Here is a 124,574-nt window from a genome sequence, read left to right as displayed (position 1 = left end):
CTTTTCTGATGAAGGGTCTAGGCCCGAAACGTCAGCCTTTCTGCACCGATGATGCTGCTTGGCCTGCTGTGTTCATCCAGCTCTGCACCTTGTTGTCTCGGATTCTCCAGCATCTGCAGTTCCTACTATCTCTACTCTCAACCTGAGTCTGCATTCCAATCTTACAATCTCAGCATCACAGGCTACCTACATGTATCTCCGTATCACCCTCCCCATAACATCTCCCTTTGCCTCTGTCTATCTGTTGTTGAAAGCTGCGTGTCTGTTAATTCCACATCAGTATTTCAATGTTCTCTTCATTGCCATTTTATTCTTCTTAATCCATTAACTTCGGCTCAGCCAAAACTCTGATGCCCATGTTCCAAGTCTTGTTTACTCATCACCTCTACCCAGATTCATACTACTTTTAACTTAATTTAAAAATTTGCGTTTAAAATGATTGTGTTTTAATACTTCCCCTATTCCATGTAGCTCTGAACTTCGCTACTCACAAGCCTTTCAGGATTCTGCGCTCTTCTAACTTTAATTTCTTTGCCTCCCACCTTCCTCTGTCCCACCATTATCAGCCATGCCCTCATGCATCCTGGAATTACTTTGTGAGAATACTGTCTCTCCAGTTAAAACGGCCTCTTTGACCAAGCCTTTGGCTCAATTTCTCTATTCATTTTGTCCAGATCCTTCTGATTTTGAACATTTTCATCAAACCTCCTCTGAAACTGACCTTTTTTGAGAGACTAACCACATCTTCTCCAATCTATCTATGTAATTGAAATCCCTCATCACTGAAAACATTCTTGTAAAAACTTTTTTGCATCCTGTCTAAAACCTTCATATTTTTAATGAACCTTCTTTCTACATTAAAGTACTATACAATGCACATTGTTAATGCAGGTTTAAACTATTTCAGTTATTGATAATTGATCATAAATTTGAATTGTGCTACATTAAAGTAATTTCTGACTAAATTAAACCTGTAGCATAGCTGGGTGTGCAGTGTTGGAAATCTAGTCTGGATGTTGCCCGATCTGTTATATTGGATTCTATTACTGGTTTAATGCTAAGCATTCAATACAGTTAGATCTAGAGAAAAAGTGTTAATGATGAAAGAAACATTTAAGGAAAGGTGCAAAAATCCTTTGTTTAAAAAAACACAGAAAAAAAAATCCCAAAAAGAAGCTAAAAGTACCAGTTAACACATATGGCACAAATATGGAACAGTATGGGATAACAAGGTGTAGAGCTGGATCAACACAGCAGGCCAGGCAGCATCAGAGGAGCAGGAAAACTGACGTTTTGGGTCTGAACCCTTCTTCAGAAACCTTCTTCAGTTTCTGAAAAAGGGTCCAGACCCAAAACGTCAGTTTTCCTGCTCCTCTGATGCTGCCAGGCCTGCTGTGTTCATCCAGCTCTACACCTTGTTATCTTAGATTTTCCAGCATCGGCAGTTCCTACTATCTCTGAACAGTATGGAGTGATTTTATTTAAAGAAAGCCTTTGACAAGTTACCATTTAAAAGGCTGGTTACTAAACTTGAGACTCATGAAATAGGTCAGTGTCAGCTTGGATTTAACAAAAAGGCTAAAGGACAAAAAACAGCAAGGCATGGTAAATTATTGGTTTTCAGACTGGGTAGGGTGAGTGGTGTTTGCTAAGGGTTAATACCAAGATGACAGCGACTTTTTGGTATGTGTAAATAATTTGTATATCATAACATGTTCATATTTGACAATTCCAAACTTGAAGATATCAGTTGACTGGAACAGGATATATATAGGTAAGTGAGCAGAATGGGAAGATGGTGGCAGGTGACATTTATTACAGATTAATACAAGATGATGTGCTTTGGCAGAAGTAATGAGAAGCAAAACGGAAATAAAAAGTGGCAGAGTTCTATAAACTGTACACAGAAAGGAGGATATGTGGGCTCATAGACATGGATCTCTAATATGTGGCATGATACATTGAGGGAGCATTGAGCAATGATTATAAGATCTTCGATTTCATAACTAGAGGTATTGAATATAAAAGCAGGGAGGTTACGCTAAACATGTATAAAGCTCTGGTTAGGCTCCAACTAGAGTATCTCACCCAGGTTTGGTTACCATATTTTAGAAAGGATGAGAGAGTGCAGAGGAGATTCACCAAAATGGTCTTAGCATGAGGAACTGTAGCTATGAGATTAGGTGGAAGATGTTGGTGACATTCATCACCGAGTAAAGGAGACTGAGGGGAGGTTTAAGGAGGGAGTATAAGATTATTACAGATTTAGATGAAGTAGACAAAGAAACATTGTTCACATTAACTGTTGATGCAGAGACGAGGGGATAGAAACTTTTGAGCAAGAATTGCAAGAATCAAAAAAAAAAAGTGAGAAAAAGAACCTTTTTACACAGTAAGTGACAATAACTCAAACTTTTTATATATTCACTCATGGGATGAGGGCATCACTAGCTAGGCCAACATATCCCTAAATGCCCTGATGGCAAACCAGATGGGTTCTTTTGACAAACAATAATAGATGCATGGTCATCAGTAGACTTTTAAATTCCAGGTTTTTATTGAATTCACATTCCACCATCTGCCATGGCAGGATTTGAACTCTGGGCCCCAGAACATTAAGTGGGTTTCTGGAATAACAGTCCAATGATAATACCACAGGCCATCATCTCCCCTGCTGTTTACGAGGGTGGTGGAAATGGAGAGCTTAAATGATTTCAAAAGAAAATTGTAAGGGCACTTAAGCAAAATAAACATACAGATACAGGGAATGATTTCCAATCTGGGAAATACAGAGATTGAATTATTCAGCAGAAAGCCAGCATGGACTCAACAGGTCAATTGGGTTCCTTTTGTGCCATTATAATTCTAGAAACAGAAGTTAGATTCATGAATATCCAAAACTTTGCTGCCATTGTTGTATTTTCTTAAAATTTTGCTGACTCATTATTCATACTCATTGATCTACATTAGCTCCTGGGTGAGCAATATCTCAATTTAAATTTTCATCCCTGTTTTAAAATCCCTCAATTCTCTATTTCTGGAACTTCCTCTGAGGTTGAGGTGTGTGCATGCTTCCAATTCTGGTGTCCTATGCCTCCTTGATTTTAATTGCACCATCATTTGTGTCTGTGCCTTCAGCTGCTGGGGTTTTAAGCTCTGGAATACCCTCCCTAATCCTTTCCACTTCACTTTCTTCCTTTTAAAGATACTTCTTAAAGATGACTTCTGTGATCAAGCTTTAGCCCCTTTCTTTATATGTGACGGTCTCCAATTTTGTTTGATAATAAACTTGCAAAATGTCTTAGAACATTTTAGAATTTGCTAATACTATACAAATGCAAGTTGTTTTATAATCTGTAATCATACGATGTTTAAGACCATTTAAAACTTAAATATCATTACTATAGATTAGACGGCATTTTCATGAACTCATGAAACTTATGGACAGGATATTAAAAAAAGATTGTTATCTGATTAGTGATCCTCTCCCACCATTGACTAGTCACCTTCCAGTTATAAATACACTGTTGTATGTTCTTCTACCTCATACTGACACTAACATCAGACTCATCATACAGTATCAAATAGCTCCCCATTTTAAAAAAAACCTACACTTTGCACTAGCAAACAACGACATCAGAATTATTTGACATCTACCTTCTTGTACCTTACCCTAGCCCCAAAACTATGATGAGTATCTCTCTGTTTGAAGGAAAACCCATGATCTGAAACAAAAATGCTCAGTCCTTTTTTCTACAACTTTAACTTTGAGAAGCACAAAACTGTGCAATCACATTATGATGATCCATTGTCTAGATCATACCACTGAGTATTTCTTGCTTACAATGACCAAGCTTCTTTTCTGGTTATCTCTCCAACCTGACAGATACAGGTCAACTTGAGGAGTTTGTGTATTTTGAAACTGGGACAATGGATGTTTACCTAATGAGTGTGATCACATCCATTAAAGGAATCTGCACTTTATTGAAAACCAAGGGCGGGAATGGGGAGAAAATTGAGATTTATGGAAAACATAAATTTTATGAAAAAATATACAAAAATCATCCTTTAGTAGTCACATTTATTCAGATGTTAAGATTAACAGTTGATTTTATTTGTAGTCAAATGGATAACTGTGATGACATTTATTTGGTTGACACTCTGGTTCTTTTGTTCCAAGAGAAGTTTGCACCGTATGACTTTGGTCTGGGCACCTTTACCTTCTTTTCCTCTACTTCATAATTCCAACCTGTGACAAAAAAAATAAATGTTTTGTTGCATAAGCACTTTTTAACATGATGTTTCCAACTTTATTTGAACATTTATTTATGTAGCCCACAATAGTACATACAAGTTCTAAAATAAACTTCTCAATTAAACTTTAAATTTGTAAATAAGGTGAACTTTATGATATTACTAATTTGATTATTATAGGATTGCAGACTGACATTTCAGGTAGCATTTATATATCACTGACTAAACATTTTAAGTCTGCAGCAATTAAGTGCATTTTCAATCATCCACCTATACACCACACAACTGGTCACCAAAGTTTAAACACAGAAAATAGAAAATACAGATTTTCCATATCTCAACATCCTCTTTTCCTAGATCCACCTTACCAACCTAATATTTACTGTTGTAATATTTACTGCCTTTAGCACTAATCCTGGAAGCAAACGTCAAATATTCTCAATTCTCGGTGTAAACAGGTTTCTCTTACCCTCAATTCTAAGGATTATATTTTATCTTGCAACTATTGCCTCTAACCTGTTTCTATTTAGTCTGAACCATTCCTTCGTAGTTTAACACATCTATTATTTTGCCATTTATCGCCACAGTTCTAAGAAACCCGTTGATTTTTATTCAAAATATTTTTCACATTTATATTAATTCACTTTAGGAAACATGTTAGCTAATTCTGCAATGTAGCCTCTGTGAAGTCTCAATAACCTTTGGAATTTGTGGAATTGAACACTACATCTTATTTTAACTGAAATCCATGAGACTTTTAATAAAACAAATCTTGGCAGTTAGAAATACCCATTTTTAATATTCTGAAACTTGTATCCAAAATCCTTCGTCCTTCAAAAGCCAAGGCTCCTTTCTTTCACAGTACAATTACTGTTGTTAATTTTGTTCAAGCAGAAGGCATCACCCAAATAACTTTGTATTCTGATTGCCATTTTTAACATGTTCTCCTATATTATAAGTAACATTTTGAAACTTAGAATCATAGAGGACTGAACAGGCCCTTTGGTCCATTAAGTCTGCACCAACAAAAAGCTATTCTAAATCAACATTAGTCCAACATTCCAGTACTTGGCCCATAGCTTTGAATGTTTTAAAATTTCAGTGATCATCCAAGTATTTTTTTTAAATGTTGTGAGGTTTCCCGTCTCAACTACCCCTCCAGATTCCCACCACATCTGGGTGAAAAATCTTTTCCTGAAATTACGTCTAAATGTCCTAACTTTCACCTTAAAATTATACTCCCTTGTGATTGACGCTTTTTTTTAAAATTCACTCATGGGACTTGGGTGTCATTGGCTGGTCAATGTTTATTGCCTGTCCCTAGTTAGGGCGGCACGGTGGCTCAGTGGTTAGCACTGCTGCCTCACAGCGCCAGGGACCCAGTTTCGATTCCACCCTCGGGCGACTGTCTGTGTGGAGTTTGCACATTCTCCCTTTGTCTGCATGGGTTTCCTCACACTGTCCAAAGATGTGCAGGTTAGGTGGATTGGCTGTGCTAAATTGCCCGTAGTGTTCAGGTATGTGTAGATTAGGTGGGTTATAGTGGGGTGGGTCTGGGTGGGATGCTTTGAGGTTTGGTGTGGACTTGTTGGGCCGAAGGGACTGTTTTCACACTGTAGGGATTCTATGATCTCCAGTTGCTGTTGAGAAGGTGGTGGTGAGTTGTCTTCTTGAACTGCTGCAGTAGATTGACCCACAACGTCTTTAGGGAGGGAATTACAGGATTTTGAGCCAGCAACAGTGAAGGAATGGCAATACGTTTCCAAGTCAGAATGATGAGTGGCTTGGAGGGCAACTTGGTGGTGTTCCCAGGTATTTGCTGCCTGTGTCCTTCTAGATGGAGGTGATCATCAGTTTAGAAGGTGCTGTCTGAGGATCTTTGGTGTAGCTTGCAGATAATACACACTGCTGCAACTGAACGTTGGTGACAAAGGGAGTAGATGTTTGTAGATGTGGTGCCAATCAAGTAGACTGCTTTGTGCTGGATGGTGTCAAGCTTCTGGAGAGTTGTTGGAACTGCAGCCATCCATGGGAAGCATCCCCTCATGCTCTTGACTTGTGCCTTGTAGATTGCAAACAAGCTTTGGGGAGTCAGGAAGTGAGTCACTTGCTGCAGTTTTCCTAGCCACTGACCTCCTCTTGTAACCACTGTATTTACATGGCGAGTCCCTTTGAATTTCTGATTAATGGTAATGCCCAGGATGTTCATACTGAGGGTTTCAGTGATGGTAACACCATTGAATGTGAAGGGGTGGTGGTTAGATTACCTCTTATTGGAGATGGTCATTGCCTGGCATTTGTGTGGCACAAATGTTACTTGTCACTTGTCAACCCAAGCCTGGATATTGCCCTGATCTTGTTTTGTTTGAACAGGAGCTGTTTCAGTATCTGAGGAGTCATGAATGGCCCTGAACATTATGCAATCATCGGTGAACATTCCCACTTCTGACCCAGAGAGAGGGAAGGTCATTGATGAAGCAGCTGAAGTTGGGCCTAGGACACTACCCTGAGGAACTTCTGCAGAGATGTCCTGGAATTGGAATGACTGACCTTGAATAACCACAACCAACCTATGTGCTAGGTATGGCTCCAAGCAGCAGAGAATTTGCCCCAATTCCCATTGACTCCACTTTTGCTGGGGCTCCTTGATGCCACACTGGGTTGAATGCAGCCTTGATGGCCTCTTACCGCTAATATTCAGTGCTTCTGTCCATGGTTGAGCCAAGTCCGTAATGAAGTCAGGAACTGAGTAGCCCTGGCGGAACCCAAACTGTGTGTCACAGAACAGGTTATTGCTGAGCAGGTGCTGCTTGATACCACATATTGATGACATCTTCCATTACTTTACAATGATCGAGAATAGTCTGATGTGGTGGTAATTGCCCGGGTTGGATTTGTCTTTTTAGTATACAGGAGATACTTGGGAAATTTTCCAAATTGTCGGGTAGATGCCAGTGTTGTCACTATGTTGGAACAGCTAGGGGAGCGGCAAGTTCTGGTTCGCAAGTGTTCAGTACTATTACCAGAATGTTGCCAGGGCCCATAGCTTTTGCAGTATCCAGTATTTTCAACTGTTTCTTGATATTACGTGAAGTGAATCGAATTGGCCGAGTCTGGCATTTGTGATACTAGGGACCATTGGAGGAGGCCTAGTTGGATCAACCACTTGGTACTTTTGGCTAAAGAATGCTTGAACTAAGGGGAATAGCTTCTCTCTATTCACCTCATCCATTATCCTACACATCTTAATCAGATGCCCGTTCAGCATTCTCTGCATAAAAGAAAATATTCTGAGCTTATCCAGCTTCACTTCACAGCCAAACTGCCACAGAACTGCATCAATATTCCTGCTGTGGCCTAACCAAAGTTTTGTACAGCTACAACATGACCTTCCAGCTCTTATAATCTAGGACATAACCGATGAAAAGTCACTCGCTTTTAACAACCTAACTAAGCTGTCCTGTTGCCTTAATTGATCTGTGGACAAACACACTTGATCCACCGGTTTCTCAGAGCTACCTAGTGTCCTGCCATTCACGGAGTGCTCCCTTCTCTTGTTACTTCTTCCAAAGTGCATCACCTCACAGTTACCAGGGTTAAATTTCATCTGCCACTGATCTACCCATGTGACCAATCCTCCTGTAAACTAAGACCTTCGTCGTCACTGGACAACCTTTGCGTCATCCTGCAAACATTTTCTTCTATATTGCTTATATGTATCACAAACAATAATGAACCTAGTACTAATACCTGTGGTTTGCCACTGGACACTGGTTTCAAGTCACACAAAGAGCCTTCTACTACCAACACCTGTGGTCACTTACCACGAAGCTGATTATGGATCCAACTTGCAAGTTTGATACATGTGCTTCTATCTTCTTCATCAGTCTCCTATCCAGGACCTTGTCAAAGGCTTTGCTGGAATCCACAGAAACTAAAATCAACTGCACTACCCTCATCTACACACCTGCTCACCTCCTCAAATAAATTCAATCAGATTTGTTAGGCATGATCTCAAAAAGCCATGCTGACTACTCTTTCAGAATATCCTCCATTAATTTTCCTACCACAGATGTGAGATCACTGTTCTATAGTTCCCTGATTCATATGTATTACCATTCTTGAAAACTAGAATCACATTAGCTGTCCTCCAGTTCTCTGGTTCTTCCCCTGTGGTCAGGAACAATTAAACATTTGTGATAGAGCCTCTGTAATTTTCTCCCAAGTCACCCAACAAAGCCTGGGATACAACATATCCGGACCTGGGGATTTGTCCACTTTTAAACCTGCCAAAACCTTCAATACTTCCTCACTCGCTTTGTCAATCTGCTCAAGAACCTCTCGGTCCCTATTCCTGACTTCTCTATCTACATGCTATTCTCCAAAGTGAAGACAGATGGAAAGTACTTGTTTAACACCATAACCAATATCCTCTGGTTCTACGCACGGATTATCCCCATGGTCCCTCATGGGCCCTACATTTCTCTGGTTACCCTCTTCCCTTTGATATGTTTATACAGTATTTTGGGATTCTTCCTAATCTTACTAACCAGTGTGTTTTTTTTCATGCCCCCTCTTTGCTCTCCTAATTGGTTTAAGATCCTCCCTGCGCTTTCTGTACTCTTCTAGGCCTTCTATTGATTTGGTCGCTTTGTACCTGTTGCTAAAAGTCTCTCTTTTCCTTCTTATCTAATCCAGAATATTCCCAGGTAGCTAGAGTTACTTGGACTTCTTGCTCCTACATTTCATCCCAAAGGGAACATGCTGGGCTTGTACTCTCACCAATTATATTTCGAATGCCCCCAATTGTTCTGCTGTAGATTTACCCAGAAGTAGCTGTTCCCAGCCTACTTTAGCCAGATCCTGCCTTATTTTATCAAAATTGCCTTCTCCAAATCCAGAACTCTTTTTTGAAGACGTCTTTTTTCTTTCCCATAACAAACTTTAAACATATTGTGTTTGGTAACTATCACTAAAATGCTCTCTCACTGCCACCTTGAGCCCTGTCCAGCTTCATTCCCTGAATTGGATCCAGCACTGCACCATCCCTTATTGACCAACTACACATTCATTTAAAAATCTCTCCTGAAAACAGTCCTCTTGTCTTTCAAAGAGCCAACTAGTTGCTTGAAATTTCAAGCTAGTTTATGCTTTAAAAATAACAACAGTTACAGTGCAAATCCTATTCTTGACACACAAAACTAAATTAAATCCCGGTTTACATTACTTAAAATCATAGAATCCCTACAGTGTGGAAACAGACTATTTGGCCCATCAAGTCCACACCAACCCTCCAAAGAGCATCCCACCCAGACCTACCCCATCTCAGTAACCCCACAAATACCATGACTAATCCACCTAGCCTGCATGTCCCTGGACACTATGGGCAATTTAGCATGGCCAATCCACCTAACCTGCACATCTTTGGACTGTGGGGGGGAACCAGAACACCCGAAGGAAACCCACGCAAACACGGGGAGAATGTACAAACTCCACACACAGTCGCCCGAGGTTCAAGTCGAACCCAGGTCCCTGGTGCTGTGAGGCAGTAGCGCTAACTACTGTGCCACCATGCTGTAGAAGGACTTATTCCCTTGTATTTGGAATAACATCAACATGTACTAGCCATTAGCAATGCATATTTAAAGAACTACAGCAGATACCATTGAAAATAACATGCTTTGTATGGCAACTATTTCTGGGATACTAAAATTATCATTTTGATTATAAATTATCTGTAAACCTGAATGCTACAATTTTCTCATGGTGATACAATTTTGCACAGGTTTATTGGATTGTGTAGATCAGTTTCCCAGATAAAACATTATTCATAGTTAAGGGTTTGCTTTATTCATTTATTATCATTTGCACTCCCATCTACTCATGACTAATGAGTAGGATATACCTACCTGACTAGGCCTGCAAAAAGTGGTAAGAGGCCAATAAACGGAAAAATTTACTTGATCTTGCTCTCACCAGTTCCAGATTCAAATGTCCATGACAGTACTGCTAGGAGTGATCACTGCAGTTCATAGGTACAAAATCCTGTTTTCACCTCCTCATGTGTGTGCTGTTTTCACCATACTAAACGAGATAGATCCAGAACACATCTAGCAGCTCAAAACTGGGCATCCACAAGGCACCACGGTGCATTCAATTACAACATGAAATCTCATATCTCTCACTCTACCGTTACCATCAAGCCAGGGGAATCTGCCCTGCTTCAATGAGGATTATGGAAGCATAATTGCATTGAGTGTAATTAAAATGAAATGCCAACATTAAGAAGCTACAACACACATCTACATTGATACTGAAGAGTAGGAGCAGCATGTGAAAGACCGCGCTAAGTGATACCACAAACAAGGGCTCAGATCAAGTCTTGCCACATCTAGTTGTGAATGGTGGTGGACATATAAATAACATTTCTCTCCACAATTATGGCGTGGTACATGACAGTATTCTTACTGAAATACTTCAAATAATCTGTAGATTTATTCTTTTTTTTTTACTTTATACAGCAACTTGCATGGTCTTTGGAATACGATCATAAGATATAGGAGCAGAATTAGTCCATTCAGCTCAACAAGTCTGCTCCACCTTCAATCATGACTGATGAATGAAAAGTCTGGGCGTTTTACACCCTAACAGAAGTTTGAAATAATTTTTAAAAATGCTGTTCACAAAAGTGTCTGTTATATTGTCTACGAGTGGTCATTTCTACTATGGCAACACCATTAATATAATAGATTGGAAATTTTAGACAATTATGAATTGCACAAATATTAAAGACAAATTAAAAATAGGATTTTTTTTAAATGGATAAAAATTGAAATTACAGCCAGCATAGTTCACATAAGACTCAACGAGCTTGTTATAATATTCTTACTTATATGCTGGCAGCAACTAGTTTAAAATAAAGATTTAAAAACAATTTATCTTGTCCTTAGACTTTGAATATTGAGATTATACAGCATTAACACACAGTTTACATATTTACTACATAATGATTGATTCTAAATCCTTAGTTGTCATTAATTTATTCAGAATGGTATGGCATTACAACTAACGTTGCAACAGAAATGTCTATGTGATCCAGAGCAACCTCACTACTAGATTTAAATGAAATAGCACAATACCATTCTTTTCCACAAAAGCAATTGCGTCTTCTTTGGTGGTAAAACTTATATCTATATTTGATAGTGGATCAGCTCTGAAATGAAAAGAAGAATTATAAGCCTTTTACAACAATCAAACTTCAATCCTATTAACATGCTTTTAATTGTATTTCAGTCTGTTTAAAGTTTAAGATGTTAGGCAAAATCAGTCACACTTGCACCGAGGAGGAGAAAAGCACCAATGCCAGAAGGACAATCACTCCTTGTCATACAATGTCCTGTGGATCTAGGTCCCTTATTCTTTACTGCCAGTGGATATCTTCAAATTCCTTATTAGATACAATGTGGTCGCATCCGCACTGCAAGGCAGCAGTTTTGAGAGAAAATTGTCACAACCTCCTCAGTATAACAAGGTATAAATGCAGTCTTCTATGCATCTAGAGATCAAATTTTGTAAACATTTTCTATGATCTGCAAAGGGGCAATTATAATTTTGAGACGATCAATACTGTTCTAGCAAGAGGATTGCATTCTATGTCTTCACTTCAGAATAATTTAATTTTATCTCCATTAATAAACTGGCTAAAATCATGAACTTCAGTGAAGAGGGGAGTTTTTAATGGAAAAGGGAAGGTTTGGAGGAAGTTTGATAGAGGTTTCCAAAATCTTGAGGGGTCTGTACAGAGTAGATAGGGAGTGATTGCTCCCCTATGTAGAAGGATCAAGAACAAGAGGGTACAGGTTTAAGGTAACTGGAAGAAGCATTTAAACATGTTTTGCAGAGGTACAGAAACAATGGGCTGAATGGCCTCCTTCTATGCTGCAACAATTTTATAATTTTTATCTAGTGCCAATTGAATGGTACTCCCAACCCGCAGTAATTTAGCTAACTCTTAACCATTCATTGAAATAGCAATTCACTCAGCTATTAAGAAGACAAGTCACCATCATCTTCTCAAGTGCAACTAGGGATGGGCATCAAATGCTGACCTTGTCAGTAATGGTCACATCCTGCAAATGAAAAGATTCAGTGCTGGTAATAGTCAAACACTAATGATAATGAGATCTGCACGTGAAGACTTAAAAGTTAATTGCTTATTGAGTTTATGTTTATGTTTATCTCTACTTCCTAATTAAACTTTACTAAAGTCATATTTAATAAAAATAAAACTCACGTGGATGACCAACCCATTAAGGGATTTTCCCAGCGTTCCCTGGTGTCAAACTCCAGCTTCCAAACCTTTGTGTTGTTCATGCCAGATTGCATTGCGTTCCGTGCTGGAACAAAAATCCTCACTCTCCGTGTTTTTACTTGGACCTCTGGGACCCCGGTTACTGGACTGATATCCTGGTGTCAAAAACAGAATATATGAAATAACAGGAGTAGATCATTCAGTGCTGATCTCAGACTTCAAATCCACCTTCCTGCACTATCTTCATAACTCTTAATTCCCTTACGATTCCAGAAATCTCTTGATGTCTATCTTGAAATTGCCAAATAACAACAAAACATGTACTAATTTCAAAGGTCTGCACGATATGATCCTTTTACTACAACTGGGAGGCAAATAACAAAATGCATATATGGTTCGTAAATCATTACACATCTGAATACCAGGTGATGAATGTTTAACCAATTTGACAGATGAGTATGTGATTTTGCGATTCATAGCTACAGTATCAGTGACATAGTCTGGAGGTTTTCTACGCAGCTAATCAGCAACAGCTGTGTGACTTCCAAACATTGCAAGAGCCACAATATAGACATCATCACAGACAACATTTCATTGCTTCTTAAAACTTACTTATTTTCTGTTCTGTGATATTTTGGATTCCTATACTTGCACATCCTTTCATAAGGTTTCAAGCTGAGACAATGAAACCAGCCATTCTTTGGCAAAACACTTGATGAACTCTTACTTGCGACTGTTAAGAAAAAAATCCTCTCTTATCTTTGGCTACAATTTTACATATTGTTTGTCAAGCAACGTCTCATTTCACCATTACAAGTCTAAAGAGAGTTTTTTTTTAAATCTGCAAGCTGTTTGAGAAAGACAAGAGCACAAAATTGCCTTATAATTCAAAATAAATTAGCGCTGCATTTATATTGTTGCTATGTTTATACTGAATTGAATGCAGCATCAAGTTTGTAATCCTAAACTACTCAATCATAGAATGTGTGTGTCAGATCATGTCCAGTAAAATCAATCTAAATTGCTGATCTGTGATTGCATCAAAATAAGGCTGGGTCATGTACTGTATTCCGAATATTGTTGTTCTGTTATATTAATCTAGTTAGACTGAAATAATACTGGAGAGATGCATAATATAATATTTAATCCTTTATAATATTTTAACCCAATAGCCAAGTTGCTGTAGCTTCATTTAACCATTCAAAAGATACCACACTATAACTTGATATATCCTTGCTTACTGCAAACAACTCTTGTGTTCTTTTTTGGTAAGGGAAAGGTCAAATTCATGTTTCATTCCTGTGTTAAGATGCAATGTCTTGACAAATCCTTTTCAGTATCGGGATTGCATTTCAACATGAAAGATATTCAATATGTAGAGAACATCAGTGTAGAAAACAGCACTCCTTTTGGTCAATTAACAGTCATTCACTTTTAATAAATCTGCTTCATATGCTAAGAGCAACTCAGTCAACAGCTTAAAAGAGATTTATAAACATTTCTGCTAAATTGCATGTTCCATTTGCAGTTAGAGATTTCAACACATGAAAAATATCAATGTTAGTCCATACAGCTGCATTACATGAATCTTTTAAAGTAATAATTTTTAGATTAGGCAATAAATTTTAAGCTCTTTTGAATAGCCTGTACTTGTCCCATGAGGAATCACTGCCAGCGAGTCACTGAACAGTAGCTGATCGATCCCATTAATGACTTAGCCACTCTATGTTTTGTGGACAAGTTGATTCGGTGTTTTCTTTTCATAGGATACAAATAATTGGACTTTCTGAAATTCACTTCTGTCCATTTGCAAGAGAGTACTGTGCATATCCAAATCAGATCTATTTTCATTTGTTCTGATCTAACAAAATGTTCATGGCTCAGTAGGCTCATAATTTTTATTTTAAATAGAAAAGTCATCAAAAGCTATTTAATTTGTAATGTCTTCTGTTACAGAGGGGGAGTAGCCAAACCCCTCTGATAATTAAACTAAAACACAAACCCTTATCTGTCACGATGGGAGTTGGGGTTCCCCTCTAATAATTACCCCCGAAATACCCACAGAAGCTGGTCTTTCCCCTCGTAATCTGTTAAAAGAGTGGTTAAAGGAAAGAAAATCTTTGATTTCCACTTTACAAGTAACAAGAAACAATTTATTCATTTAACCCAACAATGAACAAATTAACAGAATTACTAACAAACCGACAATTCCTCCTCATACTACTAACTACTTACTATAATTGTCTCTATAATTTCTTCAATGAGGACTTTGAGCTAAAATACCGCAGTACCTTTGATTAATTAGATAGGCTTTTTCTGAGAGCTGAATAGTGCTAACTCTGGCAGGTGGCAGACGGCTCTCTCCGATTTTCCAAAATCCCCCGTGTTATACACCCGTAATGACACAATCAAATTCTTATAATATGATTGGTTTCAGTTTGTCAACACCAGAGTTAAATTCAATCAGTTTTCTGTATCTAGGTGCTTGCTTTAAATTAATTGGCCAAATTCAAGCTTGTTGTCAAAACATCAAAACAGGTCTGAGGTTTCCACTTACAGCCAATGAGTACATGTTGCAATTTTAGAACTGTCTGTACAATTTACCAGCTGCTTACTGACACAATCTCTGGGTAAAAACTCTAAGCACAGACAAAGCACAAATCTTTTAAAGGGACCACACATTTTAGCTTACTGCCTTCCACTTCACAATTACTCTACCCAAAGATGCTGTAAAATCATCCAGTAATTGTCAAAGTTTTCTTTTGTGAGTATCAGGACTTTCTGAGCATTTTCTTTTATTACAGAAAATGCTCAATGGTATTCAGCAACCGAAACATTTGAGAATCAGTGCTTCCCAAAACTCAATTGTTCAAGCACCAAAATGGGGTTACAATGCTTTGACTACAAGACCAGACTGAGCTTGGGGGTTGGGAGGAAATCACTTGTTTATTTAATCAGAGACTTTAATGAAGAACACCTACTTGCTATCGGGCTCTGGACGAAAGCATTCAGGCCTCAAGGATAGGCTGGATAATTCACATCCCCCCATGAAAAGACTGCAATGAAATAAAGGGGCCATGTATCTGTAGATTCCTGCCTTGGGAAACTGTGACCTGAAAATTGTGACTGGCAGTCCCATTGAGGGTTTCTATCCATGGTTTGGGAAGCCCTGGAGTAAATACAGGATTACATATGTATGAGAGGGGACAGCATTTTCTTGGCTTATTAGCAACAGGCTGGGAACAAGTGTCAGGAGGGAAGTCGGAGATGATTAATCCAGAGACCCAGGTTCGAATCCTGCCACGGTAGATGGTGGAATTTGAATGCAATAAAAAATATCTGGAATTAAAAATCTAATGACCCCCATGAAACAATTGTCAATTGTTGGAAAAAGCCATCTGGTTCACTAATGTCCTTCAGGAAAGGAAACTGCTGTGTTTACCTGGTCTGGCATACGTGTAACTCCAGACCCACATTAGTGTGGTTGCTCCTCACTGCCCTCCAGGAAAATAAGGAAGAGCAATTAATCCTGGCCTACCCAGTGATGCCCACATCCCATGAATGAATAATAAAATAAAAATTCCTTTGCAGTAATGGCCACACCAGTATTCAAGATGGTACTGATGTGCCATGACTCGCTGTTTGTTTGAGCCTGCTTTCCTGCATAATCCTATGTACTCTTCAAGATGGTATCATCCTCATCGCTGATAATGGTGGAGATATTGAGGCCAATTCCCCCTTTGGAGTGGAGGCACCCTCTGCTTTCAGCCCCAGTGGCAAAATTTCAAGGTTGTTTGAAAATTCCAGCCCACAGAACTATGCTGACTGTGTTACACCTAGACTTGTCCTGTGACCCCACCCCCCAACCAGCCTCACTCATTTTCCTGTACTTCGTACATTCCAGTTTGAAAACATGCCATATCTCTAAAGCAGCTTTTCTACGTGCTTTCTGAATTTTAGAACAAAAGACATTTTTAATTGCATGTAGAAACTTGCCTGTTTTCCAATTGTAGCAAAATTGATGACACAGAAAAGGCCACTTAAAACTGCTCAATGTTCAAAGTTTGTACAAACAGGCATCTTTAATACTATAATGATTCCACAATATAAAGAAAGTTATTTCAATACACAAAGAAGTTTAATTTCTTGTTAAACTCAAAAAGAATGCATAAATAATCAGGTGGCCCATTAATGTCCTTTACGGAAGGTAGCTGTCTGGTCTATGTGTGACTCCAGACCCACAGCAATGTGCTTGACTCTTACCTGCCCTCTGGGTAATTAGTAAATGAGCAATAAGTGCTGGCCCACCCAGCTACACTGATGTCCTGTGAGTGACTTCTAATTTTTCAACAGTGCCCTCTAGTTCAGAGTCAGCCATAAGAGGAAATGTCCTTTCCGTGTTGAACTTGTCAGGATTGTACAGGCTCTTCAATCAAGTCATCTTTCACTCCAGTGGAAACAAGACAAACTTGTCCAACCTTTCCTCATAAGTCAACCACTCATTCCAGGTATCAATTAGTAAACTTCCTCTGAACTGCCTCTAACTTCTCTCATTTTCTTCAGGCAGAGGGGTGGCCATGGTTGTCCACATGGGCCCCAGTTATGCCGGTCTCTTCGTGGGGTACGTGGAACATTCCTTGTTCCAGTTCTATTCCGGCCCCCACTCACAATTCCTTCCCCGATATATTAATGATATCACCAGTGCTGCTTCCCTCTTTCATCTGGAATTGGAAAAGTTCTCTTCCTTCCCGTAACAGTGACAGGGTTCTCCTTGTCCTTATATACCATCCCACCAGTATCCACATCTAGAAGATCATCTGACACCATTTCCACAATCTCCAGTGAGATGCCACCACCAGATACATATTCCCCTCCACTCCCTGTGCAGGGACCGCTCCCTCCAGGACACCCTCGTTGACTCTTTCTTCACCTCCAACACGCCCCTGGCACCTTCCCCGCAACCAGCAAAGATGCAACACCTGCCCATTTACTTCCTCCCTCCCCACTATCCAAGGGCCCAAACATACCTTCCAGGTGAAGCAGCACTTCACCTGCACATCCCAGAATCTAGTCTACTGCATTTGCTGCTCACAATGTGGTCTCCTCTACATTGGGGAAATGAAGCGTAGATTGGGTTGCCGCGTCGCAGAATATCTACATTCTGCTCGCAAAAAAGACCCTGACCTACATGTTGCCTGCCACTTTAACACACCACCCTGTTCCCTAGCCAACATCTCTGTCTCAGGCTTGCTGCAGTGTTCCAGCGAAGCTCAATGCAAGCTGGAAGATCAACACCTCACTTTCCGCTTGGGGACCCTGCAGCCCTCCGGACTCAATATCAAATTCAATAATTTTAGGGCCTAAACTCTCCCTTGTCCTAGCCCCCAACCCCACACACCCAGCCTTGTTATCACATTTCCTGCCATTACACACTACCTATTGCTAGTCACTAACAGTCTCCATTAACAACTCCTAGCCAGATTGTTATCAGTTCTTTTATCTATCCAACAACTCTTCTCTCTCTTTCGGCTTTATCCGATTGTTCACTCCCTACGCAACCCCCTCCCTATTTTCTGCATATAAATTGATGTTTTCCCAGGTACCATCAGTTCTGAGGAAGAGTCACCAGACCTGAAACATTAACTCTGATTTTTTCTTCACAGGTGCTGCCTGACGTGCTGAGCTTTTCCAGCAACTTCTGTTTTTTTTTCTTCAACACATTTATCCTTCCTTAAATAAGGAAATAAAAGCTGCATGTAGTACTCAAGATGTAGTATCATCAATGCCCTGTGTAACTGAAGCATAACCTCCTGAACTTTTATGGCAGCATCTGTGGAGAGAGAAACAGACTTACTATTGAGTCTGCTATGACTTCTTAAGGCAGACCTGCTGAGTTTTTCCTGTATTCCCTGTGTTTGTCTCAGATTTCAAACATCCACAGTATTTTGCTTTTATCCTTAGTCTTATATTCTATTCCTTTTGTAATAAAGGATTAGGTCCAACTAAGCTTTTTAATTATGCACTCCATGTACAAGATAACTTTTTGTGATCCATCCTAGATCCCTCAGCACTTTGGATTTCTGCAATTGTTCTTCATTTATGTTACATTCTGCCAAAATGAATAATTTTACATTTTCTCCCCATTACACTCCCTCTATCACATTTTGCTCACCTACTTAATCTATCTATATCTGTCTGTATCATCTAGTGGAGAAATATCACCGAACAGGCAGATCACAAACATTTCTCTTTGCAGTTTACGTCCAAAAAAAACATGATTTACCTACAGATGATTAACCAAGTCAGCTCTGTTTCAAATTCTACAATGCTCCTGGTAAAAAAAAAAGAAACACAGCATCTGAAGTTTTATCATGGATATTTTTTGAAGAATTTTTTTGATACGCGCAGAATAGTGATGTGAAGCTGCAATAAGTTCCTTGTGTGCATGACAAACATATATCAAGATCTGACAGAACTTTTTCAAATGTGTAAGCTTGGCCACATGGCCTTCATGACAGTTGGAGCTGATTCCTCATCAAGACCACTGGTGCATACAGCTTTGAACTTTACTGAGTCCACGAACAAGAAGTAGGATTCTCTGCAGCCTACCAACACCAAACATCAAAGCTGTTGAGAGTAGGATTAAGCTCTGTTGAGATTTCCCATTCTTCACCCTGCTTTTCCAGCTATGTTTGTCACTTGTTTGCTTAATTGTAGTTCTGATGTAATTGCTCCACAAAGAACTGAATGGCGTGTACAACCATTATAGCTTGTTAACATCAAGATTAACGTCACTGGATTAATGAGTCATAAAGGGGGAAAGAGAAGGAAGAAACCTTCACTTTCATGACAACATTTCAAAAAGGAACAATGTTTTAAACTGGTTTTCATGAGGAAAGTCTTTCCATTGGGAACATCAGACCTTTCAACTAGGAGGCTACAGTCTACATTTCTAGCTGGAATTTCAGGATACCACAGACTATTTTCCCCTGATTTGTCAGGAGTATTTCTTGTGCAATGGACGGGGAGAAATGGGGACTAGAAGCAGATAACCTAAGTTAAATAATTATACAGAGAACATGTAATAATATATTTAAAAAATGCAGTTACTAATTTACCATTGGTCGGTTAAAAAGTGTTTACCTGCAACAATGTGTTTTACTCCTCCTTTGTCTACTAATGGTTATTGGAGATCACCAGTACAGTTTTGAACTATCCTTGCTCAAAATAAAGAATGTGCTACAGAAATTAGTCAAACTCATCACAGCTTCATTTTGTAGCCATGTCACTGAGTCCCCTGTGAAGTTAAAGTCCCCTTTACTCATCTGTTCCCCAGATGTGCTTCTTAACCAGTCTAGAAATTATCCAAGATAACCATGAGTGGGACAGTGAACCTTATAATTGAATGATTGTCAGGATATGCTATCCTGTAAATCCACCAACAGAATTCTAGTACAACTGAGTTTTCCACCCTTACCTACCTGTGGCTTGATAGAGGAGAAATAAAGAAGGAAAACCTGGTTTATCACTTCAATAGACAAATAGAAGACCTTGCAATTGCAAAATTGGTTCTTGTCAATAGGCTTGAAGGCCTGTTAAATCCTGCTGTACAGTGTTCGTTTCCATCAAAGTTGCAGTAATACCAACTTTGCATGTGTTAAAATTATTATTCCTTGTTAAAATGTGTTACAAATGCTTGATACAATTTGGTATAAAATACCTTATGCAGGTTCACAATTGCAATTAACCTCATGGTATCTTTAATTCATAAGCATTTTATTAATCTCTCTCTGCTTTATGTCATATGCATTGAGTCTCTGCGGCTTTGACTGTAGGATGAGAAGCAGTGACTGCAGACGGATATAGACAGATTAAGCAAATGGGCAAAAACTTGCAAGTTGGAATTTAACATGGTGAAATATGAAGTTATGCACTTTAGCAGGAACAAGTGGGAGCTGAATATTATTTAAATGGAGAATGACTGCAGAAACCTTTGCAACAGAGGGATTTTGGAGTATTCACCCATGAAGCACAAAAAGCGAACATTCAAGTTCAGTGGGTAACAAAGAATGCAAATGGAATGTTGGCTTTTCTTTCAAAGAAAATAGAATATAAAAGTAGGGAGGTTTAGCTAAAACTATACAAGTCACTAGTTAGACCAAAACTGGAATACAGTGGACAGTTTTAGGCCCCTTATCTAAAGAGAGATATACCGGCATTAAAAGCAGTCCAGGGAAGGTTCACTGGGACTATCTTTTGAGGAGAGGTGAGAAATTTGGGCCTGTACTCATTTGAATATCAATGAATGGCAGGCGACCTTATTAAAACATATAAGATTATTAGGGGATTTCACAGGGGAGATATGGAAAGGTTGTTTCCCCTTGTGGGAGAGTCTAGCATCAGAGCTCATAATCTCAGAATAAGAGGTCTCATATTTAAGACAGACGAGGAGGAATTTCATGTCCGAGGGTATGAATCTGTGGAATTCGTTACTGCAGCTGGCTGTCAAGGCTGGTCATCAAGTATATTCATCAAGTATATGGGATAGACAAAATTTTGAAATGTTAAGGGAATCGAGGGTTATGGGGAAAAGGCAGGAGAGTGAAGTTGATGATTATTAGATCAGCCATGATCTCAATAGTACAGCAGACTCAGTGCTCTGAATAGCTTACTTCTGTTCTCATGAATTAAGGTCTTATAATATGAAAGCTTAAAGAAAGAATCAAGATGAAGATCAACACAGTAAAACAAGCCAGAAGAGGGAGGGGAAAAAAAAGGAAAGCACATAACCTCTGCTTCCATTTTGTGCTATGATCTAAAGCTGTTGAACTCAATGTTCAATCCAGAAGAGTATCAAGTCAAAAGATAAGATGCCATTCATTGAGCTTCACTGGAACACTGTGGCAGGCCTTGGGTAGAAAGGACAGCAGGGGAGCAAAAGAAGAGAATTAAAATGACAAGCAACTGGAATTCAAGAATCCTGCTTACGGATAGAATGAATGCATTCTGAAAAGCGGTCACCCAATCTATGTTTAGTCGCCATAATGTTGTGGGCACCACATTGTGAACAGTGAATACGGTGCACTAAATTGAAACAAGTACAAGAGACTGCAGATTCACTTGGAAGGAGTGTTTGGGGCCTTGGTCAGTGAGAAAGAAGGAAGTGAAAGTGCAGGTGTTGCATCTCCTACACTTACACTAAGGTGCCTCCTGCATCCTTTTCTGATTTAGAGACTCATGCCTCTGTATTTCTCTTCTGTTCTGAGAGGTCATCGGTTTAAAAAGAAAAAAATCCTTTGTTTCTCTCCACTGATGTTGTGTTACCTGCTAAGATCTTCCAGCCATTTTTTTTAACGTGACCAAAGCAGTCTAATTCTTTTATTATGAATCATATAGCTTATATCCACAACTTTACAACCTTTCCAACAGCCATGTTTTCTCATTGCATGTTTCTATTCACCAGTTCTGGATCATGTTCAACTGATTTCACACCCACATTTTTAAAAAAAAAAAATTCTTCTCACTGGCTACATTGTGAGGTAGATATCTTAAATTTTTTCTCTTGCAAATCATAATCTTCAGGGTTTAAGTGAAGCTTTAGAAAGTAGAGATTTAATTACTTTTCCTTCATTCCCAGTCTCTTGCTATTTCCCAAACTGCCTGCTTGCAGTTTGGCCTCCGTCCAATGTAGCGAATAGGATGCAGGCCTATTACCAGGCCATCTCCACTGTTGCCATACACTATAGAGTATGTGAGAAAACAAATTATTCAAAACTGCTTCCCTCTGTGAAAAAGTATGCTACCTCTGTTTGATATTTCCTGCGGCAACAAAATTGAAATTAGGAACACGATATACTGTGGTCTTTTACCTCCAAGATTATTGTTTTTCCACAGTTTATGACACTGTTGCAACCAATTTTTACTGGAGTTCAGCATATTTGAATACTTTTGCAGCACTTGTTTATTGAAAAATTGATCAAGGAAAGTTCTGTTACAACAGTATTCCTCTTCAAACCTATGGCTACAACAATTTTAAAATTGAGAAAGCAGGATTTATAAACTTCCCCTACATTTGAACATACTTAGCCTACCTGATTTTTGGCATCTGATTTCAGATTGCTTTGTTTCATTAAATGAAATATTTTCTAAATATTTCACTGTTTTTGTTCCAAAAAGCAAAATTAATAAGTTTGATTTGACGCTATTTCATTGGGTTTTCAAACATTCTGGATACTGTGGGCACAAAAGTTTACGACACACAATCTGGGAAACACAGAAGATACATATGGGAGTTGCACAGAAAATTGAAGTGGAGAATGTATATATGTAATGATTGGGAATTATTTCTGGCGTTTTATCAGCATTTTCATCATATACAAATTTCACTGTGGCTTGGGATTTATCAGGTTAAATTCAAAAACCAGAACTATAAACTTCAATACTCGGATTCATTACATGAATATATCTAATATAAAAGAACATTCTCAAAACTGTTTTATTCTCTGGAACTAGATAAAATTTGATCCTTTTTGAGAGTGATGATATCTTTGGAAAATAGTTTTCAAATTAACATTTACTTTGAAGATTTATATACTATAGCATAGCCATAAAATATAATGAAGTTGACTTCTCTACAAACCACTTCAATACGTATTTTAAGCATAGATTTTTGGGATAGTATGCTCCTGTCGTTACCATTGGCATTTTTTGCTGATTCATGAAGTTTCAATCTGATTTGTTTTATAAATAATAAAATACAATTTGAGACAAACAGGTAGCTCTTTACAATTAAAACATACATTTAATATGCCTATACAATAAAACTGATTGTCATCATAATACTAAATGTTGACATTGGTTAGATAAGGATTTGTGGAATCGAAACAAAATCAATAAAACTAGATGTTTCTATTCCTCTGAAAATAATTTATTTACGAGTTCATCAGTTAAAAGTTGACATTTGGCAGTCAGCTGTTAGAATAAAGATTTCAAACCACTTTGAACATAGAATCATCATAGTTTACAATCATTGTTTCTGCTTGCGGAAGGCAAGTAGGGTGCTGTTGTACAGCTGAGCTATTGCTAAAGTTAGGAAAATAAAAGCTTGGCATCTATCACATACTTGACACCTAATGGGCAAAGAAGCTCTAAATATTCCTATTCCCTGTGGGCTCAGTCAGTCTAGACAAGCTGATTTCTCACAGTTTTTAAAATGCATTACAACACTCTCCATTGTGATCACCTCATTCTTCTAACTCATACAACATCCAGCAAAACTGGTTTCCAACATTTCCAAAACAATTTACTAAATAAAATATTTTCATAAAATTATGTGTGGTAAGCTTTACAAACTTAATATAATCATACAATAAAATGCATAAAATCAATTCAAAATAAATAAAGATATAAAGGTACAAGACATGATTTTGACCCTTTGTACAAAGACGAAAATTACACCAAGTATCTACCGAGCACCATATCTAACATTAAAGTAGAACTCATTCAAAATTAGTCTTTTCTTTTGCAAAGCCTTTTGCCAGATGCTCTGAATAGGGTAGAGTTGTAGCTGAAGAAATTGAAAATTTGCTTTTTATTGCCCAAATGAAAAAAAGTGACTGATACTCATGTAGCACATAATCAACCCTGAGAAATGTATTTCCAAGTTATCCAACTTCTGTATTAGTGATTTATTGCACAACAAAATCATATAGATGGCAACCAGTCAATCTGGGTTTGGCTAAATGCATATAATACAGAACACAGACACAGGTCATTCAAGGTTTATACTCCACACAAGTCTACTTCGACTTCACAGTTATTTCTTTCCACCCTATGGTGGTATCCCTCTACTCCATTTTCATGTACGCATCGAGCTTCCCTTTAGTGCATCAATCCTACCCGTTTCAACCACTCTCTGCAGCAACAATTTCCACACTCTTGCTATGCTACCTATGTGAATTTCAAAGGACGAATTCTTTAAATCTGTTAGTAGTTATTATAATATTTATGTCAGGCTGTCCACAAACGGAGATGGTTTCACTCCTCTATCTTACTGTTGGTGCACATAGACGAGTATAAGTACTATTTTTCATAGAATATGAAAACTAACAGCAAGGGTATTCATAAAAATACCAAAAAGTAAAAGATTAGTAGCAAGGAATGCAGGCCTATTAAAACATGCTTAACATGTGAATACTCTACACTAGGCACTAATGGCACAAAGCTTAAAATTAAGACCAGGAAGTGTTTACATTTAATAGAAAAAAACCAATCAAGAAAATAATGGAACAAAAGACTGGGCCTGAGAATTTTCACTCTTGGGAAATAAAAGGAAAAATGAAGGGATGGGTAATTCTAGGTCAACTTTCCAACATTTCTTGATTAAAGAACTTGGCTTGTAGATTTTTAAAAAAAAATCACACCATTATTTAAGGAAAGAAGGTTGCAGAACAAAGGAAACCACAGATCTGTCAGTTTAATGTCAGTTGTGGAAAATCTGTCTCTCATCAGGGAAAGAGGCACTGAGCTTTATGACAAATATGAACTAAGGAAGACAGCATGGAATTGTGAAACTGGGGCTAAAGGTTATCCAAAAGAATAGCACAATTATATCACCATGTTTGCCCTTTTCCTTCTGGTTTGTGCTTCTAGCCATCAAACACCCGTAATTCTTTCCAGTGATCATTTTACTGTAAGATACTTTGTAACATCTAAAACTTTGGTCAACGCTAATTGATCCTTAAATGTAGGAGCAGAAGTAGGCCATTTGGTCCATCATTCTTCTCTATTATTCAATGAAATCATGGCTAATCTGATCATTTTCAACCCCACCTTCCTGCCTTTCCTCATAAACCTCGACTCCATGACCGATGCAAAATCTGTCCATTAAAGACAGTGCCTCCAACAATGCAACATTTCATCACACTGTGCTGTGGGCATCATTCTGGATTTTGCATTTAATTCTCTGGAAGACGATGGAACTGCGCTCATTTTGTAATTTCCTCTTGAATTGCTTCGAACTCTTCTGGGGCTAAGTGTCATTATACAGGAATGGCTCAAATTGTGCTTTATGTAAGATACCTAAAGTATTGGTTGACATTGTCCCCTATCATCTACCTTTGTTTGATGCTAAAAGGCCTGTTTCAGACTTTTTAAGAGTTAAAGAGTTGTACCGCATGGAAACAGACTCTTTGGTCCAACTCGTCCATGCCGACCAGATATCCTAGATAAATCTAGTCCCATTTGCCAGCATTCAGCCTAAATCTCTCTAAACCCTTCTTATTCATATACCCATCCAGATGCCTTTTAAATGTTGTTATTGTACCAGCCTCCCCCATTTCCTCTGGCAGTTCGATCCATACAAACACCACCCTCTATGTGAAAAAGTTTACCCTTAGGTCCCTTTTAAATCTTTCTCCTCTCACCTTAAACCAATGCCATCAAGTTTTGGACTCCCCCAACCTGGGGTAAAGACCTTGGCTATTCACCCAATCCATGCCCCTCTTGATATTATGAACCTCTGAGGTCACCCCTCAGCCTCTAATGCTCCAGGGAAAATAGCCCCAGCCTATTCAGTCTCTCTCTATAGCTCAAACACTTCAACCATGGCAACATCATCGTAAATCTTTTCTGAACCCTTTCAAGTTTCACAATATCTTTCCTATAGCGGGGAGACTAGATTTGCTCGCAGTACTCCAAAAGTGGCCTAACCAATGTCCTGTACAGCCACAATATGACCTCCCAGCTCCTATATTCAATGCACTTACCAATAAAGGCAAGCATAACAAATGCCTTCCTCACTGTCAAGGAACTTTGAACCTGCACTCCAAAGTCTTTTTGTTCAGCAAAACTCACCAGGAACTTACCATTAAGTGTATAAGTCCTGCCCTGATTTGCCTTTCCAGATTGCAGCGTCTCACATTTATCTAAATTAAACTCCATCTGCCAGTCCTCGGCCCACTAGCCCATCTGATCAAGATCCTGTTGGACACTGAGGTTACCTTCTTTTCTTTCGACGACACCTTCAAGTCTGATGTCATCTACAAACCTACTAACCATACCTCCTAAGTTCACATCCAAAACGCCTTACTGAAATTCATATAGATCACATCTACCACCCTGCCCTCATCAATCTTCTTCACTACTTCTTCAAAAAAACTCAATCAAGTCAGTGAGACATCATTTTCCATGCACAAAGCCATGCTGACTATCCCTAATCAGTCCTTGTCTTTCCAAATATATGTAAATCCAGTCCCTCAAGATTACCTCCATCAACTTGCCCACCACTGATGCCAGGCTCATGGGTCTATAGTTCCCTGGATTTTCCTTAGCACCTTTCTTAAATAATGGCACCACATTAGCCAACCTCCAGTCTTCCAGTACCTCACCTGTGGCTATCAATGATACAAATATCTCATCAAGGGGCTCAGTAATCACTTCCCTAGTTTCCCAGAGTTCTAGGATACACCTGATCGGGTCTGGAGATTTATCCGCCTTTGTGTTTTAAGATGTCCTGCACCACCTCCTCTGTCATTTGTACATATTTCAAGATATCAACATTTATTTCCCCACCATTCTCTACTGATGCAAAATACTCATTTAGTATCTCCCGCATCTCCTGCGGTTCCACACATAGGCAGCCTTGCTGATCTTTAATGGGCCTTATTCTCTCCCTAGTTACCCTTTTGTCCTTAATGTATTTGTAGAATGCCTTTGGATACTCCTTAACCCTATTTGCCAAAGCTATCTCTGTTCCCCTTTTTACCTTCCTGATTTCCCTCTTAAGTATACTCCTATTGATGTTATACTCTTCTTGGGATTCACTCAATCTCTGCTGTCTGTACCTGACATTTTGATGCCTGGCCTTCTCTCTACACCTTCACCTCACGTCCCTGTCCAAGTTGTAAAATAATGAACATTGTTCCCAACAGACATGTTGCTCAATATTTAATTGATACATAAGTAATGTACTCCAATAGATTCTGCCATACTTTCAGATTTATATTAGCATAATTTAATCACTTTCTTATTCACATAGATTTCAACTGAAATCACATTTGTCTTTGCAGAAAATATTTTACGTACATTTAAAGATGTTAAGCTGGTCCATTTCATTTAACAGAAATAAATCACTAGCAGCAATGACTGCTTCAACGGAAAGAAGTTGTGGTGCACTGACTAAACAAAATGGTACATACGACTTCAATTTAATGGGTGTTGACATATGGAACAAAGTACAATTCCTGGACATTGGAAAATTAATTTGGTAATATTTTCCATAGGACATGTAATACAAATAAACATCTATGCCCAAATAATAATACTTACATTTTGCATCGACTTCTCAAAACAAAATTGACTTGTGAAGTATTAGTTTGATAACTGTATGACCCTTACTTTCAAGCTTTGGATTGCGACCGTGGCATGGGGTCGAAAGTAGGTTCTAACCTGATGGTACATCATAATCATCTGATAGTGATTTTGCCTTGATTGGCCAATTAGTGGTCAGAGATTATACTTGCTGTCGTTATTCCTTGTAGCTGGAGGGCTAACAGGGTCAAACTGCCTGTTGCAACAAAGGGAGAGAAATGATACCTCCATCTTGAGGTGCCCTCTCAGCAACTGATTAAAAAAAAAGCCACAACAGCTGGACACCATAATAGAGGGGAAATCCCTCCACGGGTTGGTCTGACTGTAGTTGTGGCCAGATGGATTGGGAGAGAGAATGGGATGGGGATGCAAAGTTTTCCTGATGGAGTAGATCCCCAATCTGACAGTGGGTGGCTGCTTCAAGGTGAATGTCATGCTGTTGACGTTGCTGGGAACCTGAAGGATAATTGGAAAATTCCAGCTGCATGCTGATAACTACCTTAAACAGTTAACTTAAAGGCCAACTAATTTCCTCCTTAGAGAAAAGTGGTTATTCCAACCCTGATGTTTCCTCTGTGAAAATGGCTTAAGGCAGGATGATACCAACAAACCAACAGAAGGAAAGAAATTCTGTGTCCTCCTAGTTCAGTTCCTGCTGCTATATTGGGGAAAAAAAATCTGCTCATAAAAATTTTTATTTGAAACAATTTTCTCATGTTTCCTGTAGATATATAAGCTTTGTGTCCCTGTTCCCCACCCTCTGATAGGCTGATAGTCAGCTTTCTTTAACATGGCCCACCCGCAGTGTAATGTTTTCTTTGGCTGGTCTAAGGTTCAACCTTTATATCCACCCAGCTTGTAAGGGTAATTAGACTGGTTGCTATACAATGTGTTGAGTTATTCTGGTACAATGCCAAATACTGGAGAGATGTGTGGAATTGTAAAAACTGAAAACGTCAGCTTTTAGCTCACTGTGCTCAGACACACCTAGTTGGAACTCCTCAACATTTATGGGATAGTGACTTCATGAAAAATGTGGCAAGTGCACTTTTGTTTGGGAGTTAGGAACACCAGTAGTGTTGCATCATGTATGTCACCATAACACATTCATAAACTGCCAAAATTATGCATTTCTGATAGGAATTAAGTCAATTGGCTTTGTGTAATTTCATGAAAACTGAGACAACATTATGAAACAACATAAAGAGAGACCTAAGCTGATGTAATCTCCAATTTAATTTCACTGCTTTCATCTTTGTTAATTTTCTTTAAGTTTTATTTTCAATATTTACTTAGTTTTATTTAAAAGTTATATTATAGTCCACCTCCATTGCCATCTGTGCAGAGGCATGACATGTTATAATAACACCCTTATTCAAAAAGGGAGGGAGACAAAAAAAGGTAGCTATAAGCCAGTTACCTCAACACTTGTCATTGGGAAAATATTAGCATCTATTATAAGCAAAGCATTCAGAAATACATAACATAACCAAACAGAATCAGTATGGTTTTAGAAAGGGGAATTTATGACTCACATATTTGAATTCTTTGAGAAGGTAACAAGTAGGTTAGAAAAGGTATTACACATAAGTCTACTAATGAAGATAAGAGCTCCTGGTGTTGGGTTGGATACCAGTATGGATAGAGGATTGGCTAGCTAATAGCCGACAGAGTTGGGATAAAGGGGGCATTTTCAGCATGGTAACCTGTAATTACTGACTTCAGAGTTTTTGTGGTGTAGTGATAGTGTCCTTACCTCAGGCCAGAAGATCTAGGTTCACCATTTGCTCTGGAGGTGTGTAATACCATGTCTGAACAGATTGATTAAAAATAACAATTAATAACTTGGATGAGGGAACAGAATGTACTATCACCAATTTTGCAGCTTATACAAAAATAGATGGGAAAGTTAGTGGTGATGATGACACAAAGAGTCTGTAGAAGGGTATTGGTAAGATAAGTGAGTGAGCACAGGCTTGGCAGATGGAACATATGTGGGAAATATGAAGTCTGCACTTTGGCAAGAAGAGCAGATGAGATGAATACTATTTAAATTGAGAAAGAATACAAAAAGCAGCAGCAGAAAGGGATTTGGGGGTTCTTATACATGCATCACAAAAAGTTAGCACACAAGTTGAGCAGGTAATTGGACAGGCAAATGGAATCATAGAATCATACTGAACAGAAGAGGTGCTTTGGCCCATTGAGTCGATGTTGCCAAAAATATACTAATACTTAAACTAGTCACACTTTTCCACACTAGACCCATAGACTTGAACTTTAGGACACTTCAAGTGATCATCCAAATACTTTTTACAGGTTGTGAGGTTCACCGCCTCAACTACACAGTGCTTTCTTAATTCACACCGTCCACTGGATGAAAATATTTCCCAAATTCTCTCTAAACCTACTACCTTTCACCATAAAATTACACCCTCTTATTATTGATCCTTCAACTAAGGGGAACAGCAGCTCTCTATCCACCCTGTCCATGCCCCTTATAATCTTATACATATCTATCAAGCTCCCCACTCAATCTTCACTGCTCGAAAGAAAACAACCCAGGGTTACCTAGCCTCTTTTTATTGCTGAAAGTACTTCATCCCAGGCAACATCCTGGTGAATTTCCTTTGCAGTCCCTCTAGTGCAATTGTATCCTTTTCTATGGTGTGGTGATACACACTACTCCAGCTGTGGCCTATGAAGGGTCTAGGCCCGAAACGTCAGCCTTTCTGCTCCTATGATGCTGCTTGGCCTGCTGTGTTCATCCAGCTCTGCACCTTGTTGTCTCGGATTCTCCAGCATCTGCAGTTCCTACTATCTCTAACCAAAGTTCTGTACAGTTTCAACATGATCTCCCTGCTTTTATAATCTATGCCATAACTGATAAAGGCAAGTGTCCCGTATGGCTTAACCACCCTACTAACCTATCTTGCCACCTTTGTGGGTCTGTGGACAAACACCTCAAGATCCATCCGTTCCTCTGAGCTTCCCAGTGTCTTGTCATTCATTGAATACTCTCTTTGCTTGCTCCTTCTTCCAAAGTGCATTATCTTGATTTGTAGTTCACTGCTGCTAACCTCTACTGCAGCACGAGAAACTTATGGAGCTGCATCTCGGTCTCTTCCTGAGGAACAAGGCAGGGGCAGAGGTGGGGGTTGGGGGCTGGGAGTGGGGGCAGTACCAGAAACAACACCAGCAGCAACAGCAACAGCAACACCAACAGGAGAAGCAGTCGTCTTCTTCTCAGTCATCTGTCATTCCATATGGCACGAGATGGAAACAGAGCTCCAACATCCCTTACAAAAGGCATACAAGCAGCAGTTCAACTTTCTCAACACAGCTGAACAACAGTGCATCAAAAGGCTCAGATTTCCACAGCAGGTTGCTGCTGACATCGGTAGTGTCCGGGAGCCAGGCTTCTACCCAACACAAAGGTCACCACAACCTTGAAATTATTGAACTCCAGCTCCTTCCAGGAGTTTGCTGTTCATAAATGCATCTCTGACATGTTTGCCAGGCCACCAATCATATTGAGTCTGCAACAAAATCGGCCAGTGAGAATGACATGGGTGTTGCAGTTGCTGCAGTGACTAGATTCCTACATATTCAAAGATTTTGAGACTCCACACATGGAAATCAAAGAGTCTTAGGAGAGGAATACCATTCTGTAGTTGTCACCTTCTATGTGACAACGAAGAATTGCTTTTTTCCCAATCTATTCAATTGGCAAGTCTGAGTGCGAATGCCATTGGTCACAACAAACATGCACTTGGCGACCTACCATGTCTAATTCTTAAGGAAGTTGGCCATTCTTTCCATGCAGGTGGACAGAAGGGCAAATGTCTCATTGCAGCATCTCTGGAAATGCAGTATAAAGTGTGAAATGTACTTCTGTACCAGGTAGCTGAGAGACTTGGCAGTCTCCATAGCAATGACCATGCACTCACCACCCTGATCTCCAGGATCTCCTTCTCTGCAGCAGTCAGAGTCCTCATTACCGGAGGGCCCACCTGCTACTTTTCTGGCTTGCCCTGGAATTTTGTATTCTATTTCTTTTCTTTGCAGGAGGAGAGAGTTATGAATGAAAGAAATGGAACATGTGATTAGGTGAAAACACTTGTGGAGGGTAACTGTGAGACATTTTATTGGCATCTCATACTCATGAGAGTGCATGACAGTGTTGGCTTTTCATATGGGAATGTAAGATTGTACTTAGAAAGAGAAGAGGAATAAAGCTGCAAACTGTGTTAACGCGAGGAATGCTTTGCAGGGGGATGTGGTGGAATTCCAAGCATGGGGGTTGGGACCTTCCCTGACCTCATGAGGTCATTGAACCTCTTGTGGCGCTGAATCTAGCTGAGAGGGATACGCTCCTGTTGCTCACTTTGTTACTTCCAGCCATGTCTGCTTGTCATGCTGGCCTCTTCCTTCTGTCCACAGGAAACAATGCTTCTCTGCAGGCCCTTACACCTCACAGCATGACCTTCCAATGAAGGGTCAGAGAACGGCAGGAGGTTTCCCCTATGTCGCATTTCAATTCCTGTGGCTGATGAATCCTCAAGAAATAATCTGCAACAGAGCTATTTTGATCCCTGCTGGAATTCCATTTAATAAAAATCCTTTTATTGATAGGTTCCAGTCATCATCATGTCCACAATCTGAGATTGGCCAGGAAACCTGGAAATTGGCACTAATGCACAATAAAGCCTGCTTCAGTAGCACTGCCTCACCTAAGTCCCTCAACCTTGGCTGCAATCAGATTAGTCTGTCTTAAATTCTATTCTGGGGTTTATGATATCCAAACCAACTGACAATGTTCCTTTTCACTTTATGGATTGGAATTGGTGTTTTGACATATTTCAATACTTTGATACAATTGCCATTTTCAAAGATTTTTGAAAAGTAGATTAAGTGCCTTCATTACTATGTTCAGTATTGTAGCATTCTTACCATCTCAAATTAGTGACTGTTCATTCTCAAATACAAGATGACATCCTTTGTCCTGAAGCATTACAGCCCTTTTTTTGACCATCTCATTTGCACTAATTTTACCAATGCTTGCACTGCGGATAGTCATCCTTTGACTGCTCAAATTAGAAAATCATGGGTGCACTCCACGAAAGTGGATTCCTGATAACTGCTCAAGGCATACAAGGCGGCCAATTGGGAGCACAATTACAAAAAGCTAGTTGACATGCAATCTTTTTCATATGCCCACTTAGCTATCCTAACCTCCATAATACTTATCTGAGGTTATTACGTATCATAGTTTTCTATTGCATTCTGCTTTTTTTTTTGTTTACCATGTTTTAGCTCGCTCTTCTCCATTATCTGTGGCACGAGTTTTGATGAAAATCCTTGATTCTAATCAAACTGCATTTATGTTGCACTTTTCTATCATAAAGAAAGTAAAGCATACCAAAATCTTGATGTAAAGTATTTTCTTACAACTAAAATATACATCTTCAAAAGATCTCGCCGTTTAATTGCAATGAGTCAAAATCAGATAACCTAAAACTCCAGTTGTATCAAAATTGTCAGCTATTCCTGCCACCAGAATAGGAAATCCAGTAGAGAATGCCTGTGATAAGTTAAAGCCCTGGACTGATAACTCAGGATGAGCCAAACTTTAGCCATTCTTTCATTTGACCATGTCAACCAACCAGAGTAGTGTTATGCCACTCTCCAACACAATACTACAGGCAAGCTACCATATAAATAGAAATCTCTTGCTGAAACCCTGAAAACATGGTTGAGGAGGTCAATGACCCTTAAGATATTGATGTTTGCCCTCAATCCGTCTGTTTCCTTAGGAGGAGTCACAAAGTTTATGGAGATGGTCCAGAGTTTGCATACAGCATGAAAACACAGAAAAGATGTTTGCCTACATAGGTAATATGGGACTGTATTGCACTTGTCTGAAAACTGCAAGCTGATCAGAAAAAAGATCATGGAGGTTTTCCAGAGCTAAATCCCAACAGTTTTAAATATTTTTACTGTAGCAGGTCAAGCTATTGTGAGATGTGAGCAAATTGAGAAATAAAGACTTTATTCTCACACTTACTATCATTGTAATTGCATCAATTGCTTTGCAATGGAGTGTGTTTACAGGTAAAAATTAGGTTGACCCTCCTCTGCTGCCTCAAAGCTCTACTTAACGTAAATTGGTGATGGGATGGGGCCCTGTGATTTGACTTAATGCAGTTTTGCTATAATCAAATTATGAATACAAGAATGTAATTGTAGGGTAATTCGAACAAGAATAACAATTTTACTACCCCTGATTCTGTATCAGTAATATGCAAGCAATTTGGCTTGGTATTTCATTTTGTTCCTCAGTTTTTAAAGTTGCTTTTTCCTCACAGCATTTAGCTGGCCAGGGGACCTTGCCAGTTCTCTACAGCTGTTTGCTTATTTAGATTTCTTGCATACTGTCCCACCATCTCAAACTTTGGTCATTTTCTGGCCTTTTTCCCACAGAGATCCACTTAATCACCTTCGCTCATATGGCAGACATACAGTCACACGATCTTAGCAGATCAAGAAGAGTATGTTGCCATCTGTTATCACCATGTGACATTATTACACTGTGTGTTACTTGCCAGACAAAATGCATAGGAAAACTAAGATTCTATGCAAGTTTTTCTTCAGAAAAAAATCTGATGAAATACTGTCCCAGTTATTTTTTAGTAATGACTAAAGCAGGAGTTTTGTTCATATTAACCGGTCATGCACATCAATTAATTTTTAATCTACCAACCTCAGCTTAAGAGATTTCTGGTGGTGATAGGAGTTGTTTTCAATTTGTAATTTATGTGTAAGACAGACAACCTATCAATTCATCATAATACCTAAATAAATGTCAATTTTCTCCTTTTCAAATTTAAGTATTTTTTGTGGGATTTTTAAGACATTCCTTTTTTTCTGGACTTCACATAGGACAATAGCTTATTTCCCTCGATATTTTACTTTCAAGCTTACTCTGCCAGGTCACTACAAATTGGAGGAATTACAAACAATTAGCCATATCAATAAGAAAAACTAAATCTTATTGTAAAATATCTTTTTACTTAAAGATTGTTAATTTTGTTTAATTTATCCTGTTTCAGCATCTAGTTGTTGGAAGAGTTAAGTATTATAAGAACATAGGCCTGGTAAGGGCAGGATAAGGTCACTGCGCCTGAACAAACCCATCAATTTTTAGAGATCAATACCAGCTGTTTGACTTTTCAAAGTATCCCTCAAGTTATTCTCTCACCAGAAATACATCCAAATATCTCATGAACCTTTCATATGGCTCACTTCAATGATCTCACCAACTTGTTCTACAAATCTATTTGGTTTTCAATGCAAGGTTATGTATTACTTCCTTTCCGTTTTTACTCCTAACTTACACTGAAGATGTTACAGGCAGACAAGTAGGGTGGATCAGAATTGAGACAGATTCCCTCCATTCTGTTCCTCTTTTGGGAGATTATTCTCAAGATTCCCAAAGGCCAGCAACCTTTCACCTCCCCCTGATTACTCCCAGACATGGGTTCTCTCGAGACCAACATTAAATATATTTTCTTCCATGAGTCACTGACCCCTAGACCACTACAAAGTGGATTAGTGGAGACTGATACCACTCCTTTCACTCTTCTGACTGTCATTTCTGTTTTGAGAACTCTCTTTAAATTTATAATTCAGGCATTGCAAGGCAGCATCATGGTCTTTCACACAGCTTGGATTAAGACAACTGGTATAATTCTCTTCACCAAACATTGCAGTGGAGCTTTTGACATTGCTTTGAAAAGGTTGTGGAGTGCGAGTAACGTCCACAAGTTACAACTGTAGCCAGTGCATGTTGAATCTTGTAAGTTCTAATCTCAGGCATCTACACCATCTTTATACTTTAAACTCAAGTAATCTTTCTGTTGGCTTTTTTTCCCCATTTTTCACCATTAAGAAGAGCTGCCTATGCATTCAACTTTTTCAGAGAAAGAGACATTGTACTGGCATCCAGCAGCTGGATAAGCCAACTTTTCTTGTGCATGACTAAGAAAATGCAGAGCTTTACCTTTTCTCATTTAATTGTGTTTGGTGGAGGCTGTATAATCAGAGTTGGCCATTATTAAAGAAATAGCAGATATAGTCATGCAACCATGATTTCTACGTAATTTCACTTAACTGCAAAATTGTAAATGTCGGAATGTGACACTAAGTACTTGTAAGGTGCCTTTCACACCAAATAAGTACTTTCAATCAACAAAAAACATTCTTATAAAAAATATTTTTAACTATATCAATGAAAAGGATATAAATTTATTGGGGTCAAGGATAAACATTGATGATATGCACTATGCGCTCAAGAGAAATTGCTTTCCCTTAGTTAACTTGATGTTGTTTACCCTCCATCACCAGAAATATCTGTAAATTGCAAACTTCTAGCCTGACAGCTATAAGCTGTTATTATAATTATTTAAAATCACAAAGAGACATATTCTTTCTTTCAGAAGTCTGCCAGTGACAGCAAGAGTAATTAACTGAATGAAACTTCTGATATTACTCAGTGGGTAAATCAGCGTTTTTGCAATAGTACAATACTGCTGCCATTATTTTGCAGGTCCAAACTTCTCTCTGTATTTATCAAGTATACGTGAACCTAGATAATGACTCTTGAGATTAAAGTTGCTTTTACTTAAAAAGTGAAGACTTAGTTACTCTTTGACCACTAATCTGCTTAAGGCAATAAGTAGTTGAGCTACAAAAACAAAGTTGCTAGAAAAGCTCAGCAGGTCTGGCAGCATCTGTGGAGGAGAAAACAGAGTTAACGTTTCGGGTCCGGTGACCCTTCCTCAGAACTCAACGCTGGGAAAACGTCAGTTTATATGCAGAAAATAGGGAGGTTGGTGGGGTAGGGAGTAAACGATAGGATAGAGCCCAAAGAGAGAGAAAGACAGTTGGACAGACAAAGGAGTTGCTAACGATCAGGCTGGGAGGGTGAGTAGTTATTAATGGGGACTGTTAGTGACTAACAACAAGGGGTGTGTAATGGCAGGCTATGTGGTAACAAGGCCTGGTGTGTGGGGTGGGGGGCTGGGACATGGGATAGTTTAGCCCCTAAAATTATTGAACTCAATATGGAGTCGGGAGGGCTGCAGGGTCCCCAAGCGGAAAATGAGGTGTTGTTCTTCCAGCTTGCGTTGGGCTTCACTGGAACACTGTAGCAAGTCGGAGACAGAGATGTTGGCAAGGTGGTGCATTGAAGTGGTAGGCAACAGGTAGTTCAGGGTCTTTTCTGCGAGCAGAACGTAGATGTTCTGTGAAGCGGTGGCCAAGTCTACGCTTTGTTTCTCCAATGTAGAGGAAACCACATTGTGAGCAGCGAATGCAGTAGACTAGATTCTTGGAAGTGCAGGTGAAGTGTTGCTTCACCTGAAAGGTATGTTTGGGCCCTTGGATAATACGCAGGTGTTGCACCTTCGCCAGTTACAGGGGAAGGTGCCGCAGGGCTGTGGAGAGGTGTTGGGGGTGAAGGAAGTGTGGACCAGGGTGTCCCGGAGGGAATGGTCCCTTCAGAAGGCGGACATAGGAGGGGAGGGGAATAGGTGCCTGGTGGTGGCATCTTGCTGGAGGTGGCGGAAATGGCATCTGATGATCTTCTGGATGTGAATGCTGGTGGGATGGTAGGTGAGGATAAGGGGAACCCTATCGCTGTTGCGAGAGGGAAGAGAAGGAGTGAGGGCAGAAGTGCAGGAGATGGGTCAGACCCGATTGAGGGCCCTGTCGACAACGGAGCTGGGGAATCCTCGGTTGAGGAAGAAGGTGGACATTTCGGAGGCTCCCTTGTCGAAGTTGGCCTCATCTGAACATATGCGACGGAGACGGAGGAACTGAGAGAATGGGATGGAGTCTTTACAGGAAGTGGGGTGTGAGGTTGTATTGTCCAGGTAGCTGTGGGAGTCAGTGGGTTTGTAATGCGATCTGAGGAAGGGTCACCGGACCCGAAATGTTAACTCTGTTTTCTCCTCCACAGATGCTGCCAGACCTGCTGAGCTTTTCCAGCAACTTTGTTTTTGTTCCTGATTTACAGCATCTGCAGTTCTTTTGGTTTTTAAGTCATTGAGCTATACAGACCATAAAATGATCTTCCATCAATCCTTATTCTGTGCTGAATTAACTCGGGGGCAATAAGTGAAAATCCAATAGGGTTTCTGGATCAAGTGTGCTCTGCTGAAAGGACAAGTGAATAGATGTTGGTCAAAAACAGGATCAAGGTGCTGTTTTGATACAACCCTTAGATGAATAGTTCACAGATCTTTGCCTTTGAGGGTTGCAAAATAAAGAATAGAACATTGTTACAGCACTTGTAAGGATTTGGGGGTCTGACCTGGACAATAATTTTCAAACCTGATTTTTATCCAACTCATTTACGATATCACCTCATGAATTTATTCTGCACTGTTATACGACTCTTAAATCATAACTACGCGCTTAGACACAGTTCCTTGAATACGTGGAAATGTTTTGCAAAGACAGAACTTACATATGTAAACCCTGGTGAAATTAGCTAATAAACAAAACTAAACAAACAGGTTCAATTGGAGCTTTTGCAAATGTTGACCAAAAACTGTGGGGGTAAAGATTGTCAAAGTAAGTTGCATAATTTCCGAAAATTTCATTAAAATTTACACTTTACAGTATACAAAACCACAAGGCAAGACATGTAATTAAATCTAGAACAAAAGTTGTTCCATTGGCAAAAAACACAAACTAGATTTACCGTATATACTCATATAAAGGCGAATTTCTAAGATGACATTTTAAGCTAAAAGGAAAAGGGTAAACGTTTATACAAATAATAGCTTTGAGGGATTGATGCTCATCCTCACGTGTGGTTTTGTATTCACAGAATTGCTATGTTGGAGACTTTTGCTGCCAACTGGACCCCAAAGAAGTCAAAATTATTTTTATTGTTCAATTTTCATTCATAAACAAGTTTGAAATGGTCTTTACCATTCTTTGACCATTTCTACCATCCTTCTTGATGTTACGTTGTCATATTAGAGGCAGGATTGGTGGGAACACCACACTCACTGTTGATGTGGTAGCTTAATGACACAAGGTGGTTTGTACAGACACGAGTTGAACAGCTGCCTTCAACGGCATCTTTCCCTGTAGCTTTCCAAAGGGAACCTTCCCTGTTTGACATCCTTGTGCACTACTTGATCATCCTCAATAAGCATTCTTCATTCCATTGTGCAAAATACTTCCGTCCATCTGCAATCATGACCCTAAATTTCCAGCTGTCAATTGACTTGTTCCCACACTGACCCTCTGTCCTCAGCTTCCTGCAGTGTTCCAATGAAACTTGAAGAACAACACCTCATCTTTCAATTAGGCAATGGCATTAAGACGCACCATGTCAAATATTCAGTTTTGAATTTAATCAGTCAGACTCACATTTTGGAACATCTTTCTTTAAAAAGACTGTTTCAGTTGAGAAAGGATACCTCATTGAAATAAAAGGGACATTGATCAACATTAACTTCCCAGGATTCTTTTAGTGCTGAGGGCTTAGGTGGGGTAGAATTTGTCAGGTGCATCCAGGAGAGATTCCTGAAGCAATGTATAGATAGTCCATTTAGGGAAGAGGCCATTTAGATCTTGTATTGGGGAATGAGGCTAGCCAGGTGATCGAAGTTTCAGTGAGAGACCATATTGGGAATAGTGATCATACTGTAATTCCGTAAGTTTTAAAACAGTTATGGTAAAGAATAAGACCAGTCCTCAGGTGGAAGAGCTTAATTGGGGGAAAGCTATTAGGTGGGAACTGTAAAAAATGGACTGGAGGCAGCTGTTTGAAGATAAATCCACATCTGATATGTGAGTGTTTTTTAAAAGCCAGTTAACCAGAGTTCATGACCTGCATGTTCCTGTCAGGATGAATGATAAGGATGGCAGGATTCGCGAACATTGGGTGATGGGAATTGTTGTAACTTTTGTTAAAAAAAAGGAAGCATATGTAAGGTTTAGAAAACTGAAGTCAAACATGGCCCTTCAGGAGAACAAAGGAAGCAGAAAAGAACTTAAAAAAAAAAATATGAGGGCTAATAGGGGCCATGAAATGCCCTTGGCAAGTAGGATTAAGGAGAATCTCAAGGCATTGTATACATATATTAGCAGCAAGACAGTTACTAGGGAAAGGGTGGTGCATTCAAGGACTAAAGGAGGCAATGTGTGTGTGGAGCCAGAGGAAGTGAGAGAGGTCATACAGCCACAGAGCTATACAACATAGAAACAGACCCGTCGGTCCAACTCGTCCATGCCAACTAGACATCCTAAACTAATCTAGTCCCATATCCCTCTAAACCCTTCCTCTTCATGTACCCATCCATATGCCTTTTAAATGTTGTAATTGTATCAGCCTCCATCACTTCCTCTGGCAGCTCATCTCATACACGCACCACTCTGTCTGAAAACGTTGTCCATTAGGTCCCTTTTAAATCTTTCCCTTCTCACCTTAAACCTATGCCCTCTAGTTTTGGACTTCCCACACTGGGGAAAAGACCTTGGCTATTCACCCTGTCCACACCCCTCATGATTTTATAAACCTCTATACGGTCATCCCTCAGCCTCTGACACTCTGGAGAAAATATCCCCAGCCTATTTAGCCTCTCCCTAGGGCTCAAATGCTCCAACCCCGGCAACATTCTCAGAAATCTTCTCTGAACCCTTTCAAGTTTCACAACATCCTTCCTATAGCAAGGAGACCAGAAATGCACACAGTATTCCAAAAGTGGCGTGCCCAATGTCCTGTGCAGCTGCAACATGACATTCCAACTCCTATACCCAATGCACTGATCAATAAAAGCAAGCACAGCAAATGCCCTCTTCACTATCCTGTCTACCTGCAACTCCACTTATGAGGAACTATGAACCTGCACTCCAAGGTCTCTTTGTTCTGCAACACTCCCTAAGACCTTTCCATTAAGCAGAGGTCCTCAATGAGTAATTTGCATTAAGAAGGACATGGATGATGGCAAGTCTACAAAGGAGTTTATTGATTCTCTGGGGCATGTTGATATTTGGGAGGAACTCATGTCAGGTATTTTGAAAAATATTAAGGTAGATAAGACCGCAGGGCATGATGGGATATATCCCAGGATACTGAACAAGGCAAGGGAAGAGATTGCTGGGGCCTTGACTGAGATTTTTGTATCCTCCTTAGCCACAGATGAGGCCACAGAATACTGCAGAATAGCCAATGTTGTTGCATTATTTCAGAAGGGCAACAAGGATAATCCAGGAAATTGTAGGCAGGTAAGCTTTACATCAGTGGTAGGGAAATTATTGGAGAAGATTCTTAGGGACAGGATTTACTAATATTTGGAGAATAATAGACTTATTAGGAATAGTCAACATAGCTTTATGTAGGAGAAGTCTTGTTCAAACTTGATTGAGTTTTTTTTGAGGGTAAGGCAGTGGATGTTGTCTGCATGGACTTTATTAAAATATGTGAAAAGGTCTCTCATGGTAGGCTGGTACAGAAGATCAAATTGCATGGAATCCATGGTGAGTTGGCATTTGGATACAAAATTGGCTTTGCCATTGAAGACATTGGGTAATTGTGGAGGGGTGTTTTTACTGACTGGAAGTCAGTGACTAGTGGTGTTCTGCAAGAATCAGTGCTGGACCTCTGTTGTTTGTAATAATTATAAATGAAAATGTCAGTGGGCTGATTAGAAAGTTTGCAGATGACATGAAAATTGGTGGAGTTGTGGATAGTGAGGAAGCATATCAAAGGATGCAGCAAAATACATAATGTTGGAAAGTTGGGTGAGGAATGGCAGATGGCATTTAATCTGGATAAGTGTGAGATGATGCATTCGAGAAGTCAAATGCAAGAGGAAAGTATATAATAAACGACAGGACCCTGAGGAGTATTGCTATACAGAGGAATAGCTCCTGAAAGTGGCAAAACTAATGGAACAAGTGGCAAACAAGGCATACAGCATGCTTGCCTTCATCGGTCGGGGTATTCAGTTTAAAAGTTGACAAGTCATGTATCAGCTGCATTAAAATTTCGTTAGGCTATTTTTGGAGTATTGTGCGTGGTTCTGGTGGCCACACTAAAGGAAGGATGTGGAGGCTTTGGAGAGGGTGCAAAAGATGTTGCCTGGATTGGAGCGTATTAGCTATAAGGAGAAGTTGGACAAGCTTGGATCATTTTTGTTGCAGCGTTAAAGCCTAAGGAGTGACACCATAGTAATATGTAAAGTTATGAGTGGCAGGGATAGAATGGATAGTCAAAGTCTCTTTCCCAGGGTGGAAATATGAAATACTAGAGGGTGAATTTTTAAGGTGACGGGGGAAAGTTTAAAGGAGATGTGCAAGGAAAGTTTTTTAAAGATTGGAATGCGCTGCCAGAGGAGGTGGTAGAATATGATTGTAAAGTTTAAGAGGCAGTTAGACAGACACATGAACAGGCAGAGAATAGAGAGGTATGGATAATGTGCAGGCAGATTGGATCATCCACTTGAGTAGTACCACATCCTCAAAAATTCACTCCCTCCACCACTGATGCACAGTAGCAGCAGTGTGCACCATCAACAAGATCTTTTGGCAGCACCTTCCAAGGACACAATCACGACCATCAAGAAAGGCAACTGCAGCAGATCCATGGGAATGCCCCCACTTGCAAGTTCCCTTCCAAGACACTCACCATCCTGACTTGGAAATATATTGCCATGCCTTCAATTCACTGGTCAAAATTCTGGAACTCACTCCCCAACAGTACTGTGGATGTATCTGCACTGGATGGACTACAATATTTCAAAAAGGCAACTCACTACCACCTTCTCAAGGGCAACTGGGGATGGGCAATAAATGCTACTCCGATCAGTGAAGCACACATCCCTTTAGTCAATATGCTTTCTCTTTCACTTTCTGTCTCTCCCCCACAACCTAAGTCTATTGAGTCTTGACCTGTGTCTACATCTATTCAATCAGGCAGAGCATCCCACAGGAAAAAAAATCCAAGTTCCTACAGTGACATCTCAAGAAAGATGCACCATAGAAAGTATCCTGTCAGGATGCTTCATATCTTGGTACGGCAAATGCTCTGCCCAAGTCTGCAAGAAATTACAGAGATGTGAATGCAGCCCAGTCCACCATGAAAACCAGCATTGCCTCCATTGACTCCGTCTATACTTCCTGCTGCCTCAGGAAAGCAGCCACCACAATCAAGAACCTCTCTCACCCCAGTTATACTCTCTTCCATCAAGCAGAAGATACAAACCCACAGATTCAAGAACAGCTTCTTCTCTGCTGTTATCAGACTTCTAAACACACCTCTCATATCAGAGTTGAAATTTCTCTGCACCTTCTCTGTGCCTACAACACTATATTCTGCATTCTGTTCTATTACTCTGATATACTTATGTAAGGTATGATTTATCTAGTTAGCATGCAAAACAATACCTTTGACTGTATCTCAGTACATGTGACAAGAATTAATCAAATCAAATCAAAGAAAGATGTTCCAACATTTTGCAACTTCAAGTGAGAACATAAAGTTTTCAAAATTCTACAGACAGATTAGACAACCAGCCAGAAACCGCAAACTGACTCTTTTATTTCTCATGAAACAGTATTTGGCCAAATTTACCTACATTTACTTTCAATCTGTAACTACATGCACGTGTTACATTTTGGGTGCGTATTAATAGTTTAACTTCTTGCCTAGGTCAGTTCCTGAATAATCTTGAACTCTTACTATGTCACTTGGTCAAAATCTTTGGACTTCCTTCCTAACAGTATTGTGCCAACCTGCACCAAATAGACTTCAGTCACTCAAGAAGGCAGCTCACCAAAGGGACTAGTAAAGAATCAAAAGATGAGAACAGCACCCCACCTGCAAGTTCCCCTCCAACCTATCCACCATCCTGATTTGGAAATATATTGCCATTCCTTCACTGCTACTGAGTCAAAATCTTGGAACTTACTGGCCAACAACATTGTGGATGCATCTACACCAAATGAGCTGCAGTGTTTCAAGAAGTCAACTTCTCAAGGATAACTAGGGATGGACAATAAATGCCGGCCAGGCCAGTGACGCCATACCCTTGCTAATGAATAAACAAAAAGACTTTTTTTTTTAAACTCCTTTCCCTCTTCAATCTAATACTAAGCTATGTTTGCTGATTCTTGACCTGTATCAACATCCTTTCGTGCAGATAAGAGCATTACAGGAAAGGTGTATTCAGTTCTACAGCAACATCTCCAGAAATAAAAGAAGAATTCCAGCCATATTTTGAAACTTCAGTTGTGAAGATAACTTTCAAGTTTTAAATACATGTTATAATCAAATGAGGAGGAAAAATATTCTTAATCTAGTCATAACAGGCACCTTATAGCCTTCAGGCCTCAGCACTTCATTTTTACAAGTTCTAGTTTCAATATCTCGTTTTTCTCTTTATTCCGTACACAGCTGTTCATGATTTGGCTATTTACACCTTCTCCAGGTTCATATGTTTCTTTAACCATTCCTGCATCCCAGCCTATCATAGAGGTTCCCTAGTCTTCATTATCCGAACCCCTGGCTTTCACTTGCTTAAACCATTTTGAATTTTTGATGAAAGATGGTCAACTTGAAATGTATTTTCCTCTCGCTATAAATGCGATCTGACTTGCTGCATATTTCGACTTGCTGCATATTTCCAGCATTCTCTGTTTTTATTTTAACTTTTGAGCATGAGAAGTATTCTGCTTTTGTTTCCATATGGTTAGATGCGTCTTTTATCAAGCCAGACCTAGTATAATTCTGTTGCCAAATTGCTCTTTATTCTGTTACAAATATTCTTACCACTTTGGTAATTTTAACATTTAGGACAATTATTTACTCCAGGTATTCAGTGAACAGCATAAAACTATTAAGGAGATCTTTAACAGCCTTGGATCAGAAAAGGATGAAAAATATTGTGCTTCCTTCTTACCATTTTGGAGAGGTATATCACACTAAACTGCAGTCGTATGTGATGAATGTTCATTCCATTGAAAATACTGGGCTAAGTTTCAGGCAATTTAGTTATTTCTTGAAACAAATTTTCTAAAGGCCACCATCTTCAGCTCCTTTGTTCATAGTAAACAGGCATTGTGGCTCCTTTTAATCTTGTCTGTTTTGTGTGTAATCAAAAATTAACAGGTTTAGTTTCTGATTTTCCATGTTACCTTAGATATTCTGAATTTATTTTACCATCTCAAATCCTGCACGGCAGCTGGTGGAACTTAAATTAAAATTAATAAAAATCTATAATGAGTCTCAGTTATAGTGACCAGTTCTGTTAAAAACCATTTGCCTTCCTTTTCTTATCTGACCTACACTGGATTTTAGATTTGCAGCAATATGGTTAACTTTTAAATGTGCTCTGAATTTGCCAGCAAGCCATTCAGTTCAAGGTCAATTAGAAATGAGCAATAAATAATTGCCTTGCCTGTGACCCTCACACACCATGAAAGAATAAAGAGAAAAAAATGATTGAAATTTACAATACCATCAGTATAAGGAATATAATTGAAGAGCCCACCTTATTAGGTTATTATCACTGCCAGTTTGAAAAAAATTACCTTATCCAACATCTAGGAGAGCAGAGCTGAGCATATGGTTGGGGACAGACACTTAGCTCTAGTGCTGATTAGTGAAGATTCTGCTTTTAAATTCTTGTTCAGTGTGAGACCAACATCTGATTAACTTAAATTTTAATTTGAATTTGATATGCATTTTCCTGCTTGATCACAAAGCTATTTGGTTTGAACTTCAGGTGCATTTTGTGTGAACTGGTAGACAAATTTTACAACACCTTCCAAGCCTGTACTCCCCATGGAAAAATGCACTGTGTGGGTGTGCAGAGAAGAGCAGAGATTTAATTTATGGAATCAACCCTCAAACGTGCATTCTAACTGAACAGTAATGCATACATATATGCCCATTAATCTTGTTTCAACATATAAATGAAAAACTTGCCTTTACAAAAGTAATTAATGATTTCAGCTGGACAAGGGCAAAAGCAGCTGAAGCTAAAATAGTCGAAGTAGAGGTTATTTTGAGCAGTGTAAACTGAAATCTGCACTGTTTCTTTCCTCTGCATGCTTTCTAATTAGGTCTAGTGTCTGAATAAGTGGTATTCTTATCTTCCAATGAAATTTGGGAATTGTTACTTAAGATCAATAAAATAGTACAAAAGCAGTGAAACAGATTTCACTCATCTAAATGCTGGTTTTCAAAAGCAAGGAAATACTTTGTTTTGTTAACATTTTGATGTTTAGCAGGAAACTTGAAAATTTACAATATTTCAGTTTATGTAAACATTTAAATGTTAACAGCTCCAATATTTTCCGACAGTTACCTCTGACGACATAAACAGTTTCAATGTTTTATTACAAATACACATGACAGACTTCATGAGATTTGCAAATGTGTTGTCTAATTTATGCACCACCACGATTTGGTAGTCAGAACACAAAGAATAGGAGTAGTAGATCGTTTGATTGCTTGAATCGCTCCACCAAACACTATGATCGTGGCTGATCTTTGACTTCAACTCCACTTTCCCACCTGCTCCCCTGATCCCTTGAGTGATCAATAATCTATCAATCCATGTATACTCAATGATGGGGCATCCACAACTGTGTCTGGAGAAAAACTGTAAAGGTTCACAATTACAAAAATAAATTTTAATCCAATTTCAATTCCTTAAATACTCCATCCATTACCTTGTACCCACTCACAATCTGTTTATACTTCTTTGCAAAATCTTGGTGCCCTCCTTATAGCTTGCATTTCCACCTAATTTTGTATCATCAGCAAACCTAGATATAGGATTCACACTCAATACTATATACAACTCCGAGGTCCCAGAGCACTGATCTTTATGGTACTCCAGATATAATCTGCCAACCTGAAAATGACCAGTTTATTTCCACTCTCTGCTTCTCTTTCATTACCACATTCGCCATCCACACTGACATGTTATCTGTAACTTCACAAGCTCATCTTGCATATTAAGAATTTGTACAGCACCTCATTGACTGTTTTGTGGAAATCCAAACAAATTTCTACTGATTGCCCTTTACCTACCTTACCAGCTACTATCACAAAAAGAATATGCTTTGTAAAACTGAAGTTGGCTTTGTCTGATCATAGTATGATTTTTCAATTCCATTGTTAAGATTTTCTTCGTAACAGATTGCAGCATTTTCCCAACTATTCATGTCAGCCTAACTAATCTGTACGTCCCTGTCTTCCCTCTTCTTCATTTCTTGAATAGAAGTGTACATTTGCTAACTGCTAACCTGTTGGGACCATTCTAGATAGAGGAAAGTTTAGAAAATCACACTAGAGTATTACAAACTTGGCAGCTGTTTTAAAGCTCAAAGATGTAGACCATTTGGTCTTGGGGACATGAAGATTTAATCCCAAATTCCTTCATTAAGTTTTCTCTTTTAATATTGGGTGCTTCAAGTTTCTCACTCTTAGGAGTCCCATAGTTGCACTTTATTTGCATCTTTTACTGTGAAGATAGACAAAATATCAATTGACCAATGACTCTGCCCTTTACTTATTCCCCATGACAATTTCCCTTACTTCGGCCTCTTGGGCATAAATGGTTACTTTAGCTATTCTCTTCCTTATATATTTGTAAAATATATCTATTTTTATATCCCTAGCTGGTTTGCATCCAAAATCTTTTTTTCTCCTTTTTTAATCAACTTTTTGGTCACCTGTTGCTGGATTCAGAGTTGGTCATTGTCCTGGATCTGATACAGTCATACAGCACTGAAACAGACCCTTTGGTCCAACCAGTCCATGCCGACCATAATCCCAAACTCAACTGCGCTTGGCCCACATCCCTCCAAACATATCTTATTCATGTACTTATCCAAATGACTTTTAAATGTTGTAACTGTATCTGCATCCACTGCTTCCTCTCGAAGTTGATTCCACACACAATCCATTCTCTGTGTAAAAAAGTTGCCCCTCATGTCTTTTTTAAAATCTTTCTCCTCTCACCCTAAAAGGTGTCCCCCTAGTCTTGAAATCCCCCACCTAGGGAAAAGACACTGGCCATTCACCTTATCTATACCGCTCAGGATTTTACAAACCTCTGTAAGGTCACCTGTCAACCTCCTATGCTCCAGTGAAATAGGTCCCAGCCTCTTGTTATAACTCAAACCCTCAATTTCCAGCAACATCCTGGTAAATCTCTTCTGAACCCTCTCTGGCTTAATAATATCCTTCCTATAATAGGGATGTCAGAACTGGACACAGTACTCCAGAAGAGTCCTTCATCTCAAAGTGCTAAAATAGCTACAAAGAAGGTTGGTACACTGGTGATTATATTTCCAAATTCTACGGATTCTGGAGAACTTCCTGCTGATTGGAAGGTAGCAAATGTAAACCCACTATGTAAAAATGGAGGGAGAGTAGAGAACTGCAGATTTGATAGCCTGATATTAGTAGTAAGAAATGTGTTAGAATTTATTATAAAGGATATGTTAATTGAACATTTGGAAAAGCTGGTAACATTGGACAGAGTCATCATTGATTTATGAAGCAGAAATCATGTTTGTCAAATGTGACAGAATTTTTCGTGGATATTATTTGAAACTTAGACATGTAGCATGCTTTGATTTTCAAAAGGCTTTTGGCTGCAATAAGGCAAATGGTTTTGGCAGACAAGGTGATTTGAATACAAAAGGAAGGTGTCTTACTGCAGTTATATAATGCCTAAGAGAGACCACACCTGGAGTATAATGTACAATTTTGGTCTCCTTATCTAAGGAAGAATTTATTTGGTAGACAGTGACTTCAATGGAGATTCACCAGATTAATCCACGGGACGTAGGGATTGTTTTATGAGGAGGGATTAAGGAAACTAAGTCTGTATTCTGAAGAAGGGTCTAGGCCCAAAATGTCAGCTTTCCTGCTCCTTTGATGCTGCTTGGCCTGCTGTGTTCATCCAGCTCTACGCCTTGTTATCTCAGATTCTCCAGCATCTGCAGTTCCTACTATCTCTAAGTGTGTTTTCTTTAGTGTTTTGAATAATGAGCAGTGATTTTACTGAAGCTTAAAGAGTCTTACAAGGCTTGTAAAGGTACATATAGATATGATGTTTCCCCTAGCTGGTGACTCAGGAACCAAGGGACATAATTTTAGAATAAGGGAAGTTATTTTGGAATAAAGGACAGGCCATTTAAGACTGAGATGAGGAGGTATTTCTTCACTCAGAGGCTGGTAAAATTTTGGAATCCTCTACCAAAGAAGCCTTTGGTAGTTCAATCATTGAGCAGATACAAGACAGAAATCAATAGGTTTATAAGACTAATGAGTTTAAGGGGTATGATTGAAATAAATATTGAGAGCAGATTCTTGTGGCATAATGGTAGTGCCCCTATCTCTGAGCTAGAAGGCTTAGGTTCAAGTGCCATCTGCTCCAGAGGTGTGTGATGACATATCTGCTCAGGTTGATTTGACAAAAAGAAGCCTCTTATTTTGATCTTATACTCTCCTAAATGATCGAGTAAACCACAAATGGATCTCATTACATTTTTATCCTCTTTAAATGGAATGTATCTTTGGTGAACGTTTTGAAATAATTTTCATCGTTTGTGTACCACTTAGACTCCTCAGATACTAAAACAGTCCACGTTTAAATGCAACAAGACCTGTACAATATCCAGGCTTGGGCTGAAAAGTGGCAAATAACATTCATGTCACAGAAATGTCAGACAATAATCATCTCCAATAAGAGACAATCTAATTACTGCCCCTTGACATTCAATGGTATTACTATCACTGAATCCCTTGCTACCTTGAGAGTTACTGTTGACAAGAAACTGAATTGGATTCACCGTATAAATACAGTGGCTAAAAGAGCAGGTCTGAGGCTAGGAATTCTGCAGCAAGTAACTCATCACCTGACTCCCCTAAGCCTGTCCACCATCTGCAAAGCACAAGTCAGGAGTGTGATGGAATACTCCCCACTTGCCTGGATGAGTGCACCTCAAACAACACTCAAGAAACTTGACACCATCCAGGACAAAGCAGCTTGCTTGATTAACACCACATCCACAAAAATCCACTCCATCCACCACCAGTGCTCAGTAGCAGCAATGCAGAAATTCACCAATGGTCCTTAGACAGCACCTGCCAAACCCAAATCCACTTACATCTAGAAGGACCAAGGACATCAGATACATGGGAACACCACTACCTGCAAACTCCTCTCCAAGTCATTTATTATCCTGATTTGGAAAAATATTGTTGTTCCTTCAGCGTCACTGGGTCAAAATCCTGTAATTCTCGCCCTAACAACATTGTTTGTCTACCTATAGCACATGGAATGTAGCAATTCATGAAGGAAGCTCACCACCACCTTCTTAAGGCAACTATAGGCGGGAAATAAATGCTGGCCAGCCAGATATGCCCATGTCTCATGAGTGAATAAGATAAATAGGCTGAAAAGTAAGTTATTCAATCAAATTCAGGCTGCTCCTTCCTTCATGCTTACATAACCAACTTTAATTTCGAAATTCTTACGGAGATGCTGTATGGCCAGAGAATCCAATATAACTAATTCCCCGATCATGTGACTGACACACTTTCTATTCTAAAAACACTCCATGCCATCACAAGCACCAGTTCCTCTCCTCATTTCAAATGTTTGTCCCCCTTCCACTGCAAAGATCATTCCTCTTCCATCTCAAATAGCGATCTCTCCCTGTTTTAGATATAGCCGTTACACCATAATAAAGTCCGTCTTTTCTTTTAGAATCACTCAAGACTGACTAACTCACAGACATTTCCATGTTCCCAACTATGATTTTATTTAATTATCAAAAGATACAAATGCAGAATAATCAAAATAACATTTGTCAAAATAAATCATCAAAGATTCGGACAACAAAGCAACTTCAAATTACAAAGCCAGAGAAAGCTGATAAATTTGATAACAGTATACTGATCAGTCTCTATGAGCAGGTCATTAGCCGTTACGTACATAGACATTGAGTTACCAATTGTATTTTTTCAGTAAAGTACATTCTGCATTTGCTTGCTCTTGTACTACTCCACCTAATCAACATATATTCTTTCCATCTGACAAAGTACACACAGATTTCAAAAATCTACATCTAATACAATTCCTTGACTAGTCCTCATCGCAGGTGGCCGCAGATGATCTACTTTTCAATTCCATCGTCCTCTTTCAGGAATTATTCACTCTTCAGAAGTATTTCTTCTGGATACAATGGCTGAATTTCGGAAATTACAATGCATGAGCTACATGAACTACATGAACAAGCATGCTTTTCCACCCCATGAAAGATCACATTGTCTCACAACAATCATATACAATCTGTATCTCACTGAACACTTCAAAATAATTATGCTTAAGTTTGGGTTCCCAAACTATTTCAAATTTCACCACAAACAACCACAACCCACTCCTACCCCACAATCACACTTCATCACGTTGCTTGGCACTGTTACCATGCTACATGGGACAGATCTTATAATTTAAAACTCCCTGTTACAGGAAGGATATTATTAAGCTGGAGAGATTCAGAAGAGATTTGCCAGGATATTGTTCGGAATAAGGGTTTGAATTATAAAGGAGAGGTTGGGCAGTCTAGGACTTCTTCATTAGAGCGTGGAAGGTTGAGAGGTGACCTTAAAGAAGTTTATAACATCATGAGGGGTCAATGGTAGCAGTCTTTTCTCTAAGGTGGGGGATTTCAAGACAAGGGGGCATATTTTTAAGGGGAGAGGAGATAGTTTTGAAGACAACATGAGAGGCAATTTTTTTTTTTTTTTTTTTTTTTTTTTACACACAGCATAATTTGTGTGTGGGATGAACTTCCAGAGGAAGTGGTGGATGTGGGTACAGTTATAACATTTAATCATGTACATGTCTAAATGTCTTTTAAGACATGTTTGAAGGAATATGGGCCAAGCACAAGCAAGTAGGACTAGTTTAGTTTGGGATTCTGGTCACCATGGACTAGTTGGACTGAAGGGTCTCTTTCCGTGTTGAATGACTCTATGACTCTAGATTTAGCAACTCAATCTTCAATACCAGAAACAGGCCATCAGCAGAACTGCTTTCAAAGACAATTTGTAACCTCATGGCACAGCATATCCTCCACTCTACCATACTATCAAGACAGGGGATCAATCCTGATTTAATGGAGTGCAGGAGGGCATTCCTGAAGCAGCAACAAGCATACTTAAAAATAAGGTGTCCACTTGGTGAAGGTACAAAACAGTTAAACAGACTCCTCATCACTGACTTGAAACATTAACTGTTTTTCTCTTTACAGTAACTGCAAGACCTGCTGAATTTCTCCAGCAATTTATATTTTTGTTTAAGCTACAAAATAGGAATTCTTGCATGCAAAATAGTATAAGCAGCAAGACAGAGAAAGAGTTAAATGTTTCCACAATCAACAGATCAAATCTAAGCTTTGCACTCCTGCCACATGTAGTACTTTCTGGTGGTGGACAATTAAACAACTCACTGGAGGAGGCAAATACACAAATATCCCCCTCCTTAATAAAGGAAGAGCCCCGCACATGAGTGCAAAACAAAGCTGAAGTATTTGCAACAAGCTTCAATAAGAAGTGCCAAGTGAATGATCCATTCTGGCTTCCTCGGTGTGCCTTCAGCTTCACAAGTGCCAGATTTCAGTGGGTTCAATTCACACCACGTGACGTGAAGCAATGGCTGAAAAGGACTTGATACTGCAAGAGCTATGGGCCATGACAAAATTCTGGCACTAGTAGTGAGGAACTTACGTTCCAGAACTTTCCAGCCCCCTACCAAGCTGCTCCAGTATAACTACAACACTAGCATCAACCCAATAACATGGAATCCAACACCGGCCAATTATCGTCACAGTCTATTCATGATCATCAGTAAAGTGATGTTAGGGGTCATCAACAATGAGTTTGTAGACATGCTCGCCAAGCCAGTGGGTTTGTTGCAAATGTTTCACCACCCTGCTAGGTAACATAGTTAGTGCGCCTCCGGTGAAGCGTTGGTGTTCCGTCCCGCTTGTTATTTATATGCCTCGATTTGCTGGGGTGTTTGGTACCACTTCCGGTTCTGTTTCTCAGTGGTTTGTACACAGGGTCTAAATCAATGTATTTGTTGAATTAGGCCGTGTACAAACCACTGAGAAACAGAACCGGAAGTTGTACCAAACACCCCAACAAACTAAGGCATACAAAAAACAAGCGGGACAGAACACCAACGCCTCACCGGAGGCACACTGATGATGTTACCTAGCAGGTTAACGAAACATTTGCAACCAAACCCATCGGCTCAGCGAGCATGTCTACGACCTCAGCCACAACCCAAGCTACAAATCTTCTCAAAAACTTGGTCATCAACAACGTTTAGCAATAACCTGTTCACTGCCTCTCAGTTTGGGTACTAGCAAAGCCATTCAGCTCTTGACCTTATTACAGCCTTAGTTCAAAACATAGACAAAAGAGTTGAATTCCAGATGTGAGGTGAGAATGACCAACACTGAACTCAAGGCTGTTTGACAATGTGGCATCAAAGAGCCCAGCAAAATTAGAATCAACTTGAATTAAGTAGAAAACTCTCCACCTCGTCAAGTCATACTTAGCACAACGGAAGATGGTTGTGGTTGCGGGAGGTCAGTCATCTTAACTCCAGAGCATCTCTTCAGCAGATCCTCACGGTAGTGTCTTGGGTCCAACCATCTTCAGCTGCTTCATCAATGACCTTCCCGCTATCATAAAACTAGAAGTAGGGATGCTTGTTGATAATTGCACAATGTTCATCACCATTTGCAATCCCTCAGATACTAAACCAGTTCATGTCCAAATGCAGGAGGACTTGGGCATTATTCAGGATTGCTGACAAGTGACAAGTAACACTGACAAGCAATGATCATCTCCATTAAGACAGAATCACACCCTTTGACATTCAATAGCATCACCATCACGCATCTCCCACAAGAGCAAATCAGCAACTCATCTCCTGAATCCCAAAACCTCTTCAACATCTACAATAAACAAGTCAGAAGTGTGATGGATATTCCAAATTTTCCTGAATGAGTGCAGCTCCAAGAACCCTCAACAATGCTCCAAGAACCCTCAACAACACTCCAACCAAGACAAAGCAGCTGCTTCATTGACACCACATCCACAAACAATCAATCAGGCCCTCCACCACCACTGACACTCAGTAGCAGTTGAGTGTACCATTGACAAGATGCACAGCTGAAATTCACCAACACTACTTAGACAGCACCTTCCAAACCAATGGCTCCTACCATATAGAAAGACAAGGGCAGCAGGAACGTCACCACCTGCAAACTCCTCTCTAAGTCAGTCACTATCCTGATTTGGAAATGTATCACCATTCCTTCATTGACACTGAAGTTCTTCCCTACAGCACTGAGTGTACCTACACTAAATAGACTGCAGCATTTCTAGAAGGTAGCTCACCACCAAAGGCAACTAGGGATGGACAATATATGATGGCTCAATAAGCAAAGCCCATGTCTCCTAAAAGAATAAAAAAAACATTTTTAAGGACAAAATAGCAGTTAGATTGGCATTCCATCCACCACCTACAACATTTTTGCTTTTCATAATTTATATACAGTGGTAGGAGTGTGTATCATTCAAAGGATGCAGTGTTTTAACTCACCAAGCCTCCTTCAAAAATACCTTTTGAACTTGCAACTTCTCGAAGATCCTGCAAGATCTCCTCCAAGCAACACACCATCCTGATTTGAAATAGGTTGCTGTTTCACCACTGTCACTGGGTCAAACTCCTGGAATCCCCATCCTAACAGCACTGTAGGTGCACCTTAGGCCAAGAGCCCCTGCATCAGTTCAAGGTGGCACCTCACCACCACTATTCTCCACAGTAATACATGCTGACCTAGCTACTGATGCACACATCTCATGAAAAATCCTGTGACATAATATCCTTGGTTGAGAATGCAGATGGGGATGTGACCATACTTCTTTCAATTTTGCTCAATATTCAATTGCTTAAATGCCTAATAAAATGGACACAGTTAGCTCCATACCACTGTATGGCGCAATGTATTGGATTCCTTGTGCACTGCTGTTTAAAGGCATTTGTAATTGAATTGCATTTTTGGGAATGTTTCAATGCTTTTTTAAAAACAGATCCAAAGTCACAGAAAGCTACCCATAATTCTATTTTTTTTAAATTTGCAAAAGATTCCAGCAGACCTGGAGTATAAACACTTCAAAGTGAAGTGGCTAATTTGAATGAACCCAGTGACCTTAATTCAGACCAAAAGAGCTGGAGACTACAATGTGCAAGGTTGCCATATTCTACTTAGGAGATTTTCAAGAAAGTGTGGGTCGGCTATCTATTCTGAAACACAGTTGTTCCAACGCTATCCAATATGTCAGAACCGTTTTTTTTGAGAGAAGGGGGTGGAGGAAGAGAGAGACTGAGGAGGAATTTCGGCATTGACTGTTTGATGAACAACTGAAGGAATCTTGACAGCATCTTTTAACCCTATGCCCTTACTGATACTCTGGTCCGTTCCCATAGATCTGTTTTTTGGTGAAAGGACAGTCTAGTGAAGAGCATGAGTTAATGCAATGAGTTTTGAAAAGCTTTATCGCTAATTCCAGTGCAACAGACCTGAATGATTGTAGGCTCCTGTAGAGGAAATCAACTCTGGTAAATACATTTTTATGCTTGTTGCAAAATATTTTCTTTCATCATATTAACATCAAGCTAATAAGTTGACTTAACAAAGGCATAATTCCTCCTTTCGTGAATCAAGCAGAGTTAAAGGAAATACTGACATTACTTGTTAAAGAAGATATACTATATGAACAGTTTCCCTGAAAACAATATGAAGCAAAACACCATATTAGTCACTATACAACTATTTTTTAATTGTTGAAATTTGGAATTTAAAAATGTAATTTTCAACTTGACACTGGGTTCCGGTGAACATTTAGTGCAACTATGAATTTAACACATCTAGACCACAGTTGAGTTCTCAAATAGGCTCAAAGCCACTAAAAACAGCCAATTCATTTATCTAAAAAAACCTTGATATGCTGAAAGGTTGTTGCCCCTTTCTCACCTTCCCCAAAGATCCAGCTAAACATTGGTAACATTATATATCATTAGGGCTAAGCTTTTAAATTCTACAATTTTGAGAGAGCAAGCCTTAGACACACAACAAAATAAACATTCATTCTTCTATCTATTCCATTCAAAATCATTTTAACCTGATTTGGTGGCCTTATTCCTATTCTTACAAGTAAGCCACACAAGCAAGGGAAGTCTGCGACAAAACACAGGCAAACCTCCCAGCAAGCTGCCACCAGCCACCCAAGACTCTGTGCTAGGCTAGCTGCTTTCTATTCAATCCCAGAATTTCACACATTTCAATGGCCATTACAACTTCAAAGAATCAAATTTTCATCATTGTCTGTCATCTGCCAGTTGATTTGTATAAAAGAGGTCTCCTATGTGCACTCTACACAAAAGGCTGCTCACTATCGTGGCTATATATCAAGTTTAAACGTTTTGTTTGTGACAGTTGTGTCTCTGGTAAATTAAGGCAACACTGAAGGACTGCAGCTGGTCTGTCGAGACCTCTATTTGGCATCTTTCCCTTTAAATTAAAATTGAATAGTTTTTGCTTTCATAAAAATCACAAAAAATAACACCAGACTATTTGTAATCATTTCCGTTTACTCCACTTCCTCAACAATTCCTACTTGTAGTCGTTGCAGAGGGGCAAGAACATGTTTGAAATAACTTTTGATGAGTTCAATATCTAACACACTTTAATAGATTACCAATTTCAGGTTGCAATTTCTATAATTTAGTTTGTTCAAAATCCTTAATACAGAAAATGTTGACTATAATGTTCAAGATGTTTTTTTTATTTTTAACAGCAAAATTCAAGGAAAGATAATGAAGTGAGTTAGAATAGAACTTTTTGTTGAAGAATGTAGATTATTCAAGAGCTGCTCTATGAAATCTAAAGCTAAAATGTTAGCAAAAGAAGCACTACTCCATATTATACAATTAGAGAACTGGATAGTATTTACATAAATTGCTGTTGGTCTCTTGGCACAGTTATATACAACTCTTTTTTGTACTGAAATTATTTTCAGTAATGTAATTCACTGGATTATTTGTGGACATATGCTTTGTAATATGAACACTTAGACAAAAGAAACGCTTCTCCCTATAAATCTGAAGAGATGCATACAATACAAAAACACTGGGTGCAATTTTAAACCACAGAAAACCCCTTGGAAAGACAAAATTAAGCGGTGTGTAATTCACATTAGTTCTAGAGTTGAGAAGTCAAACAGAAAACATTGCATAACCCGTACTCTGGGTTGTACTACCATCTTGATGGGTCTTTACATGGGGTTTCATCATAATGCTTTTTTTGAATGGCATACAGAATATTTTGAGATTTACTTTCACATTGTCAGTTGTACGTGGTAAAAATGAAGAGGACACAGCTTTCATCAATATCTTACATTTAAAATAAAGTTACATCTAAGACTTTGACAATAAAACAGTGTGCTCAAGTTCAGACCACATTCTGTTGCTTTGGTTTATGCTGGTCAAATAGTTGAACAGACAGAAAATAATGATACTTTTCTTTGACTAGAATTCTCCATTTTTATACAAGCTGTCTACCTGAAATTCTTTCATGTAATTAGTTGAGTAAAAGCAAATTGAAGCTTCTATTTCCTAAGGATACTTACTGCTCCAGTATCATAGATGCACCCTGTCACCCATCCCCACCTCAGCACTTCCATTCATTCAGCATCTCACTGAGCAAGCCTATCAAGTTATGGGCTTTTTTTTTGCTGTGAATATACACTTAGGAGGAACTAACCAATATATTTAATCAAGGATATTTATACAGATAAAGATAAAACATTTTCCATCACATATTACAATCTCGATATGACAGCATTATGTTTAGTGATTCCAAACCATGAAATTTTATTTATAACGTTTTCCATACAGAAAATTGGCATACCAAAGATATGCTGCATATTCAAGTCTACTAATCTACTCATGGACAGTGCTGAAAGAACAGTTCACCTGGAATGGGGTAAGAGGAAACAGTATGAAATGTGTCTATAAAAATGCTGCACTTGACTGAAATTATGGCTTCATTGTATTTGTTTAGCTGTACGATTAAACAATCTACTGAGTGATACTTTCCTGTCTAATTGATTAAATGCACAGAACCACACATTATCTCAACAATTTCATAACTCTCTGAATTCTCTACTATCTTAAAATTTTGACCCAAAACTGCAACTTTCCAATGGATTGATGCTAATGCAAGAATGAACATACTTGGATATGACAGCATCATGAATGGGAGCAACATGCATGAAAATCCACCCATAAAAAGCAAACAGAATAGACTGCGAATTATTCAAAAGGATTTCAAAATGCAATTTTAAAGGACTCACAGAAATGCAAATGTCTTTGAACTACAAGGACCCAATTTTCAAAACATTTAAAACTAATGCAAATGTATTTTTCACAAGGAAATGAAATGAGACATGCATACTATTTTACCATCCCTAAATACTTGAGATGTATGTTTTGCGCATGTACAAGTATTTGTCCATTACTGGCAGGGCTCAAGTTTAGCACAATGTTTGCAGTGAACGCGGTGGGGTGGGGGGGCGTGGTGTGGGCAGATGTGGGGGACTGTTAATTAAACACATCAAGCAATTTCCACAGTGAAAAATAGCAATATAGTATTTTATAGCTGTTGCATATTTCAAGAGTGCTTTGGAATAACCACTGCAAATAATACATAGAAGCTTTTTATTAGGATGCTTGTAGAGTTGACTAATCCAGAATGAATTAAAAATGAATTGTATCTCTCTGCTGCTTTTTGCAATTTTCTTCTCCTTCCTAATCCTTATCTAACACGCATTTTAATCATTTTCAATTAGTTTTGCTGTGATTTGCAATCTATGTTAGAATTTTTTTTTATTTTTGCAAATATTCCTTCTTTGTTTCAGATTAGATCTCTTTGTAATCAGGCGCTGGTCTCGTTATTTTTGTCCCTCACAGGAATATCATTTCACTCTACTTGCTTTAAAGCAATTTCTGAAACCATTGCTCCATGGATTCCCATTTAATTTATGCCAGAACTCTTGGTGCTCTCTTAAACTTACCCATCACCAAGTCTACAATATCATTTTAAATCCACACTGTGCACTGATAGCCAGCAACCACATGGTTATCAGCCTTCTTCTGGACTTACAGATACAATGACCTAGATCTTGAGGTCACTGTTTGCAATATGAATTTGAGTCTAGTGCAAGTCAAAGGAATTTCAATTGTTCAGCAAAGCTCATGTCATTGGGTGCGGTAAGAAGCCAATCACATTGAAAAATTCTCATAGACATGAAGCCAGAAAGAAAATAGGTCATTTTCTTTCATATTTTATACATTTTGTTGAGCGATAAAGAAAGATTGAGCATGCACATTAGAGGCCTTAAGATCACAAACAGCCTACAAATAAAATAATCAGAACGCAGAACACAGTGGTTGCAAGAAAATGGTAGAAATACCTAGGCCAAGCAGTACCTGCTGGATGTTTTCCAGCATCTGCAGTTTTTTGTCTCTAACCAAGCAGTACCTGTGCAGACAGAAACAGACTTAAAGTTTCTGATCTGTGATCGTTCATCTGATTGGGGAAAAGTTATAACTGCGATAGGTTTTGAGCAGGAATGGGTGGAATAAGGACATTAGGAAGGTCTGTAATAGTGTGACAGACAGGAGAGATTGAATTAAAGAAGAAACATGAACGTTTTTCTTGCATCGTCACCAAAGAATCAAATGATGTGCTAGAACAGCTGTGTTGCAAACTGACCCCAAAGATAACAGAAAATGTAAATAAGCAAAGAAGGGGAAACAAACTGAGGCAGAGATTATGGTCTTAAATTGTTGAACTCAAAGTTGAGTCTGGAATGCTGTAGAGAATTTAATTGAAACGTGTTGTTCCTCAAGCTTACATTGAGCTTCACTGGAACAGTGCGGCTGGCTCAAGACCGAAATATCAGTTTGACAGCAAGGCAGAAATTTAAAATATCGGGCCACTGGAAACTTGGGGTCAAGTTTGTGGACTGAATTGAAGTACATTGTAGTGTGGTCATCGAGTCTTATTTGGTCTCCCAGTGTAAAGGAGACCACATTGTGAGCAGCAAATGCAGTATAATAATTATGATTTCTAAAGATTGCTATCTGTGATGGTTTCAACAATTAACCCCCTGGAGGAAGGGAGGATTGTCGACAGCACCTTGGGGATTTTTGTGTTTAACTGCACGTGTACACGCCAGAAGTTGGTGTCATCTACATAGCCTAATGATCGAAAATGCTGATGGTTTCAGTGCCATTCTAACTGCAAAATTCGAGCCAACATCTTAAACTACACCTGCTCCAATACATTAGTTCCTATTTCCTGTTAAGAATAAGTCACAAATCACATCAACTAAATTACCTGTGAGTTTCACCCCTCCCTTCAAATTGTCCTTGGTCCCTTTATCTCTGAGATACTGAAATTCCCATAACTTTCATTATACAATTTCCTTCAGTCTATTTAACATGCTTGTACTCGTTCAGCTTACGCTGCCAATTGTGATGTAGTCTCATCTTTCATCACAAGCTTCTGCTCACACTGTTCTTGCTGTTCTCTTTGTTCTTATGTAATAGCTCTATTGATAGCAAACGGCATGTGTTAATGGTATTTAAAGAAAAAACTGGGAATAAACAAAGAATCAAGATTGGCTAATACATTAAACTGACTATTTAAATAAATAACCATAAAAGAATATTGAAATCCTATTCTAGACCAAGCTAGCTTGATTCAGGAAGACAGAACACAAGCAAACATCCTTATAGCCATTAGTTGTAGGGAAACACAAAGAATAGTTATTTAAAAGTTTGTTTGTCCCATTGAGAGAGAGAATTGGCTATTACTACTATTCAGATCAAGGTGGAAAACACACATAATTCTTGTACCTATCTCATCTGAATGTTTACGATATGAGTTTGTCTATCTCCAATCTCTGCCTCTTAACACTGCTGGCAAGCTTTGCAAACAGCACGAGCACAACAGTATTTGCTGATCACAAAGGACAAGAAGTTAGTTCTTTCTGTAGACTGCCAACTTCCCTCCTAGACACAATCTTAAGAGTTGGACCTGATAACCTGGCAACACTGACCAGAAGATCTCGGGACCATAGCCAGGTGTTCAAGATCAGCACCTTCTCATAACATTTCGTAACCGTCACATGACCAACCTCTCATGCTGCTCAATAAACCTCACCTTCTTTGCTCACCCAGGAGCACTCCCAGACACCCAGGCTCTAACATCAAGCTACTCCTCAAGTTCTGCACGTCAAGTCACTAAGCATGGTAGGCTGCAATCAGGTCAAGGTGAAAAGATCATTCATTTGCCAGTTTACAGAAGGGCAAGGTGACAGTCAGCTACTGTTTGTAAAGAATTCAGATGAGGATCTTTAAAGGGCAACCTGAAGAGAGCTGAACGGGTATGCACATGATGTATTGAACTGTCATTGTCAAGGAACAATGAACAGGTTCCAGTTGGAGGTAGGACATAGTAGGGATGAGGCAACCTTAGACCCATCGCCCTGTCCTGCTGTAAACCCGGAGGCACTGGCACTGCTGTCCCAGCCTTTGTGTGCACAGGTCAGCTGCTCCTCTGCCCTAGCTGTCAGGATGCGTAAGCACTCTTGGTAAATTCAGAAAATCATCAAAAAGGCTCTGAAAACACTTTACAGTACATTCAGACACTTCACAATAGGACAATGTTCCAGAAGTGTAATTTAACTGTAAGGTAAACTGGGCCTTGAATTTACTCTACTGCAGGACTCACCTTGCAGCTTCACATTTCTTTTTTCAAGAATAGTCAGTGCAGGTTGTCATGACCTGTGTTGTCCAAATTTAGGTTCCTGATGCCTAATCAGTTGGTCGGGGTGGCTGACAAGAACAGCTGCTTAACGTGTTGAGATTCACATATCTGTGGGAAACCCCTTGGGAGCTGCCCTACAGGAGTTAGCAATGTAGCCAGCCTCCTGGAAAGCTGGGTAGCCATGCTATACATATGTAGTTTGTACTGCACATATCTATTTTCAGCACCCAGTGTCAAAAAATGAAAAACATTGAGGTTGTTGATATGCTCGCTGAGCCAATGGGTCTGGTTGCAAACGTTTCATCACCCTGCTAGGTAACATCGTCAGTGCACCTCCGGTGAAGCGGTGTTCTGTCCCGCTTGTTATTTATATTTTCTGAAGAAGGGTCTAGGCCCGAAACATCAGCCTTCCTGCTCCTCTGATGCTGCTTGGCCTGCTATGTTCATCCAGCTCTACACCTTGTTATCTCCGTTACTTATATGCGTTGGTTTGCTGGGGTGGTTGGTATTACTTCCAGTTTTGTTTCTCAGTGGTTTGTACACAGGGTCTAATTTACTGTGTTTGTTGATGGAGTTCCGGTTGGAATACCAGGCCTCCAGAATTCCTTGGCTTGTGCGATTATGGATGTGTTGTCCCAGTTGAATAGCCCTTCAAGACAAAAAACTGCCCAAAAATCACCCACATCAACGACACAGACAACACAGATTCATAGAATAAAAACATCTCGGACTGACCACTTACAGATACTGAGAAGACCATAGGAGTATGCAGACTGAATTATAACTACAGAGATGTCAAAAAGACTGACTTCCTGGCTGCACTGGAATCAACACTAAAGAACAACGGACTTAAAGAAGTACAACAGACCATCAGATAGATGATAGTCCCAATACTGAGCAAAACAGGAAAGTGGAACACATTCAACACAGAAGAGAGAAAAGCCCTGGAAAGACTTAAGAAAGACAGGAACATTGTAATCTTACCAGTGGACAAAGGACACATGACAGTAATCCTCAACAGGACCCAATCCATCGAGAAAGCTAATGCACTACTAGCAGATACCAACACCTACCAACAGATGGTGATAGACCCAACACCACAGTTAGGGAACCGGATTACAACGATCCTGAAGAAATTATGCAATTCAGGAGACATCAGCAAGACAGACTACCAAAAAATGAAGCCAGAGGGATCTAACACACCCCAATTCTATGGACTTCCCAAAGTACACAAACTGGGGGTCCCCCTCAGACCCACTGTCTCACTGCCAGGCAGACCAACATATAGACTTGCCAAAGAACTACAACAGAAATTGAAATACTTAGTGGTCAACACTACCCACTCCATCAACTCACCTCAAGAACTCCTCAATATCATCAAGGACACCAGGATAGAAGAGGACAAGTTGATGATATCCTTTGATGTAACAGCACTATTTACATCCATAAACACTGACCAAGCCAAAGAGGCAATTGCCACACTGCTGGACGAATCAAGTAGGCAGGCACCCCAGGGCACCAACAATATTGATAAGGACACCACCATGAAACTACAAGATCTGTGCCTCACAACTCACTTCATTTCAACGACAACACATACAAATAAATCAATGGAACACCAATGGGATCCCAATATCAGGACTCACTGCAGAAGCAGTAATGCAACGGTTAGAACGGACAGCGCTCCCCCCAACTATACAACCCAAACTTTGTGTCTGATATGTAGATGACACCTTCGTGATTATTAAACGCACAAAACTAGAAGAAACCCACTGACACACAAACAACATCCTTGCCGGGATTAAATTCATGAAAGAAGAAAAGAACAACCGACTACCCTTCCTGCACATAATGGCAGAATGCAAAAACAACACGGAACTCTAGACTAGCATACATAGAAAGACCACATATATGGACCAGATACTCAATTACAAAAGCAACCATCCCAATGCCCACAAAGGGAACTGCATCAGGACATTATTTAAATGAGCCACAACACATTGCAGCAACCCAGGACTATGCAAAGCAGAATAGGAGCACCTTATACAGAGTCTTCAAATTGAATGGATACCCAAAAAGCACATTCCGCTGTTACCTCTGAGAAAGATCACAACACGACCAGACTCACTAATCGCCATACCATACATCAAGGACATTTCAGAGATGACCACAAGACTACTCAGACCCCTAGGTATCAGAGTAGCCCACAAACCGACAACCACCCTACAACAGCTATTGATGAATGCAAAGGATCCCATACCCAAAACTAGCAAAACCGGTGTAATATACAAAATACCATGCAAGGACCATGAGAAACACTACGTAGGCCAAACTGGAAGAAAATTGGCAATACAGATTCATGAACACCAACTAACCACCAAGAGACATGACCAACTGTCACTTGGCTCAGCATAACGAGGGACACGAATTTGACTGGGACAACACATTCATAATTGCACAAGCGAAATAGACGCACGCTAGGCAATTCCTGGAGGCCTGGATTCCAACCGGAACTCCATCAACAAACACACTGAATTAGACCCTGTGCACAAACTACAGAGAAACAGAACTGGAAGTAATACCAACCATCCCAGCAAACCGAGGCATATAAATAACAAGCGGAACAGAACACCAATGTTTCATTGGAGGCGCACTGATGATGTTACCTAGCAGGGTGACAAAACGTTTGCAACCAAACCCACCAGCTTGGCGAGCATGTCTACAACCTCATCCACAACCCGAGCTACAAATCTTCGAGAACTTTAAATGAAAAATACTTTTAGGGAACCCAACAAAAGAGCATCTACAGCCAGCTAACAAATACACAGTTCAAAAGGGAGTGAAACATGAATATGGAAGTCATAAGCTTTTAAATTAACCATCACCTAATACCTGGAGAAGAGAATGGTCTCGAACAGTATATTAGACAAGGTGAACATCAGCCAAATTCTGTCTCTTTGAAGTCACCTTCCTCTCTGTCAGCCTGTCTGCCACTAAAACCATCATCCATGGATTCTCACCACCAGAACTAGAAGTTCCTATATTAAAGCTGCTAAAAGAATGTCAGTTATTCTTGTTGATAATCATTGGTTATCCTGGTAACAAGCAGAGGCAGCTTTAAAGAGTAGCTTGCCTGAATTCTGAAGAAATACGTCAAGTCTCATTAATCCACTAGGATTTCTTTTGAGGTTGTTGCTCAAATAATGGATGAAGGACAACAGAGGGTATAATTTACTTCAGCCTTTCTTTAGAATGCATTCGATAAATGTCTGACACAAGAAGAGGAAATTTAAGCCTGCTCCTCCTGAAGCATTTTCCCCAGCACCACCATTTTATCTAGCCTGAAATCTGCCACATGAATGCTACATGTGGTCTCAAGAACGGCCCTTGAGCCTTCTCTGTCCTCTCACTTGATGCTTCACAACAACCACTTCATTGTTTATTCACCATACCAGTTCTGTGGCTTCCAGCAGTTGCCTAATACTCATCACCAGAAAATTTTGACTCCTGCCCATCAACCATGGAAGCTAGTTTTGGGCACGAGGGCTTGTTGAGCATGCAAATACGAATATACTACTTCTACTAAAGAAAAAAAAATGTAAGAACTGCAGATGCTGTAAATCAGGAACAAAAACAAAGTTGCTGGAAAAGCTCAGCAGGTCTGGCAGCATCTGTGAAGAAAAAATTCAGAGTTAACGTTTCAGGTCCAGTGACCCTTCCTCAGAAATCAAACCAGTTCTGAGAAAGAGTCACCAGACACGAAACGTTAACTCTGATTTTTTTTTCTTCACAGATGCTGCCAGACCTGCTGAGCTATTTCAGCAAATTTGTTTTTATACTACTTCTACTCTCAGGGTAGGAAGAGGGGAATGACATTCCACTGACTGGTCAACCCATGATTACGTTTTCCCAGCATTACAAAGGCTTTTGAGGGAGAACTCCCTCACTGTACCCGTGTATTTTGACTGTGTTGCATGATGATCTAGTAATCCTTTGAAATCATTGTGCTGTTGTTGATGGATCATCCTTGGACAATTTCTATCTTCTTACCCTGTCAACTGGAAGGCTTGTCAGCAGTCAGTCCTTTCTTTAGTGGTGCTCCATGTTTAGATCGTTTATATCCTATGGTCACCATGCTACTCTATCTACTAAATTGCTGATAATTTGCAAGGTTGGGCAGCACAGTGGTTAGAACTGCTGCCTCACAGCACCAGGGACCCGGGTTCGATTCTACTCTCAGGCTGTGTCGAGTTTGCACATTCTCCCCGTGTCTGCGTGGGTTTCCTCTGGGTGCTCCGGGCTCCTCCCACAGTCCAAAGATATACAGGCTAGGTGGATTGGCCATGCTAAATTGCCCGTGGTATTCAGGGGTGTGTATTTTAGGTGGGTTATAGGGGAATGGGTCTGGGTGGGATGCTCTGAGGGTTGGTGTGGACTTGTTGGGCCAAAGGGCCTGCTTCCACACTGTAGAGATTCTATGAATGAAACCGGACACCCAATCTGGCATCGATCTAGGAAATGGAAATCACAACAGCTAACTCAGTCCTGACAACCCAGCAAAATCTTCTTTACCAACATCTGGGGGTTAATGTCAACATTGGGAGATCTGTCAGTAATACTCTGAGTATCATACCTTACAGACAGTGTCCTAGACAAACTTCACCACCAGCTCTGGATATGTTCTGCCTCAGGACATTGGTGTACAGTCAGGAGAGATTTGTGCTGGGAATTTTCAACATCGACTCCAGAAACCACGAACTCTAGCACAGTTTGAACATGAACTAGGCAACCTACTACTGATTACACCCCCGTGGCTGATGAATCAGTACTCTTCCATGTTGAATTCCTCCTGCAGAAAACATTGAGGTTGGCAGTGAAGAACATACTGAGTGAGGGATTTCAATGTCCATCATAAAAAAATGCTGGTTATCAAGATGATCGTGGCAGAGTAGGCAGGGTCCGGGCTCCTGAACCCAGGGCTTGTCTACTCCGTCTACTTTTCTTCTTTTTTTTTCTTCTTTTTGCTTCTACTTATCTTCTGGGGAGAGCTCTGTCACGGAGGCATTGGCAACGACGACATCGATGAGAAAGTCGGCTTCGTCGGGTCTGGAGCGTGGCGGTAGCTGGCGAGCCTGAAGCAGGACTCTGGCAGCGGCTTCAAGGAGGCAGCTGGCAGAACGATGAGCGTGGGACCTAGCACTAGCTGCTACATTGACGGAAGCGATATCGGCGAGGACGGCCAGTGGGAAAAGATGGTGCCTGAGGACCGGCGACTTTGATGTTGGTCGGGACGGCGCTGGTGGTGGCAGAAGGATCATGGACTCTCTGTAAACTTTTTAAAAATTCTTCTTGAACTATTCAAAATGGCACCATATTGTGGTGATAAGTGGAAGCTTTTCACTGTCTTTTACTGTAATTTTCAACGTAAAATACATGTGATAATAAAATCATTCGTCACCCATTAGCAAAAAAGTGGCCCAGCAGCACCATTGCTGACCAAGTTGATCAAGTTCTAAAGGACAGATGCCAGATTGGGTCTGTATCAGGTAGTGACGTCAAAAATCAAGAGGAAAAAACATACTTGATCTCACCCTCACCAAATCATCTGCCACAGATGCAACTCTCCATGACAGTAGGAGAGACACTGCACAATGTTTGAGGAAGAGAGAGAGGCCCATCTTTATATTGAGGATAGCCTTCATTGTGAGGATTCTTGGTAGTGTCCCTACTTCTGAGCCAGGAGACCTGGGTTCAAGAACAGCCTGCTCCACAGGTATGTCATAACATGTCTGAATAGGCTGATTAGAAAATACCTACCCTCCATTTTGTTGCGGGCACTATCATCATACTCAATGAGATGGATTTCCAACAGAGGGATCAATTCAAGACTGAACATCCATGGAGTGCTGTGGGCCATCAGCAGCAGCGGAGTTGTACTTCAACACAATGTACAAACTCATGACATGGCATATATTCCCTCTATCATTACTACCAAGCCAGGCAATCGACCCTAGTTCAATAAAGAGTGCAGGAGGGCACGACAGGAGTAGCATCAGGCATACCTAAAAATGACTCAACAACCCTGTAAGGTTACAACACAGGACTAGTGTACGCAAAATGGCATAAGCAGCAAGTGGTAGATGGAGCTAAGCAATTCCACAATCAACAAATCAGATCTAAGCTCTGCAGTCTTGTGAATGGTGATGGATAATTAAACAACTCACTGCAGAAGGCTCCACAAATATCCAGTCTTCAATGATGGAAAAGCCCAACACATCAGTGTAAAAGATAAGGCTGAAGCATTTACAACAATCTTCAGCCAGAGTGCTGACTGAATGATCCAACTCAGCTTCCTCCAGAGATCCAGTTAATTCGATTCACTCCATGTACAATCAAGAAACAGTTGGAGGCACTGGATACTGCAAAGGCTATGGGTTTTGACAACATTCCGGCAATAGTACTGAAGACTTGTGCTTTAGAACTTGCCATTCCCCTAGCCAAGCTGTTCCAGTACAGTTACAACACTGGCCGCTACCTGACAATGTGGAAAATTACGCATGTATGTCCAGTACGCAAAAAGCAGGAGTAATCCAACCCAGCCAATTACAGTAAAGTATTGGAAGATGTCATCAGCAGCACTTGCTCAGCAACAGCCTGCTCAGTGACACCCAGTTTGGGTTCTGCCAGGTCATTCAGGTCCTGATCTCATTACAGCCTTGGTGCAAACATAGACAAAAGTACTGAACTCCAGAGGTGAGGTAAGAGTGACAGCCCTTGACACCAAGGCTGCACTCAACCAAGTGTGGCATCAAAGAGCCCCGGCAAAACTGGAATCAATGGGAATTGGGGGTAAACTCTCCACTTGTTGGAGTCATACCCGACACATGGGAAGATGGTTATCATTATTGGAGGTCAGTCTTCTCAGATCCAGGCATCTCTTGTAGGAGTTCCTCCGGGTACTGCCCTAGGCCCAAACATCGTCAGCTGCTTCATCAATGACCTTCATCATAAGGTCAAACGTGGGAATGTTCACTGATGTAGCACAATGTTCAGCGCCATTTGTGATTCCTCAGATACTGAAGCAGTCCATATTCAAATGCAAAGAGATCTGTTCAATATCCGGGTTTAGGCTGACTGGTAGCAAGTAACATTCCCACCGCACAAATGCCATGCAATGTCCATCTCCAATAAGAGACAATCTAACCACTGTCCCCTGATATTCAATAGTGTTACCATCACTGAATTCCCCGATATCAACCTCCTGGGGGCTTACCATTGACCAGCAGCTGAACTGGACTTGTCATATAAATGCAGTGGCTACATGAGCAGGTCAGAGGCTAGGAATCCTGCAGCAAGTAACTCACCTCCAGCCTTCCCAAAGGCCTGACCATCATCCACCAAACACAAGCCTAAGGGGCGGCACGGTGGCTCAGTAGTTAGCACCTGCCTCACTGTGCCAGGGACCTAGGTTTGATTCAGCCCCGTGCGATTGTCTGTGTGGAGTCTGCACGTTTTCCTTGTGTCTGTGTGGGTTTCCGCTGGGTGCTCCGGTTTCCTCCCACAGTCCAAAGATGTGCAGGTTAGGTGGATTGGTAAAGCTAAATTACCCATACTGTTCAGGGATGTGTTGGTTAGGTGCGTTAGCCATGGGAAATACAGGGTTACAGGGATAGGGTAGTGGGATGGGCGATGGGTCTGGGTGGGATGCTCTTCAGATGGGTGGTGTGGGCTTGTTGGGCTGAATGGCCTGTTTCTACACTGTAGAAATTCTATATAAAAAAATGACAGGAGTGTGATGGATTACTTCACGCTTGCCTCAATGGATGCAGCTCCAACAACACTCAAGAAGCTTGACACCAACCAGGACAAAGCAGCATGCTTTATTCACACCGCATCCACTCCATCCACCACCAACAATCAGTAGTAGCACTGTGTGGTATCTACAAGATACACTGAAGAAATTCACCAAAGATTCTTGGTGGACAACACCTTCCAAACCCATGACCACTCCCATCTAGAAGGGCATGGGCATGGGCAACCGCCATATGGGAACACCGTCACCTGAAAGTTCCCTTCCAAGCCACTCTTCATCCATACTTGGAAATATATCACCACTCCTTCACTGTCACTGGGTCAAAATCTTGGAATGCCCTCCTTTAGTGCATTTTAAGTGAACCTACAGCACATGTACTGCAGCAGTTCAAAGCAGCTCACCACCACCTTCTTAAGGGCTTCTAGCGATTGGGAATAAATGCTGATTGGTAGGCGACACCAACATTCCATGAGTGAATATATATAAAAATGCTCATTACTTCCTCAAAGAATTTTAACAGATGGGGCAGGCATGGCTTCCCCTTGACAAAGCCATGGTGACTCAGCCCTATTTTACCATGCACTTCCAAATACTCTGCAATCTCTTCTTTAACAATGGACTCTAAAATCTTACCGACAATCAAAGTCAGGTTGACTGGTCTATACTTCTCATCTTCTGCCTCCCTCCCTTCTTAAATGGGGTGTTATATTAGTCATTTTCCATCCTCTGGGACCCTGCCTGACTCCAATGTTCCCTGAAAAATCACTTCTAATGCATCTACAATTCTCTCAGCTATCTCCCTCAGGATCCTAGCATGTAGTGCACCCAGTCTGGGTGATTTATTCACCTTCACACCTTCCATCACCTTCTCCATAGTGATAGCCACTACACTCACTTTTGCCCCGACTCTCTTGAAGTTCTGGAGTCTTCCACTGTGAACAGTGATGCAAAGTACCGATTCAGTTACTCCGCCATTTCTTTACTCCCCATTACTACCTGCTCGGCTTCCTTTTCCAGTGGTACAATGACCACCCTTGTCTCTTTCTTACCTTTTACATATCTTAAAAAAAAGTCTTGCAATCTTCTTTTATATTATTAGCTAGCTTTCCTTCATATTTCACATTGTTTCCACCCCCACCCCCATTACTTTTTTTAGTTATCCTCTGCTGGTTTTTAAAGACTTCTCACTAATCTTCACCACAATGTATGCTTTATCTTTTGCTTATAATGCTGTCACTCACCTCCCTTGCCAGCCACGGTTGCCTCATCCTGCCTTTGGTATGCTTCTTCTCCATTGGGATGAGTTTCTGCTTTGCCTCTTGGATCATCACCAGAAATTCCTGCCATTGCTGCACCACCGTCTTCCCTGCTAGGCTCCCCTTACAATCAACTCTGGCCGGCTCCTCCCTCATGTCTTTGTCCTTCCATTTACTGAATTGCAATACCATTCCATCCAATTCAAGCTTCTGTCTCTCAAACTGCAGGGTGAATTCTATCAAATTATGGTCACTGCCCCCTCTTGGGATTCCTTTACCTCAAGCCCTTTATCAATTACATTTCAATCGCTTGCTGGAGCTTTTTAATGAGGCAATAGAGTGGGTTGCTGAGGCTAACATGTTTGATCTGAAGTACATGTATATTCCAAAAGACATTTAATAAAGTGCCACATAATAGGCTTGTCACAAAGTTTCTATGCATGGAATAAAAAAAAGCAGCTCCACTACTTTAAATAAACATGAATAAATGATAGGAGACTAGTTTTTTTGAAAATGTGATATTGATGTTGCTGGTTAGGCCAGCATCTGTTGTCTTTCCTAATTGCCCTGGAACAGATTGGCTTGCTAGGCCATTTCAAAGGACCATCAAAACTCAACCAAACTGCTTGTAGGTCTAGAGTCATATGTAGCTCAGAACAGGTGAAGATGGCAGATTTTCTTCCCTAGAGGTTTTTATGACAATCAACTGTGGTTACATGATTGCTCTTAGATTAATTTGTTTTAATTCCAGGTTTCTTACTGAATTAAAATTTCACCATCTGCTTCAGAGGAATTCAAATCCACATTCCCAGAGCATTAGTAGTCAAGTGACATTAACCACGAGGCATTGAGGTGGTGGTGTTATAACTCCTGCTTTCCTTCATATATAATAACCTAAATTTAGGTACACATTGTGTAATTTCAATATTTGTGGGCTTGGAAGTATTATAAATTGAAAAGAGGAGGATAATAAACTTTACGAGGATATAGACAGCTGGTGGAAAGAGCAAAAATGCGACAGATTAAATTTAATGTAATATAGAGAGATATGAAGCGATTCGTTTGGTTTGAAGAATGAGACACAACACAAGATAAAAGGTACAAATTTAAAGGAGTGCAGGAACAAGTGGACTTGGGAATATATACGCATATTATAGAAGATAGCAGGACAAATTGAGACAGGAGTTAATATCATGCTCAAAGTCCTGTGTACTAAAAGTAAGGCCACATACTTCTAAAGCAATGCTATAGTAAATCCAAATAAAAATACTGGTTCAGCCTCAGCTAGAATGTTGCGCCATTCCTGGCACCATACTTTAGGAAGTATGTACATGCATTGGGAAGGATGCAGATATGTTTGATGAAAATGGTTCCAGAAAGAGCAACTTCAGAGCGGAGAATCTGAGCTGTTGTCTTGGAGAAGAGAAGATTAAGATGAGATTTAATTGAGATGCTCAATCACATGAGAGAGATGGACAGAGCAGATAGGGAAAAATTGGTCCCATTGGCAAAGGATCAACAACAAGTGGTCTATGTTACTGATGTTTGACAAAAGGAGGAACAGGGATATGATCAAAGTCATTTTTGCACAGCAAATGCACAAATTGAGAGTGTGGTATGTTCAATTGTGGCTTTCATGAAAAATTGGACAATTATCTGAAGATAAAACAATTTGCAGGGTCACAAGGAAAAGACAGAGTATATGGGCTAGGTGAGTTGTTCTTGCAGATTGCTAGATGGACATGGTGGGCTGAATGGCCCTCTTTTGTTCTGTAACCATACTCTAATTTTGAGATTTAGGAAGGAAATTTCAACCTTAGGCAGCTGAAAATGCAGCCACCAATGATCAAATGATTATAATTTGGATGTGCAAGAAGTCACGATTGTGGGAACACAAAGATCTTGGAGAATTTTAAGGTTGGAAGAAGTTATAATAAGAAAACAGGAGAGGATATACAGGGATTTGGAAAAAGGGATGAGAATTCTTAAAAAAGGTAATGGGAAGTGCCAATGAAGATCAATGAGCACAAGAAAGGTGGTGATGTGCTCTTGGTGCAAATTAAGATATGGCAACTAAGATTTCGATGAGATTAAATTTATGTTGGGTAAAAAATGACAGGCAATTCAGGAGAATGATGAAATAATTAAGTCCATTCGTATTAGTCATGAATGAGGGTTTCAGCAGATGCACTGAAGCAAGGCAGTATTAGGTGATGTCACAGAGGTGGATCTAAGGCTAAAAGACATAGGTCCAGGAATAGACCCTACAGCCTTCTCTGACATTCAGCAGGATCAGGGCAGATCTGACATTCCTCACATCCACTTTTCTGCCTTTACCCCACAACCTTGTACAGTTGCTGTAAAACTTCTCTACTCTTATACTCCAACCCTCTCGAATTAAGGCCCAACATTCTATTTGCCTTCCAAGATTACCTGCTGCCCATGAGCTAGCTTTCTGTTTCCTGCACAAATACCCTCATGCCTTTGTGTTGCAGCTTTATGCATTTTTTTCCTGTTTAAATAATATGCTGTTCTTTTGTTCTCCCTTCTCAATGAACAACTTCACATTTACTCATACTATTCTCCATTTGCCAAATTTTTGCCCACTTACTCAACTTATCAATTTTTCTCTGCAAATTGTGTGTATCCCTCCCATAACCGGTCTTTCCAATTATTTTAGTATTGTCTGCAAATTTGACTACAGTATTTCCTTCATCTAAGGCATGATACATATTGCAAACAGTTGTGGTCCCAGCATTGATCCCTGTGGAACCCCACTAGTTGCCAACAGGTTGCCAAAATGATTAAAAAAACCCTTCAGCCCCAATCGCTACTTCCTACCCATGAGGCACTTCTCTATCCATGCCAATATACCTCCAACACTGTGGGCCCTTATGACTTAACCTTTTGTGAGGTAACTTATCAAATGCCTTTTGGAAATAGATCGCAGTTTTCAGTGAAAACAGTCACAGAAACTCAACCTTCTCCTTTTAACTATGATTTCCCATTTATATATGCTATATAATCTTAATGGTTTTAATGATCTTTCTTTAATGCAGCATCTAGGATTGCATGTTGTACTGCCTCGGATGTATTGATTATAATTACTTTTTTTTTTATTTTAATGTTCAATAATTTCAAAAGGTAAAGTTATTACAGTTCAAAAGGACCAAAGGGTTGCTTTCCTGGTGCGGGAATTGAACCCAAACTGTTGACATCATTCCTGCATTGCAAACTAGCCAACAGCCAACTGAGCTAACCGACCTTGACTAATAATAAAGCAAAATCACAATGGCATTACGGATTTTATCTATTTATACTTGCACATTCAAAGAATTATGCCATTATCTTCGATGTGACATTTCCTACAAATTATTTCTGTTGTGTTTATATCTTGATTTTTTTTCTCTTAAGAGGTATCACGTTATACTTCTCCACAATAAACTGGATTTTCCACCCGTGTACCCATTCCACGTATGTACCTATATCATCTGGAAGACTTTTGAAGTCTTCCTTGTTGATGGACAAAACCCATACTTCTGTATCAAACAGAGAAGTTATTATTATGCTCCCTCTGCTCAAATCCAAATAATCTATATTGTAAAAGTGCATACACCACTGACTCCTTGTGTTCACTCATTAACCAGTCCATTGTTTTTGTCAGTACACAATTTTTCTACTTTTGGCATTTCACCTTGTAACAAGCCTCATGAAATACTTTATAAAACAGCTTATTAAAATCCCCCCGAAGAACACTAACTACATTCCTTTAATCTTCACGGTCACTTTAAGGAACTGTTCTAACTCTCATCTTTCTATTTCTCTTCATATCTTTGATGAGGTCATAGTCTCTGGATCAATTTTATCTGTTGAATAATTTTCTGTCCTCTCTCTCCACAGATACAGATCTGCTTAGTGTTCCCAGTACTTTGTGTATTTATTTCAAGTTCGGTTTATGATCCTATTCCACAAATTCATTAAGCTTCAATATGACTTGCTGGCTCATGATCACACCACTTATGGCTGAGATGAGAAGTGGTAGGTATATGCTTATCCTGCCTAGAATGTTTTGAAGCGAATTTTATACATTGAAAACACAACTGAGATTACTGCATCACATCCCATACTGGTTGAGTTAAAGGTTATCCAAATCTTAGGAAAATAATAATCATTTAAGGGATTTAAGCAATCATTTAAAATTTTCTGTATTCACCTAGTTATATCTTGCAACAGGCTTCACCAAAAAACTAAAACCAACTGGTAATATACCAGATCAAAACCCCTATATTTAAGGATTGCTGGCCAAAATCAAAATTGGTCAAAAATGGATCAAGTTACTCTAGCAGATTGCTCACAGATCATGCAAATCTCAGTGATACGTTTGAGAAATAATGCTCCATGCCTGGTCAGTGATTGACACAAGTAATTGGTCTCATGAAAATGCCCATTTCTAGCAGAAATTGGTATAGTGATCCTCCTCTCACCCTTCACAAACCTAGACAAAAATCCATCGTTAATTATGAAAAAACTATAAACAAGAAATCCAATCTCTTTATTTTTTTAAAACTCAGGATACTTTGACACAGATTGACAGCAGCCAATATTTGGGGACCATAAAACCATATTTCAGGATAGGTATTGGTTCACTGTTGTGATGTTTGCTCAGACAGAATAGTCAACTCAATGCAGTAATGGTTTGACAAATAACCAAAAACAAAGGAAGGAAGAATCTCAGCTCCATGTGATGGGTCTATTCTTTTAAAACTGAGCAATAATTCAGGCTGATTGGTCAGACAGAGTTTGGAAGTAATGAGGACCTACCTGAGCTATCAGCTAAAAACTTTACTTGTCAGATGCCTCACTTCAGGATCAACTTGACCCAAAAGACACTTCACTGACTTCCCCACTTGTCCCTAAATTTAAGATCATAGAATCCTGTGGAAACAGGCCCTTCGGCCCAACAAGTCCACACTGACCCTCAGAGCGTCCCACCCTGCCCCATCCCCCTATAACCCACCTAATCTACAAATCCCTGAACACTAAGGGCAATTTAGCATGGCCAATCACCTAGCCTGCACATCTGTGGGAGGAAAACTGGAGCATCCAAAGGAAACCCACACAGACACAGGAAGAATGTGCAAACTCCACACAGGCTGAGGTTGAGAGGAAGGCTCACTGGACCCAAAACGTTGACTCTGATTTTCTTCTTCACAGATGCTACCATACCTGCTGAGCTTTTCCAGCAATTACTGTTCTTGTTCCACACAGGCAGTCGCCCGAGAGTGGAATCGAACCTGCGTCCCTGCCGCTGTGAGGCAGCAGTGCTAACCACTGAGCCACCGTGCCGCTAGATCACTAGACAACTGATGAGTAAGTGTTTGAAGCCTCTCTCAGTGGGCATCCAGTATCATAACCTTTTCCTGAACAGCGTAAATCACAGTATAAAAGGAGTCCTAGAACTAACAAGGCAGCAGTCCATACAGTAATAAGACAAATTTCGTTCAGAGGTTAATAGTGCATGAACGCTTCTCTAACAGCAATCATAACATGATGACGTTCAAAGTAATATTTACAAGGAAAAAAAGTGAAACAGCGACTAAAATTCTATCGTTGAAGTGAGCTTTACCTAAAGCTAATATGTTGTGGTTGGTTGGTTCGCCGAGCTGGTTTGTTGTTCCGCAGACATTTCATTACCCTGCTGGGTAACATCATCAGTGCAGCCTCCGATGAAGTGCCGGTGTGTTTTCCCACCTGGTTTTAAAACCTGGAGTCCGTTGAGCTGGATTGCCTCACTTCCGGTTTTCCTTTGTAGTGGAGTGTATATGGGGTCGAGTTCTATGTGTTATTGATGGCTTTCTTCGTGGAGTACCAGGCTTCTAGGAATTCCCGTGCCCGTCTCTGCTTAGCTTATCCCAGGATTTTGGTGTTGTCCCAGTCGAATTGGTGGTTCTCCTTATCCATATGGATAGAGATGAGTGAGTATTGGTCGTGTCTTTTTGTAGCCAGTTGGTGTTCGTGTACCCTTGTTGTTGGTTTCCTTCCTGTTTGTCCGATGTAGTGTTTCTCGCAGTCTCTGCAGGGGATCTTATAGATGACGTTGGTCCTGTCCATGGCGGGGAGCAGGTCTTTGGTTCAGATGAGCAGTTGTCGTAGGGTTGATGTGGGTTTGTGTGCCACTCTGATGCCCAGCAGTCGTAGGAGTCTTGTGGTTAATTCTGACGTGTTCCTGATGTAAGGTCGTGTGATGAGTGTGTCGGGGCATGTAGTATCTTCCTGATGTTATTCGTGTAGGCATCTTCTGACCCAATTTTTTGGATATCCTTATCTTTGAAAACCTGGAAGAGGTATTTTTCTTCCTCTTGGCGTAGTTCTGTGTTGCCGAAGTGTGTTGTTGCCCGTTTAAATAGTGTTCGCATGCAGCTTCGTTTGTGTGTGTTAGGATGGTTGCTGTTGAAGTTCAATACCTGGTCTGTGACTGTGGCTTTTCTGGATACTTTCGTTTGGAGTTCCCCATTTGTCTTGCGCTCTACCATGACGTCCAGGAATGGGAGCTGTTTGTTCTTCTCCTCCTCTCTGGTGAATTTTATTCCGGTGAGAGTGTTGTTTATTAGTTTGTGTGTCTCCTCTAGTTTGGTCCGTTTAATGATGACAAAGGTGTCGTCCAAGTAGCGTATCCATAGCTTTGGTTGGATTAAGGAAGGGCCGTCCTTTCCAGTCTATGTGTCACTACCTCGGCCAAAAGTCCAAAGATACGTGATCCCATGGGTGTCCCGTTGATTTGTTTGTTGGCCGTTGAAAGTGAAGTGGGTGGTGAGGCATAGGTCCAGTAGTTTCAGCATGTTGTCTGTGGAGATGGTTTCACTGGGGTCTTCTTCTTGTTCCAGTAGTGCTGTCATTGTTTCCCTTGTATGTCTATTGATGTGAATAGGGCAGTGACATCAAACTATATCATGGTCTCCTCGTCATCTATCCTTATGTCTTTGATAGAATTGAGGAATTCTTGGGCTGAGTGGATTGAGTGGGGTGACTTGTTAACTCGGTGCCTGAGTCTCCTTTGTAGTTCCTTGGCTAATCTGTGTAATGGAGTGCTTGGTAGGGAGACTATGAATCTAAGGGGTACTTCTGGTTTGTGTACTTTCGGGAGGCCGTAGAATCAGGGGTGTGTTGGTTCCTTAGGGTTTCATTCTTAAGAAGTCTGCTTTGTTGATCTGTCTGGTTTGTTTGAGTCTTTTTAGTGTGTAGAAGGTTTTGTTGCCTAATTACGTTATCGGGTCAGTCTGTACTGGCCGGTATGTGTTTTTGTCGGCGAGCAGTGCCTGTGCCTTGGATGTGTATTCCCTTTTATTTGGTACTACTGCCACGTGCCCTACGAAGGAAAACCAGAAGTGAGGCAATCCAGCTCAATGGACTCTAGATTTTAAAAACCAGGCAGGAAAACACACCGACGCTTCATTGGAGGCTGCACTGATGATGTTACCCAGCAGAGTAATGAAATGTCTGCCAAACAACAAACCAGCTTGGCGAGCCAACCAACCACAACACCCACAACCCGAGCTACAAATCTACTCCAAAACCTAAAGCTAATGTCTACAATAACCTTCACCCTTTCGGTGAAGCAGCACTTTACCTCCACTTCATTCAATCTAGCCTAATGCATTCACTGCTCACCATGTGGTCTCCTCTACATTGGGAAACAAAGCATAGACTGGATCACTGCTTTGCAGAACACCTATGTTCAGCATGCGAAAAAGACTCAGAGCTTCCGGTTGCCTACGAGTTCTACACACAACTCTGTTCCCTAGCTAAAATCTGTCTCAGACTTGCTGTCATGCTCCAGTGAAACTCAGCGCAAGCTGGGAAGAACAGCACCTCATTCTGGACTCGATATCACGTTCAACAATTTTAGGGCTTGAGGCAGCTTCTCCTATGTCTTACCTCGACTCCCACACACCAGGCCTTGTTATTACATGGTTTGCTATTACACCGTTGATAGCCACTAATAGACGCCATTAGCAACCATTCTCCTAGGCTGACCATTATCCACTCCTTCGTCTGTTAACTATCCTTCTCTCTCTTTGGGCTCTACCTCCACCTATCGCTTACTCCTTATCCCCTCCTCCACCCTACCTTCAACATAAAAAAATACAACTTTTTCCTACCTACCACCGGTTCTGAAGAAATGGCATTGGACCCGAAATGTTACCTCTGATTTCGCCCCACAGATGCTGCCAGACCTGCTGACCTTTTCCAGCAATTTCTTTTTGTCCACAGTCAATGAGTAAAAAGAAAAATGACCAGTGAGAGATATTCAGAAAAAGAATTTGTGATAAAGAACCAGTTTATACTCCTAAAAGCAAACTTCTACACACAAGACAGCCAAGGAGGACTAAAGTAGTAAAAAAAGTATAAAGGTAAAACAGAAAACACGTATAAATGCAACAAAAGCATATATTCTAGTGAAAAGTACTAAAAGCAAAAAAGAGTGGCTAAAGAGATAGTAAAAACTGCTAAAAGGGATAGTGAAAATAAATCTGCAAGTGATATTAAAATCAACACAAAACCTTTTACAGTTAGATTAGGAAAAGGAGAGTGGTAATAAGCAATGTGGGTCCCCTGCCAACTGAAAACCTGATGTTGTCAACAATAGAAAGGAAAATAGTGAACATGTTTAATAATTATTTTACATCAGTATTTTGGGAGGACAAAGCAGTCAGCATCTCATGCATCCCAAATCAGGAACATGACAACATGAGTGTAATTAAGATGAAGTCATCATTTGGTAGTACAGAATTTGAACTGTGCTGAAAAAGATGCATTTTGTTGAAGCTTGTTGCCTTGCATACTTCTGGACAATTTGCAAGAAATATCAAAGTAAAGGAAAGCAGCACTCATACTCTACAACAGGAAACTTTTAGAGTCTGAATGGTAGAAGCATTACTATAGAGAATGTACCAGTCAATGCTGATTGAAAGTTAACTGTCAAGCTTTGCTTAAATTTTAAACAAGATAGGTTTACTCTGATTAGTCAAGATATCACCTTGAGAAATAAACTAGAGAATGGATGTCATTTCCTTTGTTGAGTTGAAGCAGAAGCAATATGCATACATATTTGTCTTGTCTACAAAGTCACAGTCTACTTGCCAACAAATGAGCATTCTCTTCTCATACAAAGCAGTTGGATTAACAGTGTGTGAGTGAATTATTTCCCTGTAACTAGATAACAGAGTGTCAACCCCATTCTAGACACTCAACCTCTGCACTTGAGTGGAGAGCTCAGTTTATTCTCAGAGATACTCCCCAAGCGGACAGACAGGAAAATGTTTACACTAATCTGGATTCATTAATCCAGCTCACTTGCCAGGAAAAAAAGGCAGCTTGCATCATTCCTGGTGGTAAAACGCAATGCTTGCTCTAAAGAGGGGATGCAAGCGATGATCACCGGGGTTCATGCCTCTTGATGCAGAGTAATGTCAGTCAGAATGGTCAGTGTCAGAAGCAGCCAATGTGACACAGTCATCCTGATTGACAGTATAATTGACTAACTGTTGCTGTTTATCTGAACAATAGCTTTAATTGTCCAATTAGTGTGTGCCAAATTCCCCAGTCCTTTCTTTTTTGCCAACCTCATAGACTTCTGCTGGGGCCTTGGTATTAATTGCCATTTCGTTAATCTTCAGCAGGTCCAGCGGCATCTGTGAAGGAAAAAACAGAGTTAATGTTTCGGGTCCGGTGACCCTTCCTCAGAACTGATGGTGGCTGGGAAAACATCAGTTTATATGCAGAGAAAAGGGGAGGGGGATGGGGTAGGGAGTAAATGATAGGTTAGAGCCTAAAGAGAGAGAAAGAAGTTAGATAGGCAAAGAGTTGATAACGATCCAGCTGGGAGGGTGAATAGTTGTTAATGGGGACTATTAGTGACTAACAACAGGGGGTGTGTAATGGCAGGCTATGTGGTAACAAGGCCTGGTGTGTGGGGTAGGGGGCTGGGACATGGAAGAGTTTAGACCCTAAAATTATTGAACTCGATATTGAGTCCGGAGGGCTGCAGGGTCCCCAAGTGGAAAATGAGGTGTTGTTCTTCCAGCTTGCGTTGGGCTTCAGTGGAAAACTGCAGCAAGCCTGAGACCAGAGATGTTGGTTGGGGAACAGGGTGGTGTGTTAAAGTGGCAGGCAACAGGTAGTTCAGGGACTTTTTTGCTAGCAGAACGTTGATGTTCTGCAAAGCGGTCACCCAGTCTACGCTTCGTTTCTCCAGTGTAGAGGAGACCACATTGTGAACAGCGAATGCAGTAGACTAGATTCTGGGAAGTGCAGGTGAAGTGTTGCTTCACCTGGAAGGTATGTTTGGGCCCTTGGATACTGCGGAGGGAGGAGGTACATTGGGGAAACGAAGCGGAGACTGGGTACCTGCTTCGCAGAACATCTACATTTTGCTCGCAGAAAAGACCCTGAACTACCTGTTGCCTGTCACTTTAGCTCACCACCCTGTTCCCTGGCCAACATCTGTCTCTGGCTTGCTGCAGTGTTCCAGCTAAGCTCAAAACAAGCTGGAATAACAGCACTTCATTTTCCGCTAGGGAACCCTGCAGCCCTCCGGACTCAATATCAAGTACAATAATTTTAGGGCGTAAACCCTCCCATGTCCCAGGCCCCTATGCCACACACCAGGCCTTGCTATCACATAGCCTGCCATTACTCACCACCTGTTGTTAATCACTAATAGTCCCCATTAACAGCTATTCACTCTCCTAGCCTTATCGTTATCAACTCTTTGCCTGTCCAACTGCTCTTCTCTCTCTTTAGGCTGTATCCTATCGTTTACTCCCTACCCCATCCCCCTCCCCTTTTCTCTGCGTATAAACTGATGTTTTCCCAGCCACCATCAGTTCTGAGGAAGAGTCACCGGACCTGAAACGTTAACTCTGTTTTTTTCCTTCACAGATGCTGCCAGACCCGCTGAGCTTTTCCAGCAACTTTGTTTTTGTTCCTGATTTACAGCATCCGCAGTTCTTTCGATTTTCGTTAATCTTCAGACCTGGCTGGAGGCTAGGTGTCATTGGTGACAATGAAGGGATGTTATGGCCTTGTGACACTATTGGTAGATTATTAACCCAGAAACCCAGGTGACATTCTGGGTTTGAATCCTGCCATGGCAGGTGGTTGAATCTGTATACAATAACAAATTAAGAGTCTAATGATGACCATGAAACTATTGTCAATTGTTGGAAAAACCCATCTAGTCACTGATGTTCTTTACAGAGAGAAGCTGTTATTCTTATGTGGTCTGGCCTATATGTGGCTCCACAGCAATGTAGTTGTCTCTTTACTCTGTAATGTGCAGGCAGGTCGCCAGGCTCCTCCTTGAAATTAACCTTTTTTTTTAACATTTTCATAGGAATTGGGTTTTACTGGCTAGGTCAGCATTTATTGTCCATCCATAATTGCCCAGAGGGCAGTTAAAAGTCAACCACATTGCTGTGGGTCTGAGTCACATGTAGGCTAGACGAGGTAAGGATGGCAATTTCCTTCCCTAAAGGACACTAGTGAACCAGATGGGCTTTTACAACAATTGACAGATGGTCATCATTAGACTTTCAATTCAACCTTGCCATGAGAAGTTCTACAGCAAGTCCAAACCTATTTGAATGTATCATCCTTGTGTACAGGCTGTGCCAGGAAGTGCCTCTGCCAGGTAGTGAACAATTGGCACAGAATCTACTCATGGTATTTTGCAAGTGAGAGAAAGTTTTGAAAGACCAAGGCTGTAGTTATTGTTACTGAGAGGCTGAGTAGAATTTCAGAACAGGTCAGTCCAGCAGGATTTCAGATAAGAAATAAAAAAGAGTTTATGCAAATATGTAGGAGGTATGGGCACAAGAGAAATGTGGTAATTGCTGAAGCTCTCTCTGTTACACATGATTATTATCATGGTTCAAAGAAACTGTGAAAGCTCTGGTAATGACTTGGATGGTTGTTCTTAGAGAGAAAAATGGCAAACAACATATCCAAGCGCAGACCACTTCTGAGGAAGGGTCACTGGACCCAAAACGTTAACTCTGATTTTGATTCACAGATAATGCCAGACCTGCTGAGCTTTCCCAGCAACTTCTGTTTTTATACCCAAGAGCAGAGTTACATCATTGATTCTGTAAGAAGTAAAGTGCTTGTTGCCTTATCTCTCCAAACCTTTTCAATAGTCTTCCATTGATGCTGTGTGGGCCCTGGCCCAAGCTTTTCTTGACCCATCTCTGGACAGAACTCTTGTGGTAGTACAAAGTCACACTACATTGTCATATTCTGTGAAAACACCCTGCTGTTTCCTCACACATCACTGATCACAGTGCATTGAGGTTGGAATGTGTATTTAAATTTCATCCCCATTTGGAACTGCAGTGTTGGAATTTTGACAACACGAGGTGGAATTCCAGTGATGGGGACAATGTTACTTGCAAGCAGATTGCAACTTGTTAACAAAACCCAGGAAAATTTTCTGGAATCTTCAGCTAGAACTGGCGCTGGATTGCCGAGAGGAGGAGATGAAGATTGTGCCAAAGTGTCCTCAGTAATTTCTTTCTCTAATACAGCCAGAGACTTTCTTCACAGCTGCATTGGTTCTGATTCTGAACATATTTTTCGAAGGTTTCTACATTCCTATGTCCCCTTTCAGCCTTTGTCCTTCTTCTAGTGTGGGTGAGTGAGAGAGATAGTGTGAGTAAGAGACTCGACTTCTTACATCATGTGCAATCTGTTGAGAACTAGGACTATATTGCAACTTTTAGATTTTGTTTAGGTTCTCTTATTTTACTTATCACTCATTTTGGGGACTCAAATAATACATAGAAAAATAATGTAGTAGTTTTAGAAATGATACGGTCAATACATTTTTACAGAGCTCCACTGACAATACACCTCTGGAACAGATACAGTAGTTGAGAGAAACCAGTTCCATCAGTTGGAGATTTCTCAGACTGGAAAGAATCGTATAAAATTTAGAGCCAGGCCTTTCAGGAGCCATACGTTTCCACGCACAGGGTCATGGGAGCTCGTCAGTCTCTTTCACAGATGGAAACTGATGCTAGATCAATTATTACATTTAAAACAGGTTGACTGAGGAAAATCTATCAATCACATTAAGTGGTATGGGACAAGGTATTTCGGGTTGGGTGACAGATCAGTCATATTTGCAATGAACTGTGGAATGGTCTTGGGAGGCCAAGTAACCAACTTTTGTTCCTTTGTTTCGGTTAACATTTCAATGTAACTGCCTGGCTGTATATCATACTCCATTGAATTGCAGACAGGTCATTCAGTATAAAATTTGGAGGTTCAGCATCACATACTTCTCTCTCAACATTCCGACCAATTAATGTTGACTCGAGGCCTTCAACATAGAAGATGAGTCTTCAGGTTAATCACTTTCAGCATGCTCATGCCTCTTACCAGATTGGTGCTGTGTAGATTACTTCCTCCCTCTAATAAATTCAACTGACAATCTCGTCCTAGATCTTGCATTGGTGTGCCGATAGTACCAACACAAATTATTTACATATGAGTAAATGATGGCAAGAACATCATTCAGGTGCTTTGCTCATGCTTGGGTACTGTATATTAATAAAAGCTACATATCCTGTTTGTTTTTATAGTTTCTTCAAAGAATTTAAAATTTGCCATGACCTCTCCCTGATCATCAGTACACAGCTTCCTTAACCTCTTAACTATTTAGAGCTGTAAAACTACCACTCTGTTTCTCTCCCAAGATAATGTTGCACTTCATTCAACAGCCCAACCATCTCCAGCTTGCTTAAATTTAACATTTTCTTAATTTTTCCCACATCAGATTACATAAAAAGCATCAATGTTTATTTCTTTGCTTCTCGTGACACTGAATTTCTACATTCCTCTGCCCAGATTATCCTGTGTTCCATACTCCAGCACTTTTGCAGCTGCTGTTGGTACTTTTGTTGCTAAACAGTCTTAGTTTCTCTCTGTCTCTTGCTATCTAACCTTGGTTTTACACTTTCTTGTGGGGACAGCAAGACCTACATTTTTATGGTACTTTCATGAAATAAGGACAGAATATTCAATAAAGGTTTTTAGAAGCCCTGTAATATAACAATGAATTTAGTCCATAAAAGCAATAAAATAATAATGCTCAAATAATTTATTTTATTTAAATATGCTGTTGATTAAGGGATAAAATAATTGGCTTGAACATAAGGAAATTCCCCTTGTCTGTCTTCAAAATAGTACCTTGGGAATTTTCAGGTTTATATTAAGGGGAAATTGGGACTAGATTTAATATTTCATCAGAAAGATATGAAACAACTGCAGAAAATAATCTAAACGATGACTAAGATTAAGCATAGGAAGTGATTGTGTACTTTTGCACAATGATTCCAGAAAAATTGGATAAAGTTATTGAAAGATTATAAAGCAATACAAAATGAAAAATTTCCTAATGAGATCATACTAATACCATTTGTTAAATTAGGATAAGGGATTTGTTGTATTACTAAAATTTCAATTATTTATTCTTTATGCTTTAAAAGTCTTACAAATGCAAGTACTTTCTCTAGTGACATTTTCTATCTCTGTCATGTGGAATATTACTATAACCTATGCAAATTCCCATTGTCATAATTTCCCTTCATTCCTCCTGACACTAGGCGGTGCTGTTGCATCTCCTAACTCATACATCTTCTGGCAACCAAAATAATTGTAAATTTAAAGTTTAAGTGCAGTCACCTGCCTCCCTCCTGCTTGTTTCCACTTCACACTCCTGATTTTTGAAATGGCACATTGCTCCAGCTGTCTCTAAGTTTCCATTGCAAAATTCTGGAGTTGGAGTCCTTTCAGAGCTCTCTTTGAGAGTTGGCACAGGTGTGACAGACCAAATGACAAACACTTGTGCACTAAAATTCAATCAACTGAAGTTTCGTGGGGTCTACTACTTCAGCTCCTTATCTTGAAATCATTAATGAAAAATAATCATCAATAAACATAATGGAACTTCTCTCAGTAGTGAATTGGCATTGTGGTTACTTAACTGAACCTAAAAACAGGAGGTCTCAATTTAATAGGCTATATTAGCTGATTTCAGACAAGGTAGCAGCAGTAGGCAATATATTTGGTTTCAATGCTAAGCTAGAGTGAAGAAAACTGCCAGGATTTTGATTCTCTATTAATATACTGTGACCTCTGCTAAAATATACTTGCCACAGGAGGGAGTGCACGGAAGTTAATCAGACTAATCGCTGGGATGGCAGACTTGTTTTAGGAGGAGACATTGAGGTACCGCAGCCAATATTCTCTAGCACTTCAAAAATTAAGAGGTGATCTCTCTGAAGCATACAAATTTTTAACAAGGTGTGACAATGTACATGCAGATTGGATGTTACCCTGGCTGGTGATCCTAGAAGCAAAGGTCACAGCGATAAAAGCCTGCCTCTTATCCTAAGATTGAGATGAGGAGGAATTTATTCATTGAAAGGGTAGTGAATCTTTGGAATTCTTTACTGCGGAAGGCTGTGGAAGCTCAATCACTGAGCATATTCAAATATAGTCAGTAGATTTCTAAGGACTAATGACATCAAGGGAAATGGAGATAGAGTGGGAAAATGGCATTGAGGTAGATAATAAGTCAAAATTTAGTCGAATAGTGGAGAAATCTTGATGGCTTAGATGAACTACTCCTGTCCATATGTTCCTAAAATATGACTGAGGAGAGCAAGGACAAGATTATATAGAGATACAATATCGTCTGGACACAATAGCTAGTTCAAATTTGCTATTTAGATTTATACATAAACACAAATGACTACTTAGGTGAGCTGGCAAAGCGTACCATTGGAGTAACATCTCTGCAGTAAACAACATCTTCAGATGAGAACATACCTTGAAAGCCACTTTCGGAGTATTTGAAAAGTAGTGATTTCTGATTTTATTTCGATACTTTTGAAAATCTTTGACATCAGTAATGTAATACAACTTTCCCCAAATAATTTTTAAAGCAAATTTGATGTATACGATTGATGTTTGTATTGCTGCAATTAATAAAAATAATGCCATAAAACACAGGAACAGAGGTTGGTCATTCAGCCCATAGAATGTGCTCCACTATTTTAGTCTCCTTCCCTTTGTAAATAAAATTATAACACGGCACAGTTTTCAAAACCTCTGGGACTTTTCCAGAATCCAAGGATTCCTGGAAGATTACCACCATTGCATTCACCAACCTCTGTAGCTACTTCCTTTCAAATGAATAGAATATTCAGGATAAGACACAAATGGAACACACTCTGGCCAGTAAAATTCAAAGAAAATCAATCACACAGTTCAGATTCCTCAATATAACATTCCTGCTTTAAATTCTGCTGTCATACTTGGTGGTTCTTTAATACAAAGATAAAAATCTTTTCAGTAATCTCTCACATACTCTGCAACAAACATGATTGCATAGTTAATGACCTTTTCCTCTAATTAGGACAATTAGTTTAGATTTTTTGGCTTATATTCCAATATATTCACATACAGTCCTGAACTTCCAAAACACACATACTCAAACACCAAAGAAGATACAGCCTGTTTTTATTGTAAAATGAGGCTTATTTTTTCATTCGCTTATGGGATGTGGACGTCACTGGCAGGCCAGCATTAATTGCCTATCCTGAGTTGCCCTTGAGGAGGTGTTGGTGAGCTGCCTTTGTGAACTGCTGTAGTCCAAGTGCTGCAGATTGACTTACAATGTCATGTGGGAGGAAGTTCCAGGATTTTGACTCAGTGACACTGAAGGAATGACAACGTATTTCCAAGTCAAGATGGTGAGTAGCTTGGAGGGGAACTTGCAAGTATTGGTTTTCCCATGAAACCTCTGCCCTTCTGCGGGTTTAGAAGGTGCTGTCTAAAGATCTTTGGTGAATTTCTGCGGTGCATCTTGAGCATAGAACACACTGCTACTACTGAGTGTTGGTGGTGGAGGGAGTGGATGCTTGTGGATGTGGTGTCAATCAAGTGGGCTGCTTTGTCCTGGTTGGTATCAAGCTTCTTGAGTATTATTGGAGCTGCACCCATCCAGGCAAGAGGGGAGTATTCCATCATATTCCTGACTTGTGCCTTGTAGTTAGTGGACAGGCTTTGTAGAGGCAGAATGTGAGTTACTTGCTGCAGGATTCCTAGCCTCTAACCTGCTCTTCTAACCACTATACTTACATGGCGAGTCCATGGCACAAAGCAAGAAACCAATATAATGGATTAAAATTGTACTCCTCAAGCATTCATTTTTTAGAACCTTCACAGCTTCCAACAATTTGAATCAATAGCAGGAATGAAGCATGTCTCAATTCTCAACTTTAATTTCCTGTTGTTCTAAAATCTTCCAACTCCCTTCTTGCCCAACCTTGATAGTAGATACTGTAATCATTACTGAAAATGCTAGAAATATTCAGCAATTCTGACAAGAGTCTGAGGTGGAAGAAACAGAGTAAAAAAGAGTATTTCTAACTTGCACTTACCCATCCAAACCTGCTATAAACTTGCCAGTTCCTATTTTAATGGTGGTGGGACAGTGTAGAACTAAGTGACCTGTCCTCTGTCAGAAGACAAAACAGTTCCCAACTGATTTCAGGGAGACTTTGTGACTCTGCGAGAACAAGCTTTTTGTTTTTAAACCATCTTAGTTAGTTTAGATGTCAAGATCTGGATCCATAACATAACTTTAAACATAACATCGACTTTAAATGTTAACTCTACTTCTCTTTACAAGATGTTGCCTGATTTGTTGAGTATTTCTAGCATCCACAGTATTTATTGCTTTTGTTATAGTAATTTTCTGCCTTTTATAAACGCATTTCTACGCAGAAATGGGCACTAAAATACATCTGGTATTCTAGAGTGGCCTAGCAATTCCAAATGGTCTACAGATCAGGTTTTGTACTATAGTATTTTAATGTGAATTGATATCCCTGTCATTAAAAGTTGGTCTAACAGGATCATTTGCCAGGGAGATGGCTCACACATGCACTTTGCAAAGATTTACATTTGCTATTGGTGCATGTCATGTGGCACACATCATTACAGATATTTCAATGTTCATCGTGCATGCTCAACAGTAATTAGGGCACACATATTTTGCCTAATGTTACAACTGTTATTCTTCACATTTTTAAATGCTTCACACACAATAATTACAACAGAGTCTATCTGCAAAGAATTCTGTCACGTATCAACTTATGGATTGGTTTTAAAATAGCCTCATTGCTGTCATCAATTACTTAGGATGAACAACAGTGACCCCTCTATTTTGGGAAATGAAGAATTGCACTGATATTGACTAACCATGTCTTGCTCCTGGTGACATTCAATAAGAAGAAACCTGCCATTCTTAGCTGGTCTGGCCTGCATAGGATTTCAAACCACAGCAACGTAGAGTATTCATGGCTGCCAATGGAAATTATCTAGCCACGCACTTAGTTGTATCAGCTGTGGAAAAACTCAAAGAAGAAAAAAGTACAGCTGAGGCATCAGAAATGCCAAAAGCACACCTCTGCCACTGAACGCAGCAACATCCTGCTCATTAATATCGGGGGATTCAATTAAAAATTGGAAGCACTGTTGCAGAGAGTAATCATGCAAAAGTCTAGCAGTCATAATCACAAAATCATATCTTTCAGCCAATGTCCAAGACTCCTTCATCACCATACCACTGGCAGGACTAATCCACAGAGATAGCAGACTTGTTTAAATCTGAGGGCATGGACCTTGAATCCACCACATTATCTCTGCATACCATGAAGTCATAGGTTCAGATCAAAATCGAAAGAACTGTGGATGCTGTAAATCAGGAACAAAAACAGAAGTTGCTGGAAAAGCTCAGCAGGTCTGGCAGCATCTGTGAAGAGAAAATCAAAGTTAATGTTTCAAAATTTTCCTGAGGAAGGGTCATCTGACCAGAAACGTTAACTCTGATTTTCTCTTTACAGATGCTGCCAGACCTGCTGAGCTTTTCCAGCAATTTCTGTTTAGGTTCAGATCAAACAAGGACAAGGAAAGTAGATCACCACCTACCGCTCCTTCTTAAAGTTGAGAAATCATGTTGAACAACACTTGAAGAAACACAGGAAGTAGCAGGTGGGCTTTCAAAATCCATTGCTTAAAAAAAAAGTGACTGGCAGCAATAACACTGACCCAAACTGGCTGAATTCTGAAAGGCATAGCTTCCATAGTGGCTTGTAACAACTGAGAACCAATAAGGGGGGAAAACCTATGTGTTCTGACTTCTCCAATCTGCCTAACTTTGATTCATTATGCACGATTACACTAAGAGTGACCAACACAAGCCATTGTGGAGACTATGTCCTGTTTTCACACCAAGAAAATCCTGAATGTGTGCATGGCATTACCATTATGTTAAATGGGATAGCTTCAGAGGCTTAATATTAGGCATTTGTGATGTCGGCCACTGGCATCAGCAAATTTTGATTTCACAACAATCTATAACTTTATTAGTAGCATATCTGAAGTTTGTTGATTCATGCATCTTTATTGAGGGTTTGGAGTAAAACTTGAGGTGAACAGTTCATACTCTAGAAACAATGGTAGACCAGAAAAAACAAAACTGTTGTTGTCTAGTGACAGTGACCATAAGAAGTAGGAACTGGAGTAGCTTGTTGGGTCCCTCAAGCCTGCTCTGCCAGTCAGTAGGCTCATTGTCATCTGACATTCCTCACGTCCACTTTCCTGCCCTCTCTCCATAAACTGTGATTTCCCTACTGAATCTCTCTCTCTGTCTCTGTCTCTGTCGGCCTTAAGTATACCCAAGGACTCTGTGGTGAAGGAGCTCTAAAGATTAGCAACCCTCTAAGAGAAGAAATTCCTCATCTCAGCATCAAAGAAATACAAATCCACCAAGATCATGAAGCAATGTGTGCAGGCTAAATTAGAAGAAAAAGGTGTTGTTAGTTTAGGATGTCTTCAAAATGTCACGATTGGTGAAAAGCGCTAAGTGGCTCAAGAGATTGGCTCAACAGAAGCCAACTACTGTGGATGTTGGAGATCAGAAATATAAATAGAAATAAACAGAGAAATTCAGGTCTGACAGAATCTGTGGAGAGAGAAACAGAGTTAATGTTTCAAGTCTACTAAGATTCTTCTTTGGAACTGAAAGGGCTGAGTAACGAGAAGATTTCTATTCCATTGAAAAGGGTAGAAACAGGGGAAAGAGAAGCAAGTGGAACAGATGGTAAGGGGTGATAAGAGCAAAGCTAATGGTAGTAGAGAAGTAATATCGATGGAGTAGGTCCATGCTCGCTGTTAAAAGCGAGACTCAATAAGAGTGATATAGAATTTTGGAGCATTGTGAACTTTGAGGAGGATAGTGTAGAAATTCAAAAGGAAATCAACAACTTGATGGAATGGGTGGACAGGCAGTCATTGAAGTTCAATGTGGAGCTATTTGAAGTGATTCATTTGGTGGAAAGAAACCAGATAGACAATCCAAAATAAAGGGACCAGAAAAAACTCGATGCATATGGGCATAAGTCAATGGACGTGGCAAGACAGTTGATAGAATGGTTATAAAGCATAGAGAATCTTCAGCTTTAATAACAGTAGTACAGAGTACACAACCAAGGAGGTTAAATTGAACCTGTACAGGAACTAGTTTGGCCTCAGCTGGAATATTGAACCCAGCTGTGGTGTCACACTTTAGGAAAATGTGAAAGGACGAGATAGAAAGCAGTAAAAGATTCACAAGAATGAAATTCTTCATTACTGGAACCAATTGTGAAAACAGACTGGAAAACGTTGGGATTATTTTCCTTGGAGAAAAGAAGGCCAAAGAAGAGATTTTAATCAAGGTTTTCAAACTCATGAGGAATCTGGACCAAGTAGACAGGAAGAAACTTCCCATTTTTGAAAGGATCAAGAAAAGGGGCAGTGATTTAGAGTATTTGGTTAAAGAAGCCAAAGCATAGACAAAAAGAACAAATGAGAGAAAAATAGCTTTTCGCACAACCTATAGTTAAGTTCTGGAATGCACTACTTGAGACTGTGGCTGAGACAGGTTTAATTGAGGCACTGAAAAGGGAATTAAGCTTAAATGGAAAAGAAAAATGTGCAGGGTTACTGGGGGATGGTGGAACAAAGGTACTCAATGAACTGTCTACTCAAAGAGCCAGTGCAGATATGATGGGCCAAATGGCTTTCTTTTGCACTGCAAAGATTCTGTAACTGTCCTTCTGTGGTCCCAGAACTTGGACATGTTTGCATTTGAAATGACTCAGGCGTGCCAGTATTCCAGCCTGAGCTGAACCCTGCCTTGAATGAAATTTCTCATCAGTCCTAGGCCCCAGACTTTTCCACAGATGCCACAGCTCAACAACTTGAGTCATCCCTCAAATTCCTGCTGGGCCATTCCAGTCTGGCCAAAAGAGTTTCTTGTATGGGCTGTTCTTTCCAGGGTTTAATAGCCAAGGTCATTATACGTGGGGCCCAGGCCAGAAAGAGCACCTGGGCCCATGATTTCTGTCCCTAGCTCAGCTCTTGAACCCTCAACTTGTAATCCTACTATCTGGAAGAGATACAATCCCTGGTGAAAGGGTCTCTTACATGTGAGTACATCCTTTGCTCACCAGAGATTTGTAACGGAGGGAGATGCACACAGTTGTACTGAGCAATGGATTGTTAAATCAGATTCAATGTTTCAAAGACCATCTGTACTTTTGGTGCCTTGGAATCATCAGCATTTCACATTAATGTTGATAGGATGTGTGAAGTTGCAGTTCGTCTTTCGTTATCTGAGGTATGTGTTCCTCAATTTCTGGCTGCAATTCAATCCCATGCCCCAGCGTCTGGTCACCCTGTATGGAGGAGGCCAGGCAGATCGGAGGATTCCTTGTGGAACTAACCTTGGGACTGACCACAGTTTCTGTCATCATATCCAATTAGATGTAATTTAGGTGGTTATGTGGCTCACGACCTACCTCTCCTTTTCCATGGCTACAGTCACACCCAGCTGGTCCCAGAAAGGGAGTACACAATGGCAACTGGTTTTTCTTGAGACTTTCTGTGACAGATAGGCTCTAGGAGGGGTGATTGGAAACTGACAGTGCATCACCACCACTAGAAATGTCCCTTAATTTGTCTAAATATTTCCCAAAAGTTTTGATACAATACGTTAATGGGGCCCCTAACACTCCCTCTTGATTAGCAATCTCTAGTTGGATCAAATGGGGTATTAGTTGGAATATATAGGAATCAGGATTTGAATTTAGTTGTAATGTCTATACCAGTGTAATGTGTAACAGCTAATGTAGTTTTGAATTAACATCTCACCATGAACAATGCAGCATTTTTACAGAACTGCAAACCATAGCTTGCATGCTCTCAAGTTTCTGGATTGGGACTTAAATCAATGCTGCTGACTCAATGCAAGGTACAAAGATTGATATCCCAGAAATCAAGTTATTTTCCCCTCCTTATCTTGTTCAACATTCAGAAATCGAAGGAGTAAAAAAGATAGAAAAACATTTCTACACAGATGGGTGCCTAGTTTTTCATAGGTTTGAATTCTACAACAGAATCTACTCAGTTTTTGTTCTCGTAAGTATCCTGTTTTCTGAAGAGTTCCCATTAAATGTATGTGCTGTATGACATAAAACAATTATGAACATATACATCATGTTTGCTGAGGAATTTTAGTTTTGTTCCAAACTCATTGTGGATTTTTTGCAGAAATAGTAAACCACTGTTCTTGATAACAATTACATATTTGAGTGTGATTCGGAACAATAGTTATTCTTCTGTAGTTTCGTGCATTCTTCTTTAGCTTGCCATCTAAACAGTTTGGCATATCTTATGTCAAGATGCACTATTTGATTAATATATAGTTGTGAAAGAACCGGACAACCAAGTATAGTCTTCAAACTTCAGTGTATATACCAACTAACTTGTGATCGACTTCAGAAGTCTCAGACAACTTACCTCTGGAAATTTTACCTTGTGTAAATATAGCCAAATCTATTAGCTTTCTGCTGATCTGATCAGTTCACCTCCTTACAGTTGTCATAGTCTTCTACCATTTGGATATGTTAGAATGAAAATATTCTCAATGGCATGTGAAAAAACATTATTTAGTTACATAATCTTTTTGATGGTTTATTGCTCATCAACTGACAGATAAACTTGCACCCTGATTATTTTACATTAATCAAGTAAAAGCTATATCAGTACAGGAATGAAACCGAGAATAATATGGCATTGCTTTAACCATGAGCTATCACTTTCTATTAGTACAAGTTTAAGTTCACTTACATTTTATGTGGCTTACAAAGGATGATATAAAACTAAATGGAAAGTATACAAAATGCAAAAGACAAACTGAAACCTTGATGCGTGGAAGAGATAGAAAAACCAACAAATGTTGCCAGAACAAACAGTAAGAGCTACAAAAAAAGAGTATGAAAGTAAACGTACATGAAGTATAAGGGCTGTCAAGGAAATAAAGTACGATCATAAGTGACGTGACAACAGATGGCAATAGTATATTCAATGAAAGTAAAAATATACAAGCAAACAAACTGGAAGCATGAGAAAGCTATTTGGTCCCTTTAAGACTACTCCCTCACTTAATAAGGTCATGGCTGATCTGATTGTGGTGTCATCACCATTTTGCTGTTTAACCCCAAAACCCTTTGACTTCCTCGTTTGTCAGAAAATAACATTTTGAATAATTATTTCACATCAGTACTTACAGTGAAGGAAGAGGATAGCATTTTTGATATCCCATGGAACCTAATATTGAATCAGTATCAGTAACTCGCTAAGAAACTAACATTGGCAAAACAATGCTAGTGAGGATAATAATTGCATTAAACTGTTACAAATATCGAAGATTGGATAGTTTCTATTTAAGGATTATAAAGGAAGTAGGTGTCAACAACGCAGATGCCGAAATTATAATCCTCTAGTGTTCTCTCAATTGGAAAATTGGACATGTCAGTCCACTTTTAAAAAAAGATGAAAGAGGAAACCTGAGAATTATAAATTAGTTAACCCAACATTGTTGATGGAAAATGGCTGTAATTAAGGATTGAGTAACTGAACAACTTAAACTAGTTGGTTGATCAGAGAGTCAGTGTAGGTTTGTGGAGGTAGGTCATGCAAGACAAACTGATTGAAATTCTTGGAGGGATAACTAAGTATTGGACAGAGGAATACAGATGTTATTTATATGAATTTTCAGAAGGCGTTTAATGATGTCCTTTATGAAGAAGACTGGTAGCTAAAGTTAAAGCTCATGGAATCGAAGACAAATGATTGATTACTTATTATTAACAAAAGGAAAGCAGCAAGTTATTTAAATGGAACATATGCAGAACTCTGAGGTACAGAGAAATCTGGGTGTCTTGTGTACAGGTATAGCAAGTGACTAAGAAGGCAAATAAAATGTTTATTGCAATGGAAATTGAAGGTCATAAGTTTGGCAGTTTTGCTACAGTTACGTAGTGTGTCAGTGAAGTCTTAGTCTTCTTATTTGAGAAAGACTGCAAATCAGTTAGAAGCAGTTAAGAGAAGGTTCATTCAACTGATACATCGGATGGAGGAATAGTTACCTTAGAAGAAAGTTTGGACAAACTGGGCCTGTACTCACTGGAGTTATGATGAAAGAGAGGTGATCTTATTGAAAAATATAAATCTACCCAACTCGGAATCACTCTTCGGAACTGAATCTCACTGGTCTCCCTTCTCCTCTTGAACTGCAGTTCTTAAACACACAAAATTAAAACAGGGTAGGCTGCTGAGCTCATCAAGCACGTTCCACCATTCAACATATTTGCTGTTTATCCTCTACCTCAACACTAAAAAAAATTCTCATCTCAGTCCTAAATGGCTTATCCTGTATCATGAGACAATTACCCCTTGTTCTAGAACCCCCAAACAGGGGAACCATCTTCCCTACATCCAGTCTGCCTAACTCTGCCAAAATTTTATGTGATTTAATGAAATCCTCACCCACTCTTCTAAACTCCAGCATACAAAGGCCTGGTTGACTCACTAGTCCAAACTCCAGTGCTCCTGTGAGTAACAGGCTCTTTCTGGTGTAGATCCTGGCTGCTAAAAGTCCAAACAAGACAGGATAAGTGACATCTATGTGTGAAGATATCCTCTCAGCACAATTACGGTGAACAACCAGGTAAGAAAGTAGCCATGCATATTCACTGTAAAGTGGGATTTTCACATAATCCTTAATTGTCCTAGGCTATTTCAGAAGACCACTCAGAGTCAACCACATTACTGCAGTTCTGAAGTCAGATACAAGTCAGAACAGGTTTCCTTCCCGCAAAAGCATTGGTGAACCAGTTTGGTTTTTACAACAATTGATGGTAGTTGTCATGGTCACCATGACTGACAGCAGCTTTTGGTTCCACACTTTAAAAATATTAATTTAAGTTCCACCAACTTCCGGTGTACGTCCCGAACTCCAAGAAACAATCAGCCGGTCTGCAGTTTCAGCTCGTGGTCCGATTCCCGGGACCAGGCCCCAGGTCGCAGCAACACCTTGAAGCATCATGGCTGCAGGTTAAACATGGGCAAGGAAGCCTCCTCCTGGTTAACATGCACCGTCCTCCCTTGGCCAATAAATCAATACTCTGCCATGTTAGACAACACTTTGAGGAAGTACTGAGGATGCCAAGGGTGCAAAATATACTCTAGGTGGGGGATTTCAATGTCCACCACCAAGAGTGGTTCAGCAGCAGCATAAACACAGTGGCTATGACAGCAGGTCGGAGGCTAGGAATACTGTGGTAAGTAACTCACCTCCTGACTTCCTAAAGCCTATCATTCATCTACAAGGCATAAGTCAGGAATGTGATGGAATACTAACCAGTTACCTGGATGGGTGCAGCTCCAAAAACACCCAAGAAGCTTGAGACCATCCAGGACAAAGCCGCCCACTTGATTGGCACCACAACAGCAAACATCCAATTCCTCCACCACCGACACTCAGTAGCAGCAGTGTGCACTATCTACAAGATGCACTGCAGAAGTTCATCAAAGACAGCACCTTCCAAACATACAACCACTTCCATCTAAAAGGACAAGGGCAGAAGATACATAGAAACACCACTGCCTTCAAGTTCCCCTCCAAGCCACTCACCATCCTGATTTGGAAATATTTTGCCATTCCTTCAATGTTGCTGGGTAAAATCCTGGAAATCCCACCCTCAGGGTTATTGAGGGTCAACTCACAGCATATGGACTGCAGTGGTTTAAGAAGGCAGATCACCACCACTTTAAGGGCAACTAAGGACAGGCAATAAATGCTGGCCAGCTATCCATGCCCTCATCCCACGAATGAATAAAATATTTGTTACTAGGCTGGCAATTCGAAGTCCCAAACTAATGTCCGAGGTGTAGGAGTGTATATCTCACTTTAGAAGATAAATTAATAAACCTGTCATATAAAGCTAGGCTCAGTAATGGTGACCATGACCACAATCACTGATTGTTGAAAAAACTTGTCTGGTTCTCTAGCATCCTTTAGAGAAGGAGATTTGTTGTCCTTATCCAGTCTGGCTTATTTGCAACTCCACATCCACATTCACATTCACATTCACATCCATATCCACGGTGGGGGGAACAGAGTATGAGGCATGAGCGTGATGAGCAGGTGTGAGAAAACACCAACTCACACAGACTTAAATAACTACATTACAATACAGTGAGATGCAAAGTGGTAAAAAGATTTAGAGGAATGTATTTACCAACAGCCCTCATATTTGAACTCATAGCTATATACAGCTATAGAAATTACAATTGCAAAAAATAGTTGGATTGTCATCACAGAATTACTGTAGCATGGTTTGCACGTTAGCACTGGTCCAGAATATACATCATCACTAGGCATTAAACAAATTATGTCTGCGGCATGCTTCCACACAATGAAGCTTTAGGACATTAAAATTAAGTTACTTTGAAAGCTACATGAAATTCTCTCTCTTCTTAGCAGCTCATTATTTTTATGGGCAATTGTGAAAACAAGAATTAAAATGACAGTGTCATGGAGCTTGAAAAAAACATTCTTTCTATCCCACTGTGAATATCTGAAGTATAGTACAGATGTGGCAGTTTGTAGATTTAAATAAAAAACAACAGCTTTATTTCATTAATACATTTTCTTTCAAAGTCAAAGCCCTTAGTGTCTTTCCTTAGTTTGGTCACAAAATGAATTGACATCAAAATTTTCAGGCTGGCAAAGTGCAAATTTCAACAGCTTTCAAAATCAGTGGAAAATATATAGGATAGACAAATTTCCTTAGTGTGGAAGTAGGCTATTCAGCCCATCGAATCTACAACGACCCTCCAAATAGCATTCCACCCAGACCCAGCCCCCAACTCTCTCCTTGTAACCTTGCACTTCCCATGGCTAATCCAACTAGTCTATACATCCCTGGACACTACAAGCAATTTAGCACGGCCGACTCGCCTAACCTCCACATCTTTGGACTGTGGGAGGAAATCTACGCAGACGTGGAGAGAACGTGCAAACTCCACACAAACAGAATGGATTTGATGGGGTCGCTGGTGCTGTGAGGCAGCAGTGATCACAACTTAGCCACCATACTGCCTCCATGACTGTACTTAATTTGTTATTATATTTTAGTTGTTACTAATCCATTCATCAGGAAGTCCACTGAAAAGCAACTGGAGCTAAAGTTGGAATAAGTTACACTTTTATAGCTAATGGCAAGGTTGCTTTTCTTTATTCATTGCGGAAAAAGGTTGTTTTGTATGTACTGGATGACCTTGTTCAAATGCTTACCACATTGTTCTGCTATTGGTGTAGCTCTGCCTACTTCGCTTTGAAACTGCAAATGTGCACCTTAGAACTTTAAACTAAATGCTTGAGCTAAAGAAAAACATTTATGTTCCACAAATGGTGACCGTGACCCAAAAATGGCATTCACAAAGAAACATGACAATCTGCTCCCAAAAGCAACTTACTAAATTGTCTGGTCTCTAGAAATATTATTAAGTTACAGACAGACATTAGGTAAACACAAATTTCATATTATCTTTGTGCACATATACACAGACAAAATTTAAATCAGGCAAATACAGGAAGAAAAATGTTCCAAAAGTCATGTCTAATTATCATTGAGTTATTATTGAAACAAACATAGACTCTTGGTTCGCTATAATGCCTACATCAAAAATAGACCTGCTTGCTTCCAATGTCATCAATCTAGACCATGTGGGATGTTCACTGGCTCCTCAGCAATCAAAGTTGGTTTCAGTCAACAAACATCAGATAAAGGAATGCCATTCCAAAATGGATAGTAGCAACAAATGTAGAATGAAATGGTCAAGTTAATTATTTCCTTTGGAAAATATCAAAAGTGGCCTGGGATGGGGCAAGAAGATAGACTTGTATTTTTAGCACTTTTTACAACTATTGGTCATCCTAAAGCAGCTTCCAAGAAATGAAGTATTTCTTAAAATACAGTCACTATTGTTATGTCATAAATAGAGCAGCCAATATTCACATTATAAAACTCCAACAAACTGGAGGATGAAAATGTTAAAATTTGATAATTCTGTTTTTATGATGTTGATTGAGAGATAAAGATCAGCCAGGTCACAGGGGCCAAGTTTGTTACTCAGCTTCAAATAATGTCATCGGGTCTTTTACATCCACCCACCTCCAACAGAGCATCTGATTAACAGATTTGATCTTTGTACTCAAACCCTCGAGTGGGACTTGAACCCAGAACCTAGTAAAAGAGGCAAGAGTGCTGCCAACTTAACCACAATGCTGTGTGTTGGAAAACAATGGCAACAGACCAAAAGAGAAGGGGTCAAAAGGTAAGTAGGGGTAAATTTTTCACACATGTGACTTGCAGTGGTTTGAGCGATGAAGATATTTTGATGATTATTTATCTTTAATTGTTATATTTGTATTGGTTACAGCGGTATAGCAAAGGAATAGAAATGCAATTTAGGCACTCTGAACTTGTCAGAAGTATTAACAATAAAATCAAAGTAATGCAAGTTGCTGTCAAATCCATGTAACACTCTTAAATTTTCTTTGTAACAGGTCTAGAACAAGTTTGATGTTTGCTTTTAGTAAGGTTTTAAATTTGATTTTTGCCTCAATATGTAATATTAAAATCGCAGTTGGTCAGAGAACTGACGTTTAGAAATTGATAACAATTCCTTTTGTGCCTTTCCACAAAATATATGCATACAATAATGGCTCTAAATAAATAGACAGTCTACAGGCAGCAAAATGGTAGCAATTTAAAATCCTTACCAACTTTTCATCAACCGTGATGAGTTGCCTATCCTTGGTTTGAGTCTGTGCCAGTTGCCATGTGGAAGTGCTCAATGGCCTGCAGAGCAAAACAAAAAAAGCAGAAAGTGTTTCAAAGAAAAACATGGCAAAGACAGATGAATGTTGCATAAAGAATTTAGCTATTAACATTGTCCTTTTAAGAAAAATGATTCAAACTAAGAATTGGCAGTGCTGAAATCCTATTTCTCCCCAGTTAATTCTGTCTGTTTAATTTCTGTCAAGTCCCATCAGCAGTTCACAATGGACTGCACTTTACATCAGACTGCCAACAGCAATGACTGACTGAAGTGTGCAAATGAAGCTGGCTTGTCACAAATATACAGTGCAAGGAGACTGCAAATTCTAAGAACATTTTTTACAGCAAGCTTTTGTTAAAAACACAACATATTTCAATGATACCAAGTTTGAAGAGTTTTAAAACATATAATTTAGCCTAACACTTTTTTTTAAAAACATTGACATTTTACAAGTGAATTATTTTCAAAGAATTCACCAATGATTTTACATATTTCAGTACAGTCTCAATTCCTTCACGTTTGGCACACTGATTTAAAATTGGGATCCTATCACTCATATTCCACTTTCCATATGTATCAAAGCCTTACAGGTGGCAGGCAAAACAGCAGTCTCCTCAGTCAGAACTGAGGAAGGGTCACTGGACCCGAAACATTAATTCTCTTTTTTCCTTCACAGATGCTGCCAGACCTGCTGCACTTTTCCAGCAACTTTGTTTTTGTTCCAAATTCACAGCATCCGCAGTTCTTTCAGTTTTTATTTGGTCTTATTTTGATGTTGTGACAATGAGTTTGAATTTGGCCAATTAATTTAAACAAAGCACCTAGATACAGAAAGTAACTGAATTTAAATCTGATGGTGTTGACAACCTGAAACCAATCATATTTTAAGAATTTGATTCTGTCATTACGAGTATATAAGATGGGGGCATTTGGAAAAGTGTGGAGAGCCAACTGCCAACTGCCACCTGCCAGAGTTAGCACCATTCAGCTCTCAGAGAAAGCCTATCTAATTAATCAAAAGTACCATGGTATTTTAGCTGAAAGTCCTCATTGAAGAATTCACAGAGATAAAACATTCCTGAGAGCAGAATTAGTGGAAGAAAAGTGTTTGTGAAGAGACCAGAGACGACAGAATATTCCAGAAGACAGTCTGTGCAAACTTGGAGAGATTAAGTTATAATTTATTGCATCTTATTAATTGGTTTTATATTAGTAGGACTTGTCTTTAATTAAACAGCATTCCAGTAGAATTTAGACCAGTTAGAAAGTAGTTAGTAGTCTAAGGGGAAATTGTCAATTTGTCAGTAATTTTGTTAATTTGTTCCTTTTTGGGTTAAATAAATAATAATAAATGATAAACAATAATCCTTAAAAATGCATTTAGGTATCCAAACCATTAATTTCAATTTGAATTCCTATCTAAATATTTAGTCCAATTATTTTTAAATTACATGTCAAAATACAAAAGTGAGTTGTACAGCAAACTTAAAAGGATACCAAATTTTTTTGTTACTTTTTTTGTTTTCATTTTTTTCATTTAACAAGCAGTGCATCAACACAAATGTAACATGAAAAGGCAATCATATAGATGAATGCCATCAAATACATGCAGTTACTCCTCAGAATTTGACATAATATCAAATTCTGGTAGACGTGTACATCAGCTGGAGCCTCCAACTATTAAATACAATGCCACTTGATACATGTCCCAATACTTACAGGGAGGGCAAAAATAATCAAGAATGTGATCAAGGCTGGAAGACAGAGATCCTGTGAAAATCTAATTTGGAGGGATGGGGAGAAATCAGGAGTTTGAAGGAAAATGGATGCTGATATGGGAGGAAGGAAAGCTTGGGGGTAGGGTGAAAGGAAGGAAAAGTTGCCCACAAATGTGCTCAGCAGAGGAAGTCGGAGTTTCAGACATCAGGACAGAGGAAAATTCTGCAAAGAGACAAATAGGCAGAAGAGAAGCCGAAGGCTTCCTTCATGCAGCAGGGAGCGCACTCCTGTTTTCTTTGGCCCACAAGTGTTGTCGTAAAAACTTCATGAATTGGCATACCCCACTTCCTTTTCACTGCTCGATTTCCTGGAAAACCCTGGTAACCCTCAAGGCACCTGCTAAATTTAAATCAGGCTCCTAACTACGCTATGGGAGTCTGATATATTATTTAATAAATGACCCTTGGTCTTCAAGGCAAGACACATATGCCTCAAAACCCCACCATGCTTGGTAGATCCTGGGGTTCAAAATCAAGACCAAACATTCAATGTCATTATCCATGACCTGGACTTCGGAAATAAGCCAATAGCACATAAATTACTTTAAATGAACATTGAGTGACAAGTGACAAACATATTAAAACCAACATAACTGCAGGGTGAACCACAAAGGAAGTGGTACATTGAACTATATAACCCAGAGCAATAGATAAAACCAAATTTAGCAAGGATTTGTATTGAGAAGTATTAAATATGATCTCCCCTCCTGAATAAACTTATGAGCCAAGGAGCCAAGAGACACAATGAAGCACTATACTAGATACCACCTTGGCAAAAAGTACATGGAAGGATACTATGAATCTGATTTTTCCCTATCCAAGATAATATTTATATATTGGATCAAGAAGAAAAATAAAAAAACAAGAAAGTCAAGGAGACACTGAACAGATAACTTTATTGAGGTACAGGAAATGTTGTGGGCAATTTATGAAATTTATAATTCTAATGCTAGGGGAAAGAAAAAGTTGCAACCAAGACGCAGACTTGTTTTTTTTTTAAATTCAGAATGGCTCTGTTCATTCAGGTAAGCCATTTCAGACTGAGATGAAGAGAAATTTCTTCACTCAAGACAGTGGTAACCATATGGAATTCTCTGCCATAGAAGGCCTTTGAGGCAAAGTAACCCAATATATTTAAGGACAAAATTGATAGATTTCTAGAAGTTAAAGGTATCAAGGGGTACAGGGAGAAAGTAGATCTTTAGCATTGAGATAGAGGGCCAGCTATAATCACATTGAATGGTGGAGTGGGCTTAATGGTCAAATGGCTGACTTTTCCTCCTATTTTCTTTGTTTCTATCAATCATAACCTTGGATTATGTATATCTAAACTACAAGGATGAACCTAGGTTTAAGGAACAGAGATTACAGGGAATGGGTAAACTACTAAGGCTGCTGGATCTGAAATAACAAAACAGAAAATGGAAAATTATTCTAGAAGCAAGAAATTTGAAACAAGATCAGAGAAAATGGAATTATTCAGCACATCTGGCAGTATTTATGGGAAGAGAGCTAACGTTTCAAGTTGGTGGCATTTCATTAGGAATAGCAAAAGTTAGAAATGGAGCAGACTTTAAGCAGGTGAAAGGTTGGAAGAAGGGGGGACAGAACACAAGGGATGGTCTGAAATAGGGTGGACGATGAGAGAGAAAAAAAATGACAAAAAGGTTGGCAATGAAAGGCCAAATGGAATGGCAAAGGTTGAGCAACAAAGAATATTTTTAAGGAAAGTCTGATTGCAGTTTTCAGAAAAGTCTGCTTGTTTCCTTTTGAAAAGCAATACAGGTATTTGTTAAGTAATTTGTAAAGACCGACTGAGGTGGTCCGATTATAATTTTCAAGGTTATGACAGAATTAGCCGGGTTAATACAGGAAAATGTTTGGCATGCAAAAATGTACACTTACTGAGAAAATGCAATTAAAATTCAAAACGAATTAAAATGTAGGAAGTTGGGAGTGAGAGAAAGAGTATGTTTTCACAGGCTTTTAAGTTGAAAAGTTAAAAATAGTTTAGTTAACTAGAAACTTTTTTAGATAGGGGGAATAGATGAGAAGGCAGGCATAGCAATATTTACCAAACTAGTGCAGATTTATTGGACCTAATAGCCTTTGTACTCTTATGTTCAATCTGGTATTATGGATAGGTAAAAATAATTAAAATAGCTTATGAAATGTTTTGGGCCTGGCACTTTAGAGAATATATAATGATCTTAAGAGGATGCAGCAAAGCAGGTTCATCAGAATGATACAAGCCTAACGAGATTCGATTATAAAGCCAAATATGGACAAGGTCTGTATCACACTTGAAGTTTACAAGAGCAAGAGATTATCTAATTAGATTTTCAAAGGTGATCAAAAAATGTTGCTAGCAAAAATAGAAATAAACTATTCCCACTGGCAGGATGTGCCGTATCGGAAGCATAACCTTAAAACTCAAACTAGGCTTTTAAAGGTAACTTCAAGAAGCACTTCACACAAGGAATGATAGCAATTTGGAGCTCCCTTCTTCCCAAAAAAAATTTAGATAAGAGCAAATAAAAAATTTAACACTGAAGTCGATAAGATTTTGAGCAACCGTATTTAGGAATGTGGAACCAAGGTGATATAAACCGAATCAAGATATAGATCAGCCATAATGTGACTGAATGGTGGAACAGGCTTGGGGATGGTAATGGTGGTCTGAATGGCCAACTCCTGTTTCTTGGCATTTTACGTATCAAAACTGATTTCAATGAGCAATGTTTTCCTTTCAGTTTTTGCTCAAGAAAATATTTTAAACATACAAAATGTATTCAAGCCTTCAAATGATTTTAAATTAGAATTTTTTTAGCTGGGTATGCCGATGAAAACCTTCTTCAGGTAAAAATATTGCTTTTCTCTCACATGGACCATAACTCTGGCACACTTAAGACAAAAAGGATGCAGGTTTTTCAGATGATCTGTGCTGTGAATTTAATATATCCTTTTTTGAAGATAAATCAAACCTCAAATTTGATAAAAATGTGAAGTTATATCAGGCCGCAGCTTTGTAGGTGTCATCTAATGTTACACTCTTGATATTGCTAAAAATGCAGTCACTGCTCTAACAGAATGACCTCTGATATTCCCAGAATGTTGTCTCTATGCCAAATTAATAAAACAATGCAAAATGCACTCCACTAACCAGTCTGCAATTCACTGTTTGAAATAGGTTTACCAAAGTTCAAGGATGAGACAAACAGCTGTCTAGACTTGCGAAAAGGCTTTGTTCTGTCTACAGTGCAACAAAGAGTGCATTTAGCACCCATATACTGAAAGCGCCATTCAATCTGTGACACATGAAGAGGTGAACAAAGAAACTGCATTTTTTTTTTTGCAAAGTATCAGACAACCTTGGGGAGAAACGTAGTACTAAGCGTTAGAATGGCCCTGTTTCACATCAGACAAGATGTGGTTGGTGCTCAACTGGGAACTGGAGTTCATTCTGCCTAAAACGAAACCTAAAAACATAGTCATAGTCCACAAGAAATTCTAAATGATTGAAGCAAAGCAGTTTAGTTTGTGTAAAGCCATTCAAATAGTATTCAAAGGAGATTTAATTTCTATAATTCTTTCCCTGAAAAGTTTTCATGGGAAAACAAAAGAATGTTATAACTTCAATACGACCCAACAATTTTGTGACTTCTCATCTCAAATTGATGAGGCACAGTACAACGTGAGAAAATAAGTGAGAACCATAGAACATTTGCTCCACTTGATGTCACAGTTTTTTTTCTGTAAATTTCCTACAAGAATTTTCTGAAGCTTGCAGAAACCCTGTAGACTGTAAACCTTTTTTCCGCTGTCTCTGTCGCATAACAGGAAGATTGCTAAAGGAGGTTTCTCAAAGACACACAGATTGGCTTCCTAAGCTGTAAAAAATCTCGAGCAAAACAGACAAATCAGTGGCCTAGTGCTAAAACATGAAATGTTGGAGAAACACAAATACTGGCATTATTTTGGTGCTAGAGTCTGAAATTTTTAAAAAGCTTAGGAATGACAGAAAACAGAACGGGGGACATGGGAAGAGGCATTCAAGTTGAAAAATGCAAGTTATTCAGAGCTATTGCTCGCAATACTGACTTGTAGATTAAAGTTTTAGGAGCTTCCAGTTTTTAACTTAGGCACACTCGTTCATCATTTCTTGAATTTAAGGTTTGGCATTTGTGTATAAAACCTCTATTTACATGAGAAAATAGTGAATTCAGCTACAACCTTACTGAAACTCCCCGACTGTCGGGCTTACTGTATGGTTCTAAAACAAGTGGCTAATCTGAGGTGCCACATTAGCAACTGATGGCCAAGACACACCACAGTTATGTGTGATCCTTAATGCAGCACTAGTCTGAGTTTAGGACCAACAGGCCTTGCAAATCAATAGGCAGAATCTTCCCAGTCCCTGAACAACATGGCCATGGCAAGAAAGTTGGGAAAAATTGGGAGACATGTCCAATGAAGAGCTACTGGAGACATAGAGAACAAAAAAATCCCAATTTCCAACCTAGTGTTGAATGACAAGAGATTCTCACTATTGAGTGGCAAGAGGCCCATTGGCATGCATTAACTTCCTCATTATGTTATCTGGCCTCATTGATATGAAGATTTCCATTCTGTCCTGTCGTACCCTTGTAGTTAGTTGGTGCTGCAAATAAAATTCAAGATATTGGACAGAGGGGAACGGAACTATTTTATGTTACATGGACTAACAGTTATATAACACCACAAACGGCATCACGGTGGAAGCAAGAAGGTGCTAAAGCTAGTGGTGACACAACTAATTAGCAGCAGTAAAAGGTGAAAGTACTGTGGTAATTATGAAAAGTGTTTTTCTCTAACAGTCATCTATCAATCTTTGAGTTCAGAGCTGAAATTAACAAATACAATGAAGACTGAAGAGCAGTAACCTTGTTCTCAGCCTCTACCGTTGTAAACACCTTAACTTAAAGCCTAAAGATCAGGCTTCTCCAGTTTTTCTGGTAAGCCTAGCCCTAGATTCACCAGCTTGCCAGTATATTTCCCTTGACTCCTACAATCAGTTGAATGGTCTCGCAGATCAGACTAATAGTACCTTAATATCCATTATCTTTAAATGTAAGGCAACTTGTCAAGATTTTTGGATGGTTATATTAAACATGCGTTACACCTCTAAGTTACGGTTTCCCTTCACAGACAGCTCTCATGTTGAGGAGACAGATCCTCATAGTTTTTCCTTCCCACATACTCACCAGCTAACCAATGTGCAGGTCACATTGTTGGAAAGAAGGAAGAAAGTAGTAAAAGAGCACAATCAACAAGTGTAGAAACAGTTAATAAGAGTTTCAGAATTTCTCACGAAAACACAGGTTTTGGATTCTAAAATCTTGGGCCTGGATCATAAAACACTGTAATGAGTAATGGTCAACAACTGCAAAGAAATCAACATATCAAATCTGCATATAATCAATCACCACACAGGATGACAACAAATAAGAGCTCATGCCAAGCAACCACCACGTCTGCAACAAATGATAAAAATCAAATGAGCAAATACATTTCATCAGCCTTCATGGCACAGCTACTAAGGATTTTTGGAATGCTATAAGTAATGAAGGGCTGGAGGGAATAAACATAGTAACTACCAGGAAAGAAAAAAGCAAGGGAAACTAATGGGTCTAAAGGGTGATCAGCAACGTTACCTCTTACGGTGACTGACAATTGCACACTCCATCATCCCCCAAACCAACCACCGCAACATAATACTACATCATTTTTAATTACATCATGTATATCTAATTCCAAATTTTGTGGGAGATGGTCATTGCCTGACAATTGATCAGGGAACAGATGATTACATATTGAGTGATCCACGGACAAACTGATAACCCGCTAAAATGTGTTGAAAATAAAATAATCATGGAAGGAGGTGGCTGTTAGGCTCATCATCAATTAAAAGATTAAATTGTACTTTAAAGGAATGCAAAGCCCCAGTTTCTTGAGGCTTCCATCACAACACAATACACCAGTACAGATGACTAGCTTAACAAATTTTCTCTGCACAGCCTCTGGAATTTGTCTTTTGTTTTGGTGACAGGATGTTAACTAAAGTTGAAGTCTCGCCAGAGCACTGCAAAGTTTACTTACCATCACCTCAGATTTGTATTCTACAATCTTATCTACATATTTCAACATTCTGTTGACTTTATCAATTACCGCTGTACAGTGGTTGCATGTGCTGAGTTCAACATCAGATGCAGCTATTTGAGTGTCATTCCACTGAATGGGAGAGCCATTTCATCTTCTTTTCCAAATTTACCAATGTACATTTCACAAAAACCTTTTGTGTTAATTGTTTAGAGGATGTGGATATTGTTGGTGAGGTAGGCATATACTGTTCATCTCTACTTACCCTTGAGAAGGTCAAGCTTTCCACAGTTCATTTGGTTATGATTTCAGTCAAGTGGTCAAGATAGCAAAGGCAGGACATTCCCTTTCTGATTCCAAGTTGCCTACTATTTACTTAAGAGTTATTGTCTAGACAGTCCTTGAGTTTATTACTAACAAAACAATTTGGTTACTTTGCCTGGGATGGAAGAACTGACAGATCTGCAACAGAATGAGAAAGTGCTGGAAAACTTCAATATGTCTGGCCGCATCTGTGGAGATGGAAACAGAGTTAACATTTCAGTCAAATAAGAACTGAAGGGAGACTGAAAGTGTGTAATATTTTATAATATTACATGTTTGTATTAAATGGGCTGTATATGGCCACATCCATTTAGTTACCATTTGTACTTGGTGACATCAGCCATTTCTAATATATTAGTACCTATAAATGACTACTGACTCCCTCCTACCATAAATGACACGGGATAAAATACCAGCTATTCCTGATGATGTATGTGTTTGAGTCCATCTAAAACTTCTTACAAATCCATTGATTCTTCTCAGGAATTATTTGTTTGAAAGGAGTATATTAATTATGTCTTCCCATATGAGCACTTAGAGGAAGTAGCCATTCATAATATTAGTTATCTCATTCACATTAGTTTTCAGTAAATTGATGATTTTCACTTCTGCTTTGACTGCCCTTTCACTGTTGTGGTATCAAAGTTTTTTTAAAATTATAGTAATGTTTAGCCAGTGCTATACTTTCCCCTCATGTCTGTTATTGTCCCATACAATGCTTTTAATATGTTTTGGCAATTTTTTTGGATTAATATTTGTGAACTGCTGGAATTGTGCATAATATGTGTAATTCATCACGTCAAATTACCTCTCACCACCAGTAACAGACCTACAATGAGCAGTACTTCACTCCTGTAGTGGCTGTACAGCTCAATTACTCTTGTTAGACAACACAAATTCATACAAAGTCTATAAGTGCACAGCTGGATATTCTGGATAGTCATATTCAGAATCAGGGAATGGTCAGTTTTACGGCTGGAAGGTTTGATAGGTACCAAAGACAGAGACTTGGGATTGTGTGTGTAACTTACATCTAAAACTCAATGACCTTTTAAACCACATAATTTGAATCCTTTTCTGCTGTTTCTAACATCAATACAGATATTCGAATAAAAAAGGAAAATGGGGATGGAAGGAAGAGAAAAATCTGAGCTTCTGAATGCAGTACCAGATCTTGCATTAATTGGACTGAAAAATCATTTTTTGACTGTAAATAAATTCATCCTCCCTCACTCTAAATCATCTTTTTCTCCAAATGCTATTAACTCCATAACTGGAAATATTAACTTTTTTTCATAATTACACAATAGTGTTGTACCCAGTTATGCTATTGATAAATTTGGCATGTTAACAAGTAAAACATTCAGCTTGTTATTCTAAATTGTCAGCAGATAGAGAATGAAGAAAGTGATAGAAAAGCAAATCTTGTATGAAAGCACCAAGAAGGAATGCTAATGTGTCACTTGATTTTGCTGCACACTTTGATGCTGTAGTACACTAAAACCTCAACTTCAAGATGCATACATACACACATACATTTGAATACACATAAATCTATGAAAATTGATATCTTTGATATAATGGATAATTGTACTTCCATTAACCAAGATGTTTGGTGGAATGTTAAGAAACTTGAATGTATCTGCTTGCCCGCCTCATCAATTAAAAAATGCACTATGTAGTTTGCACTTGACAGTAATATCTTTAACTAGCATCAAGATCTACTTTAATATACTTGCACAACTTAGCCAAGTACACTGGAATCTGTTAAGTATCCAGAGACTACAATCACAGTTGAAGTGTATGAATCAACGTTAATACGATGTTTCTATACACAACAGCTACTGCACTTCTAAATGACATAATTTGTGTGAAACATTTTGAACTAATTCTGGGAGGCAAAACATACTATATAAGTTTACTTTTTCCACATCTACGTTCATAATTTTGAATATAGAACCAGTTGCTAATGGAACTTGGCCGGAAGAAAGAAAAAAATTCTCTTTGTTTTGTTGTGCCACCTTACAATCCAATTCTCCAACACACACCACCAGATTTTCTAGTCATTCGGCAATGAACTCAGTGTTGAAATCACTAAGATCAACAACAATCAACATGAAAGACTCATGATTTCCTCCATTCCCACTGTGTCAAAGTGAAGCATAAGCATAGAGTTCTGTCTTTCAGTCAGCTTTCCAAAAGATACAGACAATGATTAAAATTGCAAAATAAGATTTACTGCAAGTCAGTATTTGCACTTAGCCAATTATTTCTACTTCTTAAATAAAACGGTTACTACTGTATTTCAGCTTCAGTGAAACTTGGAGTCGATCCCATTAAGAGTTGCTTTTGTAATTCTACTTCAGTTTACCAAGCAATACTTTTGGATGACATCACTTTAATCCTTCATACACATTTTATAAACAATATTCTATCTCATTTTGTTAGAAAAGTCCAATTACTGTAGTGGTTCTAGAATATGTTTGATATTGTAACTGAAAAGCTTATTGTAGCATATGCGTAATTCAAGCCAGCAACTCAGTTTTACCAGTCAATTATAATTACAACAACAATCATCAGTTATAATTGTTATAAGCAGCATCAACAAACTGAAACAATCCTATAAGTAAAAATTCAATATTGCAGTAAAAATAGGGACTATATTGAAAATTATAATGAGTGGAGTCAAACCATCCCTAGTTCTCGAATACCAAATCATTGGAAACAGTTTAACTTTATCTACTGAGATAGCAAGAACTGCAGATGTTGGAGTCAGAGATAACCAATCCAAGTGTGGAGCTGCAGGAACACCAGCAGGCCAGGTAGCATCAGAGGAACAGGAAAGCTGGCATTTCAGGTCGGGACCCTTCTTACCTACACGGTTTTTCCCTGTTAATATCTTGAGTACTTCAATCAGGTCATCCCTTCTAAATTCTAAAGAATACACACCTAATTTATATCCTCATAACCTAATATTTGAGAGAAAACATTTTCACATAATGAGTTGTTATGTCTGGAATTCACTTTCTGGAAATGCAGTGGAGGCAGGTTCAATTAAGGGTATCACAAGGGCATTAGATAACTATTGGAATGGTAACGCACAAGGCTATGGGGGAAATGGCAGGATAATAGGACTCAGTCATCATGCTCATTGGACAGCTGGTGCTGTAACAAGGGGCTGAATGGCCTCCTTCTGCTCTGAAACACTTCTGTGAATTCATAATTCTCCTGTCTGGTGGGGAAGTAATTAGCTGAATTGAATTTCTCCAGTTTTTTTTAAAAGGAGAAGGCCTATTGGGACAACTTCCCCTTCAATAAGATCAAAAATGCTGTAAATACTGGAATGCTGGTTAGTTGCTGGAGAATTCCTGGTGTCTGACCTCTTCTTGTAGCCCACACTATTGATATCGCTGCTTCATGTCAGTTTTTGATCAACAGTAACAAGTGCTATTGAATGTCAAGGAGAGATGGTTAGATTCTCTCTGTTTGGAGGTGCTTATTGTCTTGCACCTACATAGTGCAATGTGGAGGTGTTGGTGTTGGACTGGGGTGGACAATATCAAAAATCACACAACACCAGGTTATAGTCCAACAGGTTTATCTGAAAACAGAAGTGGTTGGAGCCTCACTCCTTCTTTACGTGTTAGTCAACACTCTGAAGGAGGAGCGAGGCTCCAAAAGCTTGTGTTTTCAAATAAACCTGTTGGATTATAACCTGGTGTTGTGTATTTTTGACCTACATACTGCAAACATTACTTGAATGCTGCTATATAATTTAGTTATATTACATCTTTGCCGTTAATTTATACCTTAATCCTTCTATATGTCATGGTGGAAAAAAGGGCTTCCAGAAATAATTGGAGGATTTATTCGATTTTAAGACGTAAATCTGCCACTTCTGAAGTAACCATCTTCTAAATGGTTCATCAATGACTTTCCTTCCATCATACACTCAGAAGGGGGAATGCTTACTGATGATTGCACAAAGTCCAACACCATTTGTGACTCCTCAGATACTGAATCAGTCCAAGCTCAAATCCAGCAATCTCTTATTACCTCTGATTATTAACACATAAATTTGGGGTAAACACCCTTATAACTTAATATTTCTAATTTTAGATGAATACTTATTTTCTAATCCATTGAAGTAGTTTTACCATCTATATTTACTACATCAATATATGCAATATACGTCTATGAGCAGGAAAACGGTTAGAAAGAACACCAAACTGTAAACCATTAAAGAGTCTCCCCCAGGCCAAAGCCTGTATTAGTTGATCAGAATCAGTGATCCAGAGTTAATTTAAAAATGCCTTCAGTACTTTCACTGCTAACTATCCATACAGACTTATCACATATTGACTACAATCGCACAAAAGACAGCCATCAGGCAGTGGAAGATTATAAAAATCAAACATGAACAAACATATTGGGTGGCATAAAGGAGAAAATTAGCAGTCAGGCTCGGAGATCTACCATAATAGCAAAAATAGTGCCCGCGGAATTATGAGGCTAAGCTCTCTAGAGACATTGCTGCAAAACTTTCAGCTGGGAAAACAAGAGATTCAGAATCTGGACCAAAGTAAAAGGAAATTTTCCTTTAAGCCTACAAAAATCTCACCAGTTGGAGCATTCTTGTATGGTTTCTCTCCAATTTGAAACCCAAGATTGATCCATTGAAGTCTTAACATCCAAGTAAAGAAAAATCAGGACCAAATTTTGAATCAAACATAAATAGAGCTTTAAAATAATAATCAGTGCAAGGATAAATGGTAATGAAAAACTGAAATGCTCATTTGGAAATTGTTCACTTAAAAGTATTTAGTTGCATAAAAAATTTTAAAAGGCACTAGAGTTTGTAAATGCTCTCCGAAAATTAGTTAGAATTTTATTCAGCTGGAACGTCTCTGTGAAAATACAACACAAAAAGAAAGCCACTGAAAGTCCTCTTCAGCCAAAATAAAAATGTCATAATATTTCTGCATAAAAATAATCAAATGCCTTTATCGACTACCGTATATACTTGTGTAAAAGTCAAATTTTTTAGACTATTTTATAAGGTTAAATTTATGGGGTTGACTATTACATGGATACTATTTTTGAGGGGCTGAAATTCAGTGCTACACGGGAACTGAGCTCAGCTGAGCTGAACACAAAGGGAGGCTGTCACTTGACTCTAACCTGATACACCTTAAACTTTCATGCCAAATTCTTCCATTTCCCTCTGTTTTTTTTCTTCATCTACTGTTGCTTCAGTTATTCAAACTAACATTTTAAGCTTTTATTTCTGTCAAAATTGTTATCAGACATTTGACTCTCATACAGTCTCTACGATAATTGTAGCCGTGAGCAATCGTCAACTGCTGCATGTCCAATTGAATCCTGCATGAAGGAAGGAAGGAATCAGGGAAACGAAATTACAGTGAAGTAAATGCCTAGCTTAAAAAAGAAATTATGGTGTCATAAACTTTGTATCACACTAATTAAATTAATTATGGCGCTTGTTCGATAACGAACTTAAGAAATCTGTAGCCTAATGTCGGTGTGAATTGTACTTCAAACATATAATAGCATAGAATAAAATCATTTCCTCATTGTTACATTTATGTACAGGATAATACCTTGACTCACAAATGTTGATCTGTGAAGAATTAGGGTTGACTTTTACATGAGATATATGGAAAATTCCAGATGTTTTGACCAAAAATAGGGGGTCAACTTTTACATGAGATCGCCTTTTACTTGAGTATATACGGTAATACTTTCACATCCCTCTCTTCCACGAGACCAAGGAGTCAAGCTTCCTCTGAGGCACCCGTCAACCTAATCTTGAATGTTTCTTTTCTTATTTCATTCCTACCTTCCTTTATGGCCTCATCGACCTGCCACAACCAACCTTCCTTCTATCCTTGCAAACTACTGCCTTAGCTCCAATCTCTCTTTCCTCGTAAAATCCCTTGACTGTGTTGATGCCTGCCAAACTTGCATGCATCTTACCCCAAACTTCACGTTCGAATATTCAGGTTTCTGATACTGCTACTGTCTGACAATCTACTTTGTCCAGTCCTCTCATAGTTTTGAAAACTTAGCCAATATGACGTAGGAGAAGTAAGCCATTCAGCCCATCTAGTCTGCTCCACCATTCCATGAGATCATGGCTGATCCAATAATTACCAACTCTACTTTCCTGCCTTTTCCCGATAAGCCCTGATTCCCTTACAAATTCAATGTCTATTTTAGCGTTGGATATACTTAATGACCCAGCTTCAACACCCCTCTGCAATAAGAATTTCACAGATTCGCTATTCTCTGAATGAAGACATTCCTTCTCATTTCTGTCTTAAACATACGACCCCTTATTCTGAGATTATGTCCTCTAGTCTTGGACAAGGGGAAATACTGCCTTGTCAAGTCCTCCAAGAACCTTGCATACTTCAATAAAGTCCACCCTCATTTTTCTAAACTCCAAGGAGCACAGGTGCAACCTACTCCACCTCTCCATGTGGCCAGTCTATCCCCAGAAATGGAAACAGAAATGTCAAGGAAGGGAAGGAAGGAGTCAGAGATAGAATTTCCTATCCACTAATATCCACTACAAACCCACTGACTCCCACAGCTACCTGGACTATACATCCTCACACTCCACTTCCTGTAAAGACTCCATCACATTCTCTCAGTTCCTCCATCTCCGTCGCTTATGTTCAGATAAGGCCAACTTCGACAAGGGAGCCTCCGAAATGTCCACCTTCTTCGTCAACTGAGGATTCCCCAGTTCTGTTGTCGACAGGGCTCTCAACCAGGTCTGACCCATCTCCCACACTTCTGCACTCACCACTTCTCTTCCCTCCCGCAAGAGTGAGGGGGTTACCCTTATCCTTACCTACCATCCCACCAACATCTACATCCAGAAGATCAGCAGATGCCATTTCTGCCACGTCCAGCGAGATGCCACCACCAGACCCATATTCCCCTCCCCTCCCTTGTCCGGCTTCCGCAGGGACCGTTCCCTCTGCGACACTTTGGTCCATATTTCCTTCACCCCCAACACTTCCCCACAGCCTGACGGCACCTTCCCCTGTAACCAGCGAAGGTGCAACACCTGCGCATTTACCTCTTCCCTCCCCACTATCCAAGGGCCCAAACATATCTTCCAGGTTAAGCAACACTTCACCTGAACTTCCCAGAATCTAGTCTACTGCATTCGCTGCTCACAACGTGGTCTCCTCTACATTGGGGAAATGAAGCGTACACTTGGTGACTGCTTTGCAGAACATCCATGTTCTGCTCGCAAAAAAGACCCTGAACTACCTGCTGCCTGTCACTTTAATGCACCACCGGCCAACATCTCTGTCTCTGGCTTGCTACAGTGTTCCAGCGAAGCCCAACGCAAGCTGGAGGAACAACACCTCATTTTCCACTTGGGGACCCTGCAGCCCTCCAGACTCAAAATCGAGTTCAATAATTTTAGGGCCTAAACTCTCTAATGTCCCAGCCCCCTACCCTACACACCAGGCCTTGTTACCACATAGCGTGCCATTACACACCCCCTGTTGTTAGTCACTAACAGTCCCCATTAACAACTATTCACCCTCCCAGCCTGATCGTTAGCAACTCCTTTGTCTGTCCAACTGTCTTTCTCTCTCTTTGGGCTCTATCCTACTGTTTACTCCCTACCCCATCCCCCTCCCCTATTTTCTGCATATAAACTGATGTTTTCCCAGCCACCATCAGTTCTGAGGAAGGGTCACCGGACCCGAAACATTAACTCCGTTTTTTCCTTCACAGATGCTGCCAGACCTGCTGGGCTTTTCTAGCAACTTTGTTTTTGTTCCTGATATTAATGTTTTGGATGAGAATATAGGAGGTATGATTAGTAAATTTGCTGATGTCACCAAAATTGATGGTTTAGTGGACAGTGAAGAAGGTTATCTAAGATTACAAAGAGATCTTGATCAACTGGATCAATAGACTGAGCAGTAGCAGATGGAGGTTAATCTGCATAAATGGGAGGTATTGTATTTTGGTAAAACAAACAAAGGCAGTACTTAGATAACAAGGTGTAGAGCCTATACCCTTCTAGGCCCGAAACGTCAGCTTTCCTGCTCCTCTGATGCTGCTTGGCCTGCTGTGTTCATCCAGCTGTACACCTTGTTATTTCAGATTCTTCAGCATCTGCAGTTCCTACAATCTCCAAAGGCAGTACTTATACAGTTAATGGTAGGTCCAGGGTAGTTTTGTAGAACAGAGAGACGTAGGGGTCCAGGTACATAATTTTTGAAATTTACATCACAGGTAGACAGGGTGATTAAGAAGGTGTCTAGCACGCTTGCCTTCATTGCTCAGACCTTTGAGTATAGAGTTGAGACGTCATGTTGAGGGTGTAGAGGATGTTGCTGAGGTGTCTTCTGGACTAGGGCATGCAGTTCTGGTCACCCTGCTGTAGGGAGGATATTATTAAATTGTATAAAGCTCAGAATAGATTTACCAGAATGTTGCCAGGACTGAAGGGTTTGAGTTATAAAGGTAAGCTGGATACGCTGGGACTTTTTCTACTGGAGCAAGGGATGTTGATGGATGATAGATAAGATGAATAGCAATGAACTTTTCCCTCGGATGGGGGAGTTCAAAACTAGGAGGCATATTTTTATGATGAAAAGAGAAAGATTTAAAAAGGACATCGGGGCAACTTCTTGTTTGAACACAGAGAGTGGTTTGTGTGTGGAATGAACTGCCAAAGGAAGTAATGGAAGCAGGTACAGATACAACATTTAAAAGACATTTGGATAAGTATATGAATAGGAAAGGTTTAGAGGGATATAAGCCAAACACAGGCAAGTGGGACTAGTTTAGTTTGGGAACATGGTTGGCATGGATTAGTTGGACCAAATGGTTTGTTTCCATGCTGTATGACTCTATGACTATGACTGCCTCCAATGCCAGTATATCTTTCCTGAGATAAGGCCTAAAATTGTTTACAGTATTCCAGTAGTTGTCTGATGTATGCCTTGTATTGTTTTAGCAAAACCCCCACCTATTTTTACACTGCTTTTCCTTTGAAATAGAAGCCAAAGTTCCATTTGCTTTCCCTATTACCTGAAATTGGATGCTAGCTTTTTGTGCTCAAGGACTCCAAAATCCCTATGTGCTTTAGCTTTCTGCAATCTTTCTCCACTTAAACAATATTAAGCTCTTTTATTTAACATGCCAATGTACATAACTTCAGTTTTCCATATTGTATTCCACCTGCCAAGTTTTTGCTCACTTGCTTAACCTGTCCATATCCCAGAGTCAATCTCATCACTTGCCTTCCCACCTATTTTTGCATCTGTAAATATGGCTCTAGTACATTCTCTTTCCTCATTCCAAGTCATTAGTATATATTGTGCCTAATTGTGGCTCCAGCATTGATCTCTGCAGAACCCCACTAGTCACAGATTGCCATCCTGAAAATGCCCCACTTATCCTAACACTTTGTCCTGTATTAGTTAGCCAATCCTCTATCCTAAGATACCACCTCCAACACCATGGATTTTCATCTTAAGTAGGCTAACTTGTAGTACCTTTTCAAACATCTTCTGAACAATCCAAATATATAACATCCAATGCTTCTCCTTTATCTATCCTGTCCATTACCTCCTAAAAAAATTGAATAAATTTGTCACACATGATTTCCCCTTCTACCAAATCTCTTCTTAGCTTCTCCCCTTCAAAAGGAAACAGTCCCAACTTACGCAATCTAACTTCATTACTCAAGTTTCTCGTTCCTGGAACCATTCTGGTAAATCTCTTCAGTAATCTCTCAAATGCATTCACATCCTGCCTAAAATGTAGCTCCTGAACTGTACCCAATTTTCCAATTGAGGTCTCACTTATATAAGTTCAGCATAACTTTTTTGCTTCCACACTTTCTGCCTCTATTAATAGAAGTGTAAGATACCATATGCTTTATTAGCTGCTCACTGCAACTGCCCTGCCACCCTTAGGGATTTACGCACACCACCTAGGTCTCTGCTCCTGCGCATCCTTTAACGTACAGACCTTTGTTCAATATTGCATCTCGATTTTTCTTTCTACCAAAATGTTCAGCTAACACTTCTTTGAATTGAACTTTATCTGTCACCTATTTGCCCACCACACCAAACTGATAAATTTCTTTTTCAAGTTCTAAATTAACATCCTATTTTACAATGTTTCCAAATTTCATATCATCTACAAATTTTGGAAATGTCTACTGTACACTTGGATCATCCATACAGGTCTGGAAATTGTAAGTTACCAAAAACCAATCTCTGGAGAAATCCGAGATAGTAGGAACTGCAGATGCTGGAGAATCCGAGACAACAAGGTGCAGGGCTGGATGAACACAGCAGGCCAAGCAGCATCATAGGAGCAGAGAGGCTGACGTTTCGGGCCTAGACCCTTCATCAGAAAAGGGGGAGGGGAAGGGGGTTTTGAAATAAATAGGGAGAGAGTGGGAGGCGGATAGAAGAGGGATAGAGGAGAGGATAGGTGGAGAGGAAACAAACAGGTCGAAGAGGCGGGGATGGAGCCAGTAAAGGTGAGTGTAGGTAGGAAGTTAGGAAGGGGATAGGTCAGTCCAGGGAGGACGGACAGGTGAAGGGGGCGGGATGAGGTTGGTCGGTAGGAGATGGAGGTGCGGCTTGAGGTGGGAGGAGGGGATAGGTGGGAGGAAGAACAGGTTAGGGAGGCAGGGACGAGCTGGACTGGTTTTGGGATGCGGTAGGGGGAGGGGAGATTTTGAAACTTGTGAAATCCACATTGATACCATTGGGCTGCAGGGTTCCCAAGCGGAATATGAGTTGCTGTTCCTGCAACCTTCGGGTGGCATCGTTGTGGCACTGCAGGAGGCCCAGGATGGACATGTCGTCTGAGGAATGGGAGGGGGAGTTGAAATGGTTCGCGACTGGGAGGTGCAGTTGTTTGTTGCGAACCGAGCGTAGGTGTTCTGCAAAGCGGTCCCCGAGTCTCCGCTTGGTTTCCCCGATGTAGAGGAAGCCACACCGGGTACAGCGGATGCAGTATACCACATTGGCAGATGTGCAGGTGAACATCTGCTTGATGTGGAAAGTCTTCTTGGGGCCTGGGATGGGGGTGAGGGAGGAGGTATGGGGGCAGGTGTAGCACTTCCTGCGGTTGCAGGGAAAAGTGCCGGGTGTGGTGGAGCTGGAGGGGAGTGTGGAGCGGACAAGGGAGTCACGGAGAGAGTTGTCCCTCCGGAAAGCAGATAAAGGTGGGGAGGGAAAGATGTCTTTGGTGGTGGGGTCGGATTGCAGATGGCGGAAGTGTCGGAGGATGATGCGTTGGATCCGGAGGTTGGTGGGGTGGTACGTGAGGACGAGGGGGATTCTTTTTTGGTTTTTATTGCGTGGACGGGGTGTGAGGGATGAGGTGCGGGAGATGTGGGAGACACGGTTGAGGGCGTTCTCGACCACCGAGGAGGGGAAGTTACGGTCCTTGAAAAACGAGGACAACTGAGATGTACGGGAGTGGAATGCCTCATCCTGGGAGCAGATGCGGCGGAGGCGAAGGAATTGGGAATAGGGGATAGCATTTTTGCAGGAAGGTGGGTGGGAGGAGGAGTATTCTAGGTAGCTGTGGGAGTCGGTGGGCTTGAAATGAATATCGGTTTCTAGGTGGTTGCCCGATATGGAGACAGAGAGGTCCAGGAAGGGGAGAGAGGTGTTAGAGATGGTCCAGGTAAACTTAAGGTTGGGGTGGAAGGTGTTAGTGAAGTGTATGAACTGTTCGAGCTCCTCGTGGGAGCACGAGGCGGCGCCGATACAGTCATCAATGTAACGGAGGAAGAGGTGGGGTTTAGGGCCGGTGTAGGTACGGAAGAGGGATTGTTCCACGTAACCTACAAAGAGGCAGGCGTAGCATGGGCCCATGCAGGTACCCATGGCTACCCCCTTTGTCTGTAGGAAGTGGGAGGAATTGAAAGAGAAGTTGTGAGTGTGAGGACGAGTTCGGCTAAGCGGATGAGGGTATCAGTGGAGGGGGACTGGTCAGGCCTGCGGGACAGGAAGAAGCGGAGGGCCTTAAGGCCATCTGCATGGGGAATGCAGGTGTCGAGGGACTGGACGTCCATGGTAAAGATGAGGTGTTGGGGACTGGGGAATTGGAAGTTCTGGAGGAGGTGGAGGGCGTGGGTGGTGTCACGGACATAGGTAGGGAGTTCCTGGACCAAGGGGGAGAAAATGGAGTCTAGATAGTTGGAGATCAGTTCGGTGGGGCAGGAGCAGGCGGAGACAATGGGTCGACCAGGGGATTCAGGTTTGTGGATTTTGGGAAGGAGATAGAAACGGGCAGTGCGAGGTTGGGGAACGATGAGGTTGGAGGCCGTGGGTGGGAGGTCACCTGAGGTGATGAGGTTGTGGATAGTTTGTGAGATGATGGTTTGGTGCTCAGGGGTGGGGTCATGATCAAGGGGGCGGTAGGAGGAGGTGTCGGAGAGTTGGTGTCCGGCCTCGGCGATGTAGAGGTCAGTGCGCCATACTACAACTGCGCCTCCCTTGTCCGCGGGTTTTATGGTGAAGTTGGGATTGGAGCGGAGGGCTGCACGTTCTGCGGGGGAGAGGTTGGAGTGGGTGAGAGGGGTGGAAAGGTTGAGGCGATTGATGTTTCGACGGCAGTTGGAGATGAAGAGGTCAAGGGAGGGTAGGAGGCCTTGGGGTGGTGTCCAGGAGGACGGGGTGTGTTGGAAGCGGGAGAAGGGGTCAGTAGAGGGAGGGTTAGGTTCACGGTTAAAGAAGTAAGCGTGGAGGCGGAGGCGGCGGAAAAACTGCTCTATGTCCAAGCATGAGCGGTATTCGTTGATCTGTGGGTGGAGGGGGACAAAGGTGAGCCCTTTACTGAGGACTGACCGTTCGTCCTCAGTAAGGGGTAGATCTGGGGGGATGGTGAAGACTCGGCAGGGCTGGGTGCTGCTGTCTGCTGTCAACGGTTTTGGGGTTGGCCCCAAATAGTCAATGGGAATTACAGGAACAAATATGCCGGGTGACTAGGGAGATTTGCAGGAGCAATAGGGTTGTTATAGTGGGGGATTTCAATTTTCCTAACATAAACTGGGACTACTGTAGTATTAAGGGCTTAGAAGGGGTGGAACTTGTTAAATGTGTTCAGGAAAATCTTCTCAAGCAGTATATAGAGGGTCCTACCCGGGAAGGAGCAAAACTTGACCTACTCTTGGGAAATAGAGCAGGGTAGGTGACTGAGGTGGCAGTAGGGGACCACTTTGGGACCAGTGACCATATTTCTATTAATTTTAAAATAGTTATGGAGAAGGACAAAACTGGTCCACAGTTTCAAGTTGTAAATTGGGGCAAGGCGAATTTAGATGGAATTAGGAGCTTGCAGGGGTTGATTGGAGTAGTTTGTTTGCAGGCAAAGGGACCTCTGGCAAATGGGAGGCCTTTAAAAGTATGACAGCTAAGGTTCAAGGTCTATACATTCCTGTGAGGGTGAAGGGCAAAGTTGGCAAGAAACCCTGGATGACAAGAGATAGTGAGACTTTGACCAGAAAAACGGAGGAGGCATGGCTCAGGTACAGGATGAAGGGAATCTCTGGAGGTGTATAGGGGATACAGGAAGAAGAAGAAGAAAATCAGGAGGGCGAAAAGGGATCACGAGGTACCTTTGGCTGAGAAGATTAGGGTGAATCCAAAGAGATTCTTTAAGTATATTAAAGGAAAATGAATAACGAGAGAGAGAATAGTCCCCCTCAAAGACCAAAGTGGACATGCATGTGTGGAACCGCAGGAGATGGGTGAGGTCCTCAATGAGTATTTCTCCTCTGTGTTTACCGTGGAGAAAGACATGAAGACTTGGGAACTTGGGGAAGTCTTGGAGACAGTCCATATCACAGTAGAGGAGGTATTGGCAGTATTAGAATGTATGAAGGTGGATAAATCTCCTTGTCCTGACCAGATCTATCCAAGGACCCTGCAAGAGGCTAAGAGAATAAATTGTGTGGGCCCTGGCTGATATATTTGCGTCATTGTTAGCCATGGGTGAGGACCCGGAAGATTAGAATGTAGCAAATGTTGTGCCCTTATTCAAAAGGTCTGCAAAGAAAATCCTGGGAATTATAGAGCAGTAAGCATAATGTGTGTGGTAAGTAAGTTACTTGAGAAGATTCTAAGGGATAAGATATACATGCACTTGGAAAGACGCCGGTTTGATTAGGAGTAGTCGGCATGGCTTAGTGCATGGGAGATCATGCTTCGCAGATTTGTTAGTGTTCTTTGATCAAATGATCAGGAAGGTTGATGAGGGCAGGGCCTCAGAAGTAGTCTATATGGATTTCAGTAAGGCCTTTGATAAGGTTCCACATATTAGGCTGCTCTGGAAGGTTAGATCGCATGTAATCCAGGGAGAGCTGGCAAATTGGATACACAATTGGCTTGCTGGTAGGTAGCAGAGAGTAATAGTGGAAGGATGCTTGTCAGACTGGAGGCCTGTGACTAGTGGTGTTTCTCAGGGGTTGGTGCTGGGCCCATTGCTGTTTGTTATCTATATCAATGATTTGGATGACAATGTACAAGAAATTATTAGTAAGTTTGCGGATAACACTAAAATAGGTGTTATCGGGGTCAGTAAGGAAGGTTATCAGAAATTGCAGCAGCATCTTGATCAACTGGGGAACTGGGCCAATAAATGGCAAATGGAGTTTAATATGGATAAGTGTGAGGTGTTGCATTTTGGAAAGTCAAATCAAGGTTGGAGTTTCATGGTGAATGGTCGGGCCTTAAGGAGTGTAATGGAACAGAGGGACCTTGGAGTTCAGGTGCACTGTTCTCTGAAAATGGAGTCACCACAGGTAGACAGAGCAGTGAAGAAGGTTTTTGATACACTGGCGTTTATCAGTTAGTGCATTGAGTGCAGAAGTTGGGAAATTATGTTGCATTTGTACAGGACGTTGGTGAGGCCACACTTGGAGTATTGTGTTCAGTTTTGCTCACCTTGCTATAGGAAGGATGTTATTAAACTGGAAAGAGTGCGGAAGAAATTTACAAGGATGTTGCCAGGATTCAAGGGACTAAGTTATAAGGAGAGGTTGAATAAGCTGGGACTTTTTTCTTTAGAGCGTAGGAGACTGAGGGGTGGGGGTGCAGAATCTCATGGAAGTGTATAAGATCATGAGAGGCATGGATAGGTTAAATGCACTCAGTCTTTTTCCCAGGGTTGGGGACTCGAGGACTAGAGGGCATCAGTTTAAGGTAAGAGGGGAAAGAATACACAGGAACTTGAGGGGCACCTTTTTTTACACAGAGGGTGGTACACATGAGAAAGAGCTGCCAGCAGAAGTGGTTGAGGCAGGTACATTAATAACATTTAAAAGACATTTAGATGCATCCATGGATAGGAAAGGTTTAGAAGGATATGGGCCAAGTGCAGGGAAATGGGCTTAGCATGGATGGACATTTTGGTCAGCATGGACCAGTTTGTGCCAAAGGGCCTGTCTCCATGCTGTGGGACTCTAAGACTCTACGACTCTAACCCAAATTAAGCGTTAATATGCACATTATTGCTCTGCAAGTAGCAGTGTTTGCTGACTCTAGCTGTTATTTTGCTGATGATCTTGTTTGGAGCAGCGGGTGTGTGGGGAGAACACGAGCCCGGAAGGAACTAATATATTCGGGCATTGCCTAATCCCGAAACACTACACTTGTAGTGTTTCCCAACCGTCCGCCTCCTGTAGCCAAAACAAAAGACTGTGTGGAGTGTTGGTAAGGTAAGGCTTTTTTTTACTTCTGGAAATCTAGAGTAGAAGGAATGGAAGCTAGGGCAGTTGCATGCTCCTCTTGCAAGATGTGGGAGGTAAGGGTCACTGCTGGTGTCCCCTCTGACTTCACCTGCGAGAAGTGCACCCAACTCCAGCTCCTCAAAAACCGTGTTAGGGAACTGGAGCT

At 40.0% G+C, this 124,574-nt stretch overlaps 1 protein-coding gene across 1 annotated transcript; it reads right to left on the bottom strand.

The window, feature by feature from the left end:
- Nucleotides 1-4,064: 4,064 nt before the first annotated feature.
- On the bottom strand, nucleotides 4,065-100,514 carry ndufs4 (NADH:ubiquinone oxidoreductase subunit S4). The gene is made up of 4 exons (XM_048596398.1): nucleotides 100,344-100,514; nucleotides 12,548-12,720; nucleotides 11,394-11,467; nucleotides 4,065-4,249 (listed from the first exon to the last, which is right to left on the bottom strand). Exons 1-4 carry the CDS (start codon nucleotides 100,512-100,514, stop codon nucleotides 4,146-4,148), a joined length of 522 nt encoding a protein of 173 aa, XP_048452355.1. The 3' UTR covers nucleotides 4,065-4,145.
- Between the last annotated feature and the right edge of the window lie 24,060 nt (nucleotides 100,515-124,574).

This window comes from Rhincodon typus, chromosome 1 (assembly GCF_021869965.1).
Source record: "Rhincodon typus isolate 14 chromosome 1, sRhiTyp1.1, whole genome shotgun sequence".
NCBI lineage: Eukaryota > Metazoa > Chordata > Chondrichthyes > Orectolobiformes > Rhincodontidae > Rhincodon > Rhincodon typus.
This window is presented reverse-complemented; position numbering and strand designations above follow the sequence as displayed.

Excerpts from the sequence above, each read along its gene's own strand:
- ndufs4 (XM_048596398.1), bottom strand. The coding sequence starts at position 100,514 with ATGTTAATAGCTAAATTCTTTATGCAACATTCATCTGTCTTTGCCATG. Across the intron at positions 11,468-12,547 it reads TTAATGGGTTGGTCATCCAC|AGCTGATCCACTATCAAATA; the intron begins GTGAGTTTTATT and ends TTTTCATTTCAG. Across the intron at positions 4,250-11,393 it reads TGCTTTTGTGGAAAAGAATG|GTTGGAATTATGAAGTAGAG; the intron begins GTATTGTGCTAT and ends TTTTTGTCACAG.